The sequence below is a fragment of the Artemia sp. Qi Xiang Cuo genome, chromosome 4 (assembly GCF_049724085.1).
Source record: "Artemia sp. Qi Xiang Cuo chromosome 4, ASM4972408v1, whole genome shotgun sequence".
Classification (NCBI taxonomy): domain Eukaryota; kingdom Metazoa; phylum Arthropoda; class Branchiopoda; order Anostraca; family Artemiidae; genus Artemia; species Artemia sp. Qi Xiang Cuo.
The window spans coordinates 49,713,377-49,856,486 of NC_142797.1; the positions used below are offsets into that span (position 1 = coordinate 49,713,377).

A 143,110-nucleotide genomic window follows, 5' to 3' on the forward strand; every position below is an offset into this window, starting at 1 on the left:
ATCCAATTTTACTTCTCCAATAAATAGCTATGCCTCATTTAGGATTACTTGTTAAATGGACCAAATTGTATCCCAGAATAACACGGAACTAGGCATTTGGATAAGAGCAATGTTCTGGTAGACCTACCGCTATAGAAAGAGTATCAAAGCATGTTCGAAATTAGTTCAGGCTCATCATACTTGTTTCACCAACAGTCCTTGTTAGTATAAACGACAATAAAGTGGAAACGTATGCTTTGTTGTTCCACACTGGTTCTGTCAAGAAGAAAGAGATATTTCTTCACAAATTCATTACTGTTTGTACCACGCCATATGCGACAACTACCATCTCCTGCTATCTCTTCATCTTATCATAACTTTGCTGTTCAATTAGTTCAGCCTGTGTGCAATTACTCTTCTTCGTTGCCAGATACATGGCACATACGTGTCTGTCTGCCACTTCTTTGAAGACAACCTTGACCGGACTGATACGCCCATTTTGATTTTATCCAGCTCCCACTGTGAACGATACTTTTACGGTTCTGATTAACAAACTTAAAACCTAAACAATTGTGTTATGACTTTCTCCTGCAAGCAAGATTCTCTGGCAAACCGAATCACAAGGACAATGATAGGGCCAAGTGTTCAATTGAGTAGTATCTGTGGATTATTTGGATCCTGAGAGCTAACTACCTGGTGAACTTTCACTTTATCTTCTGATCTAACTGGGTTCCCTCCTTACTGTTCCTGTCCCTTATACAGTCCTCAACATCAGAGGTGGAGCATTTTGAGGACAGCAATTGCCCTAAACTGGAAAATTTGTCTCTAATCAGACGAGGCATCAGATCCAGCTCCTGAAGCAATTCACTTTTTTTCATCTTATGCATGATTTAGTCTCTTCAGAAAAGCTGGGGGCCCTTCTGTGTGCGTTGCTTAGCTTACATTTCACACAGTACCATAGTGATTCATACATACCATCTTAGTCCAGAGATCATATTGAGGCCCGAATGTATTAAGACATCCAATACAAATCCACTTATTGCAGCCGTCATTTTGTATGCCTGGATTATCTTTTTCAATCACAGTTTTACATACTACATAGTTATCAGCACCCTTTTTGGGTGATTCTCCAAGGCTTTTGGCTGATTTCCTGTTCACGATATTCCAGCTAATCGCAACGCTCAAGTATTACGCTGTCAATATTTCAACGTAGCAGAGATACAAATTAAATGTTTATAACACATCCGGCTCTAATTATGTTAGATATTTTTGACAGTATAGATTCGCACATTAATTGTATAGCATCAGGCAAACCGGCACAAGAAAACCACTCCATGTGTGCCCCTCCTTTACAAGAGCTGATCAAAAATCATACTCCCTTTACTCATAATTTACATGTGTTTTAATTTCTCTTTGGCTGCTCAATTTTACATTTGGGGAGATTTTCAGAGAGAATGTTCCACGGGAATTTTTCTTGGGGGAAAATTTTCAGGACGAGAATTTTTCAAAGGTAGGTGATTTCCCATGAAGAAAATTTTTCATGGGGGAATTTTCTGGGAGGAATATGCCAGACCCCTTTGCAGATAAATTTGATTCTATATTCTAATGAAGCCTCAGTCGACTCTCAATAAATAGAACCTTGAGAACTCAAAATCCTCGATGTCTCCAATTATTTTCAATCCCTTCGGAAAAACTTGTCCAACTTAAGGAAAGAATCATACATAACTCGAAATTATTTTACGGTTATATTATACCTCAATGAGTCGAAGTGACCCGAAAACTACCTCTGTTAATCGAAATTCAGTGAAAAAGTCGAATTTAACTCTCACTTTATCTCCATAATTCAAAGTTCATTTGAAATACATCAACTTCACAATTTATCTCCTTTATATCTATAAGTTTTCAAACAGACATCGGTAAGTTAAAATCTTGGTGTGCTGATTGCAGTGAGTCGGTGAATCCCAACCACTTAAGCGTCTGTCAGTGTTATCATGGTATTGATTATTGTATTTTACTGTTCTTTATTGTAGATTGCGCATTGTTTACATCAATAGTGTGCTTGATTTTTTGCAGGGTATTCGATTGAAACTGAAACGATAAGAGACAAGTAAAAACACTGATCTTGGGTGAAACACTTGAGATAATTGAGACGGTGAATGATGGGACGCAAAAGGAGAAATCGAAAAGCAAGCCTATGAAGGTTACTTTAAATGCTAGAGGAAGATATCAGCTGAGTTTCTGATGTCGAAGGAAGTATGTAAAAATGGTTCAGACCATGTAGGGAGGCGAAAATTCTTTTTTGTGAGCCTAATTATTAGAGAAAAGGCTAAACGCTTTGCGAAATTAATTTTAAGCCCAGTAACAGTTGGCTCGAGGATTCCAAGAAAGTTAGTAGTGAGAGTATATCCGTGGATAGTAATGTTTTGGACGAGTAGAGGTGCTCTTTAAGCAATATTTTGAACGACTATCACCCAAAACATATTTTTAACGCTGAATAAATAGTTTTGTATTTCAACTGCCTCCCTGATCAAACCTATCAATTTAAAGATGAAAAGTGCCGAATTGGCCAACACAGTAAAGAAAGTGATACAACTTTACTAGTAATTAATGTGACGTGATCAATCAAGTTAGAACCCTTCACTATTTGTTAAGCAAGAAATCCTAGATGCTTTAAAGGAGTAAGGTCTCAGCCTGTTGAATACACGTCAAATATAATGGCATGGACAAATAATGAGTTATTTTCTTCGTGTTTATCTGAATTAGATAAAACTATAGCCAAAAAAACAAACAAAATTCCTTATTTGTTAACAACTGTCTGCTCACATTCCCATTCTTCCGCTAAAATGGGTTCATGTAAACACAGCATCTAAACCAAGACAACATCTAAGTTGCAGCTACTGAAGGTACAATAAAAAACTTCAAGGTACATTACTGAACTGAAGTAGTCAGGAAATATATTTCTGACATTGAAGACAGAAAGGTGCGCACTATCAACCTCTTAGAGACCATGCAATTCGCCAACAAATTTTGGGACAGCATAACCAGCAAAACAATAGCCAACTGCTTTAAGTCAGGTGGATTTGATGTTCCAGAAAATCAAACCGAAACAGAAAATGGCCACAGTGGAACAAGTAGAAGAACAACAAGTAGAAGAACAAGTAGAAGAACAAGTAGAAGAACAACCACCAAACAAAAATATGGGATGAGTGGAATGAGGTGACAATGCAGCTGTTATCAGACAAGATACCAACGTTTGAAGAATTTACACTTGTCAATGAGGAGAAAGCCTTAGTCGGCATGTTAATGCTGAAGAAATTATAGAATTCCTAATCATAGATGAGGATGCTCCTTCTGACGATGAAAACGAGGAAGAGGAGCCAGTAGATGTTACACCTAAAAAATCCAAATATGCAGTTCTTACTTTACGTATGTTTATAGAAAAAGCAAGTAATGTAGCAGATAATGTTCTTCATCAGATGTTTCAATCGAAAAGATGATTGACACACGTGTTGCCAATGGCTTAAGCAGAAGAAGACCATGGACTTCTTACACAGTTGGTGTCTGAACTGTGCTATTTAGTTTGCTTGTGCATTTTTTTTTTTTCATTATGTAAACAGTCAGTATTTTTCAGTAATACAGAAAATAACTTAATTTTATATTAATGCAATAATGAAGTTAATTTTAGTTTTGTAGTGGCTCTGGTGAGTAAATTTTATGATTTTCAACATCTCTAACTCGAATTTCATTTGGTTTGCCTCTATAACCCGTTATCTTTAATAAGTCGAATTTCGTGTAGAGTTACCTCTATAACTTTAGCTATGCCTACGTCGAACCATACGTAACTCGAAGAAATGTCATCATCCGGTGAACTCCGAGTTAGCGGTAAAGTGCCATTTCACGCTTTATTCAAACTTATATGCATTCCTAATAGAGAGCGTTTATTTATTTAACTATCAACTGGAGAATTATTGGCATAAAGCAGATTTGATCAATTCTTGATAATGTCAATAGCTTTACTTAACAATTTTTCAAGATAGCAAAACAAAGATGAATATTTCAAATCTTCGATTAATTTGCTAGTTTAAAGATGAATAGACAATTTGATTTGCAATTCAACGCTCATTTCAATCATTAATTTAAAAATATACCCAAAAGAAGATTTTAGAAGGAAAGTAAAAAGCTACTTAAAGCCAAAGACGAGTGGAAATGAAGTCAAATAGTAAAGTGAGTTTAATACGAACATATATCACTATCAATAAAGAAGAGAAATTCAAAAGGAACAGAAATTACAACAAATAATTAAATTAAACATAAATCGAACAGAAAGCACCGTAAGCAGGATTGGAGCTAACAACTCCTATGCCTTGTAAAGACCAGACGTCACTTAAGCTTTAGTGAGGAAATAAAAAAGTCAGTAGTAGTGGATCAATAGTATTTACAAATTATTTTAAATTTTTTCATTTTTATAACTTAAAGAACCCAAAATCAATTAAGATTTTAAGGGATAAATATCAGCATATGTATATTAAACTGAGAATACACATTTTTTCAGTAAATTCATTTGAATTTTTTCAGTAAACTATAAATTATATTCTGGCTTTTAGAAACCATAGGAGCTTAGGCCCCTACTCATATTAATTTCCTCTCGGTTAAAGTTTGACTCTGTTATTTATTTAAATTTCTGTTTGTTTTGGGTTTCATGTATTCATTGATACTGAATTGTGGCATTTGTATGCTTGGTAAATTATTTGACTCGATTTTTGTTCATTTTTGGTTTAATGGAGTTCTTTACTCTTTTTTGAAAAACTTATTTTGTGGAATAGGTTGTTTCTAATTAATCACTTAAAAAAGAGCTTTAAATTTACGTTTCAATAAGCTCCCTCCCAGTTATCTTGGACCTTCGGTTTGATTCAATCACCCCTTGGAAAAAAACAAAACAAATAAATGTGCATCGACGATGTTTCTTCTAAAAAAAAAATGTGAAATTCCGCATTTTGAAGATTGGAGCTTGAAACCTCTATGGTAGGGTTCTCTGATATGATTTGTCTCATAAATGGATTTTAAATAAGACCGATGCTTTTTCAGGGTGTTTCCCTTTTTTCCAAAATCAGGCAAAGTTTCCCAGGTTTTTGGGTTTGGGTAGGTAACAATAAACTGAAAAAGTTATGTATATTTAAAGTCAGCATAAAAAGCCAGTACTGCAGGTATAGTAATTGTCATGAGAATTATATTTTTAGTTTTGGTGAACATTAGTCAAAGTCCTTTTTTAGTTCTAATTCTTTAATCACAAACTTTTTGATAAGATTCTATTGTGACGAATTTTTTTTTGGAACCTGTTCATTTTATTTAGTTGAATAGGACAATAAAAAGAAAGAGGGTTAATTTGACAGCTGGATAGTAAGTTTAAATTTTGTTTTTCTTTCACTATTCTATTTTTTTAATGTCTGAATATATAAAGGATTTTTAGTCCAAGGGCGGAGAATTGTCCTGTTACGAAAGAGGTACATTTTATATGGCCGTTATAGAATCAAAACGTGGTAGCTATGCAGGCAATATGATTTTTGAGTACCTCTACTCCTTATGTAAACTATTATCAGGCGTAGGGAATTACATAAAGACAAGTCTACATGTGTTATAACCTTAGAAGAAATAAGCCCTTCAGTAATTTTGGTTTGAGTTTGATTTTCTTTTAAATTAAATGCATAATAATTAAATATATTATTGATTAAATAAATTGATCCCTTTGCCAGAAATCGTTGTCGTATAAAATTTATTGTATTTTGTTTCATTTTGCATTCAATTTAGCTGCCTGTTTTTATTTGAGAGTATTTTCCTTAAAGTATTTAAAAATAAACTTATTTTTACGAAAAAAATTCTTTAAGAATATTCCCTGTCACCGAATCACCGCTAATATTTTGGCGTTTGTCCCCCCCCCCCAAGGAAAATTTTTACCGACGCTCTTAGTTCAATATCCCCTCAACATTCCCTGAAAGCTTCACCTTATTGCCCTTAGGCTTTTTGGAGACCCAAGATCAAAGATGTCCTAATTTTTCGAAAGAAGATTAAAGGTTTTAATAATGATCAACTCGCATAACTTATATTCCCTGCCCCAAGTTCTATGGGTTTAGATTCATCCTGGAGGCATAATTATTAGACCTTACAACTATTCAGAACAACATGGCTATTTCAAAATTTTGATTTATTATGTTTAGGTGGAGGGCAACAAAAGGGGCTTAGGATAAGGCTAGTCACCCTCCAATTACTATTTAATCTTAAAAAGGACACTAGAACTTTTGATTTCCGGTTAAATAAGCCCACTTGCAGTTTCTACTACCATTGTTTTGATATCATGTCCCCTGGGAGAAAAAGCAAAAAAAATTATAGGTAAATCTCTCTTCGTTCTTTACTTATCAACAAGCGGAATGACATCATTTTCATACAATTCTGAAAAAGGCTTATGCCAGCTTTACCTCTTACCCAGACTTTCTGTCTTGGCTTTTTCTCCAATTACCCATGGCTTTCGACTTTTTCATTACAGTCCACTAACTTGATTTTAGTTCAGAATAATAGCCTATGATACTAATCGCTATAATCAAAAATTATTTTTAAAACCTTTTCTTTGCAACGGAAAAAATTTCCAAGCACCTCAAATCTTTATTTCTCGTTTATATCTCCCTTTAGGGTAGACACTATGTCGTATTCACACTTCAGCCCAGTCGTCTACAAAATTATTTTTGATGGGATACCTAAGGTTTTGGTGAAAAGCCGACCAGAAGCACTCTGATTATGCTTAAAATATGATTGTAGCCTCTAATGAGGGATAATGAAAATAAATCTAGCATTCATCTCTGGCTTCCAAAGAAAAGGATTTTGAAAAATAAATCCAGATAAACTAAAATCCAACAAAGACACAGCAACATCCAGTTTTAGTATACCAAGTTTTTTTGCCATATACACCATCCTATCCCAGACAAAATAGTTGCATTTATGAACTTGTTCTTCAATTATATACATTCTTAAATTAGACACTATATTGTCTGATAACTTCAACCGGAACCTATAAGATTTTCCCTTCAGAGAAAGCCACAGAAAAACGGTTCTTATTCCCTTTAAAGGTTCTAAATGAAGCGTTTGATAGCATTGGATATTATCTATATGTATAAATTCGAATGTATGTCTATGTCACCACATTATTCGTCCAATTGCCAAGAGACTTTTAGAAGTCGTTGAGTACACTCTTGCTAAGGTCTTAGGTATACATCCACTCCTCCGAGGCCATCTTTATCTTGGGGTTAATTTCCGCAATAACTGAAATCAGAGACCCTGAAAACAAATATGTAAGAGTTGCTTCCGTGCACATTGCTGACATTTTCTAGATATTAATTATCCAACTACGCTTTACAAGTTGGCAATAATAGCCTAATTTTTCAAATACTTTAAATTGAAGAATAAGATCGTTATTTTCGGGGGAATTTCCTGTGAGAGAGGTGAAATCGAGGAGCTGAATTTTCCACGCGGATGGGTGGAGTTTTGGAAGGAATTTCTACACTGTTGAATTTTCCATATAGTAGAGAGGAGTATTCTGTAGGGCGAAACATTCTCGGGGGAGTAAAGAATAAACATACTTCATTATTCCAAAAATCTGAATATGATTTCCTCCTCAATAGTTCAGCCTAACGTTTGTATAAAGTCCGCTTCGTGGGCGAAAGGTGGAAAAAACCCTTAAAAATAGTGAGACTTTCAACAAATATATTAAAATAAGGAAACTGAAAATACTCCCATATGAATTTCGAAACAAACACTCTGGTCTGGGAAGAGTTTAGCCGCCCCTTCCTCCTCTACCGTGAAAATTTCAGGCGGTAATCAAGGACTAAACTATTTTAGTATACATTAATCAGCTGCTAGTTATTCAACAGAAGATTTTCTTGTTTGAGTTTCAAAGGTAGATAATTTGAGGTCAATCCCGAAGAGTGTTGGCATTCACCCTTTTAATTAGCAAAGAAGCAGATCAGCAAATTTTTAATAAATCCATTCGCCTGGCCGTTGCTTGGCCTTATCAGGAATATGCCAAATTACAAGTTGTTTTCAAGTGACAAAATTCAGATAAACTTCATAATAAAAATGTTAAATCACAGTTCTGACACTGTAGAGTATCAAAATTTTATGGGGAAAATTAAAAATGTATCCTTCATGACATTTATTATAAATTTTAATTTGGCTATTTCAGGCATATTCAGCAATGATCGCGCGATTTGTCGACCAATAGAGAAAAATTCAGCTTGTACTTGTACAGGGTAAAGTCCAAATTAGAAGACGGAGAGAAAATCTTACTTCCGACTGAAGCGGGGCTCCCACGGCGTCAATAAAGTTAATAAAGCTGTCCATAAAGTTAATAAACCGTTTTCCTCTTATAACTTTATTGACTTTATGGTTGTCTAAAAGAAGTTAAACTTTATTTAACTTTTTCAATAAGGTCCGGAAAGTTTAGCCAATAGGAGAAGACTTGTTGAATATTTCAATTCAGGTAAAAGAAACTAATTAGATAGCCAGTCTTAAACTTTTTTCTCTAATCTGTGGAACATTGATATGTGGAACATTGAAGCAGAAGACTTGCTTGTTTCATTAGTGAGAAATAATCCTTTAATATAAAGTTCCTCACAACGGGAACATACGGACAGAATTTGTGTTGAAAATGCATTCAAGGAAATAAGTGAAATCAAACAGTTCGTGGTAACGAACTGTAAGTAAGGAGCGACCCGGCTCAATGGTAACCGAAACTCTAAAAAACGGGATTTTGATACCAATAGATACATCAAAAGAATCAGATTTTAATTCTGATTTCAAATATATAAGTTTCATTAAGTTCAATATTACCCATCAAAAGTTACGTGCCTGAGAAAATTTGGCTGATTTTCGAAAAAAGGGGGAAAGACCCCCAAAAAGTTATAGACACCATCATATTCAGACACCTTAATGAAAATACACCATCATATTCAGCGTATCAGAGAACCCTACTGTAGAGGTTTCAAGCTCCTATCTACAAAAATGTGGAATTTTTCATTTTTTGCCAGAAGAAAGATCACGGATGCGTGTTTATTTGTTTGTTTGTTGTTTTTTTTCCCAGGGGTGATCGTATCGACCCAGTGGTCCTAGAATATCGTGGGAGGGCTCATTGGAACGGAAATTAAAAGTTCTAGTGCCCTTTTTAAGTGACCAAAAAAAATGGAGGGCAACTAGGCCCCTCCCACGCTCATTTTTTTCCCAAAGTCACCCGATCAAAATTTTGAGATAGCCATTTTGTTCAGTATGGTCGAAAATATGATAAAAATGTCTTTTAGGATGACTTGATCTCCAAAATTCTCCAGGGGGAGGGCTGAAAATTATGAACTTTACTCAATGTTAACATATAGCCTAGTTTTGGTTATTGGGAAGTATACAGACTTTTTCAGAGGAGATTTTTTGGGGTAGGCGGGGGAAGGCGCGGGACGGGCGCTAGCGGGAAGGATCGTGCCAGGACGGACATTTCCATGGGGGAAGGGACATGGCTATGAAGGGGGCGCCGGATTTCCCAGCATTATTAAAGAAAAAGATCAGGAATTAAATAAAAAAAAACAAGTTTTTCAACTGATCAACTGATTGTGATTAAGAGGTCATTTTTAAAGAACTGGAAAAAAAAATTCGAACTATAGTTTAAAGAGCAGGGTATTGACTAGGGGGCGAACCCCCTAACATACGTGTTAAAAATTTATGAATATAGAAGTTCGTTACGTAAGTTAATTCTAAGTTACATATATTTATTACTAATAAAAACGTTCGTAAATAAAATTAAACAAGTTTCGAGAAAGCCATTTAACCAAATATAATATGCAAATTTTGTTTTAATTATTCATGTACGGTGAGCCAAAATCAAAACCTGCATTAATTCAAAAACGTTCAAAAATTAAATAAAAAAAACAAGTTTTTTTAACTGAAAGTAAGGAACGACGTTAAAACTTAAAACGAACAGAAATTATTCCGTATATGAACCGGGCTGTCCCCTCCTCAACGCCTCGCTCTTTACGCTAAAGTTTGACTTTCTCACAACTCTATTTTTTTAAACAATAAAAAAAACTTTAGCGTAAAGAGCGAGGTGTTGAGGTGGGGACAGCCCCCTTCATATACGGAATAATTTCTGTTCGTTTTAAGTTTTAACGTCGTTCCTTACTTTCAGTTAAAAAAACTTGTTTTTTTTTATTTAATAATGTGTCAAGAATTGGGTCATCATTTTTATCTGTGAGCCTTCTTTAGTAAATTTTAAAGTAAAAACAACATCTAACTTAAGACTAACTTATTAAATTGAAAAGGTTATCAAAAAATAATGTCAGATATATTCAAGAATGAACATGTGAATAATTCAAATTAATTGCTTGAAAAATTTTCCATAGTCAGGAAGGTAAAATTCATGTGTGAGCGCGACGAACTTTACGGTATGTAACTTTGTGGAATACTTTATTAACTTTATTGACGCCGTGGGAGCCCCGCATGAGGCTGATGAAAGTTGTGATTAATTTTTTACTTAGCTCAAGACAAAAGATTAGAGGAGCTTGTTTTCTGAAACTGCTTTCACCCGAGCTTAGTTATAGTAGTAGAAAACTTTCATTGAACTTTTCGTTTCAATCTAACTGGGGAACCAAGAAAAAGAAGGTATTCTTCAAAAATCCATTCAATAGTGAAATCATGACAGACCCATCAATTGAAGAAATACTAGCCCCTCTGAGACTAGCAGTAATGAAACAGGTATGTTAATTATTAGAGTATGTTTGACTGCTCTTTGCATAGGTAGCCCAATTACGTCTATGTACGAAGATTCCCCCTTTATGTACTAAGGAACACTAGCCTATGGGCAAATCAGGAAAATTATTATCTTTCAGTCACCATTTGTGATCTTTCTAAATATAATCTTCTCTTTTGTGATAAATGCAGGTAAATAGTGCATTCATGTTAGCCTAAGTAAATTTGTAAAAATTTAATCAGCCAATTAGCCTACTTTTCTCAGTTTATTGTCATGAACAGGGCTAGAATAAATCCTTGGTGTCCCTAGGTACAAAAATTAGTAAATTTTTGGCAGTTCATATTATATCTAGCCTAGCCTATTAGAATTGACTATATATGTCTAATAGGCCTAGTTGCTTCTATTGAAAATTCATATTTCCCCACCCCCACCTGCCTAATGTGTAAAAGTATACCCTGAATTTTAACAACAAAAAGAAGTTATCAACAATATTTGAGTTATTTAAAAAGTGGTTAAAATCCTATAACAAGTTTATAAATAAGTTGTTCAAGAGTAACATATTCCAAAAATACTTATTTATAACAATGCAAACCTCATTTATTAGACAACTCAAATATAAAAAATTTTCCTATTGTTTCAAGTTTTTTGAATGTCATCAACAAAAATAGGCTCTGACAAAAATTTATCCAACTGTTTTGGTGCCCCTAGAACCCAGATATTTTTTTTTGGGGGGGGGGGGGGGAGATACACAAATATTTATATGGAAATCCCCAAAAATCAGTGTTAGTGGAAGCCCTGAACAGAATACTACTGATGAGTGATGAGCTAAAAGTAATGCAAGAGAGAGTTGATACTGAGCTCTGTTGTTTTAAAATCCCTTTTCTGTGAATAGGCAGCACAACAGCAAAGCACACCTGGCATTTTGGTGATAAATCACATCAGTCCAGATTTTCTTAAAAAAAACATTGCTCAGTGTATTTTTTTACAGAATTGTAGGCCCATTGGCCTGGTCATGAGACAAGCCTAGACAATGTCCTGTATAGAAGGCCTTTTCTCTATGCTAATGATATTACAGTTCTGGGGAGAAACCTTTTATGCTTACAGATAGCTTCTTAAAAGGTAGTAGATATGTTGTCAATTTGGGCAATTAAAAATAATATGGTTTTCTCAAGCCATAAATGGGTTAGTGTGTTTTTTCCATAAAATAAATAACATGACCAACTTCAAATCTCTGGCAAAAATGAATAGAAATGTGATTGTAGTTGCAGAACATGTACAATTCCTAGGAGCTGAATTTGACTAAAAGCTTACATAGAAGACCCATCTGGATAAGCTGATTGGTAGTCTCAAACAGCAGCAAAATTTTGGTAAAATTCTAGACAAGCTACCATATTTTTTGCTGTCTTTTGAAAGGGTATAGGTTAGGAAAATGGAACTGTCAGGGATAGATCTACAGACTGAAGTTTGTCCTGGGAAGGTATTTTGAAGTACCTACAGTGTTTCTTCACTTTTCTTTGGCATTCCAGAAAAATAGAGATGGGTTTTTGGACCACCCCTATTTTACTACAGCATGGTGCAATGTGAGGGTTGTAACAAGAGCCCCACCTTCTTGGTAAAATTTTGACCAAAAATTTGCCAGCATAAACAAAAAATATGCTCTCTGTTTTGACAAGCAATTGAAAAGAAAGTTATATTTAATATTGTGATTTATAGAATAAATATCAAGCAATAAAAGTTACATTCTTAGAATCAGGAGAAAATCAAGTTTCTGTTAATATCCAAATATAACTGGAACACTGAAAGGGTATGTACATCACAGTAGTTTAATTGGTATTTCCAAAAGAGGTCCTTGTAGGTAAGTGAATAAACTAATAATTTAAATTGTTTGATCTTGTATAATTATAGTAACAACCATGCTGATGCATAGTTTAGACTTTTAGCTATTCATTGATATATAGAATTCTTCTTAATTCCTCTGTGGTACCAAGGTGTCAGGGTTGTGGTTTTAAATAATTTTGCTTAATTGGATACTGTTTTTTACCAATGTCCCAGAGGGAGAAACCCCTTTGTTTATTAAGTATCTCAACAGAATTACTGGGCAATGCCTTTTGATCTTTGCTTTTCTCAAGTGGCTGCCTTGTGTGTTGCCTAGCTAATAGAACAGTACCATATCTACCTCCCTCTAGAGGGTACTGACCTTTAATAACCTTTTAAAATCTTTGTGTTATAAAAGTGAAACCTTGCAAAATAGTCTTCTGCTTAAATGAAGTACAAGAACAGTATTTTCAGCTTCACAACTTTGCTTGATCCCAATTTATGAGGTTTCAAAGATCTACAAATACCTAAATTAAATAAAAACATTGATATGGCTTAAAAGTCTACTCAAATAACAGGTAGTAATAACAAATAACATTTTCAAAACTAAAACCCCAGAAAAAGAAACTGAAAATTAAGGTATAATGTTCTTTTGTCAAAATTCCAATAGGTATTACCTGTCAAATGGGAAAATTTGTAAGACTTAGAAATCAGAAGGGGGTTAACATAGTAGCTTGGAAATACCTTTCCAATTTTACTAAAGCTTTATTAATATGATCTGCTATGGAAGAAGAGGAATCCCCACAGCATTTGCTTCAACTATTGTGAAGTCAGTGGTTGTATCAAAGGTAGACAATGGATCATTTATCTATGGATCTGCTAAGAAATGACTCCTGAAGAAGCTTGAGAGTATCCTCCATGCAATTTTATAAAGAGCTCTTGGCTGTCTAGAATCATCTCCTATTGCAGCAATTTACTGTGAACAAGGGAGCCAGTAACTTGATTTCAACCTCCTTGCAAGATATTTTGCTAAGAAGATAAACTAAAAAATTCAGATTATCAATGAGGAATCATTAGTCAATATAATTCTGATACCTATTTTAAGCCAAACAAGATAGCCTCTTTCCAAAGATTTCTTTCCCTTCCTGGTGTGGAAGAATTTATGGAGAATGGAAAACCAACTCTTAACTTAGATTATGATTCTTCTAGGGCCTCCAAAGAAATTATTGAATTGATTATTCCTAATCAGTGTCACAAAAAAAAATGAAGAAATCCCCCAAGTATTGATGAAAATGATGTTCGTGGGAAAGATGAAAGAATGTCAGGACTACACCCAAGTTTACAAGGATTGCTTAAAGATGTGAAAGGCTTGCAGTTGTTTAGTTTTTATACCTTCCCAGAGTCTACAGTATACCCTGTAACCTGACAAATTTTTCTGCTGAACTCATGACAGTCAAGTTTGCTCTTCAAGCCATATCAAGTCAAATGGATGTCAGACACCCAGAAGTACATTGTCTGCATTGACTCACTGTCAGTTCTGATCATACCAGCAGCACCAAGCAAGAAATTTTGCTACCAAGATTGATAACATGGTTAACAATTATCAAGAAAGGGTATATCATTTTTATTTATCTGGGTTCCTGCACAATGTGGGATAGCAGGAAATGAACTAGCAGACTTGGTTGCAAAACAAGCCTCCCAACTGGGTCTCATCACTTACACCCCTATTACTGGTCCTTTATTCCTGTCTTCAATTAGTTAAAAAAAATTTGATAAAGAAGAGATGTTGCTCCTTTCTTCACATATCCAGCTCTTAGATCTCTACAGTTATAAAAAGCATTCAAACAAAATGTACCTCCCATCCCATATCCTTTCAACATGCCTGTTTTGTCTCAGATGTGGCCATGAAAAAACAAAATCAACTCTTTTCCAATGAAAGATGGCCCAAACCCCCAACTGCAACACATGTGGAGTGTATGAAGACATGCACCACCTCAACTTTAGCTGCAGAAAATAAAACAAGGAGAGAGACATATTAAGGAATTGCCATGAGAAGTCATTTGAACCATTCACCATGCTTGCTGTCCTGGGTCATTTACCTCACCACCTTTGGCAGCACAAGCCTTTTAGATAAACTTGTTCAGACTTCTGGTTTGGTTTATTCCCTATAATTTTTTTTTAGTTTTTACTTCTATTTTATCTGTGCACTATGTGACATGTTATAAAGCATGAATGCATTATTGATTATAAATATGCTATATATGCACTATAATTGCTTTATAACAAAGTGTAAATGTACTGTTTTGATTCTTGTTCTATACCTTAAATTACAGCTAAGAGCAATCTAAGGATTTCTCCTTGTAGAGCTCTGGAATGATAACTAGTTGTATGCAGGTTCACTGGTGACCAGGTGCTGTTCCATCTATGATAGCATCCCAATTCAGTTTACACTCTCTTGGGGACCACTCAGCATCTAGCTTTTGTTTAAGAACATCAACAGATTCAGTAGTACCTATTTCATTAGATAGTTTGTTCCAATTATTGACAATACATGTTAAGAACAATTGAGTACAGACTCTGTAGACTACTTGACAAGTTTCTGGTGATGACCTCTAGTTTTTGAATTGGTACCAACAGTAGGGAATAATGCTGGGAGGGTATTAGCCCTCAATAACTTAAAGGTTAAAATAGCATCCTATCTATTTCTCCTGTAAACAAGTGTAGGGAGATTCAGCTTTGATATTCTTACAGGGTAGGAAAGCTCTTGCATGCCAGGTATCACTTTAGTAGCATGTCTCTGCACATCTTCAAGAACTTTTATGTCTTTTTTAAAATATGGAGAGGCAAGAGACATTCCAAATTCAAGCTTAGGACGCACACATCCCTTATAAAAAAATGACTGATGACTTTAGGGGAACAAGAAGAAATAGTATGCTTAATCAGTCCCAAGGCCAAACTAGCCCCAGCAGCAGAGCTCTTAGCATGAGTGCTCAATTTTAATTCATTGTCAATAGTGATGCCAAGATCTTGTTCATTATGTACAGAGGAGAGTGGGTGGCATAAGAAAAAATATGAACAACAGGGATTCAGTTTGTCAAAGTGAATGATATGGCACTTGGCAACATTGCATTCAAGAAACCAGGCCTCAGTCTATTGACCCGACAGTTGAAGATTATTTTGTAGCAGAGCATGATCTTTACAGGACAAAGCTGGTCCAAGAAGCTTTGGGTCATCTACATAAAGATTTGATTTACTGCTGATAATGGAAGGAACATCATTGATGAAGATATTAAATAGTGTAGGACCCAAGACACTTCCCTGAGGAACTCAACTCAGAACACATGTTGAGGAAGAAAGAACACAATTACAAGAGCCATTAAATAACTGAACATATTGATTACCCAAATAAAGAAAATCAAGGATCCAGAGGAGGGATTTCTCTTCAAACTTTACTGCAAGTAATTTAGTTGCAAGTCGAATGTGAAACATTTTGTCACAAGCTTTAGAAAAGTCAAGCAGAATCATGTCAGCAGGTACCCCAATATCAAGCAACTTGGTGATGTGATCATATGATTTGAGGAGATTGGTGTCAACAGATCTTCCAGAACAAAAACCATGTTGTGAACTGTGTAAGACATTATTTGTTCAAGATGTTTAACAACTGCAGAATTGATTATTCTTTCAAGAACCTTAACAACTGCTGAAGTCATGCTGATGAGTTGATAATTTTCAGCAAGGTCCTTTCTACCTTTTTTAAAAATAGGAATGACATGTGCAGTTCTCCAGTCCTGAGCTAGTCTAGAAAGATTTAATGATAAATGGAACAGCAGGGAAAGAGGTTGACACAAAACTACAACATTCATGTAGGATATGTAGGTGAATGCCATGTGGACCAGCAGGTTTATTCAGTTTGAGGGATGTGAGTTCCTTTAGAACCAAAGTATCTGTAATCAGAATTGGCTCCATATCATGTGATACATCATATAAAGGAGGTATAGGATATACAATGCTGGAGCTGGAAAAAAAAAACAAAGAGAAATATTGGTTGAAAATTTCAACTTTCAGCTCAGGATCAGCAACCGATTTACTATTATACAGGTTGTATGGGATTGTGTATCTGTTGCTACATCTTTCAGTGGCATCACGCCAGAAATATTTAGGGTTATCCTTAACTTCATTAACTAGTTTTTCATCAAACCTTCTCTTCAACTCCTTTATTTGGTTTGTTTTTGATTACGAAAGGATTTGAAGACTGGATAATTTTCTGTGGTCTTATTTTTTCTATAGCAAGTCCAGGCTCTGTGTTTTCAATTGATTAGCTTGCTGACTTTAGTAGTTAAAAAAGGTAAACTTTTTGCCTGTTTTACCTGAAAAAGCCTGGTGCATGACTTTTCTACATTTAAAATTTCCGTTTTTACATTTGACCAACTCTCCTCAGTATCATCAGTAATAAGCGTTTTCCAGTTGACTTTGGCAAGTTTATCTGAGACTATTTTGTAATTTATACATTTTTGTTGCTTAGAGGAAGGTTGTTTGGTAGGCAGACATAGCTCTGGAATAATTACTATATGGTTGCTATTACCAACAGGTGTGGTTATTACATTCTTAATAAGAAGGTCAGGGTTACTGAGTATAAACAGATCAAGAATGTTGGAAACTTGACCTTCCCTGTAATGAGTTGGTTGTAAGATTGTTTGACAGAGGCAATCATCAGAAAGGGCAGACAAAAAAGGAGAATCTCTATTGCAAAAAATTCAAAAGTCAAACAATCCAACATCTAGGTGGTAAAATAGATTTTATAGTGATATGACTATTGAAGGGATGTTTAGCTGTCTCACAGCTCTCATCCTATATCAGATTGTATTAGCTTACTGATAAAGAGACTATGCAGAAATTAATTGTGTCTTTTTTATGATCTTTTAAGTATAATAATAATTTCAATCAGAAATCAATTGAAAAACTATTAAATGAACCAGAAGCTAGAGTAATGGTATAAGCTTAGAATTGGGGCTGATGAAAAGGAAATATGTGAAGAAAACAATTCTGTGTTAGTGAAGAAACACCCAAAGAAGAAAATTGTAGGTAACAAATTTTGAAACCCTTTCCACTATTGTCCAATTTACCCCCCCCCCTAATGGGCAAGTATATAGCCCAAATTATATATTTCCCATGCATTTTGCCATGTATCATTCTTGTTCAACCTGTGTACCCATAAATTGAGTCAATGTTAACAAAAAAAGAAATAGGAAATATATATATTTTAAACTATATATTTGCATATTAGTGGCATTGGGAATAAATTGGAATCTCAGTCAAAATGTATTAACTACCATTATTCTGCATATTATGAAGGAAGAATTGTTTTCTTAACATATTTCCTTCTCAATAGCGCCAATTCTTGGCTTGTACCAAAGGGACACCTTATTCCTGACTTTTTGAAGCTTACTTAATCTAGAAAGTACTTTAAAGTATTTATAATACTTAGGCCACTAATAAAAAATCTAAATGTAGACTATTTCATTTACCCTCCTCTAAATGTGCAAATAAATAACCCAAGTTGGTATCAGTTAGTTACTAGGCATTAATGCTACACTCCCATTCTCCAGAAAGAAACTATAAATTCTGAAGTCTTCTAAACTTTATAAAATAGCCTAGGGTATGATACTCAGTAGTTGAACAGCTAATCACCACTTCAACAGTGAAATCATGGTAAAATTTCTATCAACCCCCTAGAAAGGATTGTTTAACCATTAGATTGTTTAGTCATTGGATCAAAATCTTATAATAAGTAGCCTATGTGATTAACTTGAATATGCTAACTATAAACAACAGCTACAATTTCAAATATACTGATAGACAATAGTGGATCCAAGCTTGAGTCAATCTTCAAAAATGCTGCTAAATTTTGGACACAGAATCTTAATGTTAGAACAAAGTATGCAGATTACTGACTTGGTAAAAGACAGACAGTCTGAATCTTGAACAGATGTAATCTAAAACAATTGTTAGTGAAGCAGAATAGTTGTGTCTAAAAAGGCTAGGCTGTAGGGTAACTTGTATCTAAATTTAAATCCTGAAAACTAGGAGTCTTCAGTAAATTTGGAGATTTTTCCATTATTGAGCTATGAATTACATGCTACTTGGTGCCTTTTTTGTGCTCTTTCCAAATATAAAAGTTGTTTTACTCAGAGATTTAATTTTGAGCCCTTTATGGACCCTTAGAGATGATGCATTTTTCTCTTGTTTTTGGCTATAGAAAAGGGTTAAAACAACAGTTCTTACTTCATAATATACAGAACAATTGTAGTTAATACATTCTAACCACAGATCCACTATACTTTACCCCCAATACCCCCTAATGTGCAAATGTATAGCCCAAATTAAATATTTCCCATGTTTTTCTGGCTTTGATTTCTTCACAGTTGATTCAGTTTATGGGAAATGGGTTTAAACAAGAATGATGCTAATGGCTCAAAGTAAACATGGCAATTTTTAGAAGATTTATAAATTTTGTATTCAATTGGATCATGTTAAATTCATGCAAGTGGATTATATAACCTTAACAAAATTGAGTTATTGTCAAATAATAAGTTCTTAACAAATATGTTAATCCTTTTCTATAGCAAAAAGTAATAGAAACAAAAGTGTCACCTTTAAGGGTCCATAAAGGGCTTAGGATTAAATCTCTGAGTAAAATAACTTTTATGTTTGGAAAGAACATAAAAAAGGCTTAAAGGGGTATGTTCACCTAATTCATTGCTCAGAAACGGAAATTTACCATTTCTCCAAATTTACCAAGTTTTCCAAGATCAGTCAGCCAGACCCAACTAGCCTAGTCCTGACTATCTAAACCTATATTTATGTATAATGTCCAATATTAGGAGCCTGTTGTCTATGTTTAGGAAAATACTTTTTAATCAGGATATCTGTCCAAAATTAGGCACTGGCCAATTGCTGCAGGTCTTACTGATCTAGTAGCTTCTTGGTGCTGATTTGGGCTGAATAGTCTGTGCCTTGTCTTAAGTAACTAAGTGAGTAAGTGGTATGTAAGTATTTTTTCCAGTTCCTTTCCTTTGGTTTGCCGTGTGGGTTTAATTAACTTTTACAGAAAGTTGTACCCAATATGAGACAGTTTACTTTATGCACTAGGTTTAAAAGATTTGGTCACACTAGATCCTTGATTTAAACAAGAATGGTAAGTTGGTTTTCATTGATTTTTGAATTAAAATCAAGGTGCCATTAAGCCATTGACCAATTAGAGACAAAGCCAAGATAGGTAGTCTGAGAGAGAGGCAATCTATGAGGACAGATAAGACAGGTAATCTATGAGGAATGATCATGAAAAGCCAAGTCTTAGTAGAAAAACGCACCATTTTCAAATTTCCTATGGAAAGCAAAGCTTGCTTACAGGACTGTCTAGTTGAAACTATTGAAAATATTAACTGAAAAATGAAACTACTTAAGGAATTGATCACAGTTCTTTGTCCTAATGCCCTTACCTCAACAAAATTATACCTCAGCTATGAATCTGCAATGTTTTCAGAAATATTCATTCATGAAGGTATGTTTCATGTAAAAAAGGAAAAAAAAGTCTGAAATACCTAGTTTATTTTGGAGACATGTGGGTGATAATATGAATTTGGGACTGGAAACCATTGTTGGAAATATTTTCCATTAGCAGCCTAGATTTACTTTCCATGTCTAGTAAATTCTCACAAATTCTCAATACTTTTAAAGGCAAGATTTAACTATTTTTTTTGTCAGAATGTAGAAAGGCTGCAGAAAGAACATAGAAAGGTCTCTCAATTACTCGGACTATCTGTCTTGGCTCTTTTTCCTACAACTAGCCATGTCTTGATGCCTTCTGCAAAATACTTGATTTTGAATTCTATTAATTTTGAATTGAAAATCAAGTATTTTGCAGTAGGCATCAAGACATGGCTGATTGTAGGGAAAAAGCCTTGACAGATAATCTGAGTAATTGAGATACAAAAAGGGTTTAAATGGCACGGGTAAATGGTGGGAGTAAGTATGACTCTCTTATTGGACAAGTACTTGTGTGTTAGTTTTTTGTCTCTCAATGTCTCTGTTATCAGAATGTTTAAAGTCTTAGAAGTAGGAAAAAGGTGTAGATCTGAGCATTTTTATTGAATTTGGCTTTAATTTCAGATTTAAGTCCATTCCTGAAACAATAATTTATCTAGCTAAAAAACTTACCAAGATAACAAAGGGCCCTCTGAACTACTGATGAACCTTTTTCTATTTGTAATGAATATAAGTAATGCATGCAAAAGTTTTTTTTTTAATAATTTTGTTAATTTAAAGGCTAACACAAAAAAGAAACAGGAAGGTTTGAAGGAACTGCATGCAGCACAAACATTTTTTTTATTTTGTTTATTTAATTTAAGGAAAAATTATTCCTTTTGGCTGAATCTTTAGGATTTTTTGGTTTTGGTATTTGATACAGCTTAAAACACTATAAATAGAAGGAACATTATTGGATATAGCCCAAAATATCACTTGCGTTTGACTGCTTGTGTGCTTGCTTTTGATATCCCTATTTTCTTGTTTATACCATATATTCAAAGGAATCCTGACTGACAAGTGAATAATTCTACATAATTTAGCAATTCCTAGGGTTTTAGCTTGATTGTGGGTCAAAATTGGATAAGGTCTCGACCTATTTGCATAGAAGCTAATCTTGATTGCCTTGAAACTAGAAAAGTAAATAAAAAGTTGCTTGAAATTACTTTGCTGGACCTTATTAGTCCATACCTTAAAATTCCACTACATTGTGTGGGGATACGCTTAATGTACAATTGCTCAAACAAGTACCCAAAATTATCATTAGGTAAGTTGGTTTTCGTCGACTTTTGAATTAAAATCAACTTGCCATCAAGCCATTGACCAATTGGAGACAAAGCCAAGATTAAACCCTTTTTGTCTCTCAATTACTCGGACTATCTGTCTTGGCTTTTTCCCTACAACTAGCCATGTCTTGATGCCTACTGCAAAATACTTGATTTTCAATTCAAAATTAATGAAATAGAAAATCAAGTATTTTGCAGAAGGCATCAAGACATGGCTAATTGTAGGGAAAAAGCCAAGACAGATAGTCCGAGTAATTGAGAGACAAAAAGGGTTTAAATGGCACGGGTTAATGGTGGGAGTAAGTATAACTCTCTTATTGGACAAGCACTTGTGTGTTACTTTGTTGTCTCTCAATGTCTCTGTTATCAGAATGTTTAAAGTCTTAGAAGGAGGAAGAAGTTGTAGATCTGAGCATTTATATTGAATTTGGCATTAATTTCAGATTTAAGTCCATTCCTGAAACAATAATTTACCTAGCTAAAAAAACTTACCAAGATAACAAAAGGCCCTCTGAACTACAGATGAACCTTTTTCTATTTGTAATGAATATAAGTGATGCATGCAAAAGTTTTTTTTAAATAATTTTTTAATTAGAGGCTAACACAAAAAAAGAAACAGGAAGGTTTGTAATGAACTGCATGCAGCACAAACATTTTTTATTTTGTTTATTTAATTTAAAGAAAAATTATTCCTTTTGACTGAATCTTCAGGATTTTTTGGTTTTGGTATTTGATACAGCTTGAAACACTATAAATAGAAGGAACATTATTGAATATAGCCCAAAATATCACATGCGTTTGACTGCTTGTGTGCTTGCTTTTGATATCCATATTTTCTTGGTTAAACCATATATTCAAAGGAATCCTGACTGACAAGTGAATAATTTTACATAATTTAGCAGTTCCTAGGGATTTAAAACACCAATATCTGAAGACTATACACTACGCCACTTTTAAGACTCGTCTTGCACAGTTATTTTTCAGTATAGCATAATAAAGGCCAAACTTTAGCGCAAGAAACATGAAACTTTAGGAACTTTTTTCAGATTCAGAATTTTTTTTTTTTTTTTTTATTGTTACAATTCAGCACTGTTTTTAGGGAGATATTGTCAGAGAACTGAAGGAATCTGGTGCATCAGACTCTGATGTGAAGAAGGCAGTTTCTGAATTGAAAGCAAGAAAGAAAATTCTTGAAGATAAAGAATTGGAGTTAGCACCAATAGGATTTGAGCTGCTTGACCGAAATCGATTGGAAGATCTTTTGAAGAGGAGGTTCTTTTATGACCAATCTTTTGAAATATATGGAGGTGAGATTACTCAGTTTCTAATAGAAAACATTGAAAAAAGAAATCATAGCTATAGACCATGTTCATTTTGTAGTAAGTTATGTCAAACTTGTTGTAAATGGTGGAATTAAATATTTAAAGAATTCTGCATTGTTACAGACATTTGTTTTGAAATAATAGAAACCACAAAGAAATCATTGAAAAAACTAATCTAATGAATAAAGTAGTACATTTTCATAATTAACTTTTTGAAGAAAGCAATGAGGACTCAAACTTATTTAAATCAGTGGAAAGGAATTGGATTGCTCCAATTTTTCTTCCATGTACATGTTCCACACCGGTGCGTATAGAAGGCTTCAGTCGTATTTCAAAAATTTATAGAAGAGTGAAACTAAAGTTTTTATTTGGGAGGAGGCTGGCTTTAAATAAAAAAAAATATATATGCAAAACTTGTTGTGTCAACTGAATAGTGTAAATTTGTTTTTCTAATTAATACAAATTATAATCAGTAGGTCTTTGAGCTAGAGCAGAGGCATATAACCATTGTAACAATAATGGAAATTTGGGAATTCAAAGGTCTTGAGCCTAAAAACCACACACGCTAGGTAAGCAGTTCAATTATGGACTTTTGAAATACATGTTCAAAATTTAGGATGTCTAGCCAACTAAGCTAATTAACGCCAACGCCCGGCAATATAGTCTAACTATATCTAAATGAAATGGGTCTTTTGTCTAAATTTGTTGCTCTATTGTAACCTGGAGCTCAAAGCTTGAAACCATCTTTGCTGAAAAAAAAAATTGTGTTTAACAGTTTTCCAAGGTATTGAAGACCAGCAAAGTTTATAACATAAAGGTAAAATTTAAAATAAAGAAAAATTCACTATATACCATCTTATTGACAAGTAATATATGATAATGAACTAGTGACAAGAACGGTTAGTGAACTAAATGAAGGAAACTACTCGTCTTAAAGGGATGGCTCTGTTCAATCTTTCCACTAGTTTGCAAAGACTGAGGATAACTTCACTCAGTGTGTTGTAAACCTCTGATCCAGCGTAGTAAAATTACTACGCTGCCACTCTTCAACTAATTTTGCTGTTTTCAGTAGTTTGACTTCGCCAATTTTAACATATTTCAAGCAAATGAACAGCAATCAAGTAATTACAGCATGGAGGTACTAAATTATGTTATTAATAATGGTATATATTGAGTTTTAAATTATCAAGAAAAATTGAAAAGGTGACTTTTACGGTTTCCCAGGATTAGCAACTTTAAAAAATGTACATTAAGTGATACAAAACAGAAAATGATCTGTAAGGTGCTAATGGAGATTCAGGAGGTGATATAGTGTATTCAAGAGACGAAGAATATAAAGGTGTTGAGTATCTGATGTAAAGCATACTGAAAGGAAAAATATAATGGGTGGATATTTATAGGAAAAGAAAGAGGAAGTGAATTTTCATGCCAACAGAAAGCAGCCGTTTGTGAATTTTTGTTTGTCGTTTGATAAAATGCACTGCGTACCATGTAGTCATTTTATCAAAGAATTTACGTTGGTCTATTCGTGAGATAGTGCTGTATCAAGACCAAGTGTGCTATTTCACAAAAGAAGAAAACCCAAAGTGCTGTGTGACGGGATAGGGGTGAGTGGCCTGATGCATGAATTTTGCGGGTGTAAATGTAATGCTGGAATTTGGAAACAGATGTTTTTATGTTTTTAGCGACCATGGAGTGGTTTGGGATTCTGAGGAAGATAAGATAATGTTAATTAAATGGAATGTAGTAATTCTAGGAGGTGAGACGAGAGAGCTAGTTCTTGTGTTAATAGTGATGAAATTGCATGTTTGGAAAAGAAGAATAAAAGGAGAGAAAGCATTGAGTTGAGAAGGTTTGGTTTTGGGTGTAGAAGACTGATAGTGCGTATAAGTGATGGTGAAAAATGGAGGGGGCAAGTGGATGTTCAGTGGATCGAGTTTAGCATATAATATTTGATTAATGTGAGTGTAGGAAGGTGTGAATCGTGTATGAGAGAGTGTAAATGAGTAAAACAGCCTTGCTTGTTTTTTTTTATGAACCTAAAAGAAATTTGTTGGTTGTTTTTTAAATAGCAGCAGAAGTAGGGTCTTTAGAGAAAATTTTAATGGTGAATTTAGAATGTCTTGTAATTATAACCTTTTTTATGTTTTTGATTTTTTTTTTGTATATATTATGTATATTGTTGGTGTAAAAGGAATCTACAATGATGAAACAGTTTTTTTTTTTTTTTTTTTTTTTTTTTTTTTTTTTTAACTAAGTTGATTAGGATTTTTTTTCGTGGTTATTATTTTATTATTCTCCTTTTTAATATTAAATTGGTTTCTCCTTTTTGTGTAAAAGACGTGACCGACCGCCATTGGGAAAAACTAAATAGTAGATAAGAAAGTTCACCGTAAGAAGGGTTTCCTGTGGTGGGAGACAAATTCCATTACAGGAATGATTTTTTAGTGAGTTTTCTTTGGAGTATATGGGGGTTTGAAAGGTTTCTGGTTCGGATACTATTTATTTAAAATAAGGGGTGTAGATGACGTCTGAGGTCTAAAAGTGTTTTGTTTTTTTAAGTTGTCATTACTGGAAGGAGTGGAGGCGGTATTAAAAAACTATTATTATTTTTTTAGAATAAGAAAATAAACTATGTTTTAATTATAAATTGCTGAGATGCAAATATGTGCATAGGAATTTATTTTTAAGGGTGGTACAGCTTAAAAAGAGCACCAGAAATAGATGAATAACACGAAAATAAGAAACCACAGGAATATTTTTTTTTGTGTAAAAAAATTAGTATTAGGGAGGGGGGGGGCGACTAAACAACAGCATGATTCCAATGCCCTTTTACTTTCTACTTCTATGTATGTTCTTGCTAAGATAAAAATAACTGAATATACAGTTTATGTAATGCAATCACTGAAATCTTTTAACTCATCAATCCCTCCTGTGTTGAAGATATTATAGCTTTGCTGATTACTGTTACTAACGAAAGCTATTTTTCATTTTAGGCATAGCAGGTCAGTTTGACTTCGGACCAATGGGTTGTGATATGGAGGATAACTTATTAGACGCATGGAGGAAATTCTTCATCCTTAAGGAAAAAATGCATAAAATAAAATGTGCTGTTGTAACACCTGAATCAGTTTTGAGGTAGAGTTTCCTACCAGAGCTAATTTATCACAGTTTTCTTCTTCGAGATTATTCCCAAGAGCTTAATAGATCGAGTCTCCTATAACCATATTGCCAAATCCTTGCAGCTTATCCTGCTTTCAAATCCAAAACCCTATAAATTGAATTTGGTTGAGAAAATAATAACCTTTACCAACTTGGATATAATCACGAACATATCAAACAAGTAATACAAATGTGGAAATAGTTGAAGTACACAGATTTTTCTATATGTTACCCCGTTGCTCTTTATCCCTCAATAAAAATATTATAATTAATGACCCATTTAGCTCATTTTTTGGAATTCAGATTTAAATATAATTGTAATATAATCTGAATATAAATCAAATTACTGTAATTACCTGTTATTTGTATTCAATGAAGCGTAGAATTATTCAATGGACGTGAAATTTCCAATCCGAATTGTGAAGCTTCAGAATAGCCCCACCTACACAAATATGAGGGTTTAATAAGATATAGTTACTTGCTTGTGTTTTCACTTTACTTCTCGCAGTTAACCTATTGTGCCTCGTTTACTTATACAAATTTAGAATTGAAGAGCACCACTAGATTGTAGGTATAGTTCATTTTAAGAAAGTTGGTTCCAACCTATAACCCTATTACATAAAATCTTCAGTGGCTCTCTATTCCTTTAAATACCTTTTACTCATTAATTCTAGTCCTTGAACCTAGTTAAAAGAAGTTTAATTTCTAAAAATAGTATTTTCACTATTTTATCTCAGACTTGGGGAAAACTATACAGATGTTGTAGCCCCCCGTCTCATTTATTTGAAAATTCTGACTGCATCTGGCGTTTGAGTTCAGATTCATTTATCGGGATAGTTCTTGGTTACTCATTTCTAGTTACTCATTTCTTAATGTACAATAAAACTTCAACATAAAAGACCAGTTATACAGAGAAGGAAATAAACAGCCTAGAAAATAAACAGCATAGTAAACTAGGCTAGTGGGAGTTGAAGCATTAGTGCTTCAACTGTAACCAAATTTTTTTTAAAGAAAATTCGGCTCTCTGGAATCTCCCCGAAAATTGATAGTCACGGAAATTAACAATTTGTATTTTACGTCAAAGTTCTCTGAAAATTTCAAAGATCCTAATTTTCTTATGAAAATGTTCAGGAATAGTTAAAGCCTTGTCTGAGTAGATCGATTAGTAATTTTGTAATTTTCGGCAGTGAGGCATAGTTACGAAAGTTTGATTTTACAAAAAGGAAAAATAAAGTAAACGTTATTTATAAACTGAATTCGAGTGGTCGGAGATGGCGTGATTACTCTGCGCCGAATATTTCAAACAGCCAGTGACACTCGCATTAACGTGTACAACCTTAAAATGACAGTCTTAACAAGAGAAACGGTATTTCTTGAGCTCCATCTAGGTTTCAATCTAGCACGGCTTTGTTATACAATTAGCCATGTCTTGATGCCTACTGCAAAATACTTGATTTTAATTCAAAATCAACGGACTCGGTCGAGACCTTTGGCCTCGACCTAGTGAAATCGATCCTGTATTCAGTATATCTGATTGCAATCGACTGCAGTTCATTTGTGCCACTGAAAGCCGATGAAAACCAATATATTTCAAAGAGAATGGGTCTCATTGGTTATCAGTGACGCAAATTAATTACAGTCGATGCATAAAGCTGTACTGGACCCGGACAAGTCTGTTCTGGCCATATTGAGGAACTTAAGTTCGAGTTACGTAAAAAACTAGAAATATCTTTGGTGCTTCATACAATGCTTTTAAGACATAACTTACCGTTCTTTTCTTGTCATTTTTAATTTGCTGCTCTAAGTTTGCCCCCAAGCTTGTAAACTTTCACAGGTCAGGCTGATTATCACATTTGTAATAAATTGAACTTTCAAACCTTTACACGATTATAAACTAGTATTTAGAAATATAGCGTTGCGTATCCGACGAACATATGTTTTAGATATAAATAAGGAGAAGTTTGCTAGTATGTGCTGCTTTTTAGGGCTTCTGGACATGTTGACAGATTTACTGACTTGATGGTCAAAGACGTTAAAACCGGTGAGTGTTTTAGACTGGATCACCTGATCAAAGAAGAGTTAGAAAAAGTCAAAGTGGACAAAAGTGTGACGGCTCAAGTTAAAGCAGAATGTGAAAATATTCTTACCAGAGTATGTCTTGTTTTTTACACTTTTAAAGAGAATTGGGGATTATCTACAGAAATATTTGTATATCTCGGTATATCCCAAATTAGGTCGAGCGGGGGGGGCCTTAACCCAGGATATACGCTGGGGGGGGGGGACTTTCTTCCAGTTGTGCTATTTTTGTTCAAACGTCTTGAATACAAACAAATCACAGCAATTGTACAAATGCACATTTAAGGCATTAATTTTCAGGCTTTTTTTTTTCAAAACGAATAATAAACTAATATAATTAGAAAAACACCAGTTTTTCTGTGGGTATGAACATATTTTTTCCTATACAAGAGCACCCTGTGTGCCCTGTGATACGCTCCGTGTGTATGCACATTACTGGTGAAGGGGATTATCTATAAGACTCATCAATATGAATTAATCCATCAAGCGCAAAAATGACACGTCAAACGCATTATTTATATTGACATGATTTGTTCTTAAATATTAAGAATTATTGACAATTACGCATTATTTATGATAATGTATTAGTCACCTACGATGTAGTGCAAAAACGGCGTATTATAATATCTTGGCGTTGGGAGGTTAGATAGAGGGGTAGGGCATAAAGGGTGACGGAACTTTTTTTTATGTAAAACATAATTTCGGATGATGCCAAACCTTACTAGATTCATTCTGATCTCTAGAACTTTTTTTCCTTGCCATTGCTTTGGTTGTTTAAAAAGAAATGAAGAAAAAGAAACTGGAAGATTACTTAGACAATTAAAAAAAAGTAGAATGTTTTATTAAGGATCCTCATAAGGGCTTTCTCTGCTCCAGAACTCAAATATCATTAATGGTAATCATTTATTCGCTATTTGTATCGTTCCAAGGCAGCAGATCAGTTCAAAATTATAAGCGATTTGAATTATTATAAGTGTATAATCGACTACAATGGTAGCCCCTTTTTGCATTAAAAACATTATAGGGGCTAAATGTATTGTTCTCTGCCAGTTTGGACTGAGGGCAATAAATAATTGTAGACTGTTTTGGTAATTGACTTCTGAAACACGCACTCAGGGTAACTAAAATCTAACAAACTGAACCAAAACATTGAAGCCAATAAGAAAATCGAAAGCAAACCATGGAAATCCAGCATAAAAACATATCCAAACTAATTCAAAGAAATTCCTCGTATCTGCAGCACTTTATGATGATCATTGACATGCTAAATACTGCTGATAAAATTGGGTTCACGTTGCCAACTAACATGAAAAGCAAGTGCCCCCTATTAGTCGTTAGCGTCTCTGGACGCATAATTAAGTAATAATTTATATTCAAGTCGGGGTTTTAATCAGTAGTATTGCTGATTCAGTAGTTAATATGGTTAATATTCAGCAGTGTTTTCACACAAAAATAATTTTGCATGAAGAGATTAGCATGAAATAGTAGCCATCATTAAGGGTTAAGGATTCCTATGCTCGAGGTTAGTGGGGAAATTTTATTTGTTTGGTCTTACGTTGAATTGTTCTTATTTGTGAATATAAAAGAGTTGTGATTTACTGTCTACTTTTTTTAAAAACAGACTATTGCAAATGAAATTGAGTAAACTTTAATTGTACTTTGTAACAACCCTGAAGCTTATCGGAAGTGGCCAATGGAAAAACGTTTGTCAATTTTTGGTACCAAGTTATTTTAACTTGTAGTTTTGTGCTTTTGAATTTATGATAGATCTGTTAATTTTGAATGCTTCACAAAAGCCTGCCGTCTACATTAACTAATTTTCTTTTGATGACAATCTAACCACAGATTCAAAAGGCACATTAAAAAACTTACTAAAAATAACCGAAAAATGAAAACAAATATTTGTAATGTTTTTTACATTCAAGGGAAAAATTAGATTTATTTTTAGAAAAAATAAAGAGTCCCTGCAAAATCTTGCTTTTTGTCTTTAGCAAATCTTTTTTCCAAGGATAGGAATTTGGACTCTAATATTACTCCCTAGAATCATTTTTCAAGCTACAATTTAAAGTACCAATTTCCTATTACTTATTATTATTATCGTAAGCAAACCTCAAAAAGCAATTTTCTTCTGGGCGCTGTTAAAAACTGCTAAATCTTCCACTAAGCCATATTTAGTAAGAAAGAAAACTGGAAAGTAAACACAAATAACTAAACGTGTATAAATAGTCATAAATATGTTGGTTTATATAATTAATAAGTGCCAGTAAATTCTAGCTGTCATGGCCTGAAGCAATCGCTTTATATTATTACTTGAATTGCCTGTTTTTACAATCTGATTCAGTTGGTATCTGATAACCAACCAAAAGGATAATTTTTGTTTCTTTTTATGGCTAAGGCAAGTGAATATTGCACACAGTTTAAAGAGATAGCTTGCATTTTATATCTTTAATTAAAAGGTGAAGGATTTTTGAACGTAATTTGGCAAGTACGTCTTGTTTTGCCTAATGGCGAGGGATCAGGTTGAAGATTCTTGGACTTTTTTCCTGCGGGGGGGGGACACATAATCTTGTGTTGTTTGAAGGAGTAAAATATTTTTTCTCTGGACCTAACGATGGTTTTCTCGTTGTCTGGACCGAGTATAATCTACGCCTCTTATACTTATCGTCTGACGCCTTGTCCTTCCATAAAATACATAAAAAAAAAGCAATTTCGAAAACTAATTCTTTTACATAAAAGCAAAGCTGTGACACTTTTTTAAAAGAAACAGAAAAGAGTCTGGAGGACGCATTCTGAAAGTCCTCTGACGATCTTGTATCGCCATCCGTATTATTTCTTTAATTCTAAGTATATTTTGCATTAGTAAATCTGATTGCTTGCAATAAAAGAAGAGCTCTGATTATTAATAGAATATTTTACTTTTGAGAGTGTGAGATGTCTGTTATAAATAAATAAAAGGTTAATGACGTTGTCTGAATAACCATCCACAACGCTTAAACTATTTTCGACGTAACACCTTTAATTAGATGTTGTTTTCTTAGACCACATGCCTTTTGTATGACGAACAAATAAAATTTCAAACGGGGATAAATCCATTTATTTACACAGTGAAATAAAGGCACAAAAGTCCAGATATTTTGATCACGTATCTAGCGACCGTGTTCAGTAGAAATACTAAAATAATGAAAGAGAAATCAGCTTATTTATACACAACAAAATAAATAACTTTTTGGGTCTTTCACAAAATAATGAACTTCCGGAATATTAACTAGATTATTTTCAGAGAGAGTTCATTGACAAAGTTCATTCAAAGTCTTGATGTAAATTTCCTTCTTTAACTTTGCCCAAATGTAAAACAAATTTTATATGAAGGTGGTAAACCCGTGTCTTCTAATTGCAAACCAAATGTTGAGTTTATAGTTGGTCTCATTTCCCCATGTGTACGATCTATTTTCGACGTAACACCTTTAATTAGATGTTGTTTTCTTTGACCACACTGCCATTCTATGACTATAGTATAATACTATAGCATGCACAAGTCTAAACTCATCAGCTTACTCAAATTAGGTGATCAAATGTATCGATAGGAACCAATCATTTTATTTGGACTGTATATAATGAATGGGATGATGTCAACATTTTCCAAATTTTGATATGATTCCATTCTCAAGAATACTTTTATTTTTCGGTATTTATAACAACCGCGAGGCTTCTGGTAGTCAAATTACCTAATCAAGCCTATATTATCTATGGATTTTTCGCCCTTATATCGATTTCTTCTTTTTTTTATTTAGCTTGACGGAATGACCAAAGAGGAAATGACTGTTGTATTAAGGCAGTTTAACGTGATGTCCCGTAATGGAAATGATTTGACTGACCCAGTCGAATTTAATCTAATGTTTCAGACTTCTATTGGTCCAACGGGTCTGATTCGCGGGTAAGACTTTAATTCAGTCTTTCCATTGATCGTTTGAAAGAACTTATTAGAAATAAGATCTTGGAAATATTTCTTAGAAGCTTTATAGAAAAATCTTGGAAATAATGTAGCCTCTTAGTGACTACATTAATGGGATCTTTAAAATGGACTAGAAACACTAGGTTCCTTAAATTGTCTCAAGTTTAACTTCGGAGGTTGAAAATATAACTATTTTATTCTATTTTTATATCAGGATTATCACAAGACTCGATACAAATCTTAAAGTGCAAAAACCCTTCCACAAAAAAGTGGGTGAAACCGTTCAAAAAATTGGTTTATGGTAAGTTTAAGGCTAAAGATGGAAAACAAATTGTTTGACGGCTCTAATTTGGATGCTCTCAATATAGTGGGACAAAAGAAAGGATTGGCATGTCTTTCGATTCCGCTAAAAGAACTTTATTATAAAACTGGAACCCACGGGTGAAACCGTCTGTTTATTAAATTAGTCTTTTGGCTATTTATTTCCCGACAATAAACCCTGAATATGTGACAACAATATATTATAAAGCTAATGTCTTGTAAGTCCTCTCAATACAGGATTATTAATGCGACTCTTCGAGTGCTTTCAGGCATCACTTGTCCGCTTAATATTACATTTCCTGGTTGTAATCCGTAAAAGATAACAACAAATACTTATCCGGCAACGCTTTAGGAAACTAGACGAAAAACAACATTAGTCACGTATACTGCACTGTAAACATAGCTTATCTGTGAAGGTATGCCACATTTCACAATTGCTGTCCCATTTTGTTCTCTGTATAGAATTTCCATATTTTTTTCATTTTTGAAAAGATTAAATTTTCTGTTTGTGTATAACGTCACAATTATCCTGCATTTTTCAGGGTTAACAGCTGTAACTTATCCAACAATTAATCCAGACCGTTTCAATTAGTAATTGTTCAAACCTCTGCTCTCATTCACGTCTCGTGAAACGCTAAAGATAAGTAGTCCGACTTGTCGGATAAGTAATCTCGGAATGCTCGAACCAGCTCATAGTTCCATATCTCTGTGAGTTTAGATTTGACTCTTAGGCTTTGTCAAAAATGTAATTAGCTCCGGGTTTAAGAGACAATTTTTTCTTATAGCAATACAATCAAAACTACATTTTGCTATTCTAAATCATGCAGCGTTTGTCTATGGTGACTTAATTTTACTTGGCTTTGATGTGTTATTTAAATTTAAATAGAAATTTGTTGGTTATAAAACTTTATATTTATTTCAACATTGGCCAGCTAGTACATTCTGGAAGTACAACTACCTAGCTAGGTCATCTAAGGTGTGTACAACAACAAAGGGAATGAATTTCTTTTTGTTGTTGATTTATGCTCTGTTAATTCAAATGTGACGCCTATTCCCTTGATTTAGACCGATTTATCACTAATTATTTTACTCCCAGCTGATATAACTGTTTCTGTTCGATTTGAAAGCATGATGGTAACGTATAGTAATAGAATAAGTAATGTTCATGGGTACTTAAAAAAGGTCTTGTTATTAAATTGTCGTTTACTTTCCGAAGTCTATTTTATTAATACTATAATTAAATAAATTAATTAGTCGCTCATATTTTCATTGGGACTCTGTGAGACTGGGAACAGAGTCTCAGGTTTTAATTTATGCTTTAGCTCTATGTTGTAGGCTACTTTTTTTCAGATATTTACGGCCTGAAACTGCGCAAGGCATATTTGTCAACTTTTCCCGTCTTTTGGAATTCAACAACGGAAGACTGCCATTTGCGGCTGCGCAAATTGGACCCGCTTTCAGGAATGAGATTTCACCACGTTGTGGCCTTCTGCGAGTCAGGTAGAGCTAAACATAATTTATTAGGTTATATACTATCACCAGTGACTGGATGATTTTATTGGGAATGAGAATGTGACAATCGTGGGCTTTCGAGGATCGGAATGGAATAATTTTTTCTGATTCTTGAAGCTATTTCACTGTACAATTCACCGTTATATAAAAAGAACTTTAACATTTTTTTTTTAATAATTCAATTGCTTGAACTTCCCGGTGCCCAATAATAGTCGTTGTAAGCAGTGTAATGCTTAATTAGCCCTTATTCTGAAGCACGCGGATCGAATAATAGCCCAATGATCGCTAATGCTTAGTATTACATAAGAAAGTTTGGTTATGACTGTAAATAAGAAAGTTTAGTGAGACTTGTTTCTCTGCTTTGTTAAGTTAACAAAGCTTATTTTTTTCCATTCTTCCGTGAAGTTCGAGTAATGTCTTTGTTCAGTTTTGTGGTAATATCCTTTTTTTACTGAATTAATATTTTCTGGTGTACCTTGACCATGGTGGAACTGTTTAATATAATTAAACAATATCCATAAATTAAGTAAAATTATGTAGAAAATATTAGGTATTTGAGGGAAAACTGCGCGTATTACAAAAATATCGGCGTTTATATATGAAAAAAATTGTACTATGATACAACTAGGGAATCTTTATTTTTCTATATTTTTTCATTTTTTTTATTTGATTTTACTGGGGTCGAAAAGTTCATTTTGCATCTTTTTTATTTTTGCCTTGTGTAAAACTCATGATATACGATATGATACTAACAAATAAAATTAATCTGACATCCTAACATTCTTGATTTTCCTATTTCATCACTGTTTTCATAACACCATACGAATCCTCTAGGACCATATTCCCAAAAAAAATTCTTCAAGTGTTTAGAATGCTCCAGAATTTCTCTTATTTACACTGTTTTGTATTTCTTTCGAGTCCCCCCCCCCACCTTATAAAAAAAATCGCATGTGTTCTTGGGTGCAGAATGAACTTTCCGAGCTTGAAGGGCCTATTATGTATGTTTTAATATATGGTGAATGGATCCTTTTATAATAAACTAAGTAAATCACTGGAAATAAGATACTTTTAGACTGCACAAGGCAGTCTGGAAGTGTAAAAAAATCAATAGAAAAAGAGGTCCTTTTTTGCAGCACCCTGCTTGATAAACTTAGTTTTCTAAGTGCAAAAAAGTTCTACAAAATTGTTGAAAGATATATGCGCTGATACTTGCTTTGGGCCCGCAATAAGGGTTGGGGGGAATCAGGGACGGGCCTTTTCGATTTCTTAAGGTGTGTATAACTATCGCAGTTGCTTCACAGTTGGGGCCAAGTTTCTCCAAGACTGGTCACTATGAATTGAGAATGTAGGCTTAAAAACGCAATTTAGTCCTATCCGGAGAGTCATATTTTATCAACTGTGGAATAAATGGTTAATTTTTAGAACGGGGGATTTCCCCGTCCCCTCTCCCATGTTAAGCTATACTTGGAATAGAATTAACTTTTTACTAAAAAAAAAAAATATAAATCGTTGGTATAGTCAGGAGGCACATCTAATTTTAGCAGACGAAGGAAGTAAGTCTAATATAAAAATAAGTAATTGAAATATATTCCTTCAGAGGGGTCAGAATAATTTTTTTGTGGTCTTCCTAGCTATATCACTAATGAAGACGATTTTTAACTTCATGATATGCCATTACCTATATAATAATTACTAACTAATATGAAGACTAATAATGATTATGATTTCGTTATTAGTTTTTGAGGCTGAAATTCAGAAACAGTAAATTGTTTGATAATTTGATTGTCAGTTGTTGGATTAGAAACGCGCCTACCGCTAACCTGATTAGGTACTGTGACTGCGTAAAGTAGTATAATTTTTTTTTACCAATACCGTGAAAAAGAAGGAACATGAGTATTCCTTGAGCCAGGAATTGTCCCATCGCTGACAGTCATGCGTCAACATTAGAGACTTTTCTTTGGGAGTTGAAATGTTTGGCGGAGCCTGTGAAAAGCATACATTTTCCAACAGAGAAAGTTTCAGGTCTCTTTATGGTTCTTTGTTGTTCAATACAGTGCCTTAGCTAGGGGAGAGGCGGCTGTCTCTGACGCTGATTCTGATGAGTGCCAAGCTTTTTTTGCCCTTCCCTCAAATGGACTTAGGTTATAATTTCCAAATATAATATAAACATGCTCGCGCTTTACTCGCTCATTCATGATTCTGTAGCGTTCTGCATTATGTACGAGCTTAGGCTGAGTGGGCAAGGGGAAACTAAATGTACAGTCCTCAAATGTACCCATTTGGTCAACACATTATTTAATACCGAAAATATTCCTCTTAAATTTCTGGCCTTAGCACCGTGTCGACTGGTCACTATCATTGAGCTTCAATAAGGAATTTTGAATTGCTATTTATGACACAGGTATTTATGTAAAATCAAAATTATGTTTTAACGTTGTATCTTATGTTCAGCTATCAGCCTTCTTGAGGTACAACACATCCCTTGGGCAACAAGTTTTTAGTGATTCCAAATTGATTTTCTTGGATTTTATGGAAAATGATTGGGTAATGTTGTATTCCGAGCAAGACTAAATCATAAAAAGGACACGTAGCGAATTCACAGACTTTATCTATCAATGCACTATGGTCACTTAATATAAATGATTGTTCTAACTCAGTTTTTATTTTCATCAAGGAGGCACACTTGTGCCTCTAAAGAGGCGACCCACCACAATGTTAAGCGATTTCAGGTCCTAGAGGTCGCAGAGAGACGGCGGTGATCGCATTTTGTAGCCCAAGCTCAAACTAAGAAACGTCCGAAATTTCATCCTCCTCCGACTTTATCTTCATGGGGTAAACTGGGCCGGAAGTTTCGACCCTCCCCCCAAAGTCCCCCTTTAACGTTGTCCGATTGGGCGGAAATTTAGAGATTAAGCTTTCCTAGGGCCCGGGAGCTTATCCTCTATGTTTCAGCTCAATTCAATTACTCCTTCCCTGTTTTCAAAAAAACAAATATACCCACTTTAAGTTCATTTCTTTTTTTTTTCTTATCCACGCCTACAGGCCACAGTTGGCAACTGATCCGGGTGAATGAGGACTCATTCGAAGCAAAATTCGACTTGTTAGGGCCTTTTGATATTTTCAGACCGAAGAAATTATCCCCCGAATTTACATTTACGAAAAACCTCGTTTTCCTATAATAGCCCATGTTAATTTTTCCCACCACAACCCCCTTTAACGTTGTCTGATCGGGCTGAAATTTAGAGGATAAGCTTTCCTGGGGCCTGGGAGCTTATCCTCGAAATTTCAGCTCAATCTGATCACTCCTTCCCTGTTTTCCAAAAACCAAATATCAAGTTTTGTGTGGATTTGCTTGCGTCAAAAATAGATTCCCCTTACTAAAAAACAATTACAATTGTGTCTCTTTAGTGCAGCGGTCGAGACTCCTGACTGTCAGGCGGAAAACCCGGGTTTGATTCACTGTCAGGCGGAATTTTTTTATATACTGAATTTAAAGTTTAAAAAAGAAGCTCAGTTTCTTTTTTAAATTATTTGAAAAAAATTACGTTTTCTAAAGAGTTAAAGAGGCTGAGTTACAAGGTCGACCCTTAAAACGTACAGGGATTAGGCGGCACCCTGTACGACGTGATTTGAGTATCCAGGAATTAAAAGCCTTAACACAAGTTTTTACAAGTGCGGGGGTATGGGGGGCGCCCCCCCCCCTTCTTTAACTCCTGAGACGATCAGCTAACAGTTAGTCAAGCAATAATAAGTAAATAAACTGTACAAAAACGTGCAGAAATTATTTGAAAAAAACTACATTTTCTAAAGAGTTAAAGAGGCTGAGTTACAAGGTAGAACCTTAAAACGTACAGGGATTAGAAGTCACAGTTGGGGGGCTGCCGCCCCCCAAACCCCGCTTTCGCAGCCTTTAAATAAAAAAAAAGTTTTTTTAAACTGAAAGTAAGGAGCGACATTAAATCTTAAAACGAACAGAAATTATTCCGTATATGAAAGGGGCTGTGCCCTCCTCAACGCCTCGCTCTTTACGCTAAAGTTTGACTTATCTCACAACTCTTTTTTAAACAATAAAAACTTAAGCCTAAAGACCGAGGCGTTGAGGAGGGCAAAGCCCTTTTCATATACGGAATAATTTTTGTTCGTTTTAAATTTTAATGTCGCTCCTTACTTTCACTTTAAGAAACTTTTTTTTTTATTTAAAGGCTGAAAAATAAGGGGGGTTGGGCACCCAACTGTGCCTCCTAATCCCTGTACGTTTTAAGGTTCTACCTTGTAACTCAGCCTCTTTAACTCTTTAGAAAACGTAGTTTTTTTCAAATAATATGTATAGAGATTGGTTTTCATTTGCACAGTTGTGTTCTGGCTGTTTAGATTCAGTTAATTTTCTGAATTATTCTATACTTTCTTCTATCGTTTCTATCTTCTAGACATATGACTAAACTGGTCAATTCTCGTTTTCGAAATTCTCAGTTGCAAAATCCCTGAACAGCAAAGGTTCTTTGTTTTGTTATGAAACAACAAACTTTCTCTTCTCCATTTTCTAAAATGCGCCATGGATGTACTTGCAGAGAGTTTACAATGGCTTAAATTGAACATTTCTGTGATCCTAACGATAAATCTCATCCAAAGTTCAACAGTGTCAAAGACATGGAGATTTTATTATATTCAGCCTGTGCGCAGATGGAGGGAAAACCATCAAAGCTGATGAAACTTGGTGATGCTGTCGCTCAGGTACTTTTATGTTATATGCTTTTAATTTTTCTGCTCAATCTTGCTATTTTTCATAATGTAAAAAGTCTTGTGGCTCTTTCTATTTTGAAATTGGTCATTATAGTATACGGCATATCTTGCTCAGAAAAAGCTTTAAATTCACCTGCAAGATGTGCCATTAATTGACAGAGTTGTAATGGGTAATTTCTCTTATCTTAGATGTAAAGAGGTTTGATTTAAGAATTCCCAGTAGCTGGGAGAATGGCAAAAACAGTCTGTAAGGACTCAGCTCAATGTTTTTTATTTTTGTTGAGCCCCCTCCCCCCCCCCCCCACACACACACAAAATTGCTACCCATCACTGAGGGTAGCTGTGAAACACCTGAAGACAGTGCTGGGAGGCTCCTCCAATGTTAGCCCTAAGTATTCTTCCTCCTGGGAAAAAATGACCTAAAATTTGTCCTTTCTCTGTTTATGGTCTTACTAAAACATCCTATAATCCCTCCGCTCAAGACCAGACCTATGCCACCGAAATCGGATTTTGTTGAAAGTTGGCCACTATTAATGAATTAAAAGTATAGCTGTAACTAATTATGAAGTTGATAATTATTTCTACGTAGAAATTTAGGAAAGCAATGTATGTGTGAATTTTCATCAAATTTGAATGACTCATAATAATTTTTCTGAAGTAATTTAAAATGATTTCTTTTGGAGGGGGGGGGGGCTATTAAATTTGTTTTTTTCATGAGTAATAAAGCGAACGTGCTATGTTTTCTTATATTCCCGAAACAGCTTTGCAGGTATATCCCTTTTTTTCTTACTTCCCATTTTTGAGAGTTTCCAGTTATTCTTTTGGGGAACGGAAACATTTGACGCTTTTATACTGTATACTTCTTAAATATATAAAAGAAAAGTCAATGTTTTCAACTTTGCTACTGAGCTTGGTATAGCTACTTTACCATTCTAAGCTGCCACGTTAAATTTTTATTAGGACTTTTTGCTGCATCCGAAATATAATAGTTTCTGTGGCTTAATTCACTCTTATTCTTTTAAAGAAACTAATTGACAACGAAACCCTTGGCTATTTCATCGGAAGAATCCACCAGTTTCTAATTATGGTCGGCGTGGACGAAAAAAAGTTAAGATTTAGACAGCACATGAGTAACGAAATGGCGCATTATGCCCAGGATTGCTGGGACGCCGAATGTCTTACCTCATTCGTAAGTTTCAATTTCAGTTGTTATTTAATCTTCAGTTCATATAGATGGCATCTCACACAAAAACACTTTCTCCGCTTAAGACTGTAGATCGTCCAAATTTCAAAATAAAAAGAAATCGAAGCTCTACGAGCTGTGATAGATACAAAATGTGATACAGGTAGAGTAGCTAGGAGGCTAACTTCTTGTCTAAAATAGGTAAAATGTATGTTGTGTAGTTCCTGCCTTGAAATACAATTTCAGGAACTTTCAGTTACATGAATCTTATAAGAATGCTTCAGCTCAATTTTGTTTATGAAATCGCTTGTTTACAAATTCTACATGATTCCTATTTTTAATCGTTTCTTAAAACAATTTAGGATTTTCTGTGCAAAATTTTATTAATTAAGCAAGTGAAATAACTAAGCAATTTTATATGTATATGTGTATATATATATATATATATATATATATATATATATATATATATATATATATATATATATATATATATATATATATATATATATATATATATATATATATATATATATATATATATATATATATATATATTTATATATTTATATATTTATATATATATATATATATATATATATATATATATATATTTATATATATTTATATATATTTATATATATATATATATATATTATATATATATATATATATATATATATATATATATATATATATATATATATATATATATATATATATATATATATATATGAGCAAGTCATTAAAAAGAATAATCGTTTAATTTGATCGAATAGATTAAGATAAATCGTTTTAGACTAATTACGGTAAATTCAAATTTATCTATGTTTTATATAGGTGGTATATCACACGAAAACTCATTTTTCTTCAGGAATAGCCGATTTTAATACATAATTACTATATTTTAATTAAGCTTCTGATTGCGTCTTGAATTTACTGAGCGCGTTTCGTTCTATTTAATTGTGTTACATGTGCGTCTTTTGGCTTCAGACAATAGGCTTGTTGAGGCATTATGAGGTCCTCTTCTACGCCTTTCATTACCAATATAACAAAAACTGTACGAATCGCATGATTCCGGCTAGGCTGTTTTCTCTGTGTTTTGTTTGCTCTTGGTTATTTTTCATTTTTATTTTGTTTGTTTATTTTCTATTATTTCTTTATTTTCGATTGGCTGAAATAAAAACTGTTTAATTTAAATGAATTTATTTCAACTAAAATTACATTTTAGTTGTAATATGTCGATGCTTCTATAAAAGTTCTTTCACCTGAGATATTATATAGGCCTTCGTTTGTATATAAAACTACTTTTGTTTCACCTGAGATAAAAACCTAAATTGGAAATTTCCAATCGGATTAGCTCCTTTAAAAGTTTCTATGATATTGCTATCTATAATAGCGCTGCGCTGCATATGATATTGCTTATATACCCTTTTGAAAACCTGCATGCACATTGTTTTTTTTTTCGTTTAACTGAAACTCCCACTAAAAGTTTCAACTTAACACCCTTAGCGTTATTAGTTACAGCGATCATAGTAGTAGTATTAATAGTATGCACATAATGCCTTCTGGTTAGTTGAAAGTCCGCAACAACTTGCCCTGAAAGGCCCAACTTATAATATAAGCCTCTCTTGAGATATTGCTGTGTCAACCTTTGACAATATACACCCTCATAGTTCGTTTTAATTTAGGTAAAAGTCCGCCTAAATATTCCATTAAAGCTTCACTTTAATATCCTTAGCTTGCGTAGTAGCATTAGTAGTAGCAGGCACATAGCACCTTTGGTTTTCTTTATCATCCCCCTCAACACACGCTGAAAGTTTCAACTTAACGCCACAAACTGTTTCTGGAGAATTGCTGATAAGTCCTCTTGACAACCTGTTTGTGCATAGTGTGTTTTGATTTTGTTCAATTCTGTTAAAATATTCCCCAAAGTTTTCGCCCTAATACCCTTATCTGTAGGAGCAGTACTAGTAATAATAGTAGCGGTAGAAATAATAGTAGTAGCCTTAGCAGTAGTGGTTACGAGCAGAAGCAGTTGCATTAGGATTCAAATATTGTCTTTTGGTCAGTTAAATAGCCCCCACAAAAAGCCCTGCAAGTTTCAACTTCATGCACCAAACTGTTCCTAAGATATTGCTGATACGCCCTTTTGACAACATGTATACAGACGACGTGTTGTGATTCTGTTCTCCTTCCCCCTCCATATTCTCTGAAAATTTTACCTTCATGATCTTAAGCTAATGGTAATAGTAGTCACATAAGTAGTATTAGTACCAGTAGCAGTAGTATTAACGTATCGCCTTTTGGTCAGTTGAACATCCCCCTCACCAAGTGCCCTATATGCCCTTTAATAACCTGTACATCAAATACTTCCTGAAATTTCATCTTAATGCTCTTAGCCTTGTAAATAGTTGCAATTGCAGTAGTAGTTGGAGTAGTAGTAGTAGTAGTAGTAGCAATCGTAGTAGTATTAACAGTAGCGTGCACATATTAACAGTAGCGTGCCTTTTGATCAATTGATCTTCCCCTTGAAGAATTCTCCGAAAATTTCACCTTAATACCCAAATCAATTCTTGAGATATGCTCTTTTGACAATCTGCATGCACATACTGTTTTTTGATTTAGTTCAAATTTCCCCTCAATATTCTCTCAGATGTTTACCCTCATACACTTAGCCTTAATAGTACTAGTATCGTAAAAGTAGGAGAAGTAGTTACAGTAGTAGTGTTGTATTGGTAGTTGTAGTACAGTAGAAGCAGCAGTGTTAATAGCAGTAGTAGCATGCACATGATGCCTTTTGGTCAATAGAACATCCCCCTCATGATGCAACGGAAGTTTCATCTTGATATGGTAAGTCGTTTCAAAAATATTGCTGAAGCGCCCTTTTCACCCCCTTTCAATCGCCTTTTCATTTTAGTACTCTTAACCTTACAAGTATTTTGATTAGTTTAGTTGCAGTTGTAGTAGTAGTAATATCGGTAAATGTAGCAGTGGTAGAAATATTAGTTGTAGTAAACACATATTACCTTTTGATAAATTGATCTTCCCCTTTAAGCATTCTCTGAAAGTTCTAATTTAATACCGAAATCCATTCTTGAGATACGTCCTTTTGACAATTTGCATGCACATATTGTTTCTTGATTAAGTTCAAATTTTCCTTCAATATTCTTTCAAATTTTCACATTCAGACGATTAACCTTTACAGTACTAGTATCATAGTAGTAGCGGTAGTAGTATGGCAAGTAGTAGCAGTAATAACGTTGTATTAGTAGCAGTAACAACAATAGTAGCAGAAGTATTAATAGCAGTTGTAGCATGTACATTTTGGATTTTGGTAAGTTGAACATCCTCCCCCCCCCCCGTCGTGATACCCCGGAAGTTTCATGTTGGTACGGTAAGGCGTTCCAAAAAATTTACTCAGGTGTTCATTTCATTAACCTCAGCCTTGGTAGTACTCGCTACAGAAGAAGTATCTTTAGTAGTAGTGGTGGTAGCAGTAGTAGTAGTAGAGTGCAAATATTGTCTTTTTGGTCAATTGATCATCTCCCTTGTCATTTCCTGAAAGTTCCAAATTGACATACTCAGTTATTCGTGAGTTACGTCCTTTTGACAACCGTATGCACATAACAACTTTTGATTTAGTTTAAAACTCCCCTCAACATTCTCTGAAAGGCTCACCTGAATGCCCTTCGTCTTTTTGCAAAGTAAAGGTCAAACATACCCACTTTTCTCAATAATATATGCTATATGTTAACAACGGACGAATTGCCTAACTTATAGCCCTTGCCCTGAGGGCTGGGTTGGGGGGGGGCGGCTGATGACCCCAAATGCCTAATTACTGGACCTTTCAACTATGCTGAACAAATTAGCTGTCTCAAAATTTTGATTGGATGTGTTTTGAGAAATGATGGGCTAGAGGGGGGGGGGGGCTTGCTGCCCTTCAATTACTCTAGTGTCTTATAAAGGGTATCAGAACTTCCAATTTCCAAACGAATGAGCCCCCTCAAAAGTCTATACGACCACCTATCCCATAAATACCTTATATGTTAGCAATGGGCAACTAGCGTAACTTATGGCTTTTGCTCGTAGGGCTGTGGGAGAGGTGATATCCCCAAAGACATAAATACTGGACCTTTCAACTATGTTGAACAAAACAGCTATCTCAGAATGTTTTATTGGATGTGTTTGGGGAAAGAATGGACTGGGGGGGGGGGGGGGCCCTTTAACCACTCTAGTCTCTTAAAAAGAGTACCAGAACTTGCGATTTACAATCGAATGAGCCCCCTCCGAAGTCTATACGACCACCCATTCCATAAATACCTTATATGTTAGTAATGGGCAACTAGCATAACTTATAGCTTTTGCCCGTAGGGCTGTGGGGGAGGCGACATCCCCAACGACATAATTACTGGACCTTTCAACTATGTTGAACCAAACAGCTCTCTCAGAATTTTGATTGGATGTGTTTGGGGAAATGATGGGCTGGGGGGGGGGGGACTGGTTGACCTCCAATAATTTTTGGCTTTTAAAAAATAGAACCTTCAGTTTCCAATTGACTGAGCTCCTTTCGAAGTTTCTTTGACAACTCCTTCTATACGAAGTGCTTTGGTGAAAAAAAAGAATAATAATAATAATACATTGTTCCCACATCACTCTTTATTAGGCAGCGCTGTTGTGCTTCCCCAAGCCCAACTTAAGGAAAGATCCGTTGCTTTCTATGTGTAAATATTTCCAGAAGAAATGGAAACATTTGTTGAGGTTTAGGCCATGGAGCATAGGAGCAAGGAGTAAATTCAATCCGGTCTCTAAGAAATATAAAAAATTGAGAAAATACGCCGACAGTCAGTGTCAGGCAATGCTACCAAGCAAACTCTTAAGTATGTTCTATGATTAAAAATTTTCCTCAGGAAGTTAATTTTGTAATTCCACTTATATTTTTTCTTTCACTTTTTAAGCCCAGATAAGAGCCATCAGATATTTGCAAAGAGACAGTTCCAAAAGCCGCAAATACAAGCAGTTAAGAATTTGTGTTGAGTGTTATTTCACTGACAAACGCATAATCAAACAGTTCGTGGTAACGAACTGTAAGTAAGGAGCGACCCGGCTCAATGGTAACCGAAACTGTAAAAAACGGAATTTTGATACCAATAGATGCATCAGATTTTAAGATTTTAATTTTGATTTCAAATATATACGTTTCATCAAGTTTAATCTTAGCCATCAAAAGTTACGCGCCTGAGAAAATTTGGCTGATTTTCGAAAAAAAGGAGAAAAGACCCCCTAAAAGTTATAGAACCTTAATGAAAATCACACCATCATATTCAGCGTATCAGAGAACCCTACTGTAGAGGTTTCAAGCTCCTATCTACAAAAATGTGGAATTTTTCATTTTTTTGCCAGAAGAAAGATCACGGATGTGATCTTTCTGATCACACGTGTTTATTTTATTTTATTTTTTTTTTATTTTTTCAGCGGTAATCGTATTGACCCAGTGGTCCTAGAATATCGTAGGAGGGCTCATTGGAAAATAAATTAAAAGCTCTAGTGCCCTTTTTAAGTGACAAAAAAAAATGGAGGGCAACTAGGCCCCCTCCAACGCTCATTTTTTTCTCAAAGTCACCCAATTAAAATTTTGAGATAGCTATTTTGTTCAGCATTGACGAAAATCTAATAAATATATCTTTTAGGATGACTTAATCCCCCAAAGTTCCCAGGGGAAGGGCTGCAAGTTATGAACTTTGCCCATTGCTTATATATGGTATTGGCTATTGGGAAGCATACAGACATTTTCAGGAAGGATTTTTTTCTGGTATGGGGGGGCGGGAGGAGGGGTTTACTCGGGAGAATCAATCCGTGGAGGATGTTTCTTTGGGGTAAGGGACATTTCTATGAAGGGGGCGCCGGATTTCCAAGCATTATTTAAAAAACGATCATAAACTAAATTAAAAAAAAAACAAGTGTTTTCAAATTAAAGTAATAATCAAAATTATAAATTGAAACGAACAGAAATTATTACGTATATTAGGGTGGTCTCCCCCTAGTCAATACCTCGCTCTTTACGCTACAGTTTTTTTAGTGCTTTCAAAAGAGCTATCTATTCTATTTAAACGGCCTTTGTGATTCAGGGGTTTGTGAATTAAAAAAAAATTTTACTTTTAACATAAAGAGCGTGGTATTGACTAAGGGAAGAACCCCCTCATATACGTAATAACATATACGTAATAAAAGAAAAAAAACAAGTGATACGGCTCAATAGTAATCGAAACTTTTAAAAACGGAATTTTGATGTCAATAAATGTATCAAAAGAATGGGCTTATAATGCTGATTCTAAATATATAAATTTTATTAAGTTTAGTATTACTCATCAAAGGCTACGAGCCTGAGAAAATTTACCTGATTTTTTAAAGAGGGGGAAAACATCCCCTACAAGTGAAAGAATTTTAATGAAAATCACACCGTCAGATTCAGCGTATCAGAAAACCCTATTACACAGGTTTCAAGCTCATATCTGCAAAAATCTGCAACTGTATTTTTTGCCAGAAGAAAAATATACGTTATAGAAGTTCGTTACGTAAGTTAATTTGTAAATTACATCAGAACCAAATTTAGAGACAGCCATTTAGCAAAAGAAAAGTAAAATTTTTATGCAAATTTTGTTTACTTATTCAATGACGGTGAGCCAAAATAAAAGCTGCATTAACTAAAAAACGATCAGAAATTAAATAAAAAAAAAGTTTTTTAACTGAAAGTAAGGAGCGACATTAAAACTTAAAACGAACAGAAATTATTCCATATATAAAAGGGGCTGTCCCCTCCTCAACGCCTCGCTCTTTACGCTAGAGTTTGACTCTGTCTCACAACTTTATTTTTTAAAACAATAAAAAACTTTAGAGTAAAGAGCGAGGCGTTGAGGAGGGGACAGCCCCTTTCATATATGGAATAATTTCTGTTCGTTTTAAGTTTTAATGTCGCTCCTTACTTTCAGTTTAAAAAACTTGTTTTTTTTTTATTTGATTTTGCGTCCAAGAGGCTTGCAGTCATCAGCATATAGCGTCAAAGGATTCTTCAGGTTCGTTGTACAGTTATTGATATACATGCTGACAAGCTTAATTAGTTCTAGTTAGTTCTTGTAGTCAGATACTAATATGAAACTCGTGCTTTACTTGAAGAGCGGTTTCTCGGGTTTTCTGTTTGCGGAAATCTCACCGGCTCTGCAGTTGCGAAACAAATCATCGGCCAATGCATTGCGTTCGGCTTAAAAATGGAGAAATTTGTGGGGGTTGGTTTTGATGGGACCAGCAACATGTCAGGCTGCTATTCTGGTTCACAGGCAGAAATTAGGAAAAAATATCCGCATGTAATCTACACCCACTGTGCATCGCACAGCTGCATTAACTAAAAAACGATCAGAAATTAAATAAAAAAAACAAGTTTTTTAAACTGAAAGTAAGGAGCGACATTAAAACTTAAAACGAACAGAAATTATTCTGTATATGAAAGGGGCTGTCCCCTCCTCAGCCCCTCGCTCTTTACGCTAAATTTTTACCCTGACTCACAACTTTGTTTTTTAAAAAAATAAAAAACTTTAGCATAAAGAGCGTGGTGTTGCGGCGGGGACACCCCCTTTCATATACGGAATAATTTCTGTTCGTTTTAAGTTTTAATGTCGCTCCTTACTTTCAGTTTGAAAAACTTGTTTTTTTTTATTTAATAAGATTGTAGAATGGCCCTGTACAGTATCCATTCTATTAATGACTCAATCACAAAACCCCATTTCTTGTTGAAGAACCTGAAGTAAGCGGCACTATGAAATCTGAAACTTAAGTTTTTTTGTTTAATTTTTTTTCGATAGTTCAGATTCGTCCCTGACAATGCCCAGCCAATGGTAGGCTAGGAATACAGGACTCAAGCTTTTGTACTGTTTGGGATAGTTATGGGCCTCCACTCCATCACAAGCTGCATACTCTGTTCCGTGAATAAAATTCTGTTATCCTGGCCTCAAACTCGTGAAGGTGGACCTCTGTTGAAGGATAACTTTGAGAATTGGCGTCCTTCAAGAAAATCATAACATAGTCAGTGACACTACCCTGTACAGGATTTAAATAATGGATAATTCTTCTGAGTTTTGACTGCTTTGGTGAGCTTTTTGGGCTATTTAACCTCCTCTTGGCATGTTATTTTATTATTGTTTGCCTACCCATCGTATTATGCTATTTTCTGGCTTGAACATGTCATTAGTTCAGAGGTGACATGCCTAGCGATTGCTTGTACAGAGTGTCGAAACTTTTCGGATGAAACTACAACGCTAAGTGCATCGCAAACCTTGTAGAGTACAAGATGGGTCACGCCCTGCACACGGTAACCATTCAACCAGAAGTCCTCAGCAGTGGTGCCAATCCACAAAGGTGTTGGAGGATTGGGAAAACATATTGTTTGAAACCTAAAGGAGGGGGGTCAATTTTTTTCTTTTTTCCAATGAAATTCCAAGAAAAAGGTATATGTCCATGAAAATATCCCGAAAAGGTATTTCTCGAAATCCTGGGAGAAGTAATGAGAGATTCCCCCTCCCCAGTTGGCGCCACTGTCCCCAGGGACTTCTTGCCGTATGGTCATTAGCTGAGTTAAGTGGTTAGTATAAATTTCAGGATGAACTACTAGTTTCTCACCTGCACCGCCACGACCATTTGCTTTTCTTAAGGCTCTGGTACTTTCAACCATTTAAATTGAATGAAAATTATGTGACTTGGAAAGTTACGACGGTGAACAACTACAGAACATATCCCTGCTTTTAAAATTCGTTTTTGGCCAGACTAAGTGTTGCTTGCAAAAATCTTAATTTTTGTATAATATTATGTTTGTTGAGATAACATCATAATAAAGCTTTCAAATAACTCCACAATACATTCCAGGGATGGGTTGAATGCGTCGGGTGTGCTGACAGGTCAGCCTTTGATCTCACACAGCATTCAAAGGCAACTGGTGCTAAATTGAAAGCTGAGAGAAAGCTTTCTGAGGCGAGGATTGAAGAAGTTGTCGGTAAGTACTAGATAATTCTGATAGTATAAATAATCATAATGGAGTGTCTTTGGGATTGAATCACTCGCTTCTCCCCTCCAGATTTCTTTTTTTTTTTTTATGGAAAAGGAGGAAGAATGCAAGACTATAAAGATTTGGTTGAATGGTCTTAGGCATTTAAGTGCCCACAATTATACTTCCTGTCACAGAGAATATTTATTTTTGTTGAAAATAAAATGCATTTGTGAAATAAAATCATTTAATTGCATTCTAAATTTAAACTGAAAGAATTTGACTGCCTGATTAAATTCTATTGTGTATTTTATGGAAAATGGTTGGATTTGAGGTATTGGCCTGATAGTCTTAATGCTTTTATTTTAAGTGTCAGTATCTTTAATATCTTTTACAACTGTTGGGAAAAAAACAGTCACCATTAGAGCTACTCATAATATTTTACAGCACTATTCTATTTACCACGGTAAGTAAAGCTCCGTGAAATGTTTCACTGAGACTCGATGAAATTAGGGCGGGGGGGGGGTTACTCGAATACGCTGTTTCTAAGCTTTACTTTTGATTGCTCTTTTGCAAGTAGTTTAGAAACACCATCTAATAAAACTCTTCCAACTTTTATTGCAATTTTCTTCGTACAGTATATTCATTTTTCTTTTGCAAAATACTTGCATCCAAACTCACTAAACTGCTGTCATTGGTAGCACTTTAATGCTTAAGCCTCTTTACAGGATGGATTTCAACAGGATCTCAACGTACCTAAACGGCCTAAGGAAATTTTGACTATGAAGTCCGAATATTTTAGTTGAGGAGTAATGGCATTCTACATCAGGGTACAAAAGATTTTTTTTCTTTTAGGAAGGCCTTCACATTCTGGAGTCTTATTATATTTTGAGAAAATGTTTATGCCCTTGAGTAGTTATTCGTCTTTCACCTTTAAAAATTTAAATTTATCATTTTAAAATTTTAATTCCCCTTTAAAAATTTTAATTCTTAAAAATTCAAATTGGAAATTTATCTGTATGTTCTGTTATGATTTCCTTATTAGGATAATATTTTTTTCTTTCGGATTATTACAGAATTTAGAAGGCTTAAATCAAGAAAAAATCTTACAGGCTCACCCAGCCATAGATACGGTTTTTGGAGTAAATTCCCTTAAAGAACAAAAAATACGAGACTACACGCTTTTAGTAATTTCAGACTCGTTTAAATTTTTCTGAGCTACACAAAATAAGGGGCCCATCGATAAAATTATAAAATAAAACAAGTTTTCTCAGCTGAAAGTAAAGAGCAACATTAAACCTCAATACAAACAGAAATTATTCTGTATATGAAGGGATTGTCCCCATCTTCAAACCTTACTCATCGCGCTAAAATTGTTAGTATTTTTTTTAAAAAGCTGTTTGTTTGTCATCGCGCTAAAATTGTTAGTATTTTTTAAAAAATTTCTGTTCGTTTGAGTTTTAATGTTGCTCCTTACTTTCAGTTTAAAAAAATTTATTTTTTATTTAATCTCTGCTCCTTTTTCAAATAATACCTGTAAGTCTGGCTCACCCTCCATGAAAAATTCCCTCCCCTCACGGGAAACTCCTGGAAATTTTCTCCAACGGTAATTCCCCCCCCCCCACGGATAATTCCGTTAGATATTTCAACTATGCTGAGCAAAATGGCTATCTCAAAATTTTAATTGGACGACTTTGAGGAAAAAAGGGTGGTGGGAGGGAGGCTAGTGCCCTCCGATCTTTTTGGTCAGTTAAAAAGGGCACTAGAACTTCTAATTTCTGTTCGAATGCACCCTCTCCCGATATTTTAGGAACGTTAGTTCGATAAGATCGCCCCTGAGAAAAAAAAAACCACATCGGTGATATTTCTTCTGGCAAATAATGAAAAATTCCACATTTTTGCATATAAGATTTTGAAACTTGTACAGTAAGTTTCTCTGATACGCTGAATCTGATGGTGTAATTTTCATTAAAAATCCTTGACTTTTAGTATATGAAAGGAAGGTATTTCCCCTCTTTTATGAAAATCAGGTAAAACCTCTCAGGCTCATAGCTTTTGATGGGTAACACTAAACTTGATGAATCTTATATATTTGGAATCACCATAATAAGCAAATTCTTTTGGTGTTTCTATTTGTATCAAAATTCCATTTTTTAGAGTTTTGGTTACTTTTGAGTTGTGTCGCTTCGTACTTACAGTTTGTTACCAAGAACTGAATGATACTCACTTCTCTAGATGTGAAAACCCTCGATGATTGATTTTCCATGGGTGGACCAGGAAAAAATCTGGCCGAAAATGTCACGATTTTCTGGGTTTTTCGAATTGCAATTCTAGAATTTCTGTTTGTATTCTAAAGCATTTAGCTGAATGAAAACTCTGCCAGAAGAATATTTGGTATATCTCAAGAATTTAGTTAGAATCCAAATGGTATGGTTCGTGACTTCGTGACTTTTCATATTAGAAATTGGGCTGTGCCTTCTAAGTAAATATCTCTCATATAAGATCTTTTAAAGTGTTTGCAAACGTTTTAAAGTGAAACTTTTCAAATTGCACTTTAGATGTTGACCCAAAATGTGCACACCAAACCAAAAGACAAATTTAACTAACCTTGTCATATGTAAAGTAGCTTTTCTCTTGTTTCCGTTTGGGTTGCACTATTAAATTGAATGTAATAATAATTTAGCAGTGAGACTAATTGAAATGGAAAACTCAACCTTAAGCCATGGGTCTTCACGCTATATATCACTCAGTTTTAGTTAGGAATTTGTGTAGTCTATTATCTTTATTCCCTTTTTCATCTTCTTTTTTTGTGTCTGACATAAGAAAAGCTTTCTTTTGTCGTTGGCTTTTAGTCTCTGTCATTACTTTAGTAGCATGAGTAGCATTATCTCCTCTAATCCCTTTTTAATAGTCTTTATTGTTTTTTTTTTGTTTTTTTCAGACGTAGTGCCCCGGAAAGCCCTAATTGCAAAACAGTTTAAAGCTGAAGTAAAGATAGTTCTCGAGGAAATTGAAAAAGTGGAAAGTAATGTCATTGAATCGTCAATCAAACAGGAAGGGTATGTATTGTCATTAATATGTATTTATATGTGCATGCCAGTTTTTTAGGGAGTGTAATATCTAGATAGATTTCGTAGGAGTGCCGTAACTGCAGAAGCACTCTTCACGCTCAAAAGTTTATTTAAGAAAATGCTTCTTGTGTTTTAGTGATTAGTCTTTTTCAATGTGCTTCGTTTTTTTTCTAAGTTAAGTAGTTTGGATATAGTTAAGATGTTAGATCACAGGATACTAAAATGGGGATTGTTGACCATAGGTGGTTTTTGAGACTGCAAGGGGATACCGAAATCCTTAATATGCATTAATTAAAAATTATATAAATACGTGAGGACTTTCATTTTTGCTTCTCTTTAGATATTTTGACTTGATTTCTCTAAATGCTGTATCCTTAAGTTCGTTGTGTATTTCTATAAATAACAATGTAAATTGGTTAGGTTTTATGTTTTGGACCACAGTAATGCAATATTAGTTTTTATACATGATACATTTTAAAAGTAACAAAATTGATTGGGTCATGAAAAATAAATAAATTTAATTTAACTAGAAATATCGTAATTTGAAACGGTCTTACTTTGATGTATCATTTTGAAAAATTCAAGGCTTTGGCAACTACAGTGTTTTTATCGATGACAAAGAAAGTCATCAAAGTCTTGCTCCTGCTACACTTTGTTTGGTGAAACTAACCAGTGCTGATACAGGACTTTACGTTGCCCAAGTAATGTACGTCTAGCTAAGACTCAAATGCGCTTGTTTGCTATGGAAATTATGATTAAAGCGACTATATGAACCGTTTTAGGACAATTAAAAGACATACAAAAGCAGATCTTTTAAGTGCTCGTCAGCACGGTCTGTCTGTGTTTATTGTTATAACTCTTAGAGCTCTGTACCATAAGTTAAACGTACAAATACATTTTCCTGGGTTATATACGCCCACTAATAGGTCTGCAGTATTGATTCCTGTATATAAAGCCATTAGCCAGTGAGCTACCAGTACCCCTCCTTTGTATAATAATAGTGTTGTTGAGCCCCAGCAGGTTGTAGTACAGAGTTGTTTCTGGAATAGATATTAGGTTCCTAAATTATACTGATAATATCCTGAGTCCTAGCAGATCTTCTTGCCTAATCATGGAACATTTCTCTAGGCTGTCAAATGCGTATTATAAGATTAGTCTGTCGTTTAATGATTGTAAAAGTGAAATACTTGTGTTTGACCCTTCGTTCTTAATGGCCTTCTTCCGTTTCTGTTCTGCATTGTAATCAAGTATGTGTTGCTTCTAGTACTATTGCTTATCTGACCCTTCTGTCTGCGATTGACCCCTTCTGTCGGAAATGACCCCTTAATCACAAAGGCAGTTAATTAGAATAAATAGCTCTTATGAAAGTACTGAAAAACTTTAGCGTAAAGAGCGAGGTATTGACTAGGGGGTGAACCTAATCATATACGTAATAATTTCTGTTCGTTTTAAGTTTTGATGTTGCTTCTTACTTTCAGTTGAAAAACTTTTTTTTATTTAGTTTCTGATCGTTTTTTTTTTAAATAATGCTGGGAAATCCGGCACCCCCTTCATAGCAATGTCCCTTCCCCCATGAAAACTTCGTCAATAGAAAGATCCTCTCATGTAACCCCCGACCCACCCACCCCCCACTACCAGAAAAAAATTCCCCCTTGAAAACGTCTGTATACTTCCCAATAACCAATACTATATGTAAACATTGGGTAAAGTTCATAACTTCCAGCCCTTCCCCCGGGGAATGAGGGGGATTAAGTCATCCTCAAAGACATAGTAATTACATTTTTCGACCATGTTGAACAAAATGGCTATCTCAAAATTTTGATCGGGTGACTTTGGGAAAAAATGAGCCTGAGAGGGGGCCTAGTTGCCCTCCATTTTTTGGTCACTTAAAAAGGGCACTAGAACTTCCAATTTCCGTTCGAATGAGCCCTCCCGCTATATTCTAGTACCACTGGGTCGTTACGACCACCCCTGGGGAAAAAAAAAAAAAAACAAAAAAAAACGCATCCGTGATCTTTCTTCTGGCAAAAAATACAAAATTCCACACTTTTGCAGATAGGAGCTTGAAACCTCTACAGTAAGGTTCTTTGAAACGCTGAATCTGATTGTGGGATTTTTATGAAGTTTCTATAATTTTTAGGGAGTTTATCCCCCTTTTTTCGAAAATCAGGCAAATTTTCTCAGGCGCGTAACTTTTGATGGGTACTAAACTTGATGTAACCTGTATATTTGAAATCAGCATAAAAATCCGATTCTTTTAATGTATCTATTGGTATCAAAATTCCGTTTTTTAGAGTTTCGGTTACTATTGAGCCGGGTCGCTCCTTACTTATAGTTCGTTACCACGAACTGTTTGATCTGCTTTATACTTATTTGCCTGCAAGACTAATGTGGCCACTCTGTAACAAACACTGTTTTATTGGCGTTTCCTTCTTCAAGTAATCAGATGAAGAACTGTGCCAACAATTTTGTTTGGTCTGTGTCATAACTGGCGGCAGCAGGCTTTTCACTTGATTTGTATAAAGGAACATTCTAACTTCCGAAACTGGTGGAGGGAAACATCTGAAAAATTTTCTCCTCATTTTTGTGATCAGGAGGATCAAAGATTTAATAAATCTTATTCGATCTGATTTTATCAATTAGGGAATTTATCCTAATTTTTTTAGAGTAGGGGGAGCGGATCCGTTCGTGGTGGGTGCTTCAAGAAATAAAAATTGATATAGAGTCTTATTTTCTTTCAAAGTCTTTGTCTTTTTGGTCTTTTTTTAGTCTCTTTTTGCAATAAAACTTAATCTTCATTTAAATCCATTTTTGAAGATAAATAATCGAGCTTTTGTGGAATTCAAAATGTTAAAGGTTGTAATCCCAATAAGATAAATTTTTTAGGCGCAGAAACATGAAATACGTAGTATTTTTTGGTTTTTTAGGCATTATGTCGATTGGATGTCTTTTCAAGGGTACACATTGGGCTGGGCGCCAGGCCCGTAAACGACCGTATTATTTGCACGTTCTGGATTTTCGTTTTGTCTTGGAAGGGGGTGGTTGGGGGTAGGGGGACAAGCTTGTCCTCCTCCCCTCGAATCTTCTTTCGTACCTGGCCAAGGTCTTTGTAAATATCTGTACAGCACATTTTGTAACTTTTCAGGATAATGTAAGCGCCAATAGTTTGTTTGTCATCAATTGTTCTCTTTATGTGCAGAATAATTAAAACATTTAAATGATTTTTGACATTTATTTATGCTGTATTATTACCAAATACGACTAGGCATACAAACGCATAACCATATACCCATCCACGAGCCAGGTTATCTCCGCTGTTAGGAGGTTTTCCCGGTACTCCGGTGAACCTCTGTTTTGTGTTTCTACACAATAAAATCATGTCTCATAGTTGGATATTACGTAAACTACAGCGCATCTCCCTTGATATATTAGAACAAGTGTTGATTCTGGTAGATTGGCTTTTATCGATTCTTATATAACAAAGTGAAGTCCTGTCTAGTTTATTCCAAAATAAGATGTAGATCTTTGTAGTTTTCCTTTATTGTGGGCGAATTTTGATTTTGACAAGGCATATTTAGCTGGTAATGATCAATTGCATAACATTTGCCACGCTCAGCAAATATCATGGGAACTTGTGAAACAGCTGGCTCAAGTCTTTATTTTTTTGTAGCTTTAATTTGTCCGAAAATAACCTGTTCTCTGGGGGGGGGGGAATGTCCTAACGGTATTCGACCAAGGTTTCTAGACAAGGTTGCCACTAAACTAGAATGAAATGTAACAATTTATCAGCAGACAAGCACTATTGGAGGATCGAAAGCACATGGTGATTGAAAAGTCACTTTTTATTTCTAAAATTCTATAATTTAATTATAAATTAATGTTTTTGCTAAAAGTTCGGCACATTCACCGGCATTTGCCTGCGGCTTCTCAAGTCTCACAGGGGTTGCTTCAGCTCATTTCTCAGGAATTCTTGCGAAATGACAGCAACAACTTCTGGTAGTAATCCTCTCAGTTTATTCCAAAGTTTATGTTTCTGTTTATCAAACTTGCTCCTATAACCCACACCAAGAATAATATTTGGAAGGTGTTAAGTTAGGGCTTCTAGCCAACGCTCGAATGGACCGCATCGACCTAATAATCTCCCTGGAAAGTCTTAATTCAGCTATCTACAAATAAAAGAAAGAGCTCTATTTTGGATAAAAATTAAATATTCAGTATTCTACCGTACGTTGAAAAACAGTACAAATTTCATCTTGCATTAGTGTTCTACAAACAAAAAGTAAAAAAATATATAACATCAGAATTGTAGATGTCAGGTGGGGCAGAAATCGTCTGGTCCTGATGCAAGCAAGCAATGGGATACACCTATATAACCATGATATGATTATCAATGGTTGTATTGCTTAATACCCATCCTAAATTTAACGCAATTGAAGGTATTTAGATTTGAATTTGGCTTTAATTAGTTGCAGTAGCTTTTTTTCCTTTTTTTTGCTGCTGCTAGCGGATCCTCTGCTTTTCTGTGTTGCTAAATGATCAGTTTCTTTTCTTCTTTTTCTTAATGGTATCTGATCTATCAATAGTGTTCTAGCTTCATGATCTACCTTTGTAGTGTTTTCTTTTAAGGTAGGAACAAACGCAGGATTTTGAGGGAGGGGAAAATTTGTCAAAATAATGGGTGAAAAGTATGATATAATTTCAGTACCAAGGAAAGTTTCCTTGTAGTTATTTTAAATTTTTAGAGTCATACAATTCTTCCATGACATTTGCCTTTGTTAAATTATATTACTCTGGGCGTCAATGTCGCTGGTGATAGGATAGAATCTTGTCAGAAATTAGTATATGTCGACGATCTTATTAGTTCGTATAGAATATACTCTGTTTAGAGACAATGTGAACAGTTTGCCAATTGGGTTGTTTGGGGTTAACTGAAAAATTGAGAGACGCAGTGTTGTTTATGGAATAGTTGGGGGGAGGGGTAATAGACCTTTGATATGTGTCTTTTCCCACTTTTTAGATGGAGGCGTTGTCTGTAGAATTAAGAAGCTAAAATTTACATGTCTACAAAGCAGTACTTAACGCTACGTTTTAAGAAGCCGAAATCATATTCTAGGACAAAATAAGTATTTAATGCTTTTATTGTTATTATTTTATTTTATTTTTAGAAAATTTGATTTGCAAGTCAATGACAAATCTTACTCAATTACTTCAGAAATGGTAGAAGTAAGAAGACAGATGAAAACGGTTCATATAGAAAACTTTGTGCCCAGTGTTATTGAGCCCTCATTCGGGATTGGGCGCATACTTTATGTAATACTTGAACATAACTTTGGTGTCCGAGAAGGTGATGAAAAACGAACGGTATGCCTCTCTCTCTCTCTCTCTCTCTCTCTCTCTCTCTCTCTCTCTCTCTCTCTCTCTCTCTCTCTCTCTCTCTCTCTCTCTCTCTCTCTCTCTCTCTCTCTCTCTCTCTCTCTCTCTCTCTCTCTCTCTCTCTCTCTCTCTCTCTCTCTCTCTCTCTCTCTCTCTCTCTCTCTCTCTCTCTCTCTCTCTCTCTCTCTCTCTCTCTCTCTCTCTCTCTCTCTCTCTCTCTCTCTCTCTCTCTCTCTCTCTCTCTCTCTCTCTCTCTCTCTCTCTCTCTCTCTCTCTCTCTCTCTCTCTCTCTCTCTCTCTCTCTCTCTCTCTCTCTCTCTCTCTCTCTCTCTCTCTCTCTCTCTCTCTCTCTCTCTCTCTCTCTCTCTCTCTCTCTCTCTCTCTCTCTCTCTCTCTCTCTCTCTCTCTCTCTCTCTCTCTCTCTCTCTCTCTCTCTCTCTCTCTCTCTCTCTCTCTCTCTCTCTCTCTCTCTCTCTCTCTCTCTCTCTCTCTCTCTCTCTCTCTCTCTCTCTCTCTCTCTCTCTTCTCTCTCTCTCTCCCTCCCTCTCTCTCTCTCTCTCTCTCTCTCTCTCTCTCTCTCTCTCTCTCTGTCTATTTGTCTCTCTCTCTGTCTCTGTCTCTTATGTCTCTCTCTCTCTGTCTCAGTCACTCACTGATCTACCAGAAAATGAAGAAAAAGAAGACAAAATAACAACTAGGAAATTTTTCAGCCAGTTTCATATTGAATTAAAAAAAAAAAAACTCTATTTAACTTGGTGGAGAGGTTTCAGCCGAAAAAAAAGGACCCGCAAAATTAATTTCACAGTTCCTGTAATAGAAATGTAAAGGTTGAGCTGATTTTATTAAGTGGTTATTACAGGTCAAGTAAGACATACATGATGTCCCTGCTATATAGAAATGATTGAAGAGTCGCGAAATTTTTTGGGGAAGGACGTGGAGGCTTCCTGGGTACTTAACTGATTTTAGTGATCTTAAACATTCTTATTGGGTTTCATTTTGCCTTTCGAATTATACAATCGATCGTCAGAATAATAAATAATCATAGCTATAAAAATTCAAAGACATTTCTTTGAAATACCTGAATTTAAAAGCATGTCTCCTTTCAATTTTTGCTACAAATTATGTGATTTTAAGACAAACTATTTTTTCTAGCATCCATGTCCACCTTTGTACTCTTTTCTTTTAAGGTAGGAACAAACACAGGATTTAGAGGGAGAAGGAAAATATGCCAAAATAATGGGTGAAAAGTATGAAATAATTTGTGGGAATTAGGCAAGATAAGGTTGTCGCTTATGCAAGAATATATGCGAATTTTGCTTCGCAAAAAAGCAATCTAAAAATATACTAGTTAGGAATAGACGAATCTTGTAACCATGGTCAGAAATCCCCTTTTTCATAAAGAAGAGAAATACGGACGGTAGTTTAAGCCGTCCATGGGGTTACGTACATAGTATGGGGTGCTTCTGATATTGCCCTTCCCCCTTCTTAAGAAATTCTTAAGAAGTTTGACTTTCTCACAACTCTTATTTTTTTTTAAACAATAAAAAATCAGCGTAAAGAGCGAGGCGTTGAGGAGGGGACAGCCCCTTTCATATAGAGAATAATTTCTGTTCGTTTTAAGTTTTAACGTCGTTCCTTACTTTCAGTTAAAAAAACTTGTTTTTTTTTATTTAATTTGTAAAAGAAACTAGGCTTCCTCAGCATCCGAGTATGAACTTGGATAATGAACGATTCTCCCTCTCCTCATCAAATTGCTTTATTCAAGATAGCTACGTCTTCAGAAAAGAAAACTTTTATCCTAATGTTTGTTTCAAGCTTCTATCCCTCCTATTTTTTCTTTTTTCCATGTTTTCCTTCTGATTTTCTTTTTTGATTTAGTGAGGATATATTTTTACATTTTACTTTTTTCTTCTTCCAGTTCTTGAAACTTCCGCCCATTGTTGCTCCATACAAATGCTGTGTTCTCCCGTTGAGCAACAAACAGGGTTTTATGCCTTTTGTAAAACAAATCTGTAATTTTTTTTTTGTTTTTTTTTTAAGTTAAAGTGATTTGCAAGTCAGCTTTGGGGATTCATGAAGCGTTACGTGAATTTTTTTTTGAACTGAGATTTGAAGCCAGCGATCTTAACTCCGGACCCCTGTATTGCATGGTTCAAACTCGTTTTTTTTTTCATGTCTGAATTGGTTCTGAAGAAACTTAGAACTCTCCGTTTTCTCCTGTAGGCCCATTCACAATGAGGTTTAACTTCCCGAAACGCGGTCCTACCTAATGCTAAGTAATCAGATATAATCAGATAAGCAAGGAGTTGCTAAAGTTGGGATTGATGAGTTACTTGTTTCTGGGTGTAGAATTAGACGGGTTAAGACATATAGATATTTGGGTATTATTCTTGATGAATTTTTATGTTTCCGTAGTCATTCTGACCATCTCCGTATAAAATTAGCCTAAAATTTAGGATGTTTACATCGATTAAAGTACGTTTTTCCTTTTTTAATTATTAAAATTCTTTATCATTCTTTAATAGAATCATACACACCTAAGATGTTGTCCCATTATTTACCTAAATGCATTTCCTGATCATTTTAAACCCCTCCAGACATTGCAAAATATAGCCGTAAGAATCCTTGGTACTTTCTTTCATCGTCCTGCACGACTTCAAATCTTTCTGAAGCGAAAACTTTATTTTTATTTCTTCATATATTAAATCTTAATCTACTTAGGGAATTGCAATTATCGCTCTGGCATTATGATATTCAGTCTCCGGTGAGTTATTTTTTTGAATCAGAAATTCTTGTTACCCCTCCCTAGTCGCTCAATCGCTTCTTCGTCGGCTTGTTTTTGAGCGTATAAAATCCCTCTGATTAATTGGGAAACAGATACATTTTCAGTAAGATACCAAATACATTCTATAGCAGATAGGCTAAAATTAAATAGTAAATATAAAAATATTAATAGCCGATCACTATTAAAGACTAAATTAGTAGAATATATTATTAACCTTTGATAACGGGGTGATTCTTCTTGATAATTAATTTCTTAATATTATTTTAGATTCTGCCATGCTGAGGTAGCCTCTTTTGTCCGTCTCCTTCTATATATTCTGATATTTTTTGGTTTATCTTCTATATCTTTATTTTTGGCGTAATTGAACTAATTGTAATAATTGTTATCCTTCCTTTCGAGCTTAGCTCCCTGTCTGCTTTATTTAATTATTTGTTTTGTTTGTATTTGTATGAAATAAAATCTATCTATCAATGGATAATTTAAACACTAAATTCAATTAATACCGTGATTGTCTCATGTATTTTTCTGTATCTCAGATCTCATAGAGTCCTTGTTTCTCTTGTCATACAAAAGTTCTTGAGCTCTGACGAGCTCCAGTAGCTCCGCCTAATCGTTCCTTTTTCTCTATTCCACTTTTCCATTTATTATTTAGCTTCTTTTTGTTTAGATTGTTATGAATACATATTCACATAACTTTATCGCCGGAGTCAAATTCCGTGCCCTGCAAGGAATTGCTGTTTTTTTGCAGTTTTTCTGTCTCGATGAATTTCAAGTATTAGCGAATCAGATAATTCTCGGCCTCAACTAAGTTCAAGTCGATTAAACTTTTGTTTTGGCTCGATCCTATTCTGGACGGTAGCTGGGCCTCTATTGTGAACAAGTTGGGTTTCAACTGTTTCCCAAAATTAGCGGTAGTTAAATTTCAGTATTAGTAGAAATTTCATTGTGAATGGGCCTTAAATATATCTCCTATTCTCACTTGTAGAAGTAGTTAATTAATGCAATTTTTGAATATCAAAGTATTTTGCCTGTACCCTCTTTGCCGATAACAACTACCTGTTAAATAACAATAAGTTAATAACAGTCAAAGCGCTTTTTAATATTCCTGCTTTTCTCTAAAAGTTGCAACAGTGTCTTTTGAATTACAGCACTTAAAATGTGTGTATCCAAATCTATAAAAATTTGAAACCAGATTTATTTTTTCTTTTTCCATTCCCTGCAGATTTGGCTGTTGATTTTTAAAACTTTATTTCCTGGCAAAACTTGGGACCTTTGGATTTTCTTCTCTTTTTTTGATCGTTTATGAAGATTTTATAATGTAATTTTGTATGTTAAATTACAAAATATAATAGGTATTATTTTAGTGCTTTTAGTATGGTGACTTCCTCGAGTATCTTTTGTTGGATTTTCGGTGTTTCAGGCAAACACTTAAAAAACTGCTACACAATGCTAAACGATTAAAAGTTGTGATTGTTTTTATTAGATTTATGGAATAAGTTCAATTAGAATCAAATATCTTTAGTTATTGAGAAAAAAAAAGTCAGTTTTATTCCTTGATGCAATTCGAAGATGTATGATTCTATTGTCATACGTCTTTTTTAGTGTATTTGTTCAGGCCGATGATTATTTTTGAATATTGAAATAGGCTAAATTCGTGGATATAAATAAAAATAATGCGAATGTTTAGAAGCTTGCGAATGCTCCTTTAGCCCGTTAGGTCGCCACCCTCTCTTATCTCTGATCAAAATAATTATGCGGAAGAAGATTTGCGAAACATATTTTAATTTGTTTGGAATGTGTTAATCGTTTACCTTATCCGCCAAAAATTATAAAAATATTTTATTTGCTTTCTCTTATTTACTTTTTTCTTAATCTTTTTTTGTGTAGGATTGATTAAAGTCTGTTTGATTTATTTAGTATATTTCACTTCTTTCTTCTATTAATTTCTTTTTTGTGAGTGAGATTTTAATTTTTATAATCTTTTTTTTCTTTTAATTTTGTGCTTAATTGAATCGAAAGCCTCCAGCAAGGAAGCATTCATAGAACTGCGTAGAAAAACCCACAAACTGGCTCGGAGGGATGAAAATGAACTGGTAAGCTTGGCCTAAGAGTTAGAGGAGTAGCAGCCAAAAATGAGACCCACAAGCAGTACAAGATCCTCGAAGAGCTTAGTGTGAAAAGGAGCTTGACTTGACTTAACTTGCTTAATGCTCCTGCTGGTGGTCCAGCGTAGAGAGACACGTGATTCTTCGCCTCCATTCGGAACGGTCTTGTGCAAGCGTGACTGCTTCTTGTATATCAGTGCCGATCATTGAGAGGTACTGGGTGAGGCTGTCCCTCCATTTGAACCGGGGCCTTCCGTGGGGGCGCTTCCAGCCATGCGCAGGGGGATCAAAATTGAAGAGAGTGCTGGCGATTGTTTCTGCTGGCATGCGGACCAAATGGCCGAACCACCCTAGGGTTCGTGCAGCGACCTGACGAGAGTTGGGGGTCTGATCTGTTAGTGCCAGCAATCGGGTGTTCGAGACGAAGTCGTCCCATCTGATCCCTTCAATACGTCTCAAGAACTTTGTTTGGGCCACGTCTATGGCATCACGAGCAGAAGCAGCAGCCGGCCAGGTCTCAGCACCGCAGAGAAGGACTTGGGTTACGGTGGTGTTGTAGATCCGCATTTTTGTTTTTCGGCTGATGTTGGGCTTTGACCACACTGAACAGTATAGTCGTGCCATAATTGATGCGGCTTTTCTGATGCCTGACTGAACTTCAGTTTCGACTGAGCCGTTTTCCGTGATGACAGATCCAAGGTAGGTGAAAGACTTGACAACCTCGACGGCGGGCCCTGATACGTTGAATGCTGGTGAGTTGGCGGTGTTACCTGCGGAGTCAACGATCATTATTTTTGTTTTCTGCCAGCTAATATGTAGTCCTACTTTCAGGGCTTCTTCCGACAGTGTGTTGAGGGCTTCTTCGAGTTCAGCTGCAGAAGTGCATATCAGAGCAATATCATGAGCGAAGTCGCAATCGTCTAAAACTCTGTCGCCATACCTTAGTCCCAAGGGGAGCCGGTTCGTGGTTCGATCCATGACATAATCAATCACCGCATTGAACAGTTCAGGAGCAGCAGCACAACCTTGCCGTACACCGCTATTTATTTCGAACAGTGAACTTCGACGACCATTAACCTGGATGGAGCTTTTTGTACCAGTGTAGAGCTTCTTGAACAGGCGACAGTATTTGTCCGGGAGACCTGTTCGTTCTAGTAACAGCCAGAGAGACTGACGGTCGAGCGAGTTGAAGGCTGCTTTAAAGTCAACTAAGGCAAGGTATTCTGTGCGCTGTAGGTCACGGGGTTTCTCGATGACCTGGCGTACGGTGAAGTTCTGCTCGGTCATAGATTTGTTTAGCATGAAACCTGCTTGCTGAATCCAGCGATACTTACGGATGAACTGGGTACTTCTATCTATCAAAGTCATGGCAAATAATTTGCCGGGAGCCGACAGGAGGGTGATTCCTCTGTAGTTGGAGCAATACCTTCGACTACCTTTACGCTTCCATCATTCCATTCTTGTGGAATCAGTTCTGTTGTCCAAACGAGGGAAAACAGCATGTGCAGCCATAGTAGCATCGTCGGTCCTGCAAATTTTAGCAGCTCTACGGTGATCCCGCAGGTTCCTCGTGCTTAGTTGTTTTTCATCCTCCTCAGAGCATTCTGTATCTCTTCTACAGAGGGAGGATCAGGCTCTGGGAGATTTTCGCTTGTTGTTTGCTCAGCGGATGTGACTATGTCAGGATCGACTTCGAATCTGTTGGAGTTCAGCAGATTTGTGAAATGCTCCTTCTATCGATCAAGCTACGCGGTTTTATCTTTGAGAATTAAACTGGAGGTTGATTCAGCTGCTCCTATCTTTGGAGATTTCTCCTCGCTGAGGTCTCTAAATTCTTAAAAAGCGACATGGTGTCACTTTTTCGTGCTGCGTCTTCTAGCTCATCAGTTTTTTTGTCAACAAATTGTTGCATGTCTCGGTGGATAAGTTTGTTCCTGACCCTGTTTAACCGTCTGTAGGAGGGCATATCTCCGGCCAGCCGCGCTTTTCTGCGTTGCTCAATGATTCGCAAAGGCTCTTTCGACAGCCAGGGCTTTTTTGAGTACATCTTTCGACCGACGGTCTCAGTGGCGACCTCTAATATATTGTTTTTGTACGTCTTCCAATACGTGTCCGGGTCAACAAGGGTATTCAGGCATTCAAATCTGTTGAATAACTGATGACCGCCATCTTTGGTTGACTATAATATAGTCGATCATCTTTCGCGTGCGCCCGTCATTGCTATACCATGTTGACTTATGAATGTCTTTCCTGTTAAACAGGGTGTTTGTAATGACCAGTTCGTGCATGGCGCACAGCTGGAGGAGTCGGGTCCCATTTTCGTTCAAAGAATCAGGGGTAACTGGACCAATTACAGATTTAAAAGCTCCGCTGGGGTCAGATACAGTTGTATTGAAGTCGCGTACCACGACCAGAACATCGTGAGGGGAAATCCAAGACAGAGCAGCTGTCAGAACCAAGTAGAATTTGTCTTTCTCATCCATTGGAGAGACGTTTGTTGGTGCGTAGCACACAAATCTTCATTTTCCCATGTTCGTGGTGGAAGTGGTCAGTGAGTAGTCTATCTGATATTGGGTTGTGGGATATGAGGCATTTCTTTGCCTTCTTGTTTAGAAGCAGGCCTACGCCACTGCTTCTCCTAGAAGTTTGGCCTGACCAAATCATCCTGTGACCAGAACTGGCAATTTCTTCATCGCCTAATCCCGTCAAGTGGGTTTCTGTCATTCCAAGTATGTCAATCCCACATCTAAACAACTCAAGCCCTAGAAGGTCTTTGGATCCGGGGTTATTCATGGTTAAAACATTCCAGGTGGCTATTCTAAGCCCACCTTGGTCAGCAAGGTTCAAAAGATGTCCGGGGACGTGCCGAGGTCGTAAGGAGTTAAAACGAATAGGATCCAAGGCTTGAGTAACGTTTCTTTTCATTGCAATTGTTTTCAAGAGGAGGGTCGCAAGCCCAACCGTCCCTAGGCCTGGGTTCTGATTGACACTAGGGAAATCCTGGGCACTGAGAGACCCTGGGGTGGGCTCCACCCGCGCCCATGAGGTTGGGGCAGCCAGGTTCGGAGCGATTAGTTAGGGGGTTAAGCCCCATATCCAGTGGCACGTGGTCAGCAAACACAGTTTGCATCCTTCCGGACGAACTCCTCTGCCACCATGAAAAGGAGCAGTGCCACAGAAAACTTGAAAACCAAAGATGGAACCATCAAACCGTCAAGAAATTGGATCGGTGGAATAACCACTTTAAATAGAACAGGACAGACTAAACCCCTAGCGTCGCGCCAAATCCCTCATCCAATGCCACTGCCACCAAAGGAACAGACCCGTGTGACATTTCACCGCCTTCAACAGATAATTCTGGAAGATACTGTCCCAACTAAATTGGTTGGCCTGCTCAAAGCTTGCTATGAAGATATGAAGAGTAATATCCGAGTATATGGCGAACAGACTGAACTCTTTGAAATAGATTACGGTGTTCGCCAAGGCTGTCCAGCGTCCCCAATTCTTTCAATTTCGTAGTAGATTGGATTATGAAGAAATCATTGAACGAAGAAGATTGTGTGGTATTTTCTACCGAAGAAAGTTTTGCTGACCTCGAATATGCTGATGATGGTACTCTCCTATCCGACTTAGCACCGAAAGTGGAAGAAATGATAATAAGGGTGGTGGCTACCGCAGATATGGCAGGTTTGGCAATCAGTATCTTGAAACTAAATACCTATCAACTAAGAATGATATCAACTCTTTTATGCATCTTAATAGGGATCATATTGACAGACCTGAAGAGTCCAAACATCTGGGATCACTTATAGATGCTAAGCGTTAACCGTCGAATGGGGTTCAAGGTAGGATCAGCGTAGTCTGGTGTGCTTTCGGTCGACTGCGCAAACTCCTGTGGTCGAAGCTCGAAATTGAGCTAAAAAAAATTCAGAATATACTCGGCAGGCGTACGCTCCATACTACTATACGGCTGCGAGACTTGGCCACTAAAGGTAGAAGAAGAACGATAACTAGACTTTCTAGATCGGAAATGCTATCTGTCCGATCTTTAATGCCGATCTTTCTAGATCGGAGATCTATATGCAACATCAGACGGCCGCAACGAATCAGCAACCACCAGCTCAAGAAGATGTGTTGACAAAAGCTTACAATGTACAGCTTGACAAAGAAAAGACGAAGAAAGAAGTTGGAACTTATGGGAGGGCGTAAAGAGTGAACCTCTGAACAGCTTGTGGAGCAGAAGGAGCGGGTGCACCTGGGTTGGCATCAGGCGGTTTGTTACTGCAATAACTTAATAGTACCTGTGGTATTAATGCTTCTAACCAATCTGTTTAACTGTTTTCACGTATCATAAGGAAGTGTTTTTTCTTATCGGTCTGATCTCGTCTCACGTTTAGGCTGCATTTCTTTTGCTCTCTAAAAAGTATCTATGTTCTTTCCTCTTTTGGTGTCTCTTTCTCTTTTTGTTAACTGTCTATGTTAGCACCCAGTTTCACGACCTGGAATCATTGCTAGCATTTTTTTAATTTAGTACGTGCCAAATAATTCTTTTCCTATTCTCTCATGCTCTCTCTATTTCTCCTCCCTTCATTCTGTCAGTCTCATTTTCTTCTTCTTTGACGTGTCTAAATGAACGAGATTGAACAAGCTCTACCATTTTGTAAGGTGTTCAGCAACTTTAAAAATAGCTTAACTGTTTATAAGCCTAAAGAAATCACGAACTCTTTCGTGTTCCCATGTACAAAATTCGTCTCTGTTTTGCTGTGATGGGGCTCCGCGTTATAGTTATTTTGTAATAATTTTTTACTTTTTGGGGAACTTTATTCTTTCTTTTTAGCACAAGATTTGGAAGATCAAGAGATTCCGTCTGAAGTCAACACCTCCTCAGGGTCTGTAGGTCGTCGCTATGCAAGAACGGATGAGCTTGGGGTGCCTTTTGCAGTGACCGTGGATTTTGACACACTTAAAGAACCCCATTCTGTGACCCTGAGGGACCGGGACTCTATGCTACAAGTTCGACTGCCGGTAAGAGATAAAGATTGATTGAATGGAACCACAGTGCTCGAAAGCATCGGTTATGTGACTTTAATTTCGCGTTATATGATCTTTAAAACTATTTTACCTCAAGTGTTGTAGCTATGATGATTACTAGCGCTCTGGAATCAGAGCCTGAGTCGGAACTGGTTTAATGTTGAAGCAGTTAGAGTGGCACCATGTAAAGCAGTTATAGTAAATTCTCGTACTTTTGAAAATTTATACTTCAAAATTTACTTTCTTAGACTTTAACGTCAAGAGTCGAAGCTGAAATCTCTGTGATTCAAAGTCAGCATTTCACCAACCCGGCCACCCTTTTACGACCAGCTTTTTTTCGTTTATACTGCACAGTAATCTACTATAGAGGAAATCAATGATTTTTGTTTTATTGTAATTTAATCCAAATAAACAGACAGCAATTATTTAATTTTTTGTCAAATTTTTTGCTGTGAAACTTTTCAACAAGAAGAGTATTATAATGAAGAGCTTGAAATTGCTCTTGCATTTCAACTCTGTCACAATCAATAAATATTTTTGTATATTCCAGAGTTTGGAATTGGTTTATACCACTATCCTAAATGTGGTTGGGTCGTCAACCAATGTCACCTTTTTATGCGTGTGTGATATGGCCACGCTTTTGGCGGAATGTGGTCGCATGGTTTCCCTTAAGCTGCAAAATTGTCGCGACATCACTTGTAAAATATCGTCTTCCATTGTAAACTGAGGTAGGGGACTCAGAAGAGACCCCATTATTCATTCAGGGAAACTTACTCAGATGAAATTTGTTTTGCTGCTTTGAAAATGCAGTTCCTTCGATTTGAGTTGAAAAAAAGAAACATGTTAAACTTAATTATGTTGCTTACGCATTCAAATGTTGTAGCTTCAAAGTTGTCCAGTTTTCCGGTAGCGATTTGCCAAGTTAAAAACGCATTCCCTCTGTTCCGTATGGACAAGAAATTTTTGGCATACAAAAAAAAAATCTAAATAAAGCTGCTAAATTTTTGTCACCTAAGACTTTGATTGCTCATAATATTAATGAATTTTACATTAAGTGTAAACTTGTTCTTGTTATTTCAAAAAATAGGTATTATCAAGTTAACATTCTCACGTATAAATATTTCAATAATGTACTTCCCTGTTCTTTCGATTTTTCCCCCATTAATAATAACCTCAATAGTCATGATACACTATGTATTTCACTAAACATGGTACATTCATTTAGAAATATGATTAGAGCTTCTTTTGAAAATAGAAATTTTGCCCCCTGTGTGGGATACAATTCCAATTTTAAAAAGAAATCCGAGTTGCTTTGCATCCTTCAAGGCTACAACATGAGATTTTTCCTTGCAAAAGAATACTAATCACGTGTATATTTTATGAAGGTAGAGTGCATGTTCTATATGTTTGAATGGTGTATGAATGGCATGTAGAATAATGTAAAAATAAGTGCTACTAGAAAGCATAGAATAGAGAAGAATGACACCTGCATCTTGTTGACGCTATTTTTTATACTGACTTCAAATATGTAGCCTGAATTTTTCTCTTTTTTCAATTGGCACTGATGAGGTCAGGACCATTTGTAGATCAGTTCCATTTCCCTTTTTAAAATTGTTTACGAGTCACAAAATTTTTATAAAATTCCACATATTGCTCAAAATTTAAATAAACAGAGAAATATTTTGTCCGAAAAAAAGAAATTTCGAATAATAAACAGAGAAATTTCTGTCAAAGACAGGCCACATTTAAAGGTTATACACCTGGAATTTGTCTTTGGTCATATGATTTTATAATAAATTATATAATCAGTGAAGATAGTGACGGAGAAGAGTACTGCACATTAGGCACTTCACATAGACTATATAATTACTTTAGATAGTACCTCACCTACGACATAGTGCAAATAGATGTTAAATGCTTTATAAAAGGTTATATTCTCCTCACTGTCGTCGCTAGTTAGATATAATAATCTAATTTTGTGACCAAAGGCACATTTCGTCATAAAAATTTAAAAATCCCAGTTTGTATTTCCTAAAATGATCTAGCTATAAATCGTTTGACGCAAAAGTTTCAATTTAAAAATTAGTTGTTCTGACCAATCCGAAATTTCTGAACATGACGAAGAAATGGTGGGATAAACCAAACTAATCAGCGGGTGGCGCTGTTTTGACTAAAAATCAATTTGGTATTTATAAAGTTGCTGCCTAGTGGCGTCGCCTGGAATATGGTCAGCAGAGGAATCTAGCCATCTAATTTATTTTTGGCAAAAGATTTTAACCAAAGCTTAATATCAAATAAAAAAGAAACATTATACCCTCCTTAAAAATTCTTCTATTTCGTTGTATCTCGAATTAGTAAATATATTGCTTGAGCTTACGAGAAGAATATTAACTAAAAATCTAATTTTTTCAGTTTAATGGGATTAGTTAGACTCTACATAGGCTGCAAAGCTAAGCTACTTTCTTGTTGACAAGTAAGTTATCAAGGATTTTGCGGAACAAAAAGATATATTGACATCTTAGGAAAGTGTTCTGTGCCAATTATGAATTAGTAGGCGATTTTTTTAGATATATAAATAATTGTAAGTTAATGTATATACAATAAACAGTTGGAGCAATTAATAACAATATTCTCTTTCTTTACCTAATTCTCTTACTTCTTCCGTTTTTCAAATTAGTTGCCGTGTCCCTGACAGAACATAAACTACATTTCTTCATGTCGGTGGACAACTATAGGATATAGGGTAACTTTTAAAAAGTTACGTTTTAAAATCTTGTATGATTATGATCTCTTCTTTTTTTCACGAGCTGTAATTGGTTAATATTTGTATTCCTTTAATGCTATTTTTTCCTTATAATTATATGTTCCTTTAATGGGAGCTTCAGTCACTTACATCAGTCGCAGTAACCTAAAAGGTGTAGCATTACACAGCAAAAATTTTCTAGGAAACTGGGAAAGGTAAAACGTGCCTTTCGATTTTTTTACTGATATCATATTCATGTTCTTCCCCTGTTTTTTCATCGATTACAACTGGGTTGATGAAAATTTTAACACCTCTTAAAATTAGATAGGAGATCTTTAAATTGCTATTGTTGTAACATGGGTACTTGGAACGCAATTCCAAACCCCTTAGGTGTGAAAGTCATTGAATATTTTCCTGTCTCCTTTTTTCTGTTTTTGACTATTCAAGTTTATTGAAAAAAGAAACTAAGACGATATCCAAAAAGTGCTCACTTCTAATACCATTTGAACATTTTTAAAAGTTTTAACGCTGGAGAGTATCCCATATTGTTTTTAGGGTTTTTAAAAATCTTTGATTAACATTAAAAAAAAAGTAAACAAAATTTTGTGTAATTTTTTTTTGCCTTCTATGCGTCAATGGCTCATCAACACATCTTATTATTTGTGCTCTTTTATATATATATATTTGTTTGTTGTAAATACTTCATTTAACTGCGAAGCTACAGACAGAGAGGTGTTGTTGTCGTGATAATGCTCTGCCTGTATGTGGAAGTTCCTAGGCGCCGTTGTTGCTAGTTGGCCAGCATTTTGGGACAAGATTGCATGCTATACAGGAGAGCTCTAGTGTGTGGGACAAATGGAGTTTTAAGGGTTTTTCCTGAGCTTAGGAACGGATTCGTCAATTTTATGTTGTTCTTTTATGAGATTGTTTTGTGCTTCTGAATTGCCATCAGGAGCAAGTTAGTGTCTTGAATTAAGATTCAATGATACTGGATTTTGTTAATAAGCTTGTTTATTTTAGGTGAACGAAGTGACTGCCGTTATAAAAAATCTATCATGTGGAAAATTAAGTTGGACCGAAGTAAGAGCAAAGTATCCTGCCTTTATTCAACAAGAATAAGCTAGCTTTTTTATCTGCACAAATGTTTAAGTAAAGATCTTTCATCATATCCTGTATTTTATTTAAGACTGAAAAATTTAAGATCGGCTTATACTCTTTATGTATCTTTGTCATTTTGAGGTGACTTAAAAGGTGTGTACGTACATTTTGAGCGAAAAGGACTATTCTTATGTTTTAAAATATTCAGAGTTGCAGGGTTATGCAAAGCAGTTGAGAATAAAATTCATGTCTTTAAAAATTGAAGGTACCAATATCGGTTTTCGCAACGACTACCTCATGGGTCGTAGTCGAAATAGTAGCTAAATTTTTGAATTTTCTGTAGGGAGAGAGGGGACTTTTGAATCAGTCTTTGAATCAGTCTTTGGGGGATCCTTAAACACTCAAAAAACCTTCAGTGACCATCCTAAATGTTTAGTAGCAAGAACTCTGTAACCGTTGTAATTTCCTATGTTTTTGCTTTGAATTTGGTTGACAATTTGTGGGGCATCTATCTCAGATAAACAGTGTTGTATATCATCCCCTGTTTTAGAAATGTTCCTGGTCGTATACATTTAAAATTAGTTTTTTCACTCATTTCAATTTATTTCCTTATCCTTCATTTCCATTCGTGAAATCCTCGATCGTATTTCTGATCAAAGTAGGATCTCAGTTTATTTTAGGATGTTTTCTAGCGTTTAGGGAGGAGATTCCTTCGCACGAGTTTCATGAAAAATTACCTACTCTACTCATCCTCTCTTGTGCTTTGTGTGGTTCTGACCTTCGCAGACAGAACCAATAGGATTGAAAAATAATATGGCCTCAGGTGCTGATAGTGTGGGAAGTGAATGTTTAGAATAAGGGGATTGGAAAGTTTAAGATAAATTATTGAAGATTGTGAATAGGATTTTTGAAAGGGGGGGGGGGGGGGTACCTAGCGGTTTTATAAAAACTTTAATAAAAATATTCTGCAAGAAAGGTAGTCGGTAGACTTTTAGTGAAGGTCCTATCCTTGTATGGTATACCAGACAAATACATAAAAGTGGTTAGAACTGTGTACTAGAATAACATGTTTGCAGTTAAGATAAGAAGTGACGTTTATATCTGATTTCGTATTGAGTCAGGAGTTAAGCAACGTTGTGTTCTATCCCCATTTATATGGATTATTTTGATGGACTTTGTCCTAAGGAACACGGTGAAGGCTATGACAAAGCACAGAATCAGATGGGAAATTGAAACTCTACTAGTTTTAGATTATGCTGATGATTTGAATGCCCTAGATGAAAATGTTGGCAAAATGAATTGTTTTTGGAGATTTAGAGAGTTTAGAGCGCAAGAATAGGTTAGAAAACTAATTTTAAGAAGACTAGGTCACTTAGACTGGGAATAAATAAAGGTGAAGGGGTGATATTGAATAACGGGAAGATCGATCAAGTGGATAGCTTCACATACCCAGGTAATATTATTAGTGAAGATGTTAACAACAAAATAGCCAAGGCTCAGGGTGTTTTTTCACGGTTAAAAAAAGTGGGGAAGAACAGAAAGATAAGTCTGCGAACCAAGATCAGAATATTGGAAGCTACAGTGATAACAGTGGCCAAGTATGGTTCTGAAATGTGGATGCTCTGAAAGACGGAGGAGGATTTTTTTTATTATTTCTAGAGGAATCGTAAACAGTTATCTTTTGTTTTGTTTTTTGTATGCCCGTCTTGCTGACAATGTTTCAAATAGTAAGCTGTGCGGAAATTGCGGTTCTATCACGATTTCTAGGGCTATAACGAGAGTAGGGTTAAGATGACTAGGACACGTTTTACGGAATAAGGATGACAGACGTCAAAGATCATTCTTTTCTGCAAACCATCTAAGACCAAACAAAAAGGAGGTCGTCCCCGAATGGGGAGGGAGTAGTTCTTAAGGATGGATTAAGGGAAATCGTAACCTCTTGGGAGGATGCAAAGAGGGGGGCTTTGAATAGATTGGGCTGGAAAAAAAGGTATACCTTTTCAAATAAGACAGTGGGAAATAACAAAAAGCTTTTTAATCATAAAAGCGATTTGGGCACAATATATTATTCACCTTTTTTATCTTTGTATCTTCTGACCAAAACAATTCGTATAATAGGAGTTGTCTTAGAAACTTCGAAAGGAGTTCAGTCGATTGGAAATTGAGAATTCTGGTGCAATTTCATCATCCGTACTTGATTCCTTGAATTTCATATAAAGTTAATTTCTAGATTCAGACGAATTTTTTTTACTAGTCTTATCTCTTCGTTTAGGATGCGATGCTTGAGGCCGGCTTCAAGGTGACCCTGCGTGAAACCCAGATTTTTCGAACTAATAAGTTGCTCTACATTATCACCAGTTTTGGCTCCAAAAGATTGCCAAGTAAGACGGGAAGTGTGCCAAACACGAGCTGTAGTCTCCTTATCTTTACATTTTACAAGCTCGGCTAAACCCTCTTCCACCAAACGTTCCCTCGTCGTAATCTCTTCAGATACTAACGTTTCCATATCTTTAACTGTATACAAACATTAAGCATCATGCTCCAGGGCAGGCACTACAATTTGAACTAAATTCTCAAATAGCAGATGAACATCCACAATTATGTCAAAAGCCCCTTCCAAAATAGTCCTAAAAACCTCAACAAGTCCATCCCTGGATATCAGTCGCTTCGACAAAAGCTCTCTTTGCAGTTTCTCAAATTTAATTCTTGCTGATGGCGTACATCATAATTGTAGCGGCAGCTGCAGCCTATTAAAGAGCGAACAACAGCCCATAGTAACCAAAAGTTAAAAAACGCGTTTAGAAAAAAAAACTGCCTAGTGAAAAACAATTGTCATCTGACACTGATTCAGGAATGGTAACTATTAATTCCGTTTGTATTAAAAACAAAAGTTTATTACGAAAAGATTTATATGGTAATTTCGAAAAAAAGCCTGAAATCCCTCGAAAATGGCGTCTGATCAAAATAAAAAGTGTACTATTGGAATCAGCGTAGTCGAAACCCTTATACAGGGAAATAACAGTCCCCCACCCTGAACAACAAGGAAAATCACTTTTTTGCATGGGTAGCACTGATCTGTCTCCCGTTTTTTTTTTCTCCAGGGCTAGTGGTTTACCAGAAAATCATAGAGAGACGTTTAAGGGCTCATTTAAAAGCTACTTTTCATATCTGTGTGTTTTTTATAAATTACATCGTCTGCAATTTCCATATGGCACTAAAAATGACACTTTTTGTGCCATATCTCAAGGGGTAGGGCTAGCGGGCTACAAAAACATCGTAGACAAATATTTAATAACTCACATAAAAGCTATTTCTCACATCTACGTTTTCTTTATAAATTCCACCACCTGCAAGTGCCAAATGGCACTATTGAGGCCATGTCTCGGAAAAGCTAGGGGCTAGTTGGCTGCCAGAACTTCTTAGAGATATGTTTAATGGCTGATTTGAAAGCTATTGCTCATTTCTACGTACTTTTAATCAGTTTTGCCATCCGTAAGTGCCAAATGGCATAAAAACGTCACTTTTGCTGTCATGCCTCAAATGGAAAAGCTGGGGCTAGTGGGCTACCAGTACTTTTTAGAGTGACGTTTAATGGCTCATTTTAAAGCTATTGCTCATATCTACTTGATGTTTATCAATTCTACCATCCGTATACCAGACAAATACATTAAAGTGATTAGTGCTATGTACGAGAATAACACTGCTGTGGTTAAGGTATGAAATGAGGTTAGCAGCTGGTTTTGTATTAAATCAGGAGTTAAGCAGGGCTGTGTTTTATCCCCCTTTATATGGATTATTTTGATGGACTTTGTTTTAAGGAGCATAGGAAAGGCAATGGGAGGCCACGGAATCAAATGGAGAGGAAAAAGTCTCCTGGACATGGATTATGCTAATGATTTAAGCATCCTAGATGAAAGTGTGAGCAAAATGAATGAAATTTTAGAGGTTTTACGAGTTGAGGGTGCTAGAATTGGTTTGAAAATTAATGTTAGGAAGACTAAGTCACTAAGGCTAGGAATAAGTGAAGATGAAAAGGTGATGTTGGGTAACGAAAAGATTGATCAGGGGGGCAGCTTCACTTATCTTGGTAGTATTATTAGTAAAGACGGCGGGAGCGAAAATGTTAAAAGTATAATAGTCAAGGCTCATTATTTTTATTCACAGTTAAAAAAAGTCTGGAACAATAGGAAGAAGAGTCTGCAAACCAAGATTAGATTATTAAAAGCTACAGTGATGACAGTGGTAAAATATGGCTCTGAAGCATGGGCGCTCCGAAATGCGGACGAAGATTTGCTAGATGTTTTCCAGAGAAATTGCTTAAGGATTGTTCTGGGTACCCGGCTGACTGACCGTATTTCAAACAATAGACTATACGAAAAATGTGGTTCAATACCGCTCTCTAGGGCTATAGCGAAAAAAAGATTTAGGTGGCTAGGGCACGTTTTGCGGATGAAGGATGATAGATTGCCGAAGATTCTTCTTTTCGGCCATCAGTCTAGGGCTAAACGGAAAGCAGGTCGTCCCTGTCTGGGGTGGGAGGACGTCATAAAGAAAGATTTAAAGGAAATGGGAACTTCGTGGGCGGGTGTGAAAAGGGAGGCTTTGAATAGATTGGGGTGGAGGAGGATCGTGCGTAGCTGTGTTGGCCTCAGGCGGCTTGGTGCTGCGGTGAGATGTTAGTAGTAGTAGTAAGTGTGAAATAGCACTGAAAACAATACTTTTGATGTCACTTCTTAAGTAGAAAAGCTTGGAAGTATAAAACGAAATAATCATTGTAATAATTGTGGTCCAAAACCCGTAACTGGAGGTTTGCATGAACACCTCTCGTATGTTCCTCCTCCAAGCCCCCTTAATAAGCTACGCAATTAAGGTAAAAGCACTAATATATTAAATCACAGTATTGGAGGCGTGTTTCTGCTGGTAAAGCGGACGAATTCGAATAATATTGTCTTGGGTTTGTTTCGGGATTGTTTTTTTTTTTTTTTCAATTACGGTTTTCTCCCATCTATAAAATAATTTACATATAATTTCATTCTTTTTTTTTTTTGTAAATATGATGCACTCATTTTTAAAACATGTCCCAGGAAGGTATTTGGTCAAGTATTTTGATTCGAAAGGGGATAGAGGTCATCCAGTTCATGGTTTGCAACGACATTCAGAGTAAATCTCTAAATTCATACCCCAACGAATGGCGTGATTTTGTCAAAATCCTGTGGAGGCGGGGGGGGGGTCAAAGTTGGAGCCAATGTTCCCAAATCAAGTGAAAATTACAGAGAAAACTGAAAAACTAGTCGTATAGTAACAAAAAAGGCCAAAGTACTAAAGAAAACTGACCTGTTTCAATGGATGCCTAAATTATGCAGCCTTATCTTAGCTTCGACAACATTTTTGGAGGAACTAAATTTTAGCTGGGACGGGAGGGGCAAAATGGGGTCTGGAGGAAAACTGAGGTCTGAGAGTGGAAGTTCCCCCTCTGCCCCATAGCAAATTAAGCTCCTGACCCCAACCCCCTACCACTTAGTGGTTGGAGAAGCGTAGGTATGTGGTTCTGGAACCAGTCAAAGTTGTATATTAAAAGAAGCGATATGTGTAGCTGTACTTACTTATTCAAACTTTTTAATTAGTGACTTCGTTGCATTATCCCCTCTGTGCGTGTGATTGGATATCTATAGAGTATAAAAGGCAAACGAAAACAGTTCCCCGGGGGAATTCAGGTAATTCTTCCCAAAATTTTTGAAAAGAAAGCAAACCTAGTTTGTAATACCATTTATCGTACCTACACAAGAAATGATCTTTTTTGAAATTTCCATTCCTTCCTGAGTAATGAGTGGCTTTACATTTAGGGACAGGTCAAATAAATCCCTAAGCCTAAGGGCACATTTCTGTTGAGCTAGCAAAATTTTCCGCAAGTATGTCGATATACAAACCTGTCCCCTCAGTTAACCTTTTGTGTCGAAACTACTCGCCTGGAGCTAGTTTCTTAAGTATGACTAAATTTAATTTTTTTAAACAAAGAATTTCTTCTTTTTTTAAATTTTTTTTACGAAAAGAAACGACGCTATGTTTCGATTTTTTTGTTTTCTCCACTCTAAACTTATTTTTCCTTCAACTCTTGTACGACTTCTTAGTTCAGCTCCTTACTAAGGGTTGAGGTATCTTATCTCCCCTAGATTGGAGGTGATTATAAATTATATAAAAAAAAGTTTTCAACTGAAACTAAGGACCAAACATTAAAACTTAAAGCGAACAGAAATTATTCCGTATAAATAAAAAAGATCCTTGCAGTGTTGTTTCTAAATAAAATTTTAATAAAAAACGAGCATAGATTAATTTAAAAAAGCAAATTTTTCCGAGGAAAGTAAAGAGTAAAGTTGAAACTTAAAACGAACAAAAATTATTAATTCACAGCCTATCTAACATATATAAAAAAAACTAATGCAAATAAATCAACTGGTGATATTTCCCTATGTTTGAAGGATTACAGAAAACAAGCGCTTTACTGAAAACACAAAAACCAAGTATAAAAACAAGAATATTGATGTAGGAGTCAAAAGTAAATAGCCTCACAACAATAAACTAATCTATAACGCTTTTCATAGTCCTGCAGGAGCTGTAATATCAGTAACTTTCAGTTTACAATTAAAATTATCTTAAAAGCTTAGGCATAAAAATAATAAGTTTAGAGTCATTACAGCATATAAAATCGATTTATAAGGTAACATCTTGGTCTCACCTAGTATTACTCGAAATGAAGAACATATCAACGGTAATATGAACTCTGGAAATCCAGTTATTTCTCTCTATAAAACGGAGGATTTTAAGCTGTTATACAAATTCTAAAGCGAGTTTATAGTCCTAATACTAATAAGATTCCTTCACTTCGAACTTGTCTACAAAATAAATGATGAAGTGTCCTTTTCAGATCCAAAACGACAGTCATTCATTGAACTGAGCTCATTGTACAGAAGTGATGCCAAATTAAACGAAAATAATAGAATAGAGCAACTATCTACAAATGTTTTACTTTTATACTTTTAAAAGTGTCCTTAAAAGGTTTACTTTCACCGTACCACAAATCTTATATTGTTTTGTGTTTTCAGTAAAGCGCTAGTTTTCTGTAATCCTACAAACAAAGGGAGATATCGCCAGTTGATTTATCTGCATTAATTTTATTGATATATGTTAGATAGGCTGATAAGTAATTTTTTTTGTTCGTTTTAAGTTTCCACTTCGCTCTTTACTTCCCTCGGAAAAACTTTGTGTTTTTTTTAATTAATTTATTAATCAAGACTTTATTGGATTTAGGCATTTGGACACGTTCTTTTGGAAAAATAATTTGCCATTATTTTGTAATTAAGATGGTATCAAGGGTAGTGAAATCTCTTTCTAAAGTTGTTTTAAGTAGGCTTAGCGTAAAGCAAGGTCCCACAGTTACCCCGTGATTTTTGCAATGTATCTGAATGACATAGGGGAAAAGTTCAAGGAAAACTACACTCTTAACTTAATTTGATGCCTAATCTGACAGCTTAATTTGACGTGGTGCTATTGCTCTATTGTTTACTGATGACATTCTCCTGTTGTCAAGAGGCTTCTGGATGTTATTGAGGTATACAAATCTACAGGAGAAAAAAGGGTACCGTTGTATTATATGTAACACACGCCAGAAGTGAAGTTTGGTTAATACTAATGGAAAAAAACAAAATAGGATAAAAATATAATAGTTTAGAAACAAATTTCGGCTATATATTCGTACATCAGGGGGGGGGGGGAAGCATAGCATATATTAAATGCGTAACATAACCTAATCTATGTACCTTTTTTGTCCCTAAACCCAAAAAAAAACAAAAGTTTAAATATTGTAAATACAGTGATAAATCACTGGTTGCAATCCTCAGCATAGAAATTGTCAGTTGAAAGAAACCTGCTTGACTAGTTTCTTTAGCATATTCGCTGTACAATATCGCGCGTGTGTTACAGGTAATACAATAGTACCGAAAAAGCTAGTGCTTAATGCTAATGAATCAGTAATTTTAATTTTTGGGAAAACTGAGAAGGGAAGAAATATGAGCTTGGGTTTGAGAGTGAAAATTTAACTGTTGTGGATAACTTCATTTACTTAAGATGTAGGTTAAAGAAGGTTGATGAGTAGGTCAAGCATATAGAGGTGGTGTAGGTAAACTTTTAAGGGAAGAATAGTGTGGTTTTAGGAAAAGGAGAGAATGTGCCGACCAAATTTTTGCTCTTAAAGTAGTGATTTAGAACTGCATGAGCAATCAGATCCCTGTAGTCCTCAGTTTTAATGATTATGAGCAAACTTTTGACTCAGCCGACAGAAGATTTTGTAGTTTTTCACGTCTTCGGCTTAAACAATACTTATAATACTTACTTATAACATATAGACTTATAAATACGAACCCTTGTCCCTCGGATCTGAGGGGCTGTATCAACCCTGGAAGCAAGATCGTATCCAGAGGGTAGGGAGGTTTGACCCCCCCCCCCCCGCAAAATGTTTGACTCGTACAAACGTAACAAAAAAGGATATAAACAAATTTTTATGCGTCTTTATAGTTTTTTTTTGTGTGTAACCCCCCCCCCCCGAAAAAAAATCCTGGTGTAAAACACCCCCCGAAAAAATCTTGGATACGGCCTTGCCTGGAGGCATCGTTATATGATCTTTTGAACTATTTTCAACGAAAGGGTTGTCTCAAAATCTCGATCGGACACAATTGAGAAAAGAAGGTGTGTGGGGGTGTAGGGAGTTAGCTCCCCACCAATCACATTTGACTATTAAGAAGGGAACTAAAACTTTTAGTTTCCAGTCAAATGAACCCCCTCCAAAGTTCATACGACCAACCCTTCCATGCGAACCTTATATGACCCGTGGACATAACTTTCAATTCTTACCCTAGGGCTCAGAAGGCTGTGTCAATCTCGGAGGTATTGTTATATCATCTTTGGATTATTTTGGACAAAATAGATTTCTCACAATTTTGATCTGATTCATTTGAGGAAAAGAGGGCGTAGGGAGGGGGCGTGGGGTAATATGACAAACCCTTTCATAAAAACCTTATATTTTAACAATGGGTAACTAACATAACATATAGCCCTTGCCCCTAGGGCTGGGTTGCTATTAAACCCGGAACCATAGTTATTTGAAATATGGGCTTGTTTGAACAAAATGGCTATGCCAAAATTTTGATCGGAAGCATTTGACAGAAAAGGGCGTGGGGGGGCTGGCTGCCCTCCATTCACCCATGATTCTTAAAAAGAAAACTAGAACTTTAGGTTTAAAACCAAATGAGCCTTCTCCGAAGTCTATGTGAACACCCATTCCATAAAAATATTATGTGCTAACAATGGACAGTTTGTATAACTTACAGCCCCGGCCCTGGGAGCCGTGGGGAGGATTGTCAACCCCAGAGGTATAGTCATTTAACCTTTGGACTATTTTTAACAAAATGGTTATCTAAAAATTTTGATTGGATGTATTTCGAGAAAAAAGAGCTTGATGGAGGAGGGGGGTAGTTGCTCTTCGATCACTTTTGACTATTAAAAGGGCAATAAAACTGCTTATTTCCGGTTCATTGAGCCAATTCCAAAGTTATACGACGACCCTTTCCATGTGAAGGGCGTCCTGGAAACAAATAATAAAACATTGAAGCTATTTAAGATTTACTTATTCATGTATATTTGCACAAGTTCCCTTTGTGTTTGTTATGAAAATTAAATTTGATTTCTGTTCGTTTTTGTTTTGATTTATTCTTTCGGTTTTAAACAGTAAGTTCTGGATTCTGGTCGTTTTTTGTTTGAACTATAATAAGTATTAATTTCTTTTGGTATATATTTTATTATTACTCTTTACTATTCTTTGAAATAATTTTTTATTCAATTGTTTTTAATTTTTTTTTTTAATAAATTTTTATTTGTTTTTAAAATTAATATCTCTAAAGTTTTTCAAGTCTTAGACTTAAGAATTAAAATATAATTTATTAGCTACCTGTTTAATTGTTGAATTGTATGATCATTGGAACTCATTTCTGTTGGTCTTAAATTTGATATGATTCTTTACTTTTCTTTGACAAGCTTATTTTTCGGAAATTTTTCCTTAAATGAACTTTTCTTTGAAAAATGTCTTTGTATAGTAAGTTATTTTTATTAATTTCTTTTCTTTTTTATTACCGATGTTTTTTTATGGGTTTGAAAAATGAATATTCCTGCAGTTTTCAAGTCTAAGGTTTAAACAACACTTGTAAAACTAATAACATATAGACTTACAACTAACAACCCTTGCTCCCGGACTCTGGGATATTGTATCAACCTTGGAGGCATCGTTATATGATCTTTTGAACTATTTTCAACAAAATGGCTATCTCAAAATCTCGATCGGATACAATTGGGAAAAAGAGTATGGGGAGGGGGGCTAGTTGCCCACCATCATTTTTGACTCTTTAAAAGGGAACTAGAGTTTTCCATTTCCAATCAAATGAGCCTCCTGTAGAGTTTATACGACCACTCCTTCCATAAAAACCTTATATGAACTGTGGATTTAACTTTCAATTCTGACCCTCAGGCTCTGGGGGGTTGTGTCAATCTTGGGGGTATTGTTATATTAACTTTGTACTATTTTGGAAAAACTTGATTTCTCAAATTTTGATCTGATGCATTTGGAGAAAAGAGGGCATGGGGGAGGGGGGAGGTATACGACCAACCCTTTCATAAAAACCTTATATGTTAACAATAGACAACTAGCATAATATATAGCCATTGCCCCTAGGGCTAAAGTGTTATCAAACCCTGAACCATAGTTATTTGACATTTGGACTAGTTTGAGCAAAATAGCTATATTAAAATTTTGATCGGAAGCATTTAAGGAAAAGGGGTGGGGGGCTTGTTGCCCTCCAATCACTCTTGACTCTTCAAGAGGGAACTAAAACTTTTGATTTAAAATCGAATGAGTCTTCTCCGAAGTTTATGCGACCACCCATCGCATAAAAACATTATGTTGTAACAATAGAGAGTTTGCATAACTTACAGCCCTTGCCCTGGGAGCTGTAGGGGCGGAGATGTCAACCCCAGAGGTATTTTTATTTAACTTTTGGACTATTTTGAACAAAATGGCTATCTCAGAATTTTGGTCGAATGCATTTTGGTAAAAAATAGCTTGAAGGGGGGGGGGGTAGTTGCTCTTCGATCGATTTTGAATCTTAAAATGGGCACTAGAACTTCTTATTCCCGGTCAAATTATCCACCTCCAAAGTTTATACGACCACCTTTTCCATATGAAGGGCATCCTGGAAATAAGCAATAAAAGTATGAAGGGCTTTTATAAGGGTGTTAAATTATAAAAATCACAGTAAAATATTATAGAAGGGAGCCGTGTTTTGGAATCCACAAGCTGCTAGTGTTTGATTTTTCACGGAATTACTGCCCTACAAACTTCATCATACAAATAAACATAAATTATTCCATATTTGAGGAGGGCTGCCCCTTCCTCAACCTTTTTACGCTAAAGTTTAAAGTTCTTCAATGCTTCCCATTCGGATTCAACGACCCCTGTGTCTGAGCAGCCTTTCTTAAAAAATTGCGACAAAAAGTCAAATTTTAGCGTAAAGATAGAGGGCTGAGGTGGGGCAGCCCCCCTCATATACGGAAAAATTTTTAGTTTGTTTTAAGTTTTAACGTTGATCCTTAGTAGTAATCTAAGTTATACTTTGCTTGCGCCCCTGTACCAGACAGGCTTCTAATGGGTACAATCTGGTTTGGTGGGTACAATCTGGTTAGGTGGGTACATTCTGGTTTGGTGGGTATAATCTGGATTGGTGGGTACAATCTGGTTTGGTGGGTACAGTCTGGTTTGATGGGAATAGTCTGGTTTGATGGGTATAGTCTGGTATGGTTTTTCAGAGATAGTGACTATCTCCATGCATATAGGTAATACAAAACCTACCAGACAAGTTTTTCTGACATAATTTATGTAGACTAGATTTCTATTTCATGATATACATGGTTTTTTTTTTAGGGTAAATCAGTGTCAGAAAAACCGGTGTGTCTTTTATTTGCGTACCGCCATAGCAATTTCTACATTATTCTATAGAAGCTCTTCACCTTTTCAAAGAGAGTGACTATCCCCATGCATATAGGTAATACTTCTACAGGGCATTACACCTTTTCAAAGAGAGTGAGAGCTATGCGTGTCAGAAAACCGGTGCGTCTTAGCTAGTTAAAACTGCGCATAAATTCTTGATTTTTTGTCGTGTTACTTTCCTAATAAAGGAACATTTAGTATTTTTTTCTAATCTAGTGTGTTTTCTTAAGAAAATGATCCATCTTTAACAAATTTAGCCTTAGCTAGTTAAAACTGCACATAAACTCTTGATTTTTTGTCGTGTTTATTAGGTAATAAAGGAACAGTTGGTATTCTTTCCTAATTTTGAGTTTTTTATTAATAAAATTTCCAAACTATAAAAAAATAAGCCTAATATATATAAAAATGCAAATAAACAATAGATTATGTGTAGTGTTAATTAGGTAATAAAGTAACATTTGGTTTTATTTCCTAATTTAGTGTGTTTTCTTAAAAAAATGATCCATCGTTAACAAATTTAGCCTTAGCTAGTTAAAACTGTGCATAAATTCTTGATTTTTTTGTCGTGTTACTTAGGTAATAAAGGAACATTTAGTATATCTTTTAAATTCATTTTGAAAAATGATCCATCGTTAACAAATTTAGCCTTAGCTAGTTAAAACTGTGCATAAATTCTTGATTTTTTGTCGTGTTACTTAGGTAATAAAGGAACATTTGGTTTTCTTTCCTAATTTTCAGTTTATTCTTAAGAAAATGTACCATCTTTAACAAATTTATGCTTATCTATTTTAAACTTCACATAAACTCTTTATTTTTTTTATTGTTTCTTAGGTAATAAAGGAACATTTTGTTTTCTTTCCTAATTTATTGTGTTTTCTTAAGAAAATGATCCATCGTTAACAAATTTAGCCTTAGCTAGTTAAAACTGTGCATAAACTCTTGATTTTTTGTCGTGTTACTTAGATAATAAAGGAACATTTGGTTTTCTTTCCTAATTTAGTGTGTTTTCTTAAGAAAATGATCCTTCGTTAACAAATTTAGCCTTAGCTAGTTAAAACTGCACATAAACTCTTGATTTTTTGTCGTGTTACTTAGATAATAAAGGAACATTTGGTTTTCTTTCCTAATTTAGTGTGTTTTTCTTAAGAAAATGATCCATCGTTAACAAATTTAGCCTTAGCTAGTTAAAACTGCACATAAACTCTTGATTTTTTGTCGTGTTACTTAGATAATAAAGGAACATTTGGTTTTCTTTCCTAATTTAGTGTTAAACTCTTGATTGTTTGTCGTGTTACTTAGATAATAAAGGAACATTTGGTTTTCCCTCCTAATTTAGTGTGTTTTCTTAAGAAAATGATCCATCGTTAACAAATTTAGCCTTAGCTAGTTAAAACTGCACATAAACTCTTGATTTTTTGTCGTGTTACTTAGATAATAAAGGAATATTTGGTTTGCTTTCCTAATTTAGTGTTTTTTCTTAAGAAAATGATCCATCGTTAACAAATTTAGCCTTAGCTAGTTAAAACTGTACATAAATTCTTGATTTTTTGTCGTGTTACTTAGATAATAAATGAACATTTGGTTTTCTTTCCTAATTTAGTGTGTTTTCTTAAGAAAATGATCCATCGTTAACAAATTTAGCCTTAGCTAGTTAAAACTGTGCATAAATTCTTGATTTTTTTGTCGTGTTACTTAGGTAATAAAGGAACATTTAGTATATTTTTTAATTTTATTTTTGTTTAAGAAAATGTCCCATCTTTAACAAATTTTGCCTTAATTAGTTAAAACTGTGCATAAATTCTTCAATTTTTTGTCGTGTTACTTAGATAATAAAGGAACAGTTGGTTTTCTTTCCTAATTTAGTGTGTTTTCTGAAGAAAATGATCCATCGTTAACAAATTTAGCCTTAGCTAGTTAAAACTGTGCATAAATTCTTCATTTTTTGTCGTGTTGATTAGGTATCAAAGGAACATTTGGTATTCTTTCCTAATTTTGAGTTTTTTCTTAAGAAAATGGCCCATCTTTAACAAATTTAGCCTTAGCTAGTTAAAACTGCACATAAACTCTTGATTTTTCGTCGTGTTACTTAGGTAATAAAGGAACATTTGGTTTTCTTTCCTAATTTTGAGTTTATTCTTAAGAAAATGATCCATCGTTAACAAATTTAGCGTTAGCTAGTTAAAACTGCACATAAACTCTTGATTTTTTGTCGTGTTACTTAGATAATAAAGGAACATTTGGTTTTCTTTCCTAATTTAGTGTGTTTTATTAAGAAAATTATCAATCGTTAAAAAATTTAGCCTTAGCTAGTTAAAACTGCACATAAACTCTTGATTTTTTGTCGTGTTACTTAGATAATAAAGGAACATTTGGTTTTCTTTCCTAATTTAGTGTGTTTTCTTAAGAAAATGATCCATCGTTAACAAATTTAGCCTTATCTAGTTAAAACTGTTCATAAATTCTTGATTTTTTGTCATGTTACTTAGATAATAAAGGAACATTTGGTTTTCTTTCCGAATTTAGTGTATTATCTTAAGAAAATGATCCATCGTTAACAAATTTAGCCTCAGCTAGTTAAAACTGCACATAAACTCTTGATTTTTTGTCGTGTTACTTAGATAATAAAGGAACATTTGGTTTTCTTTCCTAAAAAACGGTAGTTATTTAGTACCCGGTAAACAGGTGACTTGATATGCTTCATTAGAAGTAGGTTATTGCTAATGATACCTCCTCGACAGATATTTTTATGGCTCTAACAATTGTACTCTATGCTTGCCCAGAGACACAATGTGGCTTTCTCGTTATTGCTCTATGGCCAGTTATCGACACTACCTAGTTTATTGCATGTATTAAATCAGTATTTTTTACACAGTGGAACGATAAACACATAACTAGTATCTCTAAAAAGTGAAGATGAAGCATTTTAAGAAAGTGTGTTCACATGATAGTATTATTATAGCATTGAATGCTGACAAGGAGAAGTATTTGACCTATGAAATAAGAACAAGTGGTACCACTATCGGAAACGTATGTCTGCAGTGTCATGACAGTAAGGAATTAAATTTCTTAGGAGTACCAAAAAAATTCAACTCTTACGATGATAGATATACGAGCTTGACATCTTCGGAGATGATTACACTCAAAGAGAATGCCAACATAAAAATAGTAGTTGATAAAGAGGGGTATCTTCTTGCTAGTGCTTGTGGTAACATGTTACCCAGTGTTAAACCATATCGTCAGCTTTTGGGTATTAGCATTCAAATGAAAGCAAAGACGAAAAGAAAGGCCTACTCTTCTACTAATATCATAAACCATATCATGTCTACATTCCGGAACTGTTACCTGTGTAAAAATAGTGTGATAATAGACAGTGAAATTGCTAGAAAAATAAAAAGGGCATTGGCTGAAAATATCACTAAGGAATATAAAGATGAATCGATGAAAAATAAAGTACCAGCAAACGTTACTGCCATTGATCAAACAGTCAATGAATCAAATAATACCAAAGACGAAAAGCATATTGACCCTGTCGATGACACACCTATAAAATTGTGTATGAGTCAAAATGGAATAATGATTATTCTACTGATTACGAACTAAGAGAAGACAATAGCTATAGTATCAAGAGAGAACATGGTGAACCATTTTATGGAACAGATTCAAAATGTCCAAAGTTGTTCATTGATATTAATAATGTATAATAATATATATTTTTTTGTATTAATATTCTACATGACATTATTTCATTAGAAATATATTATGCCTTACATTGTTATGTATTCATTATTTTTAGAGTAAGCCAGCATATCGAACGCTTAGAATGTCTATTACAACATCGGAAATGTAAGAAGATGAATTCACATACATAATATATTTGATAGATAGGTTAACATAGAGAAAATTTAAGTATAAGAATTAATAAATTCTCTATCAACATCTATTGAAAGATACTTGGGATAGCATTGACAAAATCAAAGTATCTTAAGTAGCAAACTCTTTCTTGAATTCAACTCATGGGATTTCTCGAATTAAATATCAAAAAAATAAAGAGTTTATTACTTACTTGCGATTTTATCATGATTTCTCGAATTAAATATCTATATTGTGTCCAGGAAGCGAATTCAAGAAAGCGATTGTTACTTACAATTTCTTCACAATTTAATGAAAAGAATAGAACTATTCTAAAGAATAAAGACGGGTTAAGCTTAAAGATAATTATTGCTTAAACGTATTAACAGATTTTTTTTAGAAAAAGAACAAAACACAACAACAAATGTTTACATAAAAATAGTACTTAGAGTTCACTCTTAAACATCCACAAACGATGGTCCCATGATATAGAATAGTTTTTACCATGTCTTATGGATTTATCACGATCAGGTATGTTCTTGGGTATCCACTGTGCGAAGAACCTAACCTCGTCTTCAGGACGGTGATAACGCCCTTCAAATTTAGGACACTTAAACTCTTCTAGATTGAGAAGTGGAATCCTAGGGTCACACTTTTGCATTAAAACTTTATCTGTAGGTACATTGCCCTTTACGTAGAGTGTTTCAACCCCGAAAAAGCTGCAAATTTCACTGACTTCCTCCTGAACATTTCTCAGTTCCTGACCAGCATTATTAAGTGGTGTAATCACTCTATCGTAGAATCCCAGTCCGTTTATACGACGTAATGTAGTACTCCACAAGCTCTTATCATACTCAAACATGTTATAGTTCACTATCCAATGATAACAGTCAATTTCTTCGACTTCCATAGACAATAATAAAAATGCACATTCAAATATAACACCACAAGATGATTTTTTCAAATTGATAAATTCTGTGTCATACAGTCCTATCATCTTGGAAGTTATTAATGTAGTTGTTAAGTAGAAAAATACTTCATCAAACTTGTATACCTTCGCTCAAGGTTGAATGGAGTTATGGCTAGGGAGATGAGTCCTAAAACCATCTGAATTCATTGTGGGGAGGAGTCATAAAACCCTTGGAAGTCATTGCGGGGAGGAGTCATTGAACTCTCGATATCTATCGCATGTAAATGAAGTCTGGAAATTTCAATAACAGAACAATTTTTTTTTTCTCTTTATCACAAACAATTTTCACTTAGCTAAACGATGTAGAAATTTAATTCACGAAATTATGAAAAAATTCTCAGTAAGTAACAATTTCCTTCTTGAAGTCAACTCTTGGATACACAATACGGAAATATCATTCAAGAAATTATGAAAATATTTGTAAGTAACAAGCTCTTTATTGATTTCACCTATTGAATATACAGTACAGATACTTCATTCAAGAAACGTGATTAAACACGTTTTGAAACTACATACTATTTGATTGCCTTTCCTTGGCACCTTTCCAAACGAGCGGGGATTCCCCACTGGTTTCTACACATTGCAAAAAGTGAGCAGTACGAAAACTCCACGTTTTCAACCAGACTGGTTTTTGTTAGACAACACCCATTTTTTAGGAACCAATCAGAGACAGCGGAGGTTGCTCAATATACAATAACTTGATTGGTGATTGGTTACACACCGCGACGGCGCATACATAGTGAGAGAGACATGCAAAGTCGACATAGCTTTATTTCATTTTTTAAGGTTAATTTAGACGAGGTTACGTGCGCGCGAGGTTAGGTTCTTCGCACAGTGGATACCTAAGAACATACCTGGTTGTGATAAATCCATAAGACATGGTAAAAACTATTCTATATCATGGGACCATCGTTTGTGGATGTTTAACAGTGAACTCTAAGTACTATTTTTATGTAAACATTTGTTGTTGTGTTTTTTTTTCTAAAAAAAAATCTGTTAATACGTTTAAGCAATAAATATCTTTAAGCTTAACCCGTCTTTATTCTTTAGAATAGTTCTATTCTTTTCATTAAATTGTGAAGAAATTGTAAGTAACAATCGCTTTCTTGAATTCGCTTCCTGGACACAATATAGATATTTAATTCGAGAAATCATGATAAAATCGCAATTAAGTAATAAACTCTTTATTGTTTTGATATTTAATTTGAGAAATCCCATGAGTTGAATTCAAGAAAGAGTTTACTACTTACGATACTTTGATTTCGTCAATGCTATCCCAAGTATCTGTCAATAGATGTTGATAGAGAATTTATTCATTCTTATACTTAGATTTTCTCTATGTTAACCTATCTATCCGATATATGATGTATGTAAATTCCTTTTCTTACATCTCCGATGTTGTAATAGACAATCTAAACGTTCGATATGCTAGCTTACTCTAAAAATAATGAATACATAACAATGTAAGGAATAATATATTTTTAATGAACTAATGTCATGTAGAATATTAATACAAAAAAATATATACTATTATACATTATTAATATCAATGAACAACATTGGACATTTTGAATCTTGTATAGAAAAATGGTTTACCATGTTCTCTCTTGATGCTATAGCTATTGTGTTCTCTAAGTTCTTAATCAGTAGAATAATCATTATTCCATTTTGACTCATACCCAATTTTTATAGGTGTTTCATCGACAGGGTCAATATGCTTTTCGTCTTTGGTATTATTGGATTCATTGACTGTTTGATCAATAGCAGTAACGTTTGCTGGTACTTTATTTTTCATCGATTCATCTTTATATTCCTTAGTGATATTTTCCGCCAATGCCCTTTTTATTTTTCTAGCAATTTCACTGTCTATTATCACACTAATTTTACACAGCTAACAGTTCCGGCATGTAGACATGATATGATTTATGGTATTAGTAGAAGAGTAGGCCTTTCTTTTCCTCTTTGCTTTCATTTGAATGCTAATAGCCGAAAGCTGACGATATGGTTTAACACTGGGTAACATGTTACCACAAGCACTAGCAAGAAGATACCCCTCTTTATCAACTACTATTTTTATGTTGGCATTCTCTTTGAGCGCAATCATCTCCGGAGATCTAAATCTCGCATATCCACCATCATAAGAGTTGAATTTTTTTGGTACTCCAAAGAAATTCAATTACTTACTGTCATGACATTGCACGCATACGTTTCCGATAGTGCTACCACTTGTACTTGTTTCATAGTTTAAATACTTCTCCTTGTCAGCATTCAATGCTACAATAACACTATCATGTGAACACACTTTCTTAAAATGCTTCATCTTCACTTTTTTAGAGATATTAGTTACGTATTTATCGTTCCACTGTGTAAAAAATAGTGATTTAATACATGTAATAAACTAGGTAGTGTCGATAACTGGCCATAGAGCAATAACGAGAAAGCCACATTGTGTCTCTGGGCAAGTATAGTGTACAATTGTTAGAGCCATAAAAATATCTGTCGAGGAGGTATCATTAGCAATAACCTACTTCTAATGAAGCATATCAAGTCACCTGTTTACCGGGTACTAAATAACTACCGTTTTTTAGGAAAGAAAACCAAATGTTCCTTTATTATCTAAGTAACACGACAAAAAATCAACAGTTTATGGGCAGTTTTAACTAGCTAAGGCTAAATTTGTTAACGATGGATCATTTTCTTAAGAAAACACACTAAATTAGGAAAGAAAACCAAATGTTCCTTTATTATCTAAGTAACACGACAAAAAATCAAGAGTTTATGTGCAGTTTTAACTAGCTAAGGCTAAATTTGTTAACGATGGAATCATTTTCTTAAGAAAAAACTCAAAATTAGGAAAGAATACCAAATGTTCCTTTATTACCTAATTAACACGACAAAAAATGAAGAATTTATGCACAGTTTTAACTAGCTAAGGCTAAATTTGTTAACGATGGATCATTTTCTTAAGAAAACACACATGTTCCTTTATTATCTAAGTAGCACGACAAAAAATCAAGAGTTTATGTGCTGTTTTAACTAGCTAAGGCTAAATTTGTTAACAATGGATCATTTTCTTAAGAAAACACACTAAATTAGGAAAGAAAACCAAATGTTCCTTTATTACCTAAGTAACACGACAAAAAATCAAGAGTTTATGTGCAGTTTTAACTAGCTAAGGCTAAATTTGTTAACGATGGATCATTTTCTTAAGAAAACACACTAAATTAGGAAAGAAAACCAAATGTTCCTTTATTATCTAAGTAACACGACAAAAAATCAAGAGTTTAACACTAAATTAGGAAAGAAAACCAAATGTTACTTTATTATCTAAGTAGCACGACAAAAAATCAAGAGTTTATGTGCAGTTTTAACTAGCTAAGGCTAAATTTGTTAACAATGGATCATTTTCTTAAGAAAACACACTAAATTAGGAAAGAAAACCGAATGTTCCTTTATTATCTAAGTAACACGACAAAAAATCAAGAATTTATGCACAGTTTTAACTAGCTAAGGCTAAATTTGTTAAATATAGGTCATTTTCTTAAACAAAAATAAATTTTAAAAATATACTAAATGTTCCTTTATTACCTAAGTAACACGACAAAAAAATCAAGAATTTATGCCCAGTTTTAACTAGCTAAGGATAAATTTGTTAACAATGGATCATTTTCTTAAGAAAACACACTAAATTAGGAAAGAAAACCAAATGTTCCTTTATTATCTAAGTAGCACGACAAAAAATCAAGAGTTTATGTGCAGTTTTAACTAGCTAAGGCTAAATTTGTTAACGATGGATCGTTTTCTTAAGAAAACAAACTAAATTAGGAAAGAAAAACGAATGTCCCTTTATTATCTAAGTAACATGACAAAAAATCAAGAGTTTATGAGCAGTTTTAACTAGCTAAGGCTAAATTTGTTAACGATGGATCATTTTCTTAAGAAAAAACACTAAATTAGGAAAGAAAACCGAATGTTCCTTTATTATCTAAGTAAAACGGCAAAAAATCAAGAGTTTAACACAAAATTATGAAAGAAAACCAAATGTTCCTTTATTATCTAAGTAGCACGACAAAAATCAAGAGTTTATGTGCAGTTTTAACTAGCTAAGGCTAAATTTGTTAACGATGGATCATTTTCTTAAGAAAACACACTAAATTAGGAAAGAAAACCAAATGTTCGTTTATTATCTAAGTAACACGACAAAAAATCAAGAATTTATGCACAGTTTTAACTAGCTAAGGCTAAATTTGTTAACGATGGATGATTTTCTTAAGAAAACACACTAAATTAGGAAAGAAAACCAAATGTTCCTTTATTATCTAAGTATCACGACAAAAAATTGAGAGTTTATGTGCAGTTTTAACTAGCTAGGGCTAAATTTGTTAACGATGGATCATTTTCTTAAGAAAACACACTAAATTAGGAAAGAAAACCAAATGTTCCTTTATTATCTAAGTAACACGACACAAAATCAAGAATTTATGCACAGTTTTAACTAGCTAAGGCTAAATTTGTTAACGATGGATCATTTTCTTAAGAAAACACACTAAATTAGGAAAGAAAACCAAATGTTCCTTTATTACCTAAGTAACACGACAAAAAATATATAGTATTTTTGCAGTTATAACAATATCAGGCATAAGTATATAAAAATTGGAAATTTTCTTAATAAAAAAATCAAAATAACTACAGAAAAACATGTTCCTTTATTAACTAAGAAACACGACACAAAATCAAGAGTTTATGCACAGTTTCAACTAGCTATGGCTAAATTTGTTAACGATGGATCATTTTTCAAAATGAATTTAAAAAATATACTAAATGTTCCTTTATTACCTAAGTAACACGACAAAAAAATCAAGAATTTATGCACAGTTTTAACTAGCTAAGGCTAAATTTGTTAACGATGGATCATTTTCTTAAGAAAACACACTAAATTAGGAAAGAAAACCAAATGTTCCTTTATTATCTAAGTAACACGACAAAAAATAAAGAGTTTATGTGCAGTTTTAACTAGCTAAGGCTAAATTTGTTAAAGATGGGCAATTTTCTTAAGAAAAAACTCAAAATTAGGAAAGAATACCAAATGGTCCTTTATTACATAATTAACACGACAAAAAATGAAGATTTTATGCACAGTTTTAACTAGCTAAGGCTAAATTTGTTAAAGATGGATCATTTTCTTAAGAATATACTCAAAATTAGGAAAGAAAACCAAATGTTCCTTTAGTACCTAAGAAACACGAAAAAAAAAATCAAGAGTTTATGTGCAGTTTTTACTAGCTAAGGCTAAATTTGTTAAAGATGGGCCATTTTCTTAAGAAAAAACTCAAAATTAGGAAAGAAGACCAAATGTTCCTTTATTACCTAATTAACACGACAAAAAATGAAGAATTTATGTGTGGTTTTAACTAGCTAAGGCTAAATTTGTTAACGATGGATCATTTTCTTAAGAAAACACACTAGATTAGAAAAAAAATACTAAATGTTCCTTTATTAGGAAAGTAACACGACAAAAAATCAAGAATTTATGCGCAGTTTTAACTAGCTGAGGCTAAATTTGTTAACGATGGATCATTTTCTTAAGAAAACACATTAATTAGGAAAGAAAACCAAATGTTCCTTTATTATCTAAGTAACACGACAAAAAATCAAGAGTTTATTTGCAGTTTTAACTAGCTAAGGCTAAATTTGTTAAAGATGGGCCATTTTCTTAAGAATAAACTCAAAATTAGGAAAGAATATCACATTTTCCTTTATTACCTAAGTAACACGACAAAAAAATGAAGAATTTATGTGCGGTTTGAACTAGCTAAGGCTAAATTTGTTAAAGATGGATCATTTTCTTAAGAAAACACACTAGATTAGAAAAAAAAATACTAAATGTTCCTTTATTAGGAAAGTAACACGACAAAAAATCAAGAATTTATGCGCAGTTTTAACTAGCTAAGACGCACCGGTTTTCTGACACGCATAGCTCTCACTCTCTTTGAAAAGGTGTAATGCCCTGTAGAAGTATTACCTATATGCATGGGGATAGTCACTCTCTTTGAAAAGTTGAAGAGCTTCTATAGAATAATGTAAAAATTGCTATGGCGGTACGCAAATAAAAGACACACCGGTTTTTCTGACACAGATTTACCCTAAAAAAAAAAACATGTATATCATGAAATAGAAATCTAGTCTACGTAAATTATGTCAGAAAAACTTGTCTGGTAGGTTTTGTATTACCTATATGCATGGGGATAGTCACTCTCTTTGAAAAACCAAACCAGACTATACCCATCAAACCAGACTATACCCATCAAACCAGACTATACCCACCAAACCAGACTGTACCCACCAAACCAGATTATACCCACCAAACCAGATTATCAAACCAAACCAGATTGTACCCACCAAACCAGATTGTACCCATTAGAAACCTGTCTGGTACAGGGGCGCAAGCAAAGTATAACTTAGATTACTACTATCCTTACTTTCAGTAGAAGAAAACATGTTTTTTTATTTAGTTTCTGACTAAAAAATTGTATATTAAAAGAAGGGATACTTATTACTATACTTACTTATTCAAATTATTTACTTGGTAACCTTATTGTTTTATTCTCTCCGTGCATGAGATCATATATCCAAAGAAGAAGATAGACAAATGAAAATAGCTCTGCGGGGGAATTCAGGAGATTTTTTTCAAAATTTTTTAAAAGAAAGCAAACCTAGTTTGTAATACCATTTATCGTACCTACACAAGAAATGATCTTTTTTGAAATTTCCATTCATTCCTGAGTAATGAGTGGCTTTACATTTAGGGACAGGTCAAATAAATCCCTAAGCCTAAGGGCACATTTCTGTTGAGCTAGCAAAATTTTCCGCAAGTATGTCGATATACAAACCAGTCCACTCAGTTAACCTTTTGTGTCGAAGGTATTTGCCTGGAGCTACTCTCTTAAATATGAATAAATTTATTTTTTTAAGAAAAAGAAATAAAGATCTTTTTCTTCTTTTTTAAAATCTTTTTTACAAAAAGACACGACGCTATGTTTCGATTTTTTTGTTTTCTCCACTCTAAACTTATTTTTCCTTCAATTCTTGTACGGCTTCTTAGTTCAGCTCCCTAATTAGGGTTGAGGTATCTTATCTCCCCAGATTGGAGGTGATTATAAATTCTAAAAAAAATAAGTTTTCAACTGAAACTAAGGACACACACTAAAACTTAAACCGAACAGATATTAATCCGTATAAATAAAAAAGATCCTTGCAGTGTTGTTTCTAAATAAAATTTTAATAAAAAACGAGCATAGATTAATTTAAAAAAGCAAATTTTTCCGAGGAAAGTAAAGAGTAAAGTTGAAACTTAAAACGAACAAAAATTATTAATTCACAGCCTATCTAACATATATAAAAAAAACTAATGCAAATAAATCAACTGGCGATATTTCCCTATGTTTGAAGGATTACAGAAAACAAGCGCTTTACTGAAAACACAAAAACCAAGTATAAAAACAAGAATATTGATGTAGGAGTCAAAAGTAAATAGCCTCACAACAATAAACTAATCTATAACGCTTTTCATAGTCCTGCAGGAGCTGTAATATCAGTAACTTTCAGTGTACAATTAAAATTATCTTAAAAACTTAGGCATAAAAATAATAAGTTTAAAGTCATTACAGCATATAAAATCGATTTATAAGGTAACATCTTGGTCTCACCTAGTATTACTCGAAATGAAGAACATATCAACGGTAATATGAACTCTGGAAATCCAGTTATTTCTCTCTATAAAACGGAGGATTTTAAGCTGTTATACAAATTCTAAAGCGAGTTTATAGTCCTAATACTAATAAGATTCCTTCACTTCGAACTTGTCTGCAAAATAAATATGAAATGTCCTTTTCAGATCCAAAACGACAGTCAATGATTGAACTTAGCTCATTGTGCAGAAGTGATGCCAAATTAAACGAAAAAAATAAATAAAACAACAGTCTACAATATGCTTTACTTTTATACTGTTAAAAGTGTCCTTAAAAGGTTTACTTTTACCGTACCAAAACTCCTATTTTGTTTTTTGTTTTCAGTAAAGCGCTAGTTTTCTGTAATCCTATAAACAAAGGGAGATATCGCCAGTTGATTTATCTGCATTAATTTTATTGATATATGTTAGATAGGCTGATAAGTAATTTTTTTTGTTCGTTTTAAGTTTCCACTTCGCTCTTTACTTCCCTCGGAAAAACTTTGTGTTTTTTTTAATTAATTTATTAATCAAGACTTTATTGGATTTAGGCCGTTGGACACGTTCTTTTGGAAAAATAATTTGCCATTATTTTATAATTAAGATGGTATCAAGGGTAGTGAAATCTCTTTCTAAAGTTGTTGTAAGTAGGCTTAGCGTCAAGCAAGGTCCCACAGTTACCCCGTGATTTTTGCAATGTATCTGAATGACATAGGGGAAAAGTTCAAGGAAAACTACACTCTTAACTTAATTTGATGCCTAATCTGACAGCTTAATTTGACGTGGTGCTATTGCTCTATTGTTTACTGATGACATTCTCCTGTTGTCAAGAGGCTTCTGGATGTTATTGAGGTATACAAATCTACAGGAGAAAAAGGGTACCGTTGTATTATATGTAACACACGCCAGAAGTGAAGTTTGGTTAATACTAATGGAAAAAAACAAAATAGGATAAAAATATAATAGTTTAGAAACAAATTTCGGCTATATATTCGTACATCAGGGGGGGGGGGGAAGCATAGCATATATTATATACGTAACCTAACCTAATCTATGTACCTTTTTTGTCCCTCAACCCCAAAAAAAAACAAAAGTTTAAATATTGTAAATACAGTGATAAATCACTGGTTGCAATCCTCAGCATAGAAATTGTCAGTTGAAAGAAACCTGCTTGACTAGTTTCTTTAGCATATTCGCTGTACAATATCGCGCGTGTGTTACAGGTAATACAATAGTACCGAAAAAGCTAGTGCTTAATGCTAATGAATCAGTAATTTTAATTTTTGGGAAAACTGAGAAGGGAAGAAATATGAGCTTGGGTTTGAGAGTGAAAATTTAACTGTTGTGGATAACTTCATTTACTTAAGATGTAGGTTAAAGAAGGTTGATGAGTAGGTCAAGCATATAGAGGTGGTGTAGGTAAACTTTTAAGGGAAGAATAGTGTGGTTTTAGGAAAAGGAGAGAATGTGCCGACCAAATTTTTGCTCTTAAAGTAGTGATTTAGAACTGCATGAGCAATCAGATCCCTGTAGTCCTCAGTTTTAATGATTATGAGCAAACTTTTGACTCAGCCGACAGAAGATTTTGTAGTTTTTCACGTCTTCGGCTTAAACAATACTTATAATACTTACTTATAACATATAGACTTATAAATACGAACCCTTGTCCCTCGGATCTGAGGGGCTGTATCAACCCTGGAAGCAAGATCGTATCCAGAGGGTAAGGAGGTTTGACCCCCCCCCCGCAAAATGTTTGTTTGACTCGTACAAACGTAACAAAAAAGGATATAAACAAATTTTTATGCGTCTTTATAGTTTTTTTTTGTTTTTAACCCCCCCCCCCCCGAAAAAAATCCTGGTGTAAAACACCCCCCGAAAAAATCCTGGATACGGCCTTGCCTGGAGGCATCGTTATATGATCTTTTGAACTATTTTCAACGAAAGGGTTGTCTCAAAATCTCGATCGGACACAATTGAGAAAAGAAGGTGTGTGGGGGGTGTAGGGAGTTAGCTCCCCACCAATCACATTTGACTATTAAGAAGGGAACTAAAACTTTTAGTTTCCAGTCAAATGAACCCCCTCCAAAGTTCATACGACCAACCCTTCCATGCGAACCTTATATGACCCGTGGACATAACTTTCAATTCTTACCCTAGGGCTCAGAAGGCTGTGTCAATCTCGGAGGTATTGTTATATCATCTTTGGATTATTTTGGACAAAATAGATTTCTCACAATTTTGATCTGATTCATTTGAGGAAAAGAGGGCGTAGGGAGGGGGCGTGGGGTAATATGACAAACCCTTTCATAAAAACCTTATATTTTAACAATGGGTAACTAACATAACATATAGCCCTTGCCCCTAGGGCTGGGTTGCTATTAAACCCGGAACCATATTTATTTTAAATATGGGCTTGTTTGAACAAAATGGCTATGCCAAAATTTTGATCGGAAGCATTTGACAGAAAAGGGCGTGGGGGGGCTGGCTGCCCTCCATTCACCCATGATTCTTAAAAAGAAAACTAGAACTTTAGGTTTAAAACCAAATGAGCCTTCTCCGAAGTCTATGTGAACACCCATTCCATAAAAATATTATGTGCTAACAATGGACAGTTTGTATAACTTACAGCCCCGGCCCTGGGAGCCGTGGGGAGGATTGTCAACCCCAGAGGTATAGTCATTTAACCTTTGGACTATTTTTAACAAAATGGTTATCTAAAAATTTTGATTGGATGTATTTCGAGAAAAAAGAGCTTGATGGAGGAGGGAGGTAGTTACTCTTCGATCACTTTTGACTATTAAAAGGGCAATAAAACTGCTTATTTCCGGTTCATTGAGCCAATTCCAAAGTTATACGACGACCCTTTCCATGTGAAGGGCGTCCTGGAAACAAATAATAAAACATTGAAGCTATTTAAGATTTACTTATTCATGTATATTTGCACAAGTTCCCTTTGTGTTTGTTATGAAAATTAAATTTGATTTCTGTTCGTTTTTGTTTTGATTTATTCTTTCGGTTTTAAACAGTAAGTTCTGGATTCTGGTCGTTTTTTGTTTTAAATATAATAAGTATTAATTTATGTTTGTATAGAGTTTATTATGACTCTTTACTATTCTTTGAAAGAATTTTTTATGCAATTGTTTTTAATTTTTTTTTTTTTACTAAAGTTTTATTGGTTTGTAAAATTAATATCTCTACAGTTTTTCAAGTCTTAGACTTAAGAATTAAAATATAATTTATTAGCTACCTGTTTAATTGTTGAATTGTATGATCATTGGAACTCATTTCTGTTGGTCTTAAATTTGATATGATTCTTTACTTTTCTTTGACAAGCTTATTTTTCGGAAATTTTTCCTTAAATGAACTTTTCTTTGAAAAATGTCTTTGTATAGTAAGTTATTTTTATTAATTTCTTTTCTTTTTTATTACCGATGTTTTTTTATGGGTTTGAAAAATGAATATTCCTGCAGTTTTCAAGTCTAAGGTTTAAACAACACTTGTAAAACTAATAACATATAGACTTACAACTAACAACCCTTGCTCCCGGACTCTGGGATATTGTATCAACCTTGGAGGCATCGTTATATGATCTTTTGAACTATTTTCAACAAAATGGCTATCTCAAAATCTCGATCGGATACAATTGGGAAAAAGAGTATGGGGAGGGGGGCTAGTTGCCCACCATCATTTTTGACTCTTTAAAAGGGAACTAGAGTTTTCCATTTCCAATCAAATGAGCCTCCTGTAGAGTTTATACGACCACTCCTTCCATAAAAACCTTATATGAACTGTGGATTTAACTTTCAATTCTGACCCTCAGGCTCTGGGGGGTTGTGTCAATCTTGGGGGTATTGTTATATTAACTTTGTACTATTTTGGAAAAACTTGATTTCTCAAATTTTGATCTGATGCATTTGGAGAAAAGAGGGCATGGGGGAGGGGGGAGGTATACGACCAACCCTTTCATAAAAACCTTATATGTTAACAATAGACAACTAGCATAATATATAGCCATTGCCCCTAGGGCTAAAGTTTTATCAAACCCGTAACCATAGTTATTTGAAATTTGGACTATTTCGAACAAAATAGCTATATTAAAATTTTGATCGGAAGCATTTAAGGAAAAGGGGTGGGGGGCTTGTTGCCCTCCAATCACTCTTGACTCTTAAAAAGGGAGCTAAAACTTTTGATTTAAAATCGAATGAGTCTTCTCCGAAGTTTATGCGACCACCCATCGCATAAAAACATTATGTTGTAACAATAGAGAGTTTGCATAACTTACAGCCCTTGCCCTGGGAGCTGTAGGGGCGGAGATGTCAACCCCAGAGGTATTTTTATTTAACTTTTGGACTATTTTGAACAAAATGGCTATCTCAAAATTTTGGTCGGATGCATTTTGGTAAAAAATAGCTTGAAGGGGGGGGGGGTAGTTGCTCTTCGATCGATTTTGACTCTTAAAATGGGCACTAGAACTTCTTATTCCCGGTCAAATTATCCACCTCCAAAGTTTATACGACCACCTTTTCCATATGAAGGGCATCCTGGAAATAAGCAATAAAAGTATGAAGGGCTTTTATAAGGGTGTTAAATTATAAAAATCACAGTAAAATATTATAGAAGGGAGCCGTGTTTTGGAATCCACAAGCTGCTAGTGTTTGATTTTTCACGGAATTACTGCCCTACAAACTTCATCATACAAACAAACATAAATTATTCCATATTTGAGGAGGGCTGCCCCTTCCTCAACCTTTTTACGCTAAAGTTTAAAGTTCTTCAATACTTCCCATTCGGATTCAACGACCCCTGTGTCTGAGCAGCCTTTCTTAAAAAATTGCGACAAAAAGTCAAATTTTAGCGTAAAGATAGAGGGCTGAGGCGGGGCAGCCCCCCTCATATACGGAAAAAATTTTAGTTTGTTTTAAGTTTTAACGTTGATCCTTAGTAGTAATCTAAGTTATACTTTGCTTGCGCCCCTGTACCAGACAGGTTTCTAATGGGTACAGTCTGGTTTGGTGGGTATAATATGGTTTGGTGGTTATATTCTGGTTTGGTGGGTATAATCTGGTTTGGTGGGTACAGTCTGGTTTGGTGGGTATAGTCTGGTTTGATGGGTATAGTCTGGTTTGATGGGTATAGTCTGGTTTGGTTTTTCAAAGAGAGTGACTATCCTCATGCATATAGGTAATACAAAACCTACCAGACAAGTTTTTCTGACATAATTTACGTAGACAAGATTTCTATTTCATGATATACATGGTTTTTTTTTTAGGGTAAATCCGTGTCAGTAAAACCGGTGTGTCTTTTATTTGCGTACCGCCATAGCAATTTCTACATTATTCTATAGAAGCTCTTCACCTTTTCAAAGAGAGTGACTATCCCCATGCATATAGGTAATACTTCTACAGGGCATTACACCTTTTCAAAGAGAGTGAGAGCTATGCGTGTCAGAAAACCGGTGCGTCTTAGCTAGTTAAAACTGCGCATAAATTCTTGATTTTTTGTCGTGTTACTTTCCTAATAAAGGAACATTTAGTATTTTTTTCTAATCTAGTGTGTTTTCTTAAGAAAATGATCCATCGTTAACAAATTTAGCCTTAGCTAGTTAAAACCGCACATAAATTCTTCATTTTTTTTGTCGTGTTAATTAGGTAATAAAGGAACATTTGGTATTCTTTACTAATTTTGATTTTTTTCTTAAGAAAATGGCCCATCTTTAAAAAATTTAGCATTAGCTATTTAAAACTGCACATAAACTCTTGATTTTTTGTCGTGTTTCTTAGGTAATAAAGGAACATTTGGTTTTCTTTCCTAATTTAGTGTGTTTTCTTAAAAAAATGATCCATCGTTAACAAATTTAGCCTTAGCTAGTTAAAACTGTGCATAAATTCTTGATTTTTTTGTCGTGTTACTTAGGTAATAAAGGAAGATTTAGTATATATTTTAAATTCATTTTGAAAAATGATCCATCGTTAACAAATTTAGCCTTAGCTAGTTAAAACTGTGCATAAATTCTTGATTTTTTGTCGTGTTACTTAGTTAATAAAGGAACATTTGGTATTCTTTCCTAATTTTGAGTTTTTTCTTAAGAAAATGGCCCATCTTTAACAAATTTAGCCTTAGCTAGTTAAAACTGCACATAAACTCTTTATTTTTTGTCGTGTTACTTAGATAATAAAAGAACATTTGGTTTTCTTTCCTAATTTAGTGTGTTTTCTTAAGAAAATGATCCATCGTTAACAAATTTAGCCTTAGCTAGTTAAAACTGTGCATAAATTCTTGATTCTTTGTCGTGTTACTTAGATAATAAAGGAACATTTGGTTTTCTTTCCTAATTTAGTGTGTTTTCTTAAGAAAATGATCCTTCGTTAACAAATTTAGCCTTAGCTAGTTAAAACTGCACATAAACTCTTGATTTTTTGTCGTGTTACTTAGATAATAAAGGAACATTTGGTTTTCCCTCCTAATTTAGTGTGTTTTCTTAAGAAAATGATCCATCGTTAACAAATTTAGCCTTAGCTAGTTAAAACTGCACATAAACTCTTGATTTTTTGTCGTGTTACTTAGATAATAAAGGAACATTTGGTTTTCTTTCCTAATTTAGTGTTAAACTCTTGATTTTTTGTCGTGTTACTTAGATAATAAAGGAACATTTGGTTTTCACTCCTAATTTAGTGTGTTTTCTTAAGAAAATGATCCATCGTTAACAAATTTAGCCTTAGCTAGTTAAAACTGCTCATAAACTCTTGATTTTTTGTCGTGCTACTTAGATAATAAAGGAACATTTGGTTTTCTTTCCTAATTTAGTGTATTTTCTTAGGAAAATGATCTATCGTTAACAAATTTAGCCTTAGCTAGTTAAAACTGTACATAAACTCTTGATTTTTTGTTGTGTTACTTAGGTAATAAAGGAACATTTGGTTTTCTTTCCTAATTTAGTGTGTTTTCTTAAGAAAATGATCCATTGTTAACAAATTTAGCCTTAGCTAGTTAAAACTGTGCATAAATTCTTGATTTTTTTGTCGTGTTACTTAGGTAATAAAGGAATATTTAGTATATTTTTTTAATTTATTTTTGTTTAAGAAAATGCCCCATCTTTAACAAATTTTGCCTTAACTAGTTAAAACTGTGCATAAATTCTTCAATTTTTTGTCGTTTTACTTAGATAATAAAGGAACATTTGGTTTTCTTTCCTAATTTAGTGTGTTTTCTTAAGAAAATGATCCATCGTTAACAAATTTAGCCTTAGCTAGTTAAAACTGTGCATAAATTCTTCATTTTTTGTCGTGTTGATTAGGTATTAAGGAAACATTTTGTTTTCTTCCTTCATTTTGAGTTTTTTCTTTTGAAAATTGACCATATTTAACAAATTTAGCCTTAGCTAGTTAAAACTGCCCATACACTTTTGATTTGTTGTCTTGTTACTTAGGTAATAAGGTAACGTATGGTATTCTTTAATAAGGTTGTGTTTTTTCTTAAGAAAATGATCCATCGTTAACAAATTTAGCCTTAGCTAGTTAAAACTCCACATAAACTCTTGATTTTTTGTCGTGTTACTTAGATAATAAAGGAACATTTGGTTTTCTCTCCTAATTTAGTGTGTTTTCTTAAGAAAATGATTCCATCGTTAACAAATTTAGACTTAGCTAGTTAAAAATTCACATAAACTATTGATTTTTTGTCGTTTTACTTAGATAATAAAGGAGCATTCGGTTTTCTTTCCTAATTTAGTGTATTTTCTTAAAAAAATGATCCATCGTTAAAAAATTTAGCCTTATCTAGTTAAAAATGCAAATAAACTATTGATTTTTTTTCATGTTACTTAGATAATAAAGGAACATTTGGTTTTATTTCCTAATTTAGTTTGTTTTCTTAATAAAATGATCCATCGTTAACAAATTTAGACTTAGCTAGTTAAAACTGTGCATAAATTCTTGATTTTTTGTCATGTTACTTAGATAATAAAGGAACATTTGGTTTTCTTTCCGAATTTAGTGTATTATCTTAAGAAAATGATCCATCGTTAACAAATTTAGCCTCAGCTAGTTAAAACTGCACATAAACTCTTGATTTTTTGTCGTGTTACTTAGATAATAAAGGAACATTTGGTTTTCTTTCCTAAAAAACGGTAGTTATTTAGTACCCGGTAAACAGGTGACTTGATTTGCTTCATTAGAAGTAGGTTATTGCTAATGATAACTCCTCGACAGATATTTTTATGGCTCTAACAATTGTACTCTATGCTTACCCAGAGACACAATGTGGCTTTCTCGTTATTGCTCTATGGCCAGTTATCGACACTTCTTAGTTTATTGCATGTACTAAATCAGTATTTTTTACACAGTGGAACGATAAACACGTAACTAATATCTCTAAAAAAGTGAAGATGAAGCATTTTAAGAAAGTGTGTTCACATGATAGTGTTATTGTAGCATTGAATGCTGACAAGGAGAAGTATTTGAACTATGAAACAAGTACAAGTGGTAGCTCTATCGGAAACGTATGCGTGTTCTTATGACAGTAAGGAATTAAATTCCTTTAGAGTACCAAAAAAATTCAATTCTTATGTTGGTGGATATGCGAGATTGAGATCTCCGGAGATGATTGCGCTCAAAGAGAATGCCAACATAAAAATAGTAGATGATAAAGAGGGGTATCTTCTTGCTAGTGCTTGTGGTAACATGTTACCCAGTGTTAAACCATATCGTCAGCTTTTGGGTATTAGCATTAAAATGAAAGCAAAGACGAAAAGAAAGGCCTACTCTTCTACTAATATCATAAACCATATCATGTATACATGCCGGAACTGTTACCTGTGTAAAAATAGTGTGATAATAGACAGTGAAATTGCTAGAAAAATAAAAAGGGCATTGGCTGAAAATATCACTAAGGAATATAAAGATGAATCGATGAAAAATAAAGTACCAGAAAACGTTACTGCCATTGATCAAACAGTCAATGAATCAAATAATACCAAAGACGAAAAGCAAATTGACCCTGTCGATGACACACCTATAAAATTGTGTATGAGTCAAAATGGAATAATGATTAATCTACTGATTACGAACTAAGAGAAGACAATAGATATAGTATCAAGAGAGAACATGGTGAACCATTTTATGGAACAGATTCAAAATGTCCAAAGTTGTTCATTGATATTAATAATGTATAATAATATATATTTTTTTGTATTAATATTCTACATGACATTATTTCATTAAAAATACATTTTGCATTACATTGTTATGTGTTCATTATTTTTAGAGTAAGCTAGCATATCGAACGTTTAGAATGTCTATTACAACATCGGAGATGTAAGAAAAGGAATTTACATACATCATAAATCGGATAGATAGGTTAACATAGAGAAAATCTAAGTATAAGAATGAATAGATTCTCTATCAACATCTATTGACAGATACTTGGGATAGCATTGACAAAATCAAAGTATCTTAAGTAGCAAACTCTTTCTTGAATTCAACTCATGGGATTTCTCGAATTAAATATCAAAACAATAAAGAGTTTATTACTTACTTGCGATTTTATTATGATTTCTCAAATTAAATATCTATATTGTGTCCAGGAAGCGAATTCAAGAAAGCGATTGTTACTTACAATTTCTTCACAATTTAATGAAAAGAATAGAACTATTCTAAAGAATAAAGACGGGTTAAGCTTAAAGATAATTATTGCTTAAACATATTAACAGATTTTTTTTAGAAAAAGAACAAAACACAACAACAAATGTTTACATAAAAATAGTACTTAGAGTTCACTCTTAAACATCCACAAACGATGGTCCCATGATATAGAATAGTTTTTACCATGTCTTATGGATTTATCACGATCAGGTATGTTCTTGGGTATCCACTTTGCGAAGAACCTAACCTCGTCTTCAGGACGGTGATAACGCCCTTCAAATTTAGGATACTTAAACTCTTCTAGATTGAAAAGTGGAATCCTAGGATCACACTTTTGAATTAAAACTTTATCTGTAGGTACATTGCCCTTTACGTAGAGTGTTTCAACCCCGAAAAAGCTGGAAATTTCACCGACTTCCGCCTGATCGTTTCTCAGTTCCTGAGCCGCATTTTTAAGTAGTGTAATCACTCTATCATAGAATCCCAGTCCGTTTATGCGACATAATGTAGTACTCCACAAACTTTTATCATACTCGAAAATGTTATAGTTCACTATTCAATGACAACAGTCAATTTCTTCGAGTTCCATAGACAATAATAAAAACACACATTCAAATATAACACCCCAAGATGATTTTTTGAAACTAATAAATTCTGTGTCATACAATTCTATCATCTTGGAAGTTATTAATGTAGTTTAGAAAAATACTTCATCAAACTTTTATACCATTGCTCAAGGTTGAATGGAGTTATGGCTAGGGGGATGAGTCCTAAAACCATCTGAATTCATTGTGGGGAGGAGTCATAAAACCCTTGGAAGTCATTGCGGGGAGGAGTCATTGAACTCTCGGTATCTATTGCATGTAAATGAAGACTGGAAATTTCAATAACAGAACAATTCTTTTTTTTTTCTCTTTACCACAAACAATTTTCACTTAGCTACACGATGTAGAATTTTAATTCAAGAAATTATGAAAAAATTCTCAGTAAGCAACAATTTCCTTCTTGAAGTCAACTCTTGGATACACAATACGGAAATTTCATTCAAGAAATTATGAAAATATTTGTATGTAAGTAACAAGCTCTTTATTGATTTCACCTCTTGAATATACAGTACAGATACTTCATTCAAGAGACGTGATTAAACACGTTTTGAAACTACATGCTATTTGCTTGCCTTTCCTTGGCACCTTTCCAAACGAGCGGGGATTCCCCACTGGTTTTTACACATTGCAAAAAAGTGAGCAGTACGAAAACTCCAAGTTTTCAACCAGACTGGTTTTTGTTAGACAACACCCTATTTTAAGGGACTAATCAGAGACAGCGAGGGTTGCTAAATATAAAATAAATTGTCGGGTGATTGTTTACACTCCACAACATTGATTCCATAGTCAGTGAGCCCACCAACGTCAGTATACATTTATGCAATTTTTTTTAAGATTAATTCAGACGAGTTTAAGTGTGCAGAATGAACCTCGTCTCAATTAACCCTAAAAAAATGAAACAAAGCTATGTTGACTTTGCATGTCTCTCTCACTATGTATGCGCCGTCGTGGTTTTTAACCAATCACCAATCAAGTTATTGTATGTTGAGCAACCTCCTGTCTTTGATTGGTCTCTAAAAAATGGGTGTTGTATAACAAAAAACGTCTGGTTGAAAACGTGGAGTTTTCGTACTGCTCACTTTTTTCAAATGTGTAGGAACCAGTGGGGAATCTCCGCTCGTTTGGAAAGGTGCCAAGGAAAGGCAAGCAAATAGCATGTAGTTTCAAAACGTGTTTAATCACGTTTCTTTAATGAAGTATCTGTACTGTATATTCAAGAGGTGAAATCAATAAAGAGCTTGTTACTTACTTACAAATATTTTCATAATTTCTTGAATGAAATTTCCGTATTGTGTATCCAAGAGTTGACTTCAAGAAAGAAATTGTTACTTACTGAGACTTTTTTCATAATTTCTTGAATTAAAATTCTATATCGTGTAGCTAAGTGAAAGTTGTTTGTGATAAAGAGAAAAAAAAAGAATTGTTCTGTTATTGAAATTTCCAGACTTTATTTACATGCAATAGATACCGAGAGTTCAATGACTCCTCCCCGCAATGACTCCCAAAGGTTTTATGACTCCTCCCCACAATGAATTCAGATGGTTTTAGGACTCATCCCCCTAGCCATAACTCCATTCAACCTTGAGCGAAGGCATAAAAGTTTGATGAAGTATTTTTCTACTTAACAACTACATTAATAACTTCCAAGATGATAGGATTGTATGACACAGAATTTATCAGTTTGAAAAAATCAACTTGTTGTGTTATATTTGAATGTGCATTTTTATTATTGTCTATGGAACTCGAAGAAATTGACTGTTATCATTGGATAGTGAACTATAACATGTTTGAGTATGATAAGAGCTTGTGGAGTACTACATTATGTCATATAAACAGACTGGGATTCTATGATAGAGTGATTACGCCACTTAATAATGCTGGTCAGGAACTGAGAAATGTTCAGGAGGAAGTCAGTGAAATTTGCAGCTTTTTTGGGGTTGAAGTACCCTACGTAAAGGGCAATGTACCTAGAGATAAATTTTTAATTCAAAAGTGTGATCCTAGGATTCCACTTTTCAATCTAGAAGAGTTTAAGTGTCCTAAATTTGAAGTGGGTTATCACCGTCCTGAAGACGAGGTTAGGTTCTTCGCACAGTGGATACCTAAGAACATACCTGGTTGTGATAAATCCATAAGATATGGTAAAAACTATTCTATATCGTGGGACCATCGTTTTTGGATGTTTAAGAGTGAACTCTAAGTACTGTTTTTATGTAAACATTTGTTGTTGTGTTTTTTTTTCTAAAAAAAAATCTGTTAATACGTTTAAGTAATAAATATCTTTAATCTTAACCCGTCTTTATTCTTTAGAATAGTTCTATTCTTTTCATTAAATTGTGAAGAAATTGTAAGTAACAATCGCTTTCTTGAATTCGCTTCCTGGACACAATATAGATATTTAATTCGAGAAATCATGATAAAATCGCAATTAAGTAATAAACTCTTTATTGTTTTGATATTTAATTCGAGAAATCCCATGAGTTGAATTCAAGAAAGAGTTTACTACTTACTATACTTTGATTTTGTCAATGCTATCCCAAGTATCTGTCAATAGATGTTGATAGAGAATTTATTCATTCTTATACTTAGATTTTCTCTATGTTAACCTATCTATCCGATATATGATGTATGTAAATTCCTTTTCTTACATCTCCGATGTTGTAATAGACAATCTAAACGTTCGATATGCTAGCTTACTCTAAAAATAATGAATACATAACAATGTAAGGAATAATATATTTTTAATGAACTAATGTCATGTAGAATATTAATACAAAAAAATATATATTATTATACATTATTAATATCAATGAACAACTTTGGACATTTTGAATCTGTTCCAAAAAATGGTTCACCATGTTCTCTCTTGATACTATAGCTATTGTCTTCTCTTAGTTCGTAATCAGTAGAATAATCATTATTCGATTTTGACTCATGCACAATTTTTATAGGTGTGTCATCGACAGGGTCAATATGCTTTTCGTCTTTGGTATTATTTGATTCATTGACTGTTTGATCAATAGCAGTAACGTTTGCTGGTACTTTATTTTTCATCGATTCATCTTTATATTCCTTAGTGATATTTTCCGCCAATGCCCTTTTTATTTTTCTAGCAATTTCACTGTCTATTATCACATTAATTTTACACAGGTAACAGTTCCGGCATGTAGACATGATATGGTTTATGATATTAGTAGAAGAGTAGGCCTTTCTTTTCATCTTTGCTTTCATTTGAATGCTAATATCCGAAAGCTGACGATATGGTTTAACACTGGGTAACATGTTACCACAAGCACTAGCAAGAAGATACCCCTCTTTATAATCTACTATTTTTATGTTGGCATTCGCTTTGAGCGTAATCATCTCCGAAGATCTAAATCTCGCATATATACCATCCTAAGAGTTTGAATTTTTTTGGTACTCCAAAGAAATTCAATTCCTTACTGTCATGACAATGCACGCATACGTTTACGATATTGGTACCACTTGTTCTTGTTTCAAAGTTTAAATACTTCTCCTTGTAAGCATTCAATGCTACAATAATACTATCGTGTGAACACACTTTCTTAAAATGCTTCATCTTCACTTTTTTAGAGATATTAGTTACGTGTTTATCGTTCCACTGTGTAAAAAATAGTGATTTAATACATGTAATAAACTAGGTAGTGTCGATAATTGGCTAGAGAGCAATAACGAGAAAGCCATATTGTGTGTCTGGGCAAGCATAGAGTACAATTGTTAGAACCATAAGAATATTTTTCGATGAGGTATCATTAGCAATAACCTACTTCTAATGAAGCATATCAAGTCACCTGTTTACCGGGTAATACATAACTACCGTTTTTTAGGAAAGAAAACCAAATGTTCCTTTATTATCTAAGTAACACGACAAAAAATCAAGAGTTTATGTGCAGTTTTAACTAGCTAAGACTTAATTTGTTAACCATGGATCATTTTCCTAAGAAAACACACTAAATTAGGAAAGAAAACCAAATGTTCCTTTATTATCTAAGTAAAACGACAAAAAATCAAAAGTTTATGTGCAGTTTTAACTAGCTAAGGCTAAATTTGTTAACGATGGAATCATTTTCTTAATAAAAAACTCAAAATTAGGAAAGAATACCAAATGTTCCTTTATTACCTAATTAACACGACAAAAAATGAAGAATTTATGCACAGTTTTAACTAGCTAAGGCTAAATTTGTTAACGATGGATCATTTTCTTAAGAAAACACACTAAATTAGGAAATAAACCCAAATGTTCATTTATTATCTAAGTAGAACGACAAAAAATCAAGAGTTTATGTTCAATTTTAACTAGCTACGGCTAAATTTGTTAACCATAGATCATTTTCTTAAGAAAACACACTAAATTAGGAAAGAAAACCGAATGCTCCTTTATTATCTAACTAAAACGACAAAAAATCAAGAGTTTATGTGCAGTTTTAACTAGCTAAGGCTAAATTTGTTAACGATGGATCATTTTCTTAAGAAAACACACTAAATTATGAAAGAAAACCAAATGTTCCTTTATTATCTAAGTAACACGACAAAAAATCAAGATTTTAACACAAAATTATGAAAGAAAACCAAATGTTACTTTATTATCTAAGTAACAAGACAAAAAATCAAGAGTTTATGAGCAGTTTTAACTAGCTAAGGCTAAATTTGTTAACGATGGATCATTTTCTTAAGAAAAAACACTAAATTAGGAAAGAAAACCAAATGTTCCTTTATTATCTAAGTAACACGACAAAAAATCAAGAATTTATGCACAGTTTTAACTAGCTAAGGCTAAATTTGTTAAATATAGGTCATTTTCTTAAACAAAAATAAATTTTAAAAATATACTAAATGTTCCTTTATTACCTAAGTAACACGACAAAAAAATCAAGAATTTATGCCCAGTTTTAACTAGCTAAGGCTAAATTTGTTAACAATGGATCATTTTCTTAAAAATAAACTCAAAATTAGGAAAGAAAACCAAATTTTCCATTATTATCTAAGTAGCACGACAAAAAATCAAGAGTTTATGTGCAGTTTTAACTAGATAAGGCTAAATTTGTTAAAGATGGATCATTTTCTTAAGAAAACAAACTAAATTAGGAAAGAAAACCTAATTTTCCTTTATTACCTAAGTAACACGACAAATAATCAAGAGTTTATGTGCAGTTTTAACTAGCTAAGGCTAAATTTGTTAACGATGGATCATTTTCTTAAGAAAACACACTAAATTAGGAAAGAAAACCATTTGTTCCTTTATTATCTAAGTAACACGACAAAAAATCAAGAGTTTAACACTAAATTAGGAAAGAAAACCAAATGTTCCTTTATTATCTAAGTAGCACGACAAAAAATCAAGAGTTTATGTGCAGTTTTAACTAGCTAAGGCTAAATTTGTTAACGATGGATCATTTTCTTAAGAAAACACACTAAATTAGGAAAGAAAACCAAATGTTCCTTTATTATCTAAGTAACACGACAAAAAATCAAGAATTTATGCACAGTTTTAACTAGCTAAGGCTAAATTTGTTAACGATGGATGATTTTCTTAAGAAAACACACTAAATTAGGAAAGAAAACCAAATGTTCCTTTATTATCTAAGTATCACGACAAAAAATTGAGAGTTTATGTGCAGTTTTAACTAGCTAAGGCTAAATTTGTTAACGATGGATCATTTTCTTAAGAAAACACACTAAATTAGGAAAGAAAACCAAATGTTCGTTTATTATCTAAGTAACACGACAAAAAATCAAGACTTTATGTACATTTTTAACTAGCTAAGGCTAAATTTGTTAACGATGGATCATTTTCTTAAGAAAACACACTAAATTAGGAAAGAAAACCAAATGTTCATTTATTACCTAAGAAACACGACAAAAAATCAAGAGTTTATGTGCAGTTTTAACTAGCTAAGGCTAAATTTGTTAAAGATGGGCCATTTTCTTAAGAATAAACTCAAAATTAGGAAAGAATACCAAATGTTCCTTTATTACCTAATTAACACGACAAAAAATGAAGAATTTATGCACAGTTTTAACTAGCTAAGGCTAAATTTGTTAACGATGGATCATTTTTCAAAATGAATTTAAAAGATATACTAAATGTTCCTTTATTACCTAAGTAACACGACAAAAAAATCAAGAATTTATGCCCAGTTTTAACTAGCTAAGGCTAAATTTGTTCACGATGGATCATTTTTTTAAGAAAACACACAACATTAGGAAAGAATACCAAATGTTCCTTTATTACCTAAGTAACATGACAAAAAATAAATAGTGTAAGAGAATCTTTAACAAGCTCAGGCAAAATTTGTTAAATATGGCCCATTTTCTTAAGAATAAACTCAAAATTAGGAAAGAATACCAAATGTTACATTATTACCTAATTAACACGAAAAAAAATGAAGAATTTATGCACAGTTTTAACTAGCTAAGGCTAAATTTGTTAACGATGGATCATTTTCTTAAGAAAACACACTAAATTAGGAAAGAAAACCAAATGTTCCTTAATTACCTAAGAAACACGACAAAAAAAATCAAGAGTTTATGTGCAGTTTTTACTAGCTAAGGCTAAATTTGTTAAAGATGGGCCACTTTCTTAAGAAAAAACTCAAAATTAGGAAAGAAGACCAAATGTTCCTTTATTACCTAATTAACACGACAAAAAATCAAGAATTTATGTGTGGTTTTAACTAGCTAAGGCTAAATTTGTTAACGATGGATCATTTTCTTAAGAAAACACACTAGATTAGAAAAAAAATACTAAATGTTCCTTTATTAGGAAAGTAACACAACGAAAAATCAAGAATTTATGCGCAGTTTTAACTAGCTGAGGCTAAATTTGTTAACGATGGATCATTTTCTTAAGAAAACACACTAAATTAGGAAAGAAAACCAAATGTTCCTTTATTATCTAAGTAACACGAGTAGAAAGGGGTCAGGAGGTACAGAACGAACACCGTGCTGCCATCTACAATTTAGTTTAATGCTGACGGGACATAATTTATTCAAGGATTATCGATCGAGTCTAATGGGGGTCAAGGTCAATCGATCTGTTGTTGTTGTTGTTTGGCCACGTGTAATGGCATGAGGGGTGATTTACATAATCGATGGGGGAATTATTGATTCACGAGCGTGGGGAATTATGAAACAATATAGTCATAGAGTCCCTAGGGAGAAAGATTACGTAATCGCTCAATGATCTCTTTTTCCAAGGTCGATTTATTTGATGTTTTTCTCGGATGGCAACATCAAATTATGGATGTTTAATGGTTTTTGTCAGTGAGAATTTAAAAAACAGGAACTTTGTCACATTTATGGATGTCAACAGCAATTCATGTCTGTTATATGGTTTTCTCAGTGAGAATGAAAAACAGGAATTTTCTCACTTGGATTTAAATAATCGCTAGGGGAAATTATTGATTCACGAAGGGGGAATTAAGAAACAAACATGGCTTCATTGTTGTTTGGTTAGCTTAATCTGAGAAATTGATTTACATAATCGATGGGGGAATTATTGATTCACGAAGGGGGGAATTAAGAAACAAACATGGCTTCATTGTTGTTTGGCTAGCCTGGCCTGAGAACTTGATTTACATAATCGATGGGGGGAATTATTGATTCACGAAGGGGGAATTATGAAACAAACATGACTTCATTATTGTTTGGCTAACCTAACCTGTGAACTTGATTTACATAATCGGCGGGGAAATTGTTGATTCACGAAGAGGGAATTAAGAAAAAAGTTCTCACATGGAAAACCATAAACCACGTGGTCCTGTCACGAGTAGCACCTGTGAACTTGATTTACATAATCGCTAGGGGAAATTTTTGATTCGCGAAGGGGAGAATTAAGAAACATTAAGGCTTCTTTAATCTTAGGTCTGAGGGATGAACGTTCTTTAGGTCAGAGAGAAAAATTAATATTCTATTTTTAAATAGGGCTTCATTGATCTTTAGTGTCAGGAATTATAATTGACATCACTTGTTATCTTGGAATTATGCGGGAGTCTAAAGAGATAGAAATTCTATTTTTAAATACGGCTTCACGGAGCTTTAAGTCGGAGAGATAAATTGATATTCTAACGAAACCCTAATAGTTTAGCTAGAAAAATTTATGAGATGAAGAGATTAACGTAGGAAAGGGTTTCCTAGAAATTTGAAATGCGTTAGCGCAGAGATGCCAAACAAAAGGAACACGCTGAAATTACGTTTAGGGATTATTTGGGCGAAACCGTTTTATCTATTTTATGGGATTATTTCGGCGAAACAGTTAGAGACATTTTGAAAGAAGATTTTAGGGAAGGTTTTAGAAGAGAATTTGAGGGTGAAACTCTGTGGTCGTTATAATACACAAGTTCCATTTGAACAGTGTTGTGAGGTCCTCTACCCCAACCCCAAAGAGTTCCGATCCCCCACCACAACCCCGAAGGAAGCCCCCGGTACTCAAAGGTCCCCCAAGCTCCCATAGAGCCCCAGCCCCCCAAACGCCCTCCTCAGACCCTCAAAGGCCCTCCTCTGGTCCTCAAAGGGCCCCCGGACCCCCAAAGGGCCCCCCGGACCCCAAAGGCCCTCCCCCCGGTCCTCAAAGGTCCCCTGGGCTCCCAAAGAGCCACCGGCACCCCCAAAGACACACCCAGACCCCCAAAGTCCATCCTCGGGCCCCCCCAAAGGCACATCGAGCTCCCAAAGGACCAACGGGGTCCCAAAGGCCCTACACCGGTCCCCAAATGTCCCCCAGGCCCCCAACTGTCCCCCGGACCCCCAAAGGCCCTCCCCCGGCCCCCAAAGGCACACCGAGCTCCCAAAAGACCACCGGGGTCCCAAAGGCCTTCACCCGGTCCTCAAATGTCCCCCAGGCCCCCAACTGTCCCCCCGGACCCTCAAAGGCCCCCCAAGCTCCCAAAGGGCCACCGGCGCCCCCAAAGGCCCACCCAGACCCCCAAAGGCCATCCCCGGGCCCCCAAAGGCCCATCGAGCTCCCAAAGGACCATCGGGGTCCCAAAGGCCCTCCACCGGTCCCCAAATGTCCCCCAGGCACCCAAAGGCCCTCCCTGTGCCACAAAGGCCCCCAAGACCCCCAAAGGGCACCCCGGCACCCCCAAAGGCCAACCCAGACCCCCAAAGGACATCCCCGGGCCCCCCAAAGGCCCATAGAGCTCCCAAAGGACCAACGGGGTCCCAAAGGCCCTCCACCGGTCCCCAAATGTGTGTTGGTCGATTTATTTGATGTTTTTCATGGATGTTTAATGGTTTTTGTCAGTGAGAAATTGAAAAACAGGAACTTTGTCACATTTATGGATGTCAACAGCAATTCATGTCTGTTATATGGTTTTCTCAGTGAGAATGAAAAACAGGAATTTGCCAAATGTTATGACTTTCCCGGAAACAGTTAGATCACGTGTTTCCTTCTCAGCCAATCAGCAAGTCGGATACATCCTCCTTCTCAGCCAATCAGAGGGCTGGTTACATATTAGCGGTGGTGGGAATATAAGGAACGGTTTTTTTTTTGCTATAGTTTTATTAGTCTGTGAATAGAATTCAAAGGATTGAGAAGAAGAAGAAAAGGTATTTATGCAGAGTTTCAAGTAGCTATGGCTAAGTTTGCTAAAGACAAGATATTTTCTAACGAAAACACACAAAATCAGAAAAAAAAATTAAATGTTCCTCTAGTACCTACGCAATTAGGCTGAAATGAAGATATTTATGCAGAGTTTCAACTATCTATGGCTAAGTTTGCTAAAGACAAGCTATTTTCTTGCGAAAACACACAAAATCAGAAAAATGTTCAATGTTCCTTTAGTACCTACGCAATTAGGCTTAAATGAAGATATTTATGTAGAGTTTCAACTAGCTATGGCTAAGTTTTCTAAAGAAAAGCTATTTTCTTTCGAAAATAGACCAAATCAGAAAAATGTTCAGTGTTCCTTTAGTAACGACGCAATTAGACTTAAAAATAAGGTCTTTATGCATAGTTTCAACTATATATGGCCAAGTTTGATAAAAACAAGCTATTTTCTTGCGAAAACACACAAAATCAGAAAAAATGTTCAATTTCTATGCATTCTAAATTTAGGGGAGGGGGCGTGAATCCATGAGTTTCGTGGGGGAGGGGATTAGTACTTTTAATAGTGACAAAATAGAAATGAAATTTAATTTAAACACTTTTTTTTCAGATATAATAATGTTTGGTGTGATTGACACAGAATATATTGGTCTGAAATATTCCACAACTGGCATTATATTCGAAGCAGCTTTCTTACTCCTAGACAATCAACGACGTGAAATTCATTGCTATAAATGGAACATCAGATACAATATGTATAAGTACGAGAAAAACAGATGGAGTCCAACACTAAATTTTATAAATCGAAATGGCTTTTACGCTAAAATCATCTGACCACATAATGAAAATTGCTATGAAATAAAACATGTACAAGATTAAATTCAGTAAATATGCAGTTTTTTCGGTGTGCAAGCTTTTTATGTTAAGGGAAACATTCCAACTGATAAACTCTTACTAGAAAAATGTGATAAAAACATAGTATTATTCAATTTAGAAGACTTCAAATGTGAGAAATACCTGCATTCAGTCCATGACCCAGAAGATGAAGTTAGATATTTCGCTAAAGGGATACCGGAAAAGATACCTGACATGGAAAAATGCATCAGATATCCAAAGTCCTAAACTTGCTCCTCCTCATATCAAATGGATTAAGCTTATTTTTTTTTTAAATATGTCATTATTTTTTTAAAATGTTTTAAATATGTTTAAGTAATAAATATCTTAAGCCTCAACCGTTTTTATTCTTTAGAATAGTCCATCGCCATGAAAATTATACTTTCAGATTCAACATGTCAGGGAACACACTTTCAAGTTCAGCATGTTGGAGAACCCTAAATAGTCATCCGCAAAAAGGTAAGTTAACTCTAAAAGGTTAAAGAATTTTTCTGAAATTATCTTAAGCCTGAGACGTTTTTATTATTTAGAATAGTCCATAGCCACGAAAATTAGACCTTCAGATTCAACAAGCCAGGGAACACACTTTCAATTTCAGCATGTTGGAGAACCCTAAATAGTCATCCAAAAAAAGGTAAGTTAACTCTAAAAGGTTAAAGAATTTTTCTGAAATTATCAAGCCTCAACCGTTTTTTATTCTTTAGAATAGTCCATCACCACGAAAATTAGACTTTCAAATTCAACATGTCAGGGAACACACTTTCAAGTTCAACATGTTGGAGAACCCTAAATAGTCATCCATAAAAAGGTAAGTTAACCCTAAAAGGTTAAAGAATTTTTCTGAAATTACACTTTCAGATCCAGTATGTCAGGGGACACACTTTCAGGTTCAGCATGTAGGAGAACCCTAAATGCACATCCCTAAAAAGGTAAGTTACCCCTAAATAGTTAAAGAATTTCTCTATTTATGCAGAGTTTCAACTAGCTATGGCTAAGTTTGTTAAAGACAAACTATTTTCTTGCAAAAACACACAAAATCAGAAAAAATGTTCAATGTTCCTTTAGTACCTACGCAATTAGACTAAAAATGAAGATATTTATGCAGAGTTTCAACTAGCTATGGCTAAGTTTGCTAAAGACAAGCTATTTTCTTGCGAAAAAACACAAAATCAGAAGAAAAAAATGTTCAACGCTCCTTTAGTACATACGCAATTAGGCTAAAAATGAAGATATCTATTCAGAGTTTCAACTAGCTTTGGCTACTTTTGGTAAAGACAAGGTATTTTCTTGAGAAAACACACAAAAACCCAAAAAAGGTTCAATGTTCCATTTGTACCTAATCAACTAGACTTAAAATGAAGATATTTATGCAGAGTTTCAACTAGCTATGGCTAAGTTTGCTAAAGACAAGCTATTTTCTTGCGAAAACACACAAAATCAGAAAAAATGTTCAGTGTTCCTTTAGTACATACACAATTAGGCTAAAAATAAAGATATTTATGCACAGTTTCAACTAGCTATGGCTAAGTTTGCTAAAGACAAGCTATTTTCTTGCGAAAACACACAAAATCAAAAAAAAATGTTCAATGTTCCTTTAGTACATATGCAATTAGGCTGAAATGAAGATATTTATGCAGAATTTCAACTATCTATGGCTAAGTTTGCTAAAGACAAAGCTATTTTCTTGCGAAAACACACAAAATCAGAAAAAAATGTTCAATGTTCCTTTAGTACCTACGCAATTAGGCTTAAATGAAGATATTTATGCAGAGTTTCAACGAGCTATGGCTAAGTTTGCTAAAGACAAGCTATTTTCCTGCGAAAACAAACAAAATCAGAAAAAATGTTCAATGTTCCTTTAGTACCTACACAACTAGGCTAAAAATGAAGATATTTATGCACAGTTTCAACTAGCTATATTTTCTTGCGAAAACACACAAAATCAGAAAAAAATGTTCAATGTTCCTTTAGTACATACGCAATTAGGCTAAAAATGAAGATATCTATTCAGAGTTTCAACTAGCTATGGCTAAGTTTGGTAAAGACAAGCTATTTTCTTGCGAAAACACACAAAATCAGAAAAAAATGTTCAATGTTCCTTTAGTACCTACGCAATTACACTAAAAATGAAGATATTTATGCAGATTTTATACTAGCTATGGCTAAGTTTGCTAAAGACAAAATATTTTCTTGCGAAAACACACAAAATCAGAAAAAAGGCTCCATGTTCCTTTAGTACATACACAATTAGACTAAAAATGAAGATATTTATGCAAATTTTCAACTAGCTATGGCTAAGTTTGTTAAAGACAAGCTATTTTCTAGCGAAAACACACAAAATCAGAAAAAATGTTCAATATTCCTTTAGTACCTACGCAATTAGGCTTAAATGAAGATATTTATGTAGAGTTTCAACTAGCTATGGCTAAGTTTGCTAAAGAGAAGCTATTTTCTTGTGAAAACACACAAAATCAGAAAAAATGTTCAATGTTCCTTTAGTATCAACACAATTAGACTAAAAAATGAAGATATCTATGCAGAGTTTCAACTAACTATGGCTAAGTTTACTAAAGACAAGCTATATTCTTGCGAAAACATACAAAATCAGAAAAAATGTTCAATGTTCCTTTAGTACCTACGCAATTAGACTAAAATGAAGATATTTATGCAGAGTTTCAACTAGCTATGGCTAAGTTTGCTAAAGACAAGCTGTTTTCTTGTGAAAACACACAAAATCAGAAAAAATGATCAATGTTCCTTTAGTACCTACGCAATTAGACTAAAAATGAAGATATCTATGCAGAGTTTCAACTAGCTATGGCTAAGTTTGCTAAAGACAAGCTATTTTCTTGTGAAAACACACAAAATCAAAAAAATGATCAATGTTCCTTTAGTACCTACGCAATTAGACTAAAAATGAAGATATTTATGCAGAGTTTCAACTATCTATGGCTAAGTTTGCTAAAGACAAGCTATTTTCTTGCGAAAACACACAAAATAAGAAAAAATGTTCAGTGTTCCTTTAGTACATACACAATTAGGCTAAAAATGAAGATATTTATGCACAGTTTCAACTAGCTATGGCTAAGTTTGCTAAAGACAAGCTATTTTCTTGCGAAAACACACAAAATCAGAAAAAATTTTCAATGTTCCTTTAGTACCTACACAATTAGGCTGAAATGAAGATATTTATGCAGAATTTCAACTATCTATGGCTAAGTTTGCTAAAGACAAAGCTATTTTCTTGCGAAAACACACAAAATCAGAAAAAATGTTCAATGTTCCTTTAGTACCTACGCAATTAGGCTTAAATGAAGATATTTATGCAGAGTTTCAACTAGCTATGGCTAAGTTTGCTAAAGACAAGCTATCTTCTTGCGAAAACACACACACCCAGAAAAAAATGTTAATTTGTCACTTATTACATATACAACTAGTCTTAGAATGATTATTTTTATTAACAGTTTCAACTAGCTATATTTTCTTGCGAAAACACATAAAATAAGAAAAAATTTTTCAATGTTCCTTTAGTACCTACGCAATTAGACTAAAAATGAAGATATCTATGCAGAGTTTCAACTAGCTATGGCTAAGTTTGCTAAAGACAAGCTATTTTCTTGTGAAAACACACAAAATCAGAAAACAATGTTCAATGAGCCTTTAGTACCTACGCAATTACACTAAAATGAAGATATATATGAAGAGTTTCAACTAGCTATGGCTAAGTTTGCTAAAGACAAGCTATTTTCTTGTGAAAACACACAAGATCAGGAAGAATGATCAATGTTCCTTTAGTACCTACGCAATTAGACTAAAAAATGAAGATATCTATGCAGAGTTTCAACTAGCTATGGCTAAGTTTGCTAAAGACAAGCTATTTTCTTGCGAAAACACACAAAATCAGAAAAAATGATCAATGTTCCTTTAGTACCTACAAAATTCGAATAAAAATGAATATATTTATGTAGATTTTCAAATAGATATTTCTAAGTTTAATAAAGACAAGCTATTTTCTTGAGAAAAAACACAAAATAATAAAAAATGTAAATTTTTAATATAGTACATACTAAATTTGGATTAAATGAAGATATATATGCAGAGTTTCAACTAGCTATGGCTAAGTTTGCTAAAGACGAACTATTTTCTTGCGAAAACACACAAAATCAGAAAAAAATGTTAAATGTTCCTCTAGTACCTACGCAATTAGGCTGAAATGAAGATATATATGCAGAGTTTCAACTAGCTATGGCTAAGTTTGCTAAAGACAAGCTATTTTCTTGCGAAAACACACACAATCAGAAAAAATATTGTTAGGTTAGATTAAGCTAGATTAGGTTAGGTTAGCCTACGTACGCGCGCATATAGGTTAGGTTAGGTTGGATTAAGTTAGGTTAGGTTAAGTTAGGTTCGGATAGATTAAGATAGGTTAGGTAAAGTTAGGATAGGATAGCATAGAATAAGTTAGGTTAGGCTACGTTAGGTTCGGATAGGATAGCCTCCGTCCGCCCGCGTACGTAGGCTAACCTAGCCTAACCTAACTTAGCCTAACCTAACTTAATCTAACCTATCCTAACCTAACTTAACCTTACCTAACTTAATCTAACCTAACCTAACTTAACCTAACCTAACTTAATCCAACCTAACTTAACCTAACCTATATGCGCGCGTACGTAGGCTAACCTAACCTAATCTAACTTAATCTAACCTAAGAATATTTTTTCTGATTTTGTGTGTTTTCGCAAGAAAATAGCTTGTCTTTAGCAAACTTAGCCATAGCTAGTTGAAACTCTGCATATATATCTTCATTTCAGCCTAATTGCGTAGGTACTAGAGGAACAATGAACATTTTTTTTTCTATTTTGTGTGTTTTCGCAAGAAAATAGCTTGTCTTTAGCAAACTTAGCCATAGCTAGTTGAAACTCTGCATAAATATCTTCATTTAAGCCTAATTGTGTAGGTACGACAGGAACAATTATCATTTTTTATGATTTTGTGTCTTTTCGCAAGAAAATAGCTTGTCTTTAGCAAACTTAGCCATAGCTAGTTGAAACTCTTCAGAAATATCTTACTTTTTAGTCTAATTGTGTAGGTACTAAAGGAACATTGAACATTTTTTCTGATTTTGTGTGTTTTCGCAAGAAAATAGCTTGTCTTTAGCAAACTTAGCCATAGCTAGTTGAAACTCTGCATAGATATCTTCATTTTTTAGTCTAATTGTGTTGACACTAAAGGAACATTGAACATTTTTTCTGATTTTGTGTGTTTTCACAAGAAAATAGCTTGTCTTTAGCAAACTTAGCCATAGCTAGTTGAAACTCTACATAAATGTCTTCATTTAAGCCTAATTGCGTAGGTAATCAAGGAATATTGAACATTTTTTCTGATTTTGTGTGTTTTCGCAAGAAAATAGCTTGTCTTTAACAAACTTAGCCATAGCTAGTTGAAACTCTGCATAAATATCTTCATTTTTAGTCTAATTGTGTAGGTACTCAAGGAACATTGAACCTTTTTTCTGATTTTGTGTGTTTTCGCAAGAAAATATCTTGTCTTTAGCAAACTTACCCATAGATAGTTGAAACTCTGCATAAATATCTTCATTTTAGTCTAATTGCGTAGGTACTAAAGGAACATTGATCATTTTTTCTGATTTTGTGTGTTTTCACAAGAAAATAGCTTGTCTTTAGCATACTTAGCCATAGCTAGTTGAAACTCTGCATAAATATCTTCATTTTTAGTCTCATTGCGTAGGTACTAAAGGAACATTGAACATTTTTTCTGATTTTGTGTGTTTTCGCAAGAAAATAGCTTGTCTTTAGCAAACTTAGCCATAGTTAGTTGAAACTCTGCATAAATATCTTCATTTCAGCCTAATTGCGTAGGTACTAGAGGAACATTGAACATTTTTTCTGATTTTGTGTGTTTTCGCAAGAAAATAGCTTGTCTTTAGCAAACATATCCATAGCTAGTTGAAACTCTGCATAAATACCTTCATTTTTAGTCTAATTGCGTAGGTACTAAAGGAACATTGATCATTTTTTTCTCATTTTGTGTGTTTTCGCAAGAAAATAGCTTGTCTTTAGCAAACTTAGTCATAGCTAGTTGAAACTCTGCATAAATATCTTCATTTTTAGTCTAATTGTGTAGGTACTAAAGGAACATTGAACATTTTTTTTCTGATTTTGTGTGTTTTCGCGAGAAAATAGCTTTTCTTTAGTAAACATAGCCATAGCTAGTTGAAACTCTGCATAAATATCTTCATTTTTAGTCTAATTGCGTAGGTACTAAAGGAACATTGAACATTTTTTCTGATTTTGTGTGTTTTCACAAGAAAATAGTTTGTCTTTAACAAACTTAGCCATAGATAGTTGAAACTCTGCATAAATATCTTCATTTTAGTCTAATTGCGTAGGTACTAAAGCAACATTGATCATTTTTTCTGATTTTATGTGTTTTCGCAAGAAAATAGCTTGTCTTTAGTAAACATAGCCATAGTTAGTTGAAACTCTGCATAGATATCTTCATTTTTAGTCTAATTGCGTAGGTACTAAAGGAACATTGATCATTTTTTCTGATTTTGTGTGTTTTCACAAGAAAATAGCTTGTCTTTAGCAAACTTAGCCATAGCTAGTTGAAACTCTTCATAAATATCTTCTTTTTTTGACTATTTTCTTAGGTAATATAGGAACATTGATCATTTTTTCTGTTTTTGTGTGTTTTCACAAGAAAATAGCTTGTCTTTAGCAAACTTAGCCATAGCTAGTTGAAACTCTGCATAAATATCTTCATTAATGACTAATTGCGTAGGTACTAAAGGAACATTGAACATTTTTTCTGATTTTGTATGTTTTCGCAAGAAAATATCTTGTCTTTAGTAAACTTAACAATAGTTAGTTTAAACTCTGCATAAATATCTTCATTTTTAGTCTAATTGTGTTGTTACTAAAGGAACATTTAAAATTTTTTCTGATTTTGTGTCTTTTCTCAAGAAAATAGCTTGTCTTTATCAAACTTAGCCATAGCTAGTTGAAGCTATACATAAATGTCTTTATTTAAGACTAATTGCGTAGGTAATAAAGGAATATTGAACATTTTTTCTGATTTTGTGTGTTTTCTCTAGAAAAAAGCTTGTCTTTAACAAACTTAGCCATAGCTAGTTGAAACTCTGCATAAATATCTTCATTTTTAGTCTAATTGTGTAGGTACTAAAGGAACATTGAACATTTTTTCTGATTTTGTGTGTTTTCGCAAGAAAATATCTTGTCTTTAGCAAACTTAGCCATAGATAGTTGAAACTCTGCATAAATATCTTCATTTTAGTCTAATTGCGTAGGTACTAAAGGAACATTGATCATTTTTTCTGATTTTGTGTGTTTTCTCAGGAAAATATCTTGTCTTTACCAAACATAGCCATAGCTACTTGAAATTCTGCATAAATATCTTCATTTTTAGCCTAATTGCTTAGGTACTAAAGGAACATTGAAAATTTTTTCTGATTTTGTGTGTTTTCGCAAGAAAATAGCTTGTCTTTAGCAAACTTAGCCATAGATAGTTGAAACTCTGCATAAATATCTTTATTTCAGCCTAATTGCGTAGGTACTAGAGGAACATTGAACATTTTTTCTGATTTTGTGTGTTTTCGCAAGAAAATAGCTTGTCTTTAGCAAACATATCCATAGCTAGTTGAAACTCTGCATAAATACCTTCATTTTCTGTCTAATTGCGTAGGTACTAAAGGAACATTGAACATTTTTTTCTGATTTTGTGTGTTTTCGCAAGAAAATAGCTTGTCTTTAGCAAACTTAGTCATAGCTAGTTGAAACTCTGCATAAATATCTTCATTTTTAGTCTAATTGTGTAGGTACTAAAGGAAAATTGAAAATTTTTTTTCTGATTTTGTGTTTTTTCGCTAGAAAAGATCTTTTCTTTAGTAAACATAGCCATAGCTAGTTGAAACTCTGCATAAATATCTTCATTTTTAGTCTAATTGCGTAGGTACTAAAGGAACATTGATCATTTTTTCTGATTTTGTGTGTTTTTGCAAGAAAATAGCTTGTCTTTAGCAAACTTAGACATAGATAGTTGAAACTCTGCATAAATATCTAAATTTTTATTCTATTTGGGTAGGTACTAAAGGAACATTTAACATTTTTTCTGATTTTGTGTGTTTTCGCGAGAAAATAGCTTGTCTTTAGCAAACATAGCCATAGATAGTTGAAACTCTGCATAAATAACTTAATTTTTAGTATAATTGCATAGGTACTAAAGGAACATTGAACATTTTTTCTGATTTTGTGTGTTTTCGCAAGAAAATAGCTAGTCTTAAGCAAACATATCCATAGCTCGTTGAAACTCTGCATAAATATCTTCATTTTTAGTCTAATTGCGTAGGTACTAAAGGAACATTGAACATTTTTCTGATTTTGTGTGTTTTCGCAAGAAAATAGTTTGTCTTTAGCAAACTTATCCATATCTAGTTGAAACTCTGCATAGATATCTTCATTTTTAGTCTATTTGCGTAGGTACTAAAGGAACATTGAAGATTTTTTTTCTGATTTTGTGTTTTTTCGCGAGAAAATAGCTTGTCTTTAGCAAACATAGCCATAGCTAGTTGAAACTCTGCATAAATATATTCATTTTTAGTCTAATTGCGTATGTACTAAAGGAACATTGAACATTTTTTCTGATTTTGTGTGTTTTCGCAAGAAAATGGTTTGTCTTTAACAAACTTAGCCATAGCTAGTTGAAACTCTGCATAAATAGAGAAATTCTTTAACTATTTAGGGGTAACTTACCTTTTTAGGGATGTGCATTTAGGGTTCTCCTACATGCTGAACCTGAAAGTGTGTCCCCTGACATACTGGATCTGAAAGTGTAATTTCAGAAAAATTCTTTAACCTTTTAGGGTTAACTTACCTTTTTATGGATGACTATTTAGGGTTCTCCAACATGTTGAACTTGAAAGTGTGTTCCCTGACATGTTGAATTTGAAAGTCTAATTTTTGTGGTGAAGGACTATTCCAAAGAATAAAAAACGGTTGAGGCTTGATAATTTCAGAAAAATTCTTTGACCTTTTAGAGTTAACTTACCTTTTTATGGATGACTATTTAGAGTTCTCCAACATGCTGAACTTGAAAGTGTGTTCCCTGGCATGTTGAATCTGAAGGTCTAATTTTCGTGGCGATGGACTATTCTAAAGAATAAAAACGTCTCAGGCTTAAGATAATTTCAGAAAAATTCTTTAACCTTTTAGAGTTAACTTACCTTTTTATGGATGACTATTTAGGGTTCTCCAACATGCTGAACTTGAAAGTGTGTTCCCTGGCATGTTGAATCTGAAAGTATAATTTTCATGGCGATTTAATATTCTAAATAATAAAAACGGCCGAGTATTAATATATTTATTGCTTAAAAATATTTAAAACATTGGGAAAAAATAACGACAGATTTAAAAAAAAAAGAAGCTTAATCAATTTGATATGAGGTGGACAAAGTTTAGGACGGTTTATATTTGATGATTTTTAAATGTAAAGTATATTTTTAGGTACAAATTGATCAACATGTCTAACTTCATCTTCTGGGTCCTGGACTGAATGCAGGTATTTCTCACATTTGAAGTCTTCTAAATTGAATAATGCTATGTTTTTATCACATTTTTCTAGTAAGAGTTTATCAGTTGGCACGTTTCCCTTAACATAAACAGCTTGCACACCGAAAAAACTGCATATATCCTGAATTTCATCTTTTACATGTTTTATTTCATAGCCATTTTCATTATGTGGTCGTATGGTTTTAGCGTAAAAGCCATTTCGATTTATAAAATTTAGTGTTGGACTCCATCTGTTTTTCTCGTACTTATACATATTGTATCTGATGTTCCATTTATAGCAATGAATTTCACGTCGTTGATTGTCTAGGAGTAAGAAAGCTGCTTCGAATATAATGCCAGTTGCGGAATATTTCAGACCAATATATTCTGTGTCAATCACACCAAACATTCTTATATCTTAAAAAAAAAGTGTTTAAAATAAATTTCATTTCTATTTTGTCACTCTTAAAATGACTAATCTCCGCCCCCACGACCTTCAGGTAGGCAAGCCCACCTCCCCTCCCGGGATAATGGTGTTACCTTTATACGGTTTTCTTAGGGTTTGTGGTTTCGCAAGAAAATAGCTTGTCTTTAGCTAACTTGTCCATAGATAGTTGAAACTATTCATAAATATCTTCCTTTTTAGTCTAATTGCGTAGGTACTAAAGGAACATTGATCTTTTTTTCTGATTTTGTCTGTTTTCGAAAGAAAATAGCTTGTCTTTAGCAAACTTAGCCATAGCTAGTTGAAACTCTGCATAAATATCTTAATTTAAGCCTAATTGCGTAGGTACTAGAGGAACATTGAATATTTTTATGATTTTGTGTGATTTCGTAAGAAAATAGCTTGTCTTTAGCAAACTTAGCCATAGATAGTTGAAACTCTTCATAAATATCTTCATTTCAGCCTAATTGCGTTGGTACTAGAGGAACATTGAACATTTTTTTCTGATTTTGTGTGTTTTCGTGAGAAAATATCTTGTCTTTAGCAAACTTAGCCATAGCTAGTTGAAACTCTGCATAAATACCTTTTCTTCTTCTTCTCACTCCTTTGAATTCTATTCACAGACTAATAAAACTATAGCAAAAAAAAACCCGTTCCTTATATTCCCACCACCGCTAATATGTAACCAGCCCTCTGATTGGCTGAGAAGGAGGATGTATCCGACTTGCTGATTGGCTGAGAAGGAAACACGTGATCTAACTGTTTCCGGGAAAGTCATAACATTTGGCAAATTCCTGTTTTTCATTCTCAGTGAGAAAACCATATAACAGACATGAATTGCTGTTGACATCCATAAATGTGACAAAGTTCCTGTTTTTCAAATTCTCACTGACAAAAACCATTAAACATCCATGAAAAACATCAAATAAATCGACCAACACACATTTGGGGACCGGTGGATGGGCCTTTGGGACCCCGTTGGTCCTTTGGGAGCTCGATGGGCCGGGGGGGGGGCCCGGGGATGTCGTTGGGGGGTCGGGGTGGGCCTTGGGGGGTGCCGGTGGGCCCTTTGGGAGCTTGGGGGGCCTTTGTGGCACCGGGAGGGCCTTTGGGGGCCTGGGGGACATTTGGGGACCGGTGGAGAGCCTTTGGGACCCCGTTGGTCCTTTGGGAGCTCGATGGGCCTTTGGGGGGCCCGGGGATGGCCTTTGGGGGTCTGGGTGGGCCTTTGGGGGCGCCGGTGGCCCTTTGGGAGCTTGGGGGGCCTTTGAGGGTCCGGGGGACAGTTGGAGGCCTGGGGGACATTTGAGGACCGGGTGAAGGCCTTTGGGACCCCGGTGGTCTTTTGGGAGCTCGGTGTGCCTTTGGGGGCCGGGGGAGGGCCTTTGGGGGTCCGGGGGGACAGTTGGGGGCCTGGGGGACATTTGGGGACCGGTGTAGGTCCTTTGGGACCCCGTTGGTCCTTTGGGAGCTCGATGTGCCTTTGGGGGGGCCCGGGGATGGCCTTTGGGGGTCTGGGTGGGTCTTTGGGGGCGCCGGTGGCTCTTTGGGAGCCCAGGGGACCTTTGAGGACCGGGGGGCGGGCCTTGGGGGTCCGGGGTGCCCTTTGGGGGTCCGGGGACCCTTTGAGGACCAGATGAGGGCCTTTGAGGGTCTGAAGAGGGCGTTTGGGGTGCTGGGGCTCTATGGGAGCTTGGGGGACCTTTGAGTACCGGGGGCTTCCTTCGGGGTTGTGGTGGGGGATCGGAACCCTTTGGGGTTGGGGTAGAGGACCTCACAACACTGTTCAAATGGAACTTGTGTATTATAACGACCACAGAGTTTCACCCTCAAATTCTCTTATAAAACCTTTCCTAAAATCTTCTTTCAAAATTTCTCTAACTGTTTCACCGAAATAACTCCATAAAATGGATGAAACGGTTTCGCCCAAATAATCCCTAAACGTAATTTCAGCGTGTTCCTTTTGTTTGGCATCTCTGAGCTAACGCATTTCAAATTTCTAGGAAACCCTTTCCTACGTTAATCTCTTCATCTCATAAATTTTCCTATCTAAACTATTAGTGTTTCGTTATAATATAAATTTATCTCTCCGACTTAAAGCTCCGTGAAGCAGTATTTAAAAATAGAATTTCTATCTCTTTAGACTCCCGCATAATTCCAAGATAACAAGTGATGTCAATTATAATTCCTGACACTAAAGATCAATGAAGCCCTATTTAAAAATAGAATATTAATTTTTCTCTCTGACCTAAAGAACGTTTATCCCTCAGACCTAAGATTAAAGAAGCCTTAATGTTTCTTAATTCTCCCCTTCGTGAATCAAAAATTTCCCCTAGCGATTATGTAAATCAAGTTCACAGGTGCTACTCGTGACAGGACCACGTGGTTTATGGTTTTCCATGTGAGAACTTTTTTCTTAATTCCCTCTTCGTGAATCAACAATTTCCCCGCCGATTATGTAAATCAAGTTCACAGGTTAGGTTAGCCAAACAATAATGAAGTCATGTTTGTTTCATAATTCCCCCTTCGTGAATCAATAATTTCCCCTAGCGATTATGTAAATCAAGTTCTCAGGCCAGGCTAGCCAAACAACAATGAAGCCATGTTTGTTTCATAATTCCCCCCTTCGTGAACCAATAATTCCCCCATCGATTATGTAAATCAATTTCTCAGATTAAGCTAACCAAACAACAATGAAGCCATGTTTGTTTCTTAATTCCCCCCTTCGTGAATCAATAATTTCCCCTAGCGATTATGTAAATCCAAGTGAGAAAATTCCTGTTTTTCATTCTTACTGAGAAAACCATATAACAGACATGAATTGCTGTTGACATCCATAAATGTGACAAAGTTCCTGTTTTTCAAATTCTCACTGACAAAAACCATAAAACATCCATAATTTGATGTTGCCATCCGAGAAAAACATCAAATAAATCGACCTTGGAAAAAGAGGTCATTGAGCGATTACGTAATCTTTCTCCCTGGAGGGACTCTATGACCATATTGTTTCATAATTCCCCACGCTCGTGAATCAATAATTCCCTCATCGATTATGTAAATCACTCCTCCTGTCATTACACGTGGCCAAACAACAACAACAACAGATCGATTGACCTTGACCCCCATTAGACTCGATCGATAATCCTTGAATAAATTATGTCCCGTCAGCATCAAACTAAATTGTAGATGGCAGCACGGTGTTCGTTCTGTACCTCCTGACCCCTTTCTAGAAACAAGTCAAAAAATAAATTGTTTTTGTTCTTATTTATAGTTATATGGATTTTTTTTTTATGGTTTGTTATTTTTCTTACGAAAAAAAAAACATTAGTTAAAGAATACCCAATGTTCATTTGTAACATACGAATCGCGACAAAAAAATGAAGAGTTTATGTGCAGTTTGAAATAGCTAAGGCTAAATTTGTTAACGATGGATCATTTTCTTAAGAAAACACACTAAATTAGAAAAAAAAATACTAAATGTTCCTTTATTAGGAAAGTAACACGACAAAAAATCAAGAATTTATGCGCAGTTTTAACTAGCTAAGACGCACCGGTTTTCTGACACGCATAGCTCTCACTCTCTTTGAAAAGGTGTAATGCCCTGTAGAAGTATTACCTATATGCATGGGGATAGTCACTCTCTTTGAAAAGGTGAAGAGCTTCTATAGAATAATGTAGAAATTGCTATGGCGGTACGCAAATAAAAGACACACCAGTTTTTCTGACACGGATTTACCCTAAAAAAAAAAACATGTATATCATGAAATAGAAATCTAGTCTACGTAAATTATGTCAGAAAAACTTGTCTGGTAGGTTTTGTATTACCTATATGCATGGGGATAGTCACTCTCTTTGAAAAACCAAACCAGACTATACCCACCAAACCAGACTATACCCATCAAACCAGACTATACCCACCAAACCAGACTGTACCCACCAAACCAGATTATACCCACCAAACCAGATTATACCCACCAAACCAGATTGTACCCACCAAACCAGATTGTACCCATTAGAAACCTGTCTGGTACAGGGGCGCAAGCAAAGTATAACTTAGATTACTACTATCCTTACTTTCAGTAGAAGAAAACATGTTTTTTTATTTAGTTTCTGACTAAAAAATTGTTGGATCTCATTTTTTGGGACACCATGCCCTCAAACCATTTCTTATACTAGGTTCCTCTGGGCCTGGGGACATGTGGCTGAAAGTTGAACCCTGACCAGAGATAAACAGGAATTTGACCATTTTCAGAGCCTCTAAAATCCGCCTGCCTTTCCAAAAAAAATATGTGGTACTCTTGGTCGAGGCAAAAATCCATAAAAGCTTCAAGTCGATTGTCAAAACAAGTGTTAGAATATTTTCAAGTCCAATATTTTAGGATATTCTATACGACCACCCATCCCATAAAAAAAATTATGTGTTAACAATTGACAGTTTGCATAACTTACAGCACTTGCCCTGTGAGCTGTGGGGGGGGGGAGGTGTCAACCCCAGAAGTATAGTTATTTAAACCTTTGGACTTTTTCGAACTTATATAGCTATCTCAAAATTTTGATCGGATGCATTTCAGAAAAAAAGAGCTTGAATGGAGGAGGGTAGTTGCTCTCCGATCACTTTTGACTATTAAAATGGCACTAGAACTGCTTATTCCCGGTTGAATGCGCCACCTCCAAAGTTTTACGACAGGAGCTTTCCATATGCAGGGCATCCTGGAAATAAATAATAAAACATTGAAGCTATTTCAGATTTATTTATTCATCTATATTTGCACAAGTTTTCTTTGTATTTGCAATGATCATTAATTTTGATTTCTGTTTGTTTTGGGTTTTATTTATTTTTTAACAGTGATTTCTGGTCGTTTTGTGTTTGAACTATAATAGGTATTAATTTCTGCTGGTATAGAGTTTAATATGGTTATTTATTTTACTGTCAAAGACTTCTTCTTATGCAAAGTTGTTTTAACTATTTTCTACCAAATTTTTTTATTGGTTTATAGAATGATTATTTTTACAGTTTTTCACGTATTAGACTTAAGAATTAAAATTTACAACTATAACTTATTAGCTACCTGTTTAATTGTTGAATTGTATTATCATGGGAACTCATTTCTGCAGGTCTTGTGTTTGATACGGCTCTCTAATTTTCTTTGACAAACTTATTTTTCAGAAAATTTTTCATAAATTAACTTTTCTTTGAATAGTTTCCTTGTATTGAAAGTTATTTTTATTAATTTCTATTCGTTTTTATTGCCGAAGTTTATTATGGGCTAAAAAAAATAAGCATTCCTACATTTTTGACGTCTAAGGCTGAAACAACACTTGTAAAACTAATAGCATATAGATTTATAACAAGCAACCCTTGCTCCCTGGGCTCTGGGGGGGGGGGGTTGTATCAACCTTCGAGGTATCGTTATATGATCTTTTGAACAATTTTCAACAAAATGGCTATCTCAAAATCTCTATCGGATGCAATTGGAAAAAAGAGGGTGTGGTCTAGTGGGGGGGGGGGTCTAGTTGCCCACCAATTACTTTTGAATCTTAAAAAGGGAACTCGAGCTTTTAATTTCCAATCAAATAAGCCTCCTGCAAAGTTCATACGACCACCCCTTCCATAATAACCTTGTATGACCCGTGGAAATAAATTTCAAATCTTACCCTCGAGTAGGGAGACCCTATTACATACAAGATGAACACTGTGCTGCCATCTATAATCGAGTCTAATGCTGACAAGACATAATATGTGCATGTTTTTATGGTTTTTCTCACTGATGATATTTTTTCATGGTTTTTCTCACTGTGGATGTTTTTCATGGTTTTTCTCACTGTTGATGGATGTTTATTGGATGTCAACAACAATTGCTGTATTTTTTTTGGATGTCAACAACAATAGCTGGATGTTTCTTAGATGACAACATAAGTTCACATCAACAATTGCTGGTTAATTGATCGACTCTAACGGGACAAGATCACGTGTCTCTTTCTAAGCCAATCAGGGAGTCGGAAATATTAACGGGACAGAATTCCAGAGAATATAAGGAAAGAATTTTTGCTATAGTTTTTATTAGTGTGTGAATAGAATTCAAGGAGTTAGAACAGTTTGAGTTTACTCATTAAGATATATTTGTAATAATGATGAGTGGAATGTTTAACCTATTAGAACTCGATAGTGGGGTTGGTAGCAGTGACGCAAGAACACAACACATTGCGGTAGAAATCACAAGAGGATCACGGCTTTGTCTTAAATAGGATGAAGTATGTTCAAGATGTGTATTATCGTAGAGCAAATTTAAAACGGAGGATCAATTATGCGTCGCTGCAAAAGTTGATATAGCACATGTGAATAGACTTCAAAGTGCTTAAAGTACATTAGTGGAGCATATTGAAGACAATAAGCTATATCGCTAATTGTTCATGTTTAGTATTATTGTTGTAATTATACAGTGAAATTGTCTTGAAATCGAAAATGTTCCCTTTCTTTTTGTTAGAATATTCTTGAAGTAGAACGAATCATGGTCAATCTAGAGTCAGCAGTGAGAGTGATAGAATTAAAAAATGACAAAATTTGAGAAACAGAGAATTAGATCGAATATTGTGATTATGGAAAAACATTTGATTTTGGATGATGATTTTCTCGAGTTATCCCTTCAACGAAAGATATTCTCACAGGGGACACTTGACAATATAATGAAAACTGATTCTCTCCCATCGGACTATTGTATGAAACTTTTACGATGTGACTCAAATGCTTATACTCAATTTATTGGTATATTAATTGGAACAAAGCAGAATAATATCGTGGATATATCGAACGTGGACTCTGAATTTATCGAACGAGGATCAGTTCCGTTTTAGCTGTGAGAGAGAGTTGACATCGGAAACCAAAAAATGTTTCATACATTTCCATTATGCCTATACACTTTAGGCAATCTGTCGCCAAGAGAGAGTCCTACAGTCGTTGATGACTATAAAGAAAAGTATAAATTATATCTTCCTTGTAAATTGTAAAAAGGCTGTACTCGACAAGTGAAAGAATGCAAGTAATGTGTTGAAGAGATTTGTGACTCTCAATCTAAATGGCATGTATGCTCCAATCGTACCTGTGACAAATGTGATCAGTGGGAGAATACTTATCCCAGTATGATTGGAAAGAATCCCAAACGTGATTTTAGTTTATTTCTATGAGATTGGTATCGTCGTGGATTTAAATTATTTTAGGAGGAAGAATCTGGTCTATAATTCAAATGTTGGGGAAACAAGACAATTTGGTTTCTACGTCATCGTTCTGATGACACTGGCTATTATGACTGTAAACCTAGTGATATTTATTTGGCAGTTACCGATTGTGATTCACCATTTGAAAACACTGTACGTGATATTGCTTCAAATAGACAGATTGAAACTCGTGAATTTCATAATATGAATGCAAATAGTATCATTGACTATACAAAGAGATATGACAAGAGTAAAGTTACTTTATACTGTAGAAAATGTTACCCTGACCTTGGAGCCAATCAAGATCAATATACAGTGAATCCAAATGATTTACCAGCATTAGTGGTTCACAACAGTTGCCTATACACCGAAGAAGAAGAAATCTAAAGTGAAGAATAAAGACATTGTTGTATATACATTTTTTATTTATTAATAAACAAATTCACATACATTTTTTAAGCACTTTACTTGTAGGGCACTAAAATCAATATTATAAAGGTCTGAGAGGATATTTCCCACCAAAAAGTCGTCCAGACGTGGATTGTCTACATAAATGTTGAGAAACCGCTTGTAAGTATAGCCGCGGCATCTGAACACGATATATAGTAGTGCCTGGAAGCCACAGCGTTTAGTCGTCAGATCCTGGACTCTCTTCCGATTTTGAATAATAGTTTTCCCACTGCTCTCAATATAGTTGCTGATGTGTGGAGTGTAGAATGTGTAGGGTAGACCAAGAGGATCAAAAAATTTTATATTCTTTGCTGTTTGAAAGATGCACAACCAATGGTCAGTATTCACAGTCGACGGACTGCTATTAACAATAATTAGAGTATTGTTGGCACTTTGAATTTTCCAAGAAAGTCCGAGGGCAGACAATAGGATCTGTATTTGGACATATAGGGGTCCATATTAAATACATTGATTATTTGACTGGTGTTCATGGTGCCAAGTTTAGTAGAACACTGCCTTCGGGAGTGATTTCCGAATAGGTTTAAAATTGATTTAGCGAGATTATTGCAATACTCTCAGCTATCGGATCGGCAAATGTAAACTCTAAACGCACACTCCCTGTACGTACTATACTTATATCCTGGGTGCCAGACAAATCCAGTACAATGATACCATGTGCTTTAGAAAACATTTCTTCGGTTATACCATTTTCAAATAGTTGTGAATCATGATCTAGGGTTTGCATTGTCAACTCATACAATGTCCTGTAGGATTTATCAAAAGATAGATTGTAGAGTGGGATTCCATTTACTTTGCAGACAAGAGGTCAAACCCAAACATTTCAAATTTATGTGTGCAACCAGTCCACGATCCTATTGCACTAGTGCTTTTTACAAATGCCAAGGCTAATTTTGATGGAATTTCGCCATTGGTAAAGGATGAGTCGGTGAGGGTGCGCGAGCCTGTGGTAATATGACGCTGATTGGTGATTGTATGAGGAACAAGTAGTTTAATATTATTTCTACTGGCTCTCAGTTTTTCCACTGCCAAAGGAACAGAACTTATAACCTGCTGTTTGCGTACATGTAGTATTGCCGAGGTGAGAGAGAGAGAGTTACATCAGGATTGGCAGGAATTTCTTTCGTAAAATAAAATTGGATGGAGAAAACGTCAATTTTATATCCACCTTAATATTGGGTGGTAGCCATTGGGGTATATTAAATATTTCATGATATATTTTTCCAACTAGATGTAATTCACTAGCTGTAGGATTTTTAAGTGCATCTCTACTATCAGTATTAGTAATATATTCATATCCATTGGAGGTGCCTCTCAATTCCTTGTATAACTTGGGTGTCATCAGCAAGAATTGCATATAGCTTGTATAATTTGAGAGATTATTGCTTGTGCTCACGAGTGTGCCATTTATGTAGACACTGATTTGACGAAATAAATTATTTAATATACAACTTTCATAGGATATTCCATCGGCAAGAATTGACAATGTATTATCGGATTTCCGGACTTTCATTTGTAAGTCTATAAGTGTCGAAGACATGTCCATAAAGTAGTCTTCATTGGAATAAATTTGGAAGTGGACATTACTAGCGAGGGGTTGCTGTTGATAAAATTATTGACAGTATCTGTGATACACCCTCCATTCAACATTTACTGAATTCAATTATTTCAACGAGAAGGTGCTTGCAGTTTGAGAATCCTTATGCGGTAGATATGACATTTTAGGAAAAGAAATCCAGTTTTAATGTAATAATTCTCTTAATAGAGCTTATTGGTCTACCATTCACTGCGTATTTTGTCTTTTTCCTTTTTCTCTTTGACGAGAGTGATGTCTTTAGCTTCTAACTTGACCGGAGACTGATGGGAGATGCACGTTTTCTCGACTTTTTTAAACCTTTTCCATTTTGTTTTAATCTCTCACCAAGGGTTCGCGCACTGGACTTAAGATTTTCCGAAGCACTTTTTTTTTAATCCTTGCCAGAGCCCCAGTCGTATAGTGTAGAGGATGCAAAATCTGTTGCAGCCGGTACAATATATTTTCTAGCCAGAGGTAGTGCAGAGTGAGACAGCTTAGCAAAGCAACTGCCAAGACCATAGCCAGGCATCGACGAGTGACCTTTGTAATAGTCCATTCCATTGCCCAATTGTCTTGGGCCAAGAATATTAACATAGCAGTCAATATCAGGACAAATGAATACCACTTTTCTATTAAACATCTTGTTGTTGAATGGGTCGAAAATGGCATGTAATCACAGTCAAAACTTTCGATATTGCTAGAGGATCACCTAATTCAGTTCTTAGTGTTAACTGACAGAGTTCCAAATAGGAAGTGTTTACGGCGATATACTGAAGATGCTTCATATTGTAGTGGCTGAATATGTTCTTGATTGGTTTTTCGTTCAAGAACTCGTAGGAGGGGGACATTGCCATTGCCAACCCGGGATGTTTCCACAAATGAAGCGTAGAGAAATATAAAAGTGTCCGTGGAGAAGGCAGGCGGGTAGTCAGCAAAAATGAAATTAGTGTTTCCAGCACTTTTACCATTGATTATATTGAGCTTAAAGCCAAGAACATACTTTAGATTATCATTGAGAATAACCTTTTCATCGGCAATGGCTGAAGTAATTTAGATCTTGCCCTCTTCCTTTGAATAGTTGAAATGAAAAAGTCCTTTTTTACGAGCGGAAATTCTTTTATTGATAGAACGACATAAATCATTCATACAGGTGAGTTCTTCGTAGGGTAGTTCAATATATGGATAATTCATCCAATTGATCTTTTGAATTTGTTTTTGATCACCTGAGGGTGGCGGCCAATCATAGGGTCTAATTTTTGATTCATATTTGCAATCTTTTCTCAGGATATCAGATGTATTTTTGAGATCGACAAGAGCCACCTCATACGTGCCATCGAATTTGATGGTGGAGAGAGTTTCGTCCAAAAATCACTTGTTTTATTCAAATCATTGTAGAGAGGATCAGAAACATTGGACATGAAAGTCACATAGAAATCATTGGGCATTGTTAATGTCTTCAACACTAACCCAAGAATCAAAATCAAAGTTGTATCCTAGCCAGCGAACAAGCAGCTGTCTCTTGCCCCCTGCGAGTACGACTCTTTAATATCTTTTCAATTTGATAAGTTTCACTAGTGTTTCTAACTTTTTTTAGTTCATATTCATAAAAACCCCCGATAATCTCTTCATCTTTGGTTTCTCGCAGAGTAATATGTCGTGAATGTAGTGTCTAGGATTTTGGACAGTTTAAAAAGTTCTGTGCTCCATAAATAATTCCCCTTTTCAAAAATATTGGTGGTTCTATCAATTTGAACAGTATCACCAACATTGAATTTCTTCTTTTTCTTCTCATTACCACTACCATTGGAATATTTTTTTAGAAAAGCATCAAATGTATTTTCACTGCAATGAACTTCCCGAGAGCTAAAATTGGACAAGGATCGATGTGGTCGATGGTTGCATATTTGCATGATTTTATCTAAATCATGAATAAAAGCAGCAGTATTTTTCAGGAGACAATAACTTGAAATTAATAGAAGAATCCTTCTAATCAATCGTTCAGCCAATGCGGCCTTTATCGGGCTGTGACTATGATAGAGTGTTGTATTATATTTCAATAGAACCTTTTGCACATGAGGATTAACAAATTCGCTACCGCGATCCGATTGAATTTTTCTATAGCAATCCTGTTCATGAATATTTTCTAAAGCATGGCAACTTCAACACCTCTCTTTGATTGCAATGGAGTGGCATAGGCATAGCGACTAAAGACACTGATTGCCACTAGAATATATTTGTAGGATGTATTGTGATGCCGTTGAATCGCATCTAAAGTTAAAAGATCAGTTGGCATTATAGGCAGAGGGAAAAAGGCCTTAGTTTGTCGATATTGTTTGCCACGAAGCCTGCGATTCCGATGCAGTGTGTAACTCGGTTCATTTTCTAGATAATCTTTTGTTTTTTTTTAAGGTGTTACCATCTATGTCAGAGGCAACTTTAGAAAACGTTGTGGGGGAAATTAGAATTCCCGCTTCACCAATATTTTCATAGACATGTTTTAAAACTTCATCCATTTTGAATGCAAACACGTAGTGTAATGTCCACTCCCCTTTTGCACACTGGAGGGTGAATCAATCCATCGTAGCTTTTGACTAGCAGCCACTGGTGTTATAAAATAATTGTTGCTGCTGCTGCTGCCGCTAGTATTTTCCAAGATTGAATCTTCTTCTTTTTTAAATGGTGTTAGCGTTGTTGGAGGACTATATTCCCTTGGTATCTTTAAAATTTGCTTATTGCCAATAAGACTTTTGGGGAAGTTTGATGCATTTATAAAGGTGTATAGATTATTGTCAAATGATAAAAGTCCCTTACGATTCGTCACCATATCACAAATTAAATCCACTAGATTATAACTTTTTCCCTAAATTATAATTCGTTTCCCTCTGCTATCGACTTGAACATGATCACCACTTTCCCACATGAAATATGTTAATACTGTTTTACTCTGTTCTCGATAGGTCACTGGCAATAGGTTTTCAATTGTTGTTAGTAAGGAATTCAATTCCTTCTCCTTTGATTGTACTGAATCTTGAAGAGATTTTTCCTGTTTAGGGGGATCTGTGAAGGTGACGGCGGGTCTCTCACAATAAGGTCTGTGCTTGTCCACACGTTGCAATGCATCGTGAAGTAAAACTAGCTTTTTATCATCGGCAATACTCTCATCATTAATGAATTTGCTTAGATTGTCTTCAAAATGTTCCACTGGCGAGAGGACAAGTTCGAATGGCGTCAATTTATAGGGTTTAGCCATCTAGAGAAAATTGTTTACAAGTCCTGCAGTTATTGGCAGTAAAAGTGTAAAAACGCTACCGCCCGCTTGAAGACGTTTTCTTTTAAAAAATTTTCCCTTGTTTTTGCTAGCCAAGGCACGTACAGTGGAACGATGTTTCCTTGTCTGTTGTCTAACACCTTCTGGCAAGTGTACATTGCCCTCAGTTAAGTTTAAACAAAGTTCAGAAATTAGATTAATGAAATCATTGTCAACATCGTGTTTTAGTATGGCCTTCCTGAGTGGAGGTTTTGAAGTGCTTAAAACGTAAAATAAATGCCGTTGTTCGTGTAGTTTCTTCAGTGTCATGATGGCAACTAATAGCTTTTTCTACTGCTCACTGGAAGATATACAGTAATTTCTTTGTCGAAAATATCTGTGACTACATATAGTTCCTTAGGTGTGTTGTGATTAAGATCTAGCAAAATGTACCCGTAGGGCTTATTTTTCGCGTGAGTGTACGCTGACAGCAGAAATTTGGGAGCACCTGGATATATTTGCTTATTGAGAGTTATTAGCGAGCTAGAATAACGAAAAACCCGGTAGATAATATAGATAGTGCAGTTCAAAGCATGGGTTCTCATAAATTTGATCTGATGAAACAGATTGTGTAGAACTAGGGTTGTGGAAATGTATTCATGATGACAGCAAACGGTAAACAGCTGTATTATTTCCTGTGAGAACTGTTCAATTGATTCAGTCAGATCATCAATAATCAACCATGAGTTTGGTTCAATACTATTAAAAACATCAAGTCCCCGTATGAATTGTATTGGTATGGATGTTGCAATAGCTTTTATTTGATCGTAGGAATCCTGCCAAATACTATAGCAATAATATATTTTCTTTGGATTTTCCAAAAATATTTTATTACAATTTTGAATTATTTTAGCTAAGAGAGTCGTTTTCCCTGACATTAATGGACCACACAGAAACGATCTGAATGGTGTTTTAAATTGGTACATACTGCTGTTGACAACAGTCGGGCTACAACTAACTGTAAACCATACTTGTTTAATGAATAAGTAATAAAAATTTTCAAATAGATCTATCTACGTTAACAAGAACAACAAAAACACAATATTTCTTTCATTTATTAACATCAACACTTGTACAGCATGAATAACACACACTATGGTTCAAGAAAAACATTTATTATCATAAACACTTTTTTGTTCAGCAAGAACAACAATATTTATTAACAAGAACACTTTTTTTGTACATCAAGAACACCAACAGTAATAGTACACACATTTTTGTACAACAGCACTATTTGTACAACAACAATACTTTTGACATAAAAAAACAACTTACAACAATAGCACAGTTGAACACTATGAATTTAAAAGATGAGAATACACTCCACCACCAGGGTCGCTGTGGAAAATCTGTATACAATAGTCGCCGCCGCCGCTGCTGCAGGTTAGGCTAGAGCATTTAAGTTAATTTATCAGGTTAGGTTAGGTTGGTTTAGGTTTGAGCATTTAAGTGTATTTATCAGGTTAGGTTGGGTTAGGTTCGAGTAATTAAGTTAATTTATGGATTTGCTGTCTCCATAAAAAAAAATGTGGACCACAATTTGCTTTAAGGGTGAGATTAAATTAATTTAATCTATCCAGACCGAGTTGGTTGCGATAGTCTACACATTCAACCCGGTCTGAAATTTGATAGTGGCTCTGGGGGAGTACATTTACACCATTCTCGAGCACAAAGACTTTGTTGGATATACAAGACATTGCATTCTTTTCAACTCTAAGAGTATAATTTTTATACTGCAGAGAGCGAATTGCACGCACTTGTGCTCTTGGCACTAGACTACTTTCCACACAGTTTCTGTAGACACTCGTGTTGAAGTTGTTTTTTACAAACTGTGTACCCCTTTGCACGCCTGTTTTACATCTTTGTTATGAGCTTCTCCGTAATAAACTTTAGGACCGGAGAACATCGAACTGGATATTAAATCGCTCCCCGTCTCTGATTTTAACATGAGTTAGCTGATTGGGGGCCTAACGTTTCATCAACTCGGGGTAAGGGGATACATTCCAATTAGTGAAATCCATCCGCGATCTGATGTGTTCCCAATTTTCTAAATCATTTAATCAATCCCCATTTTTTAATTTTAATAGCAGAGAATCTGTATCTCCATAATATACTTGAACCTCCCCCTCCCTTGGCCATTGTACCTTGCACACATTGTAAAAAAACGACAACATTAGCTTTTGAAAATTTCAAGTACTGAACTACCTCCCGCTATACTTTTGTTCAGTCCCACATTTCTTTTCTTCCTTTGTAGAAGGCCCCAGTTCGTTCAAATGCTCATCAACGTTATAAACTTAGCGTTTGCAGTATTTTGAGCACATTCGTGAGGGTCAGTGAGGACATCACAACGTGATCTATTTCGTACTCTTTAGCTCATTTCGCAAAACACAGAATTTAAAATGAGCTTCAATATTTCCTTTACTACTTTACTTTTTGCCTGAGCGCGTTTATCGACAAAGGTATCGATAAACGTCTTCAAGTAGGGTTTTTGACTGAATTGCAGGACCCCATGTATTTTTGTGATATTGAAACCAATGTTCACCATCCAGCGCTAAAGCACATGGCGAACAACGATATTCTGTTTAGGATCTAGGTCTTCAATCAGTTTCTGCTTGGAGGGGGCCCAGTACATCCCCATATCATCAACCAATGATCAATTGTAGGGGCTCAGCGAGTCCTTTGTCACTGGTCGATTAATACAGGGGAAAACAAAATTTTTGACAGAATCATGAAGCGCCAAAGGAATTTGACCGTTAATTTCAAAGAGCCATCCTTGTAGCCCATTGTCCTCGACAGTGTGAATGTCGGGAATCTCACAAGGATTCTCAAGCCATTTATAGTTTCCGCACGGCAAAGAGTAGTGAGACATTGCCGAGGGGTATAACGAGTTCATATTAAGGAAAACTGCATTTGACTTTACACCAGTATCTTGCCCTCTTAGATCTGTTGCTAGAACGCGATCTCCATGAAAAACATACCCCCCCCCCCTCATTGATGGTTCTACAAAAATGTGTTTATCTATTTTAGTGATCAACCCTATTTCTTCCCTACTAATTTTTAAAATCAAGTCCATCACCAAATGTGGTGTGGAAAAATAATAGCCCAAATCTAACCCAAACTCTTAATAGATTTGGTTTGTGTTTTTACAGACAATATCTCAACAGACTTAAAACGTCACTGGCCAAGTACAGTCTACAATAATCCCACCCATTTTTACAATTACCCTTTGTCCAGACCCTCTTGGCAAATTCGTATTCCTAGGCAGTGCATTCACTGTTGGTGAGTGAATTATAGAAAGCTTCAATTGGAGATAGTTTCTCTTCGCTTAACTGAGCACCAGAACAGTAATAGTCGTATGCATATACACTTTTACAGGTCAAAAGGTCATACATTTCCCTGTCTGGAAAGTGCTGTTTAAGCAAAGGAAAACTATCAAAATTGTCGCTTTTCTGCACTTGAATCAATTGACTCAATGCCTTTGACTCAAATTTCCTTGCATGGAAAGTTATTTTTTATTAATTTATGTTCATTTGAATTACCAAAGTTTCTTGTGGGTTTAAAACATGAATGTTTCTACAGTTTTTCACGTCTATGTTTTAAATAGCACATATAAAACTAATAATATATAGACTTACAACTAACAACTCTTGCTATCGGTCTCTGGGGAGGGGGGGGGGTGTATCAACCCTGAAGGCATAGTTTTATGATCTTTTGAATATTTTTAACAAAATGGTTATCTCAAAATCTCGATCGCATTGAATTGAATTGTGAAAAAGAGGCTGGGGGTATAGTTCCTCCCAAATCATTTTTTATTCTAAAAAAAAAGGAAATTGAACTTTCAATTTCCAAAGCATCCTCCAAAGTTTATACTTCGAATCTTTCCATAAAAACCTTTTAATGCTTATCTCCAGGCTTTGGAGGTTCTGTCGATCTCGGAGGCATTGCTATATGATCTCTGGACTATTTAGGACCAAACGGCTATCTAAAAATTTTTACCTGATGCATACGGCGAAAAAAGGGTGTGAGGGGTGACTACTTGCCCTCCACTCACTTCTGACTCTTAAATAGGGCACAAGAACTTCCGATTTCCAATCCAATTATCCTCTTCCGACGTCCGAGATCCAATCAAATGAGCCTCTTCCGAAGTTAATATGACCACTTTTTTCATGCAAAGCTATATTCCACAGAGGCATAAATTACAACACTTGTCAAAAGGCTCTAGGGGGTCGTGTCAACCCCA

At 34.7% G+C, this 143,110-nt stretch overlaps 1 protein-coding gene across 1 annotated transcript; it reads left to right on the top strand.

The window, feature by feature from the left end:
- The first annotated feature begins 10,478 nt into the window (after positions 1–10,478).
- On the top strand, positions 10,479–71,004 carry LOC148953193 (glycine--tRNA ligase-like). The gene is given in 14 exon segments (XM_089088350.1): positions 10,479–10,755; positions 22,535–22,742; positions 25,754–25,895; positions 27,905–28,070; positions 31,787–31,929; positions 33,619–33,768; positions 38,349–38,511; positions 39,545–39,709; positions 48,617–48,743; positions 51,676–51,793; positions 56,971–57,166; positions 59,097–59,190; positions 66,906–67,093; positions 70,863–71,004. Coding segments are annotated over 14 exon segments (2,214 nt in total). The 5' UTR covers positions 10,479–10,500; the 3' UTR covers positions 70,962–71,004.
- Positions 71,005–143,110: the final 72,106 nt, after the last annotated feature.